At 43.8% G+C, this 118,575-nt stretch overlaps 1 protein-coding gene across 3 annotated transcripts; it reads right to left on the bottom strand.

The window, feature by feature from the left end:
* Window positions 1–17,636: 17,636 nt before the first annotated feature.
* On the bottom strand, window positions 17,637–115,370 carry LOC139384681 (furin-1-like). 3 transcript variants are annotated; one of them, XM_071129504.1, is made up of 16 exons: window positions 114,641–115,370; window positions 109,534–109,834; window positions 61,386–61,484; window positions 49,429–49,524; window positions 46,416–46,544; window positions 46,144–46,220; window positions 36,909–36,997; window positions 32,773–32,945; window positions 30,868–31,080; window positions 29,407–29,507; window positions 28,465–28,568; window positions 28,039–28,156; window positions 26,427–26,606; window positions 26,220–26,344; window positions 25,118–25,246; window positions 17,637–21,531 (listed from the first exon to the last, which is right to left on the bottom strand). In XM_071129504.1, the coding sequence occupies exons 2-16, from the start codon at window positions 109,735–109,737 to the stop codon at window positions 20,918–20,920; spliced, it is 2,451 nt and encodes an 816-aa protein (XP_070985605.1). In that variant the 5' UTR covers window positions 109,738–109,834; window positions 114,641–115,370; the 3' UTR covers window positions 17,637–20,917. The 3 variants fall into 3 exon arrangements, with proteins under 3 accessions (XP_070985605.1, XP_070985606.1, XP_070985604.1); XM_071129505.1 differs by having other exon boundaries at window positions 109,534–109,777; window positions 114,641–115,312; XM_071129503.1 differs by lacking the exon at window positions 114,641–115,370 and adding an exon at window positions 113,299–113,412.
* Between the last annotated feature and the right edge of the window lie 3,205 nt (window positions 115,371–118,575).

The following is a 118,575-nucleotide window of genomic DNA, read 5'->3' as shown; positions in this document are numbered from 1 at the left end:
CGGCCTCTCAGGGGATGAGAAGATGGAACTAATTGAGTTACAAAATAAACTGGATAATATATATAAATTAAAAGCAGAAGGAGCCTTTATTAGATCTAGGAAAAAATGGATTGAGGGAGAACAGAATTCATCCTATTTCTTTAGACTTGAGAAATTTCACTCTAAAAATAACACTATCCATAAGTTAAACATTGATGGTGATATTACAGATGACCAAAAATGAATCGCTAAATACTGTAGCAATTTTTACAGAAAATTGTATAGCTCTATGTACTGTCAGTAATCCACAGATATGTTTAACTCACTAAATAATGTTCACTCTATCAGTGATATAGAATCTAAACAGTGTGATGAACCCATCAAAGTTGAAGAGATTATAGAGTCTATCAAACATCTAAAGAACAATAAATCACCAGATGTTGATGGAATTACATCATAAATTTACAAATTATTTTCTGAACAAGTAGCTCCCTTCCTATTTGAAGTCTTTTTAGAGAGTATTAAAAACAATTTTCTCCCTCCTACAATGAGTCAGGGGTTAATAACACTGATACTTAATCCTGAAAAAGAAGTGCTGCTCATCGATAACTGGCGTCCCAATTTGTCTTCTTAATAATGACTATAAGATATTAGCCTTACTACTTGCAAAAATAATTAAAGAAGTCCTGGATGCAATCATTGATGAAACACAGTCTGGCTTCATGAGGAACAGACGTATTTCTAACAATGTCAGACTAGTATTAGACATACTTGACTACTCAGACCTAATAACTGAGGATAGCTTCATATTATTTTTAGATTTTTATAAAGCATTTGACACAGTAGAGCATCAGTTACTCTTCCACTCCCTTGAGAGACTTGGCTTTGGGGATTTTTTCTGTAAGGCTATTAAGGCTCTCTATGCAAATGGTAACAGCTCTATCAAATTGAAATATGGCACCTCACCTAGATTTGAGTTAAAGAGAGGAATTAGGCAAGGTTGTCCTATCTCTCCGTACCTGTTTTTATTAATCACCCAACTTCTTGCAAATTCTTTAAATAATAGTCCTGTACAAGGTATCTCCATAGCTGGTAAAGAAATTATTATAAGCCAGCTGGCTGACGATACTACACTTTGTCTGAAAGACGCTAACCAAATTCCCATATCGATACAATCCTTTTCCAAAGCGTCTGGTCTATATCTTAACATTAATAAGTGTGAACTCATAGCTGTCAAAGATTGTGTGACACCTTCATATTATGGTATTCCAGTAAAAATAAGAAGGTACATATTTAGGCATAACCATTACTAAGGATCAGAAGTCTAGAGGCTTACTAAATTTTAACCCTCTTTATATCTTGACAGTAAAATAAGCAAGGAGATAGACAAGATGCTTTTCAACTTTCTTTGGAGAAACCGTACCCATTACATTAGGAAAACTGTTGTAATGAACACTTATGAGAATGGTGGACTGAATTTTCTGGGTTTTACTACTTAAATAATACTTTTAAGATCAATTGGATAAAACAATTCCTAAGAAGACCCACTTCTATCTTGAATTGTATTCCTCATCATGTCTTCTCTACTTTTGGTGGCCTTAACTTCATGTTGTATTGCAATTATAATATTGACAAAGTTCCAGTGAAACTTTCTGCTTTTCATCGGCAGGTTTTCTTGTCATGGTCCTTAATTTATAAACACAATTTTTCTCCACACAGATATTATATATGGAATAATCGGGATATATTGTATAAAAATACCTCTCTGTTTTTAGAATATTGGTTCCGAAATAATATCCTATTGGTGAGACAACTGGTAAATGCAGAGGGTCTTTTACTCAGTTATAAAGAATTCTTATCACTTTACAAGGTCCCTGTAACACCTAAAGATTTTGCAATTGTTTTAGATGCCATTCCCTTAGATGTTGCAATGTTATTCAGGAACGTGTCAAGACCTGACCCTCAGAGCCTACCTTCTATTGACCCTGCTGACTCATCAGTAGGAAAGATTTGTTTCTCTTTTGGTCCATTCAACAACAGAGCGATACGATCCTTGTTTCAGCAGGATGTTGCATCTATTATACCTTATGTCATGCCTTATTGGAATGGATTTATTGATAATATCTGTTGGAAAAAAGTTTGGATGTTGCCACACACATACACACTTGTTAACAAAATTAAGGAAGTTTCCTTTAAAATTATTCATAAATATTATCCTGCCAACCACTATATGAAGAAGTTTAAGGAAAACATCAACTCAAATTGCTCCTTTTGTAATGACCACCCAGAAACAGTGTTGCATCTTTTTTGGCACTGTATGCATGTAAGAAAACTGTGGCAAGACATCAGTAGGTTTATAATTGAACACATTTATGAAGATTTTACACTATTGTGGAGAGATGTACTGTTTGGATTCTTTACATACAATAGAAATAAGCTGAAACATTTTTATGTAATTAATTTAATTATTCTTTTGGCCAAATGTAATATACACAAATGTAAATTTACAAACAGAAAACCACATGTCCGTACCCCACAAAAAAAAATGGAACTGTATTTTAAGACGGTTAAATGCGGTTAAATGACAAAAAAGCTGTTAGAATATGCATGTCCCTTAAGGTCCTTGTGTAATTGTAATGTGATATTGTACCCCCTAGCTCGATTGTCCATTGTTTGTAATCTATGTATGCTTGTGTTCCCTCATGTGCTTCATGTATTGATTTGTTGCTAAAAAAAAAATTAAAAGGGAAAAAAGGCAACCCTCTTCCTGGAGTGCCGTACACCAGAGTTGCGTTCAGTTCACTTGAACGTTTGCGACGGTTTGTACTGAACACGTTTTCCCAAAACATTTTTGAACAGACTGAGATACGTTTGTGCCGTTCAGTGGGTGTGGCTTGAAGCAATGAGTGACATACTTTAATGTCAGCGGTGCGTTTTGAACCCACAACCCAACCCCTCCCTGTTTTTCAACTGGTCGTTCCGTAGAGCTCAGTTCCATTTAACTATTAGGTTTTTATGTGCTGAACACAGCCCTGATCAACGGTGCTAATTGATCTCTTCAGTGATTGCCTAAATTCAATACACCTGGTCTTCCAGGTTGGTTAAATTGAAAACATGAAGTGCCTGCCCTAGAGGTATTAATCAATGCCTATGAACTGAATATTGTATGTGAATTTCCATATATCAGTGAAACTAACAAAAGGGTTAAATTGTTCAGCAACATGTGCAGTAAATGCTAACATGGCTTTGGTGATGAAAGGTACATCATCCATTTATTGTCATCTCCCTATCAGGTCACTGCATGCTGTGACATGGACCTGGATGGTGACATCTTCAAGCTGCCTGGCTGAAAACTGTGACCTTCAATGGTACCAAAAGCAGGGGCCTTATGTGGGAGTACAGCAACAGTCTCTCTCTCTCTCTCCATGATGTTAACATGTATTGTATGTACAGTGCCTTGCGAAAGTATTCGGCCCCCTTGAACTTTGCGACCTTTTGCCACATTTCAGGCTTCAAACATAAAGATATAAAACTGTATTTTTTGTGAAGAATCAACAACAAGTGGGACACAATCATGAAGTGGAACGGCATTTATTGGATATTTCAAACTTTTTTAACAAATCAAAAACTGAAAAATTGGGCGTGCAAAATGATTCAGCCCCCTTAAGTTAATACTTTGTAGCGCCACCTTTTGCTGCGATTACAGCTGTAAGTCGCTTGGGGTATGTCTCTATCAGTTTTGCACATCGAGAGACTGAATTTTTTTCCCATTCCTCCTTGCAAAACAGCTCGAGCTCAGTGAGGCATTTGTGAACAGCAGTTTTCAGTTCTTTCCACAGATTCTCGATTGGATTCAGGTCTGGACTTTGACTTGGCCATTCTAACACCTGGATATGTTTATTTTTGAACCATTCCATTGTAGATTTTGCTTTATGTTTTGGATCATTGTCTTGTTGGAAGACAAATCTCCGTCCCAGTCTCAGGTCTTTTGCAGACTCCATCAGGTTTTCTTCCAGAATGGTCCTGTATTTGGCTCCATCCATCTTCCCATCAATTTTAACCATCTTCCCTGTCCCTGCTGAAGAAAAGCAAGCCCAAACCATGATGCTGCCACCACCATGTTTGAGAGTGGGGATGGTGTGTTCAGGGTGATGAGCTGTGTTGCTTTTACGCCAAACATAACGTTTTGCATTGTTGCCAAAAAGTTCAATTTTGGTTTCATCTGACCAGAGCACCTTCTTCCACATGTTTGGTGTGTCTCCCAGGTGGCTTGTGGCAAACTTTAAACAACACTTTTTATGGATATTTTTAAGAAATGGCTTTCTTCTTGCCACTCTTCCATAAAGGCCAGATTTGTGCAATATACGACTGATTGTTGTCCTATGAACAGAGTCTCCCACCTCAGCTGTAGATCTCTGCAGTTCATCCAGAGTGATCATGGGCCTCTTGGCTGCATCTCTGATCAGTCTTCTCCTTGTATGAGCTGAAAGTTTAGAGGGACGGCCAGGTCTTGGTAGATTTGCAGTGGTCTGATACTCCTTCCATTTCAATATTATCGCTTGCACAGTGCTCCTTGGGATGTTTAAAGCTTGGGAAATCTTTTTGTATCCAAATCCGGCTTTAAACTTCTTCACAACAGTATCTCGGACCTGCCTGGTGTGTTCCTTGTTCTTCATGATGCTCTCTGCGCTTTTAACGGACCTCTGAGACTATCACAGTGCAGGTGCATTTATACGGAGACTTGATTACACACAGGTGGATTGTATTTATCATCATTAGTAATTTAGGTCAACATTGGATCATTCAGAGATCCTCACTGAACTTATGGAGAGAGTTTGCTGCACTGAAAGTAAAGGGGCTGAATAATTTTACACGCCCAATTTTTCAGTTTTTGATTTGTTAAAAAAGTTTGAAATATCCAATAAATGTCGTTCCACTTCATGATTGTGTCCCACTTGTTGTTGATTCTTCACAAAAAAATAGAGTTTTATATCTTTATGTTTGAAGCCTGAAATGTGGCAAAAGGTCGCAATGTTCAAGGGGGCCGAATACTTTCGCAAGGCACTGTAAATTCATACAAACAGTTACGGACACAATCACTGACTTACAGTTGAAGTCGGAAGTTTACATACACTTAGGTTGGAGTCATTAACTCTTTTTTCAGCCACTCCACAAATTTCTTGTTAACAAACTATAGTTTTGGTAAGTCGGTTAGGACATCTACTTTGTGCATGACACAAGTAATTTTCCCAACAATTGTTTACAGACAGAGTTTTAATGACTCCAACCTAAGTGTATGTAAACTTCCGACTTCAACTGTATATATTGCACACTGTTGTTTGTGTAACAGTGGTACACAAAAAGAGACAAATAATATCTACTTTCATCGTTAATATCAACCATAAAGGAAAAGGCCAAAGTACGAGAGTCATGCTATTAAATGTCCAAAGCAGGGATGGAGAGTGAGCTAGTGAGGTAGGCTGCAGTGGGTTTGCTGGTCAATACATATACTGATCATTTAACCACAGTAATGGAGGCCAGTAAATCAATGAATAAAAATGTAATAACAAATTGTAAACCTTTAATATTTTCCAACATGCCAACAGAAACTTTACTTAAGTACAAAACATTTCAGTGTTAACTTTCTCTTTATCCCTAGTTGATGTACATTTCAGAGCCTATTCTGTGTGGATGGGGTATAGCATACATTTTCAACAACAGACTGCACTTCCAGAATGTGTTCTTTACTCTGTTGAACTCTTGTCTTCATTCCTCGGCACAGCACATGGAACCTCAGTTGACAAACAAAACAAAGCGGAACACGTTATAAATAATATCAAATCTCAATGCAGTATGACGAATTAGCCATCCATTGTGTTATATCATAAATTGTCTTACAGCCTAAATTACAGGCACTGAACCATTTACAGGAGAATAATAAAAGTAGCATATAGGATCCAACCCTATCACAGAGTGAATAAATGTAGAGCATTTGTAGACTTTAAGAAAAAAATGATTAAGTGACAGTTTCATCAATACGTGCTTAAAGAAAGTCATATCACAAAGATCACAGATGACAGTGCCCACCAAGTCCATGACAATAGAGAATGAATTGTAAGCACCAAAGTGTCTTGGAACTCCCTCTCCCGGATCCAGGAGAATTGTCATCAACTGACACTAATTAGCATAACGCAACGGACAAAAAATATCACTAGAAAATATTCATATTCATGAAATCACAAGTGAAATATATTGAAACACAGCTTAGCCTTTTGTTAATCACCCTGTCATCTCAGATTTTGAAATTATGCTTTACAGCCAAAGCAAGACAAGCATTTGTGTACGTTTATCGATAGCATAGCATTATGTCCAGCTAGCAGCAGGCAGCTTGGTCATGAAAATCAGAAAAACAATCAAATTAAATCGTTTACCTTTGATGAGCTTTGGATTTTTTCACTCACGAGACTCCCAGTTAGACAGCAAATGTTCATTTTGTCCCATAAAGATTATTTTTTATAGCCGAAACACCTCCGTTTGTACTTCACGTTTGGTTGAGAAATCCACCGGAAACTGCGGTCACGAAAACGCCGGAAAATATTCCAAATTAGATCCATAATATCGACAGAAACATGGCAAACGTTTTTTATAATCAATCCTCAAGGTGTTTTTCAAATATCTATTTGATATATTATCAAATAGATATTTGAAAAACACCTTGAGGATTGATTATCAACCGGGACAGGTGGCTTCTTAGTAGGAATGAGAGAAACAATGGCCGCATTTGTCTTTTACGCACAAACACTCTTGAGAGCCTCCAGCTGACCACTGACGCAATGTTGTTGTTCAGGCTCATGTTTCTTAATATAAAAGCCTGAAACTATGTATTGTGACAGACACATTAGGGAAGCCATAGAAAAAGGAATCTGGTTGATATCTCATTCACTGCTCAATAAGGGACGCATAGGAACGCAGAGTTTTCTAAATAAGAGTCCCTTCCTGATTGGATTTTTCTCAGGCTTTCGCCTGCAATATCAGTTCTGTTGTACTCAGACAATATTTTTACAGTTTTGGAAACGTTAGAGTGTTTTCTATCCTAAGCTGGCAATTATATGCATATTCTAGCATGTCCTGACAAAATAGCCCGTATTTGTCAAAATAATATCTGAAAATGTCAGTTGTTGAACATAATAAGTATATTTGCAATAGCAATTTATGATATATGCAGTTGAGGAATAGTCCATGTACCAACACTACATGTAGAACAAACATAATACATTCCCACATACAGTAATCACATACAGAGGCATTTTTCAGCTGTGATTTTACCACTCAGAATCCAGAATGGATATGACAATGGGGCCAGCACAGGATGTAATACACCCTTACAACAATCTACTTCTTGATCTTCTTATCTGGTAAACTGCTACTATGTGTCAAGAAAAGAGCCCTAATTAGGGGTTTGTGTACTCTAGTAAAAAAGGGCTGGTTTAGATGAAAAACTATTGCCCTGTGTCCCTGTTCATAGGGGCATGAGAGACTAGTCAGTGGTAGAATTGAGTTGGCACTTTATTGGCCCAAACACCCACAAGGTTGAGATTACTCATGGACAGTAATTAGTATTTGTATTTTGTTGCATTGCGTCCAAGAATAGAATCCAAATTGTTTGTTCCCATAAATACAAAGGAGGATGTCTCTCCTCATACCTCTGGCACTTTAGTCAGACTGCCAGACTGTGTAAAAACTTCATGATGGGGCCGGCAAAGGAGTTCCCATTGACTAAACCCCACAGAGCCAATCAGGAGAGAACACATACAGGTCAACGGTGCCAATTGAAAGTCAAGGGGTGTGTCTGTGCCTTTTGGATTACTCTCTCTTTACAGAGAACCCCTGTGGTTCAAGTCTGCTCTGCGCATGTCTGAAAGTGACAGCCAGCAGCCAAGAGAGTTTTTCACAGTATGGAATAAAAAAGTATTACACTTATGAATGTATGTAAAATGCTAATATGTATTAGATCCAGTACAATGAAATAACTAAGACCTGAATTTGAATGCAGCGTGTTCCGATTCCTCCTTCTCTTTCTGTCCAGCAGGGTCAACCAAAAACACTTGGCCTGATGGTTCATGCAGATACTGGGGAAGCAATATAGAAATGTATTGATCCCTTAAAGGATTTGACTATTAAATGACCCATATCACAACCCTCATACCTCTTCACAAAAATGTACCTAAATCAATTTTGGAAAAAGGATTTGACTCACAATGAACTTCCAGTAGTTCTGGTTCACATTCAAGAAACTCATGACAGCATTGTAGTTACCGAAGTTCACCTGAAATAAATCATTTCACATGCTTGCCACTAAGCCCCCCAAAAATGTATCAATAGTTAATCCTTTAAAATTCCACAAATAATTAAGCATAAACTAAAATACATAGACATTTCAGAGAATATTGGTTGGTTAGAAGGATTGTTAATCAAGATTTAAAACAAACATCATTCATTTGCCTTTGTTTTTATTTGTCTAATATATTCTGGCTACATGCAATTTAATGGGTCAAAAAAGTGTGTTATTGCTGACAATACTGTATTTACGTGATGACACATCTTCACTATTTACTTTAAAGTGACAGAATAAGGGCCATAAATATTCAAGTGTACGTCATCAGAAACATTCAACTCCAATTCCAGTTTCCTGCCTTGTTCAGGGGCAGAGCGACTGATTTTTACCTTGTCAGCTTGGGGATTCGATCTTGCAACCTTTCGGTTACTAATCCAACGCTCTAACCACTAGGCTACCTGCCGCCCCTAATCTAATGTACTTCTATGTTCATCCTTCATACTGTATGAATTTTTTCCCCAAGATATGTTGAGAATTGTGATTGAAAAAAATGCTCAGTCATGTTATGACTAGTATTTATTACCTCACCCACAATCCATTTATGGGGCTGCAGAGTTTTAAACTGAGAATGATGAAGAAGGAAAGAGGACTTTGTAGACCTCACAACAGCAACCACCACCTCGCAATTGTTTCTTCGCCACAGAGCTGTGACCTGCAATATGCAAATTAAACACATTTAGAATAGTTATTGTCCGCTTAAACAAGAACTGAAAACAAACTATCACAATCCTTTAACATTTGGGGAAAAAAACATACCTGGCCTGCAGCCTGGTTGTCTTGGAGTGATGTTGCCTCATCCCTGCTTTCATATTTCTTGTGGTGTGCCTTCCCTGCTGGTTTCTTTTTACCCTTCTTCTTTGGCTCAGGTAATTGTCTGGGAGGCTGGAAATACTTTGACCTGGACTTGTGAAGTGAGTATTTTCTTTGTCTCTTGGCCCACTGCTCCTCTTCCTGGTCCAACAACTTGTTGCGGTAGGGGGATTTAGTGAACAGTGATTCTGGCAGGTCATGTTTTATTATGTGCTCCCTATATCTTCCTTAGAGGGTGGCATGCATTTTCAAAATGAATTCAGCTGGACGGAGGAATTTCTTATTTTGCTAAATGGAATGCTTCAGGATCCAAAACCACTGTTCCACATAGCAGTTGGTGTCCCGTGACTTCACTGATTGCAATGTTGTGTTGGTCACAATACAATATCTTGTAAGGTCACCCAGCAGTATCCCACTCCATATGGGGGAAAATGGCCATGTAAGTGTCCATTAGAACATTGATTATCCCAGGGCAGAGAACTATTTTCAGGCCCTGTCTGTTTACTCCTGCAGAAGACTCTGCGAATGTTTAAGAACTGACATAAATTCACGTGTGAAGGGAGATTGTCCACATATTGTTTTATTTTTTTGCTGACATGACAGTTAATGAAAAAGTGCAATCTCTCATCACGTCCTCCACTTTCACCTTCTCGGACTTCAATACTCTCATCTAAATGCTTTTGTGATTCTCATCCACAAGATTACTTTTATGTTGTGGTTTGAAAAGCACACACTTGTCTAAAGGCATTGAGTGCCTTGAAGAAAGAGGTGCTGTTGAGCAACAAGGCAAACCAAAAAGTTTCATACTCGTTGAGCCCATTGTCATTTGTTTTCTTCCCAAATCCCTGGGCGACAGCCTTAAGGATCTGGGCAGAGCACAGATGGAGCACTGTGAAGTATTCGCAATCTTCTTTTTCCTCCAAGGAGACTCTGCTGTGGGCTCTGTTTAGATAACAAGTGATGCTCTCTTTGTTAAATGAGAGCAATACACTTCCAATCAGCGCCCAGCTGAAATCAGCCTCCACCTGTCTCATCTTGCAGCTTGTCATTTGTGAGACCTTGCATACTGTTTCCATTAACCAAAAGGTTATTGTTGGAATGGAGTGCTGAACATTAATCATCTCAGATACGGGGAGGGGGGGTTTATCCTTGACCATTCCGGGCAGAACCATAGTACAGAACTCTTTTACTTTGATTGCTAATCTTAGACACAATCTCACCAGTGGCATCAAGATGAAGAGACACTGGACTGCGCTTTCTCAGATGTTCAACTAGGATCTTCAAACCCTCTTCTGTGAACAAGTGAATGCCAAAACAGCTCGACTTGGAGGTGCTGCATGTATCCAGATGTAGTAGCTGAAGTTGTGGCACACTCCTTCAAAACCTTTTGTGCTCTTTCTGATTTCAGCCCCAATCACTTTGAGAATATCTTTTGAAGGGCTTCTTGTAATGTTGCCTGCCAAAATCTCTTCTGTGCGTGTGTTTTTTAACTGTCTGTAGTGCTAGCTGCGGACACCTTTTTGTGCTGCCTTTGCTACTGCACTTCTGATATATCTTTACAGGCCTACATCTTCTCTCACTCCGTTAGTGTGTCACCTCACCAAATCTGAATACCATGATGTTGACATATTTGCTATATTTTCTAGGCCTTTTTTGTCGTTTAAACATGTATTTCGCTTTACACGTCTGAAAGGTGCAGGGGGCCGAGGTACAGAAGTAAGGTGAGGCTTTTATCCGGATGTGACTAGCTTTGATTTGCTGGTATTTGAATGCCAAGGTGCAGCATGGATTGACCTTATTAAATTCAGAATAAAGCACATCTGTCCATGGCTGGTGTACATTTGAGGAAGCCTGGTAAAGGCTTTATTTTCTTCCACCTGTCCATCTTAATAGAAATGTAAAATGACTTTGCCCCCTGGTCTGGTCATTCTTTTAGCATCACTCACTTATTCTGTCCCTGTCTCTGGAGTACTCTTCATCACTTTGTGCTTGTATGTCATCTTTCCTGTCCTCCAGAGCCTCTGCCTCACCTTCTGTCTCTGGAGTAATGATCTAGTTGCTGTTGACTGAATTTCTGGTCATCATCAATATTTCCCTTTCCATTGTCATCTTTATTTGCCAGTTTCATGACACGCTCTGTTTCTAATGTGTTGTTAACTCCATCATTTTCTTTTTGTGGTATGTTTTCTGTAAAGACATTAAAACTTAGTGATGAATTATGTCGATAGCTTTTTGTGTTTCTGAGTGACGTAAAGGCATCAGAATATAAGTTGATCACTGCACAGGAAAACAACTAGTTACAACCTGTAGTTGTGGTGTGAATGTTATACATTTGTGTTACACAAAAGATAGTAGGCCATGCATCAAATAACTATTTTCATCAGAGAATGGAACCCTCAAATGTACTATTGCATTTTGTAAGTTGTCTGCAGGTGCCTTGTTGTGAATGCCCTCAAATATCAAGTTATTATCAGGTTATGTAAACTGCATTCTAATACTCACAGTAGAAGGATTTGTCTTAATGTACAGTATATGAAAGTGATGCTATGAAAAGGATTCTTTCACATTATCAAGCTCAATGTGACTGACAAATCACTGCCTATTACTGTGATTAAAAAGAGCATGAGGCCTACCTTTGCGACTTCCTTTAAGTACCTCTGTTCGAACACCAAATGAATTACAATGTCGTCTTTTCAATAAGGGCTGTGAAAGGCAGACTGGACTCGAGGCAAAGAGCTGGGTGACAAATGAAAATATGAAACAAACTTTAAAGAATGCTTTAGACTAACAACAACCAGCTTAGTGACAACATGACAACTAATATCACAGTACCATGCAGCTGTATGCGTCAACGACAAAGGACAGTTACACGTATTTCCAAACAAATGTGGACAAAAACATGACAATAACTATTACAAACAACAGCAAGTATTGCATGCAGTGCCTAAGGTTGACCAGTGTACAAGCAAACATAACTGTATTCACTATTTTAGAGGCCACCCTCAGGCAAATGAGTCCGGTACATCTGGATCAGAACCAGGTTATTCTCCAGTGCTGTGACCCTCATAAACAAAAAGCCCTGAAAATAGTGATGACTCTACTGTCACTACAACAGCATCCTCCTCTACTGTCCATATCCCACAGCTGACTTAACATTTACCATTGCACTGAGCAGTAGGATTTCTTCATTAACATACAGTGCCTTGCAAAAGTATTCGGCCCCCTTGAACTTTGCGACCTTTTGCCACATTTCAGGCTTCAAACATAAAGATATAAAACTGTATTTTTTTGTGAAGAATCAACAACAAGTGGGAGACAAACATGAAGTGGAACGACATTTATTGGATATTTCAAACTTTTTTAACAAAACAAAAACTGAAAAATTGGGCGTGCAAAATTATTCAGCCCCTTTACTTTCAGTGCAGCAAACTCTCTCCAGAAGTTCAGTGAGGATCTCTGAATGATCCAATGTTGACCTAAATGACTAATAATGATAAATACAATCCACCTGTGTGTAATCAAGTCTCCGTATAAATGCACCTGCACTGTGATAGTCTCAGAGGTCCGTTAAAAGCGCAGAGAGCATCATGAAGAACAAGGAACACACCAGGCAGGTCCGAGATACTGTTGTGAAGAAGTTTAAAGCCGGATTTGGATACAAAAAGATTTCCCAAGCTTTAAACATCCCAAGGAGCACTGTGCAAGCGATAATATTGAAATGGAAGGAGTATCAGACCACTGCAAATCTACCAAGACCTGGCCGTCCCTCTAAACTTTCAGCTCATACAAGGAGAAGACTGATCAGAGATGCAGCCGAGAGGCCCATGATCACTCTGGATGAACTGCAGAGATCTACAGCTGAGGTGCGAGACTCTGTCCATAGGACAACAATCAGTCGTATATTGCACAAATCTGGCCTTTATGGAAGAGTGGCAAGAAGAAAGCCATTTCTTAAAGATATCCATAAAAAGTGTTGTTTAAAGTTTGCCAAAAGCCACCTGGGAGACACACCAAACATGTGGAAGAAGGTGCTCTGGTCAGATGAAACCAAAATTGAACTTTTTGGCAACAATGCAAAACGTTATGTTTGGCGTAAAAGCAACACAGCTGAACACACCATCCCCACTGTCAAACATGGTGGTGGAAGCATCATGGTTCTGGCCTGCTTTTCTTCAGCAGGGACAGGGAAGATGGTTAAAATTGATGGGAAGATGGATGGAGCCAAATACAGGACCATTCTGGAAGAAAACCTGATGGAGTCTGCAAAAGGCCTGAGACTGGGACGGAGATTTGTCTTCCAACAAGACAATGATCGAAAACATAAAGCAAAATCTACAATGGAATGGTTCAAAAATAAACACATCCAGGTGTTAGAATGGCCAAGTCAAAGTCCAGACCTGAATCCAATCGAGAATCTGTGGAAAGAACTGAAAACTGCTGTTCACAAATGCTCTCCATCCAACCTCACTGAGCTCGAGCTGTTTTGCAAGGAGGAATGGGAAAAAATGTCAGTCTCTCGATGTGCAAAACTGAGAGACATACCCCAAGTGACTTACAGCTGTAATCGCAGCAAAAGGTGGCGCTACAAAGTATTAACTTAAGGGGGCTGAATAATTTTGCACGCCCAATTTTTCAGTTTTTGATTTGTTACAAAAGTTTGAAATATCCAATAAATGTCGTTCCACTTCATGATTGTGTCCCACTTGTTGTTGATTCTTCACAAAAAAATACAGTTTTATATCTTTATGTTTGAAGCCTGAAATGTGGCAAAAGGTCGCAAAGTTCAAGGGGGCCGAATACTTTCGCAAGGCACTGTACATCTGTGAAAGTGTTTTTACAGCTCCCAACAAGATTTTTATGTTGCAAAGTCAAGATAAACAGAACTAGTTAGTAGTATACGTTTATGTACCAGGGAAAACAAGGCTTTGACTTGAAATGACTTTCCAGAGTCACACAAAAAGCTTAGTCTTTGATATTTCAACATAGTATGGACAAAAACACTTTTAGACCTACAAGCTAAGGAAATGGGAATCTCAGTTGTCATGGATCTGGGGGCGTCTACAGCTAGAGGGCTCTCATGGTTCTTGAAGTGTAGACAAATGGTAGAAGGTTTGAGGGTGTTATGAAACGGGAGTGGTGTGGCGGGGTGCTGATAACATAATGACACCTAACTGGAGCTAGACCGAAAAGGCATCAATACCATCCACTCAGCAGGACCTGAGAAAGCAAGAAACTGGAGACAACATTTTATGCTAAAATGATAACATTGACTTTGAATTTCAACCGTTACAGTCATTGACTGTCCTATTGAAGCTTGAGGACTGTTAGAAAGGAATGTAGGGACCATGGAATATCCTGCATTGTGAGATTGTAATATCCTGGGAGGGTTTGAGGATACAAGGGGGTCAGACAGATAATAGTAATCACTGTTAACTACTCTATCAGTCAGATACGTGTGATATGAAGGCAGAGTCCGTAGACATTCTTAACCTTGAGGTCAGTAGGTCACATGACCAAGGAGCTATTGACGTTTTAGAATTCATGTAAAATCGAGTGAGATGAAAATGGACAAACTCAAGGGTGTGCAATATATAAGGGTAGTCTGCGTACATTCTGAACCTTGTTTAAAGTCATGTCACATGACCAAGGAGCTATTGAAATTTTAAAGTTTGAAAAATTCATGTAAAATCAAGTGAGATAAACTGACAAACTAAAGGGTGTGCAATGTGTAGGCCCACTGAGTGGACATTCTGAATCTGGTTTGAAGTCAGTAGGTCACATGACCAAGGCACTATTGATATTTTAAAGTTTGAAAAATGTATGTAAAAACATGTGAGATGAAAATGAACAAACCAAAGGGTGTGCAATATAGAAGGGTAGACAGTGGACATTCTGAACCTTGTTTGAGTCAAGTAGGTCACAACCAGGGAGCTATTGAATTTCTAATGTATAAATAGTTTGTACTTTGTTTATGCTCCCTAACTAATTCAACTAGGAATACAAAATGCTGCTCACATTTCCACATGTTTATTAGCTTTGGAATGCGAATGAATGTACAAATCGTGAAAATAAGACCTGTGCAAAGTTGTGGTTTGAAAGCTCAAGTGGTTTGAAAGCTATTGAGGGTTAAAAGCGTTGAATATCCAACTTGAAACTCTTTACCTCGGTTCCAGTTTTCACATGCAAAAAAGCGCTTTTTGGGAGTGTTCAAAGCATGCCATTCCCGAGAGCAGCGTTTACTTTTTCAACTCAAAGCAATGAGCCTAATCAATCCTCCATAACATCAAAATAAATCATAAACAGAGTAGGCTAATTAGTCCTTAGTTTTGGGGTTATGCTGAGGTAAAACAATTTGGCTAATCTATATATCCAAATCCTATTCTTGAAGATCAAGGGGTATTAAATTAATTGGAATGACCGGAAATCTGACAGACTGGTGTTTTTTTAATGTAAAGATATAGCGTAATAGTATTATCTGTAGTAGAAAGCAATTGGTTAGAAGAAGCCTACGTCACCAACCCATCAAGTAAAATGCAACATCCATTTATGGCCAACTCTAATTTATCCTGCAATGGATGTTGTTCAATTGGTAATATTCATTTTAGTTTTTTTCTAATGCATCTTAACAGGTTGACGTTTAATGAGATGAGTCTTGTCCTCGACGCAGAGCTGAGCGATTTCCGCTGGGTCAGCTGCAGCCAATAGTGTAAAAATTAATGAAACCCCAAAAATACGCTTTTTGTTTTTAATTTAAGCTTCGGCATTAACAGTGTGGTTAATGTTAGGTTTAAAATCATATTTTATGACTGTGGCAATTAGTGACCACTCTGCATAGCTGCCTCCAGAACAAGATTCATGACGAAAAACGTTAACCTGTGCCTCTTAAGGGGAAAGTATTCCAGAAGTAACTGAATGTACGTTACTGAGTTTGGGTAACGTTGGCCAAAAGTTACGTTACTGATTACAATTTGGACAACTAAACTCAGCAAAAAAAGAAACGTCCTCTCACTGTCAACTGTGTTTATTTTCAGCAAACTTAACATGTGTAAATAGTTGTATGAACATAAGATTCAACAACAGACAAACTGAACAAAGTTCCACAGATGTGACTAACAAAAATTGAATAATGTGTCCCTGAACAAAGGGGTGGGGGGTGGTCAAAATCAAAAGTAACAGTATCTGGCATTGTCATGCTGGAGGACCATGTCAGAATGAGCCTGCAGGAAGGGGGATGATACCACATGAGGGATGAGGATGTTCCCTGTAACGCACAGCGTTGAGATTGACACACCGCCCCAGACCATGACGGACCCTCCACCTCCAAATCGATCCCGCTCCAGAGTACAGGCTTCAGTGTAACGCTCATTCTTTCGACGATAAACGCAAATCCGACCATCACTCCTGGTGAGACAAAACCGCAACTCGTCAGTGAACAGCAATTTTTGCCAGTCCTGTCTGGTCCAGCAACGGTGGGTTTGTGCCCATAGGCGACATTGTTGCCGATGATGTCTGGTGAGGACGTGCCTTACAACAGGCCTACAAGCCCTCAAGTCCAGCCTCTCTCAGCCTATTGCGGACAGTCTGAGCACTGATGGGAAGGATTGTGCGTTCCTGGTGTAACTCGTGCAGTTGTTGTCATCCTGTACCCGTCCCACAGGTGTGATGTTCAGATGTACCGATCCTGTGCAGGTGTTGTTACATGTGGTCTGCCACTGCGAGGACGATCAGCTGTCCGTCCTGTCTCCCTGTAGCGCTGTCTTAGGCGTCTCACAGTACTGACATTGCAATTTATTGACCTAGCCACATCTGCAGTCCTCATGCCTCCTTGCAGCATGCCTAATGCACATTCACGCAGATGAGTAGGGACCCTGGGCATCTTTCTTTTGGTGTTTTTCCCCAGAGTCAGTAGAAAGGCCTCTTCAGTGTCCTAAGTTTTCATAACTGTGACCTTAATGGCCTACCGTCTGTAAGCTGTTAGTGTCTTAACAACTGTTCCACAGGTGCATGTTCATTACTTGTTTATGGTTCATTGAACAAGCATGGGAAACTGTGTTTAAACCCTTTACAATGAAGATCTATGAAGTTATTTGGATTTTTACTAATGATCTTTTATAGACAGGGTCCTGAAGAGACGTTTCTATTTAGTAATTAACGGATTATGTTAAGAAAGTAACCTACCCAACCCTGGGTGGAGGCCACATGCTGTAGCTCTTCTGGTGTGATACACAGTACTGCGGATGTAAGAAACAGTTATACTTTTACTTTCATTTACCACAATTGTCCAACTCCTGTAGAGCTATCCTTTGACTCTATATATGAACTGTCATTGTACTGGAGCACAGCACTCAGGTGAAATAAAGTACTCTACTCAATTCAATCTAGCTAGACAGAAGATATTGATTCTTGAAATACAGCCAACCATTAATCACATAGAAAAGCACATGACAAATCCTCAAGTTTGCATAGATCTTTATTTTTTATAGAATCTATCAATTAAATAAAAAGGACAAATTTAACAAGAGCAAAAAAAAAATCTTTAAATTACAAGAAAATTACACTGCACCATATATAGTACAAAAATAGGCCTTATTTTAGAGTTCTGTCCCATCTAAGGTAGTCATTCTTTTACATTATTCATTGGTCACTGTTTCTGTAAGGTATAATATGTAGCCCCAGGCCAAAGACTTGATAAGGAGAGGTGTGGAGAGGTGGACAGAGCTGGATGATCCGTATGTCCAGAGCTCTGTTTAACCCCCATGAGTGTGTTTCTTCTGTAGTTATAACACACACACACACACACACACACACAGCCTCATTCAGCCCTTTAGTGTATGGGGATGGGATACATTCTCAATCTGCTCCCTCCACATCCAACCCTGCATCTCAGCATACAGAATGTCTCTGCTCCACCACCGACACCAAGCAGGGGGTGGAGAGGGAAAGGTCTCTGCATTAAAAAGCAGGAATAACAGAAAGAGCTAAAAATAAAAAAAAAAATTAAAAGAAAAGAGGACAGTCATCTGATTTATGAATCAATGCATATAGAAAACCTCAGATTGCGTCATCTCCCTAACTCAGGCTCAGCAATCTGAAGCAGAACTGTACACAACTCTAAATTGCCCTGTCTTTGGTAATGCCAGAAACTCTGCTGCAGTCAGATGTAGTATTGAGGCTGCACTGCAAAGGGCGCAACCTCCTCCCCAGCAGCTGTCCGTTTCCTTAGACATACTGTTATAATGCAATAGAGATTTCCACATTCAGGAGTGACCAACTTAGATGAAACGAATGTAAGTGGGGGAAGTACGTTGGGGCATTCAAATGATTGCCTCAGCCGCGGCTCAACTATAATTCTGGTAGGAAGAAAAATCTCTTAGGATTTATCGGTTACTACTTAATTTTAAGGGAAAAAATTATCATCAATGACAGCATTACTGCACCTTACATCAGCCAGGGCTAAATGGCACACTATTCCATCTCTGTAATAATTACATATTTTGCTCAAAGTTGGCCGTCATTACTTTGCATTCAGAGGATAGCAACTCCCCAATCTGTGTATTGAAGATGAAGTCTTCCTCAGCAATGTTTATAATTACATAAGATTTAAAGCACAGGGATCACCCCCCCCACCCCCCACCCCCACCACCACCTTAAAAAACAATCCTGAAAACAATATATTCAGAGGGCATAAATCAGGATATATTCATTTACATTTAAGTTGTGCCAAGACAGAGTAGGGGAGGAGAGAGAGAGAAATAACAGAGCGAGAATGCAGCCCTACAGCCCTGGCACTGTAGATAGACATTTCAGTCTTATTATTACTGTAGAAGTGTAAATCAGTGAAAGGAAAACTCCTACGGGTCAAATGAAATATCCTTTTCTGAAAAGCTTTCACCTTTGACCTATATAATCCTTCATCATCGCTATGTAACACATATACTCTGCTGTGTGATCCGAGTGAGGACGGGATGAGCAGCTGCATCAATCTTTTATGCATGTTGTCACTATGACAACCCCTCTCAGCGAAGCCCCCTATTATCTGCTGGAAATGAAAAATAACTTCAACATAAAGGAAAAAAAGATGGATCCAATATTTGTCCAATGGATGAATTAATGAGGTACAGAAGATTGTAGAAGGAAGATATGCAGCCAAATATTCACTCAAGTTTTTCAATAAAGACACAGTTTGAATAGAAAAAAAACTCCCTTGGAACACATCTGAGCTGTAGTGTCATTCAGGATATAATTCATTGGCAAGTATATGAAACAGATTATCTGTAGTTTGCATCGACACCCCTGATGACGACTGGAGGGCGAGTGGAGAGAAGCTGTGATAAGTCTCATAGACAGATAAAAGATGTTAAAAGAAGTTTGCTTATTATAGCCAACCTCAGTTCTTTGAAATAGGCAGTTCTTTAAAGAACAGCAGACAGGGAAACTACATAGGCCAACCAGTATCATAACTCAGCTGACAAACACAACCACATCCTTAGTATTCCTAATGTGGTCATTCCTTCCTTTTGCTCAACTGGACACCTGCTCACACACTTGGCCGGCACACACTCAGACACACTCAGACACATAAGACTAACATAGTGCAAAGTGTGTGTGATGAACAGCATTAAAAGAGCAGCAGAGTAGAGAGAGTAGAGTGCCCCGTCCGGTAATCATGGCCAGACTGTGTTATTCTCTCTCCTCTGCAGTGCGTAAAACCCTTCTCTCTATCACACACTCCTCTCACTACCTGTATAGCTGCTCAGAGAAACCCTTGTGTTAAAAGTCACTTCTACTGTACTGAGCCCCATCCACAATACATCTCACTAACACGCTCACCCTCAGAAGCTGAGCAATTAAAATACTTAAGTGGAAAGCCAATTTAATTAGTCCTAGGTACTTTTTTCCTTGGGAATGGGGTTTTAATCATAGAGGCAATATTATTTTGGTCAAAAATCTGAGGCCCAGTAAAGTGTGGCGGCCTAGCTAGGTGAACTGCTGACCTATCTTTGGAGATCTGGCAGCGAGCGAGCACTCGGCCCGACCCCCCATGCTGGGGGTAGAGTGAGCGTTGCTAGTCTCATGGACTCGTTGCCTTGTATCCAGCCAGAGCTGAGAGAGACACAGTCATACTGCAGCATGGACACTCCGCAGCTCTGGGAGGGCCTGGGGCTGATTCACCAAAACCGTGGGACTTTGACGAGTCCACTGTGGCTTCTCAGAACCTGACCGGATCTTACTGTCCACTCAAAACACACACACACACACACACACACAGTGTACCCCCAATTTACAATCTCATCTGGCTACTGCACTGGAACTGAAGAAGGAAAAAAAAGGAGGGAGAGAGCAAACAATAATGGTTTGTTTATTGTGACAGGGAAACCCTGGAGCCGTCCGGGAAATGGGCTGTGTTCAGAAAACACTCTGTCTGATGGTGATTGAGGGCGAAAGGGCACGGAGAGACAGTTTAATAGAAAAGCACCCGAGTGTGAAGCGAGCGCCGAGCGCGCCCAGGCCATCCCTGTTCCGCGTGACTCCAGTCTCGCATCACGTCACCCACTACAGAGTGGAACACTAAACCTGGGGAATAAAACCCGACGAGAGGAAGAACGAGGGAGTGAAACAGGGAAAGAGAAACCAGAGGAGACCATGAGGAGGACAGGGAACCCGGAATTAGACGACTCAGAGTGATTGGGGGGGAGAGGCTGTAGAAAGAAGGAATTTGAAGACAGGAGGGGGTTAAAGAGCACTTTGTGTTTTGATAAAGGCAGTCTTCTCATTGTGGACGTCAAACTCGTCATTGTCGGAGTCAGTGTTCACCCCCTCGTCCCCCCACACTGTAGGGATACCGCGGTACGACACCATTCTGCTGCTGCCCCCCAGGCCGAAGCCCCCCCTCAGGCCTGAGCCGGCCTCCTCCAGTGAGGGCAGTTTGGCCAGGACTCCAGATCTCAGCTGCAGCAGAACGAACACCCCAGCGAAGGTGGCCATGATGATCATGCAGCTGAGCACGGCGATGGTGACGGGCAGGCGGGAGCTGAGCTCTGGGCGGGGACCGCTGTTGCCCTGGCCCACCATGAAGTTGCCGGGGGACTCCCTCTGGATCTGGTTGAGGTGCAGGCAGGTGCTGGACACAGGGTCCAGGTGGCTGTGAGGGGGGCAGGAGAGGCAGGCGCTGGGGCTGAGGCCGCTGCAGGTCAGGCAGGGGGGTTGGCAGGGCAGGCAGGAGGGGACCGAGGCTGGATCCACAGAGTTCCCCATGGTGTAACTGAGGAGCTGGGAGCCTGCGGTGTAGCCGGCTGGACAGCCCCTCACACAGCCCTGCTGGAAGAGGTAGTAGCCAGCATTGCACTCTACATACAAGGAGACAAGAGGAGAAACAGACATATTTTAGTACTGCTGGTTTTCAAATTCTTCATTTAACACGGTTAGTGCACAACCACTAACATAAATGGATATAGTTCACACAAAGCTTCAAATATGTGAACTGTATTTGAATAGTCTGCCACGACAATCATGCAGCACATTACGCGTCGCCTCATTCTGGGGCATTAAAATCATGAGCCTGTGAATGTGCCCTCAACTTAAGCTGCATAATGTTGATGTAGCTTCTGCTAGAATGAACAGTTTCCTGCCGCAAACTGTTTGGAGTGTGAATGTGTTGATGAGCTGTGCAGATTGTGTGCCGAGACAAATGCAACGTGTGTAAATCCCTCATCAATCTGAGGAGAAATGCACTGTAGCATATCTATGCCCTGAGCCGTGCTTTGCCAACCCAGTTGGAAATAATATTGCAGATATATGGACTTTCTAATAAGCTCTGAAGCATTTATCTGTACTAGGTCTGCACATCCATGTGAACAGTTTGGCAGTGGCATTAGTGTGTTATCACTGCAGCACCCTGTGACTCCTTATCTCCCCCAATGATTTGGAAAGCTAATCTCACACACACAGCTACTGAGGCTCCACACCTCCACTCCGCATCCACCCAAGGCGCATTCCCTCCAGCCTACACGGTCAGACAGGCCATTACCCCAATCTAATTACTAGGTTCATAATCAGTTGTCATTCTCTCCCTGTTGAAAGAGTTGAAGTGGGTGGGAGAGAAAGGAAGGATCAAATGAAAGGGGACAGCAGGAAAAGAGGAGGACAGAGGAAGAGGGTGGGAGTAGTGACAGTGTTGAGGGAGGAGGGGTTGATGACAGGCAAGAGGAAGGAAGAGAGAGGAAGAGGGTGGGAGTAGTGACAGGGTGTTGAGGGAGAAGGGGTTGATGACAGAGGAAGGAGAGGAAGGAAGAGAGAGGAAGAGGGTGGGAGTAGACAGAGTGTTGAGGGAGAAGGGGTTGATGACAGAGGCAAGAGGAAAGGGGGAAGAGGGAGCAGTATGGATGAAATTCCAACACAAATGATACAGTATGTCTACAGGGCTGGTCTGGCTGCACTAATAAGAGTTGTCATCTACTAACTGGCTGAATGTGATCACAGCCAGGCCCGGTCCTGGCCGTTCTGCTTTCCCACCCTCCTCCTATACCCCCACAAAACTAGAATAGTCCCATTAATGAAGTATTTTCCAGACGTTGAAGTGAGGTTCATTTTAGGTTCTGAATGAAAGGTGAAAATACATATTTTCCAGATGTTTAAAATACTTATTTTCCAGATGTTGAAATCAGGTAAAATTTCAGTTCTTAATGAAAGTTAAAAAATATGTCATTTATAGCCAGCCGTCTATGTTGGGACCAAATGAAGGTCGGTCCGGACCAAACCAAATTTTTACATTTGTTAGGTCCCCCCCCCCCCCGGTTTTTCTCCCCAATTTCGTGGTATCCAATTGGTAGTTAGTCTTGTCTCATCGCTGCAACTCCCATACGGACTCGGGAGAGGCGAATTTCGAGAGCCGTGTGTCCTGCGAAACACAACCCAACCAAGCCACACTGCTTCTTGACACAATGCCCATTTAACCCGGAAGCCAGACGCACCAATGTGTCAGAGGAAACACCGCGCACCATGTCAACGTGCACTGCGCCACAGGAGTCGCTAGTGTGTGTTGGGACAAGGACATCCATGCCGGCCAAACCCTCCCTAACCCGGACGACGCTGGGGCAATTATGGGTCTCCCAGTCACGACCGGCTGCGACAGAGCCTGGATTCAAACCCCAAATCTTTAGTGGCACAACTAGCACTGCAATGCTGTGCCATAGACCACTGCACCACTCGGGAGGCCCAGACCAAACCAAATATAGACGTCTATAATTGGTTCAGATTTGGTCCGGACCAAAAATCTACATCCGTGGGCGTGGAAATCAAGAGACTGGTCCGGACAGGACCAAAAAAAGACACCCAATTGATGTCAGTGTCAGTCGGTGGGGTTTAGCCTACAGTGTCGGCCTGAAATGGAATTTTATGAATGCCCATCCATTTGGTAGGCCTACTGTTCCTAAAACAGGCAGTTGCTTTATTAGTCCTGATTCCCATGACTAAGTTACCCAACTTTATCAGGAGTTATCCTGGGCCTATTTGCAATGAGAGTCAATTTGTTAACACAACGGCTAATGCAGAAGTATTTTATTTTTCACTATGATCAGCTCGTCAAATATGTACAGATACAAACTTGAAACCAATGTAACCAACTGGTTGTCCATTCCATAATGCCATTTTTATTGTTTTACCTGTCCTGTTTTTAGGATTGTTTTGGGGCAGAATTGTGTGTTGGAGGTGCGTCTTAGTTTAGCGCGGAAAATGCAGTCCTCGCTAATCTGCCCCCATGTTTACTTTATCGCAGTAGATGTCTCTGAGGACGAGCTGATCAACAAACTCAACCATCCAGAGTTCTTGCTTCACAACCTACATCTATGCCATTACGCCACTCACTATCTGATAGTATACCAACAAGTGTTCAATTGCGATACCCAGGGGATCCTGCAGGGGTCAGACTGTTCCTGTCTCTCCCAGTCTTATTCTAGGGCAGTGGTCTCCAAACTCAAGCATGAAAGCTACTTTTAAAAATGTAAACATGTCACAACCTACTCTTTTTTTACAGCTTTTAAAAAGGCACATTCTTTTATTATCCTCTACCATGCAACTCTTCCCCGGATCCTTAGTGAACAAGATTTGTGCTTTCTGTCAATATACCCAGGTAATATAATGGTTAATAAACAGTATTTGTCATGACAGGCCCCATAAAATTGTGTTTTGTATTTTCTAAATTCACTTCTCGCAGTTTAATTGTATTTTTTACTCTCAATATAACAATTATTCATAAAGAAACAATGAAAATGGTGTCCATGTCAATGCTTAAACCACATCAGAAGACAAGTGTTGATGTCTATAGAACATGGCAGAGTTTGCAAAGCAATGGCCACCCAATTGATACAAATAATCATGATATAGCCTAGTTCTGTGAGGTTAAATGTTTGTTCACATTTAATTGAGTTGGATTTTTAAGTCAACAGTGGCTAACCAGGGGTGGGATAATGTCAATGTGCCTTTGATTAGATAGTAGCCGGGAGGGAGCCTCACAGTTTGTGATGGAACACATGAAAAAATGCATGTACTTTCAGAATTCATTGGCAAGCTTATCATAGGTGGGCTGCGAGCTGCTGGTAGCTCACGATCTACCTGTTGGAGACTCCTGCACTAGGGTTTAACCTATACAAGCCATACACTTTTGATATGCGAGCCAGTGTTTAATCTCTCCGGTCTTACCTGTACAGTGTGCAGTGTAAATGTACCTGTTCATTAAATTTAGGCTTAGGGTAGGGGTAGGTAACTGAAGCATGTAGAGCCACAGTGGGGCAGACTTTTGATCCATTAGAAATTAGGTGCATTTGTGCTGTGCAGGAACAAAAGCCTGGGCACACCACAGCTCTTCGAGACCCTAGTTGCCTAACCCTAGGTACAGAATGTACATTCTCTTACAGTAACCAACAGTAACATTCTTACCAATGCAGATCTGCTGTAGGTCAAAAGTCTTACAGCTGCCCTTACTGGGCTGAGAGAGGTCCTTGGCTGTGGAGCTGGGAGAGTCTGAGCCTGTACCATACAGCACCAAGGTGAACTGGGTCAGAGTGCCTAGACCGAGGGAGGGAGAGAGAGTGTTACACATAAGCAACAACAGCACAGATCTCCAAGCCACCGTCTACACCAGCAAGGCTTTGGCTCAGGCTCAGGGTAGGTTCTGTAATTGCAGCTTCTGTCCTGCTCCTTTTATATTCTTGGATTTCCTGGATGGAATGACAGAAAAATATTCCTAGAAGTAAAGCATTAAATGTATAAGTATTCATTCTGGTGTTTCTCTATAGACCCGTTAGTTCAGAACAACACTTCCCGGGAGAGCCATTTATACGACAAGCCCTTTGAGAGGGTCTACAGCCAGAGGGAGGGAGGGAGGGGAGGAGTGAGAGAAAGAAAACAAAATGAAAGAGCAAGAGAGGACTACAAATAAACCCCAAAAAGATTGTCTGAGAGGGCCTGGATGGGCCTTAGGTCATAGTTATTCTGGATCAGCCTGGGTTAGCCTGGGCCAGACAGCAGGGCCCTCCACTCCCCTGCTTGATTTACTCTCCCTGGTTTAATGAAGCCGATTTAGAGGTGGGTGTGTGGAGCTAGACAGGCAGTCTCTGACATTTTGTATAAAGGAGATCAAAAGGAAAGCTCTCCAGGCACAGACACTGCTGCCCCGTGCATAAAACACTCCCTGTTAGCGGTCTGGAAGCATCTCACACACACACAATCATCAACACATGAATGACGTAGATGCACACATGCACTGACGCACACTATGAAATTCATTAACACATAATTCAAGCACTTACTGCACATGCACGCACTCTCACACGCAGTACATCAATGAATCAAACACATGACGCACAGATAAATGCAAATACAAGCATACATCCCGTCACACACACATTCTTTCAGTGACACTGCTAGTCAGACACGGCTGCACTAACAGAAACCCTGTCACTCTCTTTCTCTCTCTGAGCTCCCAGACAATGTTCCAGACATAACAATAGCAAATAAGGTAGTAAATGAGGTGTCTTACCGTAGTCGCTGGCCCCTGCCACGTTTACCATCTCCAGGGTCCACTCCCCCCGGGGGTCCTCGTCCCATGAGTGTGTGGTCATGAAAGCCCAGTCATTAAAGCCCTCTGATGAGTAGTCATGAGGCCTGCAGAGGAGAGACAGGAAGTATGTAATACACTGTGTGTGTGTGTGTGTGCGCGCGTGTGTGCGTGCGTGCGTGCGTGTACCTGGGAGCGAGCAGTGTGGAGCGGGTGCCCTGTGGGCTGGTCAGGTAGATGCCCAGGTTGCCCCTGCGGTTGTAGGAGAGGGTGAGCTGAGCCTGGGCATGTTCTAGGGAGCTCACATGGTTGGCTGTCCCAACACAGCCGTCCACTGTCTTGGTGATCAGCAGGTGGCTCCCAATGTTCCTGACACACAGATAAACAGCACATCAGCATATATGACCAAATACATACATTTCCACAAAGACAGCATAGTGATTGAAGAGGCTTGTGTTCTCATGTTGCTGGCTTTTGGTGTCTGTGAGGAAGATGTCACAGCTGGGAGTGAGCATGTGACAGCATCTGTGTGCGTGACTATAATTGTTCTCTGAGTGTGTGAGTGATGCTGCATGAGTGTGTGACTGTCTCTCTGGACTAGTGTGTGAGAGAAGTATGTGTGTGAGTGAGAGCCTGCTGAGGGCACAGGGTTTGCGGCCTTGAAACAGGATTAGCAGCTCAGGTCCTGCAGCAGCCCTGTCCTCTACAGGAGAAAAGTACCAGGCTCCCCCGACTCCCTCCAATCCGCTTAGCAGCTTACACACATCCACTACAACTGAACCCAGAGGAGGAGAGAGAGGAGGGCATGAGGCTTTACAAAAGCCATGGCGTCCAGCTAATAGAAAATACGGGCCGTAATCGGTGAACTGGGTGTAAAAACACACCGCCTCCTCCTAATTAAATCCCTTAAAATGTTAGGATCTAATCCGCAACAGTCAGAGAGAGTGAAGGAGAAGCAACACCTCTTGCACTCTACAATGCACACTGCACAAACACCATGCCACTAACACCTTTAACACAGGCTCCAGTGGTAGGCTGTGATCTGGGGACCAGTACAGAGACAATACAACAGGGCTGGGAACCTGTCAGCTACAGTATGTAGCAGAGGCAGGGTTAAAGTGGGAGAGAGAAAGAGAGATAGAGAAAGTGTAAAGGGAATAGATAGAGAGAGAGGAAGAGAGAAGGAGCACAAGACAGAGGGAAAGAGAATGAGAGAGGAACAGAGAGCAAGAGCAAAGGAGTGAGAGAGTGAAAGAGTAAAATATCGACAGAGGTTTAGAGACAGCCAGGACAGCGTGGAGAACATGTAAGCAGAAAGAGACTCATCTGTAAGTGATTATTTCCCTTATTAAACATGCTCCCCCAGGTTCAAAATATCATCACCCTAGCACACACACAAGAACCCAGCAGAGCCTATCAATGGGCTCCCGGTGCCATGCTCAGAATCTAAACATGACGTGCAGTCACACTGAGGTATGACAGTTTGGTCCCACATGTGCACCTCTCACACCTACGGGCCATCACAAACCAGCCCACACACAGCAGCGCTCATCACCTCCACAGCCGACCCCAGCCCAAGACGTGAGACACTCTCACACACACAATTTGAAGCATCCTATTCTAATAAGGATCACATAGGTTTATTATATGTTAATCACCTGGTAGGTTAACTGTACTATACCCAAAACCAATGTAATCCCTATGAAGCTAGTACTGATGCTCCTGCCAGCCAAACAGTGGTATTACAGGTCGAGTTGGTAGAGCTGTTGTGTGTGTGTGTGTGTGTGTGTGTGTAGCTCACCTGGGCTCTGCCACCATGGACAGCACACATTTTTTCTGGGGCCCAACATTGGTCCAGTTCTCAGCCAGAGCCACGATCGCACTGGCATCAAGCAGACCATACCCATATGAGTGGCTCACTGAGATTGAGCGACAGAGAGAGAGAAGGAAAAAGAGAGATCGATAGACTGCTGAAAGGCTACTTCATCACGATTCCAGTTCCAACTCAATAAGGACCTCTTCACTATTAGATTATTGCATGTACCCTGCTGTGTGCCCAGTAAAACCTCTCCCTGAACTTTGGATCCATGGCTTTCTGTAATTTCTTAATGTAGGCAACTTTAAATCAATTGATGTAAATACAATATAGATCAGTCTCCATTGTGTAACTGGCAGGGCACGGGAGTGATGGTCAACCGAGCTCAGCTAATGGAACGCCTCGCTGTACCTTTTCGGCCGACCCCATTGGTATTCCAGTCGTTGGTGAGGAGGTGGGCGGGATGAGAGGTCCTCACGACCAAGTGCTGCATGTCCCTCCATGTCAGGTTTTTACTGCACACACACACACACAACCATACCTTTCATCAATATAGAAGATTTCAGATCTGAAATACACTTAACATGATTATGAAGACAGTAAAACATGCAACAACATATCCTACTGTACCACAATGCATAGCAACAAATTGCAAAGGAAATGGCATTAGGTGCCCATGTGCACTAGAAGAGTTGAACATCAGGCTTAATGTTACTGCATTGAAAAGATAGAGACCAGAGATCCCTCTGTCAGTCACATCTCTGCTCTCCCACTCTCCTCTGTTCTCTGTATAAAACCCTGTTACACTGCAGTTCCACCCAGCAGAGCAACAGTAAAAGCCTACAGTAAAACAGAGTTAAATAGTGTATAGTACCCCAGCGAAACATTGAGTTTAAACCTTGTCAGTTCTCTTTTACTGAAAGGTCAGCTTTGACTGAAGGGAAAGGCAAAAAGCCCTGCAGTACAGTCGGACACTTTTAATGGACAGGGAATTACAGAAGGTTTTTACTGGTCACAAGTGCCCTGTTCCCAAATCAGACTACAGTACTGAGCTGATGACACGTTCATAACAGAATGATAGGAGATAACTGACTCATCTATTCTGATCCACAATACATTATTACAAGACAGTTGCCTTCCCCCAAGAGTTTGTCGTACTTCTGAGACATCAGTGTGTGTGTGTGTGTGTGCGCTCAGACGGCAAATATTTGTGAACAGACAATAAAAAACACAAAGGAGGGAGAGAAGCAGACAGAGAAAAATGGGAACAAGCAAGGGGAAATTGAGACAAACAGAGACAACCAAAAGAAGAGACAGAGACACAGATAGAGACAGGTGGTAAGAGTCGCTCACTTGGCTTCCAGTGCAAGAGCGATGATCCCAGCAGCCAGAGGAGCCGAGGCGGAGGTGCCCGTGTGGGTGTCAGTACACTTCTGTCTGAGGTCTGTTGTCACCTGACAGGAAGAGAGTTTGTAGTTAGATATGGTGCTGCACATACCGGGCCGAAATGTTAACACCTAATATATGGGCAAATAAAGAACTTTCTATTGAAACAATCAGTAGGAGTGTAAGTTATACACTATAAAAATTATATTCTACTCAGCCCCATCTACTTTGATAAACGTTTATGTATCAACACATGGTTAACATGATTAATCATGAATGTGGAAACACACCAATTCATTAATCATGTGTGTACAGCATGCCTCATGGCAAGAGGTTGGGATGAACATCCATTATACAGTATTGTACTGTAATCTCTCCTAGTGAGAGGCTCTCCATCCTCCACCTTGTGTGTGTGTGTGTGTGTGTGTGTGTGTGTGTGTGTGTGTGTGTGTGTGTGTGTGTGTGTGTGTGTGTGTGTGTGTGTGTGAAGGGCGAGACATGGAGATGGGATTTTAACGTTTTACAGTTCTTCATTCAAATGGGCCTCAGAGGGCGGGTGGGAAAGAGTGCAAAAAGCAAGAGTTTATGAAGAGAGAGAAAAGAAGGAAAGCGGGAAAGAGAGTGTCACTGCAGGCCATGGCTGTCTGAGGCAGGCCAGTGAGAACTGACTCAGTCATTCCTCCAGACTGAACACACACACACACACAACCTGCCTTGAAGAACCAAACAGTCCAATACGCATTTGGCTTAGATTCTATCTGGCTGGAAGAAGGAGCACTAAAACCAATAGGAACACCGACGAAGAAGTGCAACAAAAATAAGAAAGAAGTGCAACAGGATACAGGCTAACTAGGACATCCAGAAACGCTCAAACCTCTAGAGTACAGCTAGAGAGTCTGGACTAGTGCTTTGGCTCCGGATTCAACCATCTGAGATACTCTACGGATCCCAGGAGCCAAGTCAACCTGGTTCTATACATCAACACCCTGGCTATACATCAAACGTTTCCATCCATCTCACTGAAGCACACACATCATTCCCCTGACTAATATGCTGTAAAATAGACTTCCTCCTCTTCAAAGCTCAGTGGAAGCTGTGTGATCTCCCATTGCAGTTAGCAACATAATACCACTGAGGCCCTGGAACCACAGAGCACAAGACTCTCACAGGACAGGAGCCCCGACTCACACACTCCTCCACCCTGCATACACACCACCACTCAGTTGAATGTTTTCTGACATGTCCATTTTCAGACTGTACAGACAAACATTTCCCGCACTCCTCATGATCCTCACACTGGGAGTGAATGAGAGTGTGTGTTCAGTATGTTAATTAATCAAAATCCGTGTTCCCCGCTCCGTTTGCCACTGTAAGTGTATATGTGTGCGTGTGTATGTGTGTGCGCGAGCACGTGTCTACTGAACTCACTATCTGTTTCTCGTTGAGGTTGCCAGAGCTGTAGGTTGTGGCAAGGGTGGAGGAGCAGGCCTCGCTGTACCAGGGCACGTTGCCATTCTGGGTGGAGCTGCTGATGGACAGGGTGTAGATGCTGTTGGTGTAGCCATCACAGTTACAGCTGTCCTTCTCACGCCCGCCGTTCCCTGATGCCCACACAAAGATGGAGCCCAGGCCCCCACGACCCTAGAGGGAGAGGGAGACGGACAGACAGAACAGAGTCAATAACAAACCTAGACAACCACTTCTAGACAGGCCTTTCTGACGTACATGACCACATGCATGTGTATCTTGGTGTGGCGCAGCTAATGAGAGAGGGGAACAGTGTCATTCAATTTAAATTAGATTCCCATTGATACTACAGCACAACTATTTCCAGGGTCCATCTCTGAAAGGCCTGCCACAGCTCATCCATACATCACAGGACCGTGTGATCACTCAGACGCTTTGAATCCAAAGAGCTTTAATGTACCACGGCCGCAATACAAGACAACAGGGACCGGACCGTATGTCAACAAACCCTGAGCAATAAATCATCTGTGCTATTCAGCATTCAAAGTGAATAAATATCAAAGTCCCACAGAATGCTCCATTGTGCTGGGTGGTGCAGCCTCCACGCATTGACCATCACACGCAACCATCATGAACAGTGTAAACAACAGACTGGAGCTACTGATGATGCCCTGGCTCCCTATAGATTAGTGTGTTTACATGTCATATGCTTTTTATTTGACAGGCCTGTAATAAATGGAGGAAGACAGGGCGCCAGTAATGGCCCTCAGATGGGGTTTGCCCCATAAGGTCTGATGGTTCTTTGTCTGAATGGCCTGTTGGCCCTGGCTCGGCTCTATGCTTTATGACTGGCTCTCTCACACCCTCTTACACTTAGAACTGGGATCAGATGGATGCAGGCTCCCATGTGTACACTAAAGAGAGCCTGGCATATGGCCCTATACGTCTGCAGTCGGGATGCTTACTGTTCCCTCCACTCACACATACAAAGACTAAACACACCCCCTTGTGCCTTATTGCTTAACTATAGTATAAGCGTTTGTAATCACATTTGTTTTGGTGGAAGCTGTATACAGTAAGAAGCCCATTAAAGACACAGAGCCTTCAGCAAACCAGCTACTGTTTCCTATTGACACTAAAAACCAGGACCAGGAACCTTCCTGCTCTTTAAATAGCTATCAAAATGCCTAAAAGCAATAGTCTCTCTCTCACACACACACCCAGAGATAACGTCTCAGGGTTGGCAGTATGCCAATGCTCTGCCCGGATGCCCATGTGAGACGGAGGAGCTGGAGCTAAGACTTCGGTCTCTCTGAATCCTGCCACACTAACGTTAAAGCCCCATGAACTATTTACATCTGTTAGCATTTCACATGCAAAAGAAAATGTGCACGTGACCTGAGCTCAATGGCGTTTTATTGAGATAATCTCATAACACAAATATCCTCCCACTCAGATTCTGAAATCACTTCTACAATTGTGGTACGGTAGTGATGTGAAGAGAGTTGATTGTGTAAAGTGCACTTCAGGTGGTTATGAATGTACAATATTTCTTTGTAGTGCTTTGTATTGAGGATTATTTTTCCTACAGTATTTGTTCAGGCCATTTATTATTTTATCCTTAGTGGAGTTTAGAAAGCCTGATACTTCCACTGTGACCAAATCAAATTTCCCCATTCATAATCATCTGGGTCATGAAGTGCGCTTGCGTTGTTCAAGCTGCCTTTGTCCTTCAAAATGGTTGAATAGTTTACTACATAATTACTATCTGTGTGTAGAGGCAGGCATTGGGATGGTGAGGCAGGCATTGGGAATGCGGCACACAACTGAGGCCCAGAACACACAGATATTTACACACACACACACCTCGGTCACTCCACGCAGGAAGGCCTCCTTGGCGAGCTTGGCGGGCCCATCCACCGTCTTCCCATCATCCTCGGGGCCCCAGCTGGCACTGTAGATGTGGATGTGCTGTGGGTTCAGACTGAGAGACTGGGCCTCCACCACGTCGGTCACCTCGCCGTCCAGCATACGCACTCCTACACACACACACACACACACTCTAATAACCATCTACTCCTTTTCTTTGAAGAGAAATGCAGGCAAGGTTAAACTCAAAATACCAAAACCTGTGGTAGGAAGTGTTCCACAGAAAAACAAACAGTCAGCAGCAAAGTTGGTGATAAATAAGTCTTAGATCTGAAGAAGCTCTGATACTGAAGGTTCGTTTACAGATCATAAATGAGAACATTCTGTTTCCCTCCCAAGAAAACAGATGAAGTTTGAATCCGGGTGGACTTTGCTTTGCACAAATCCCCTCGGCAGAAGAGGGACACTTGAATTGGGATATCCCAACGCTTTTTGTATATTAAAGCCATCGATTCTAAACGTTTTCTAGCGCCAGCCTCCAGGGCAGTTTTCGGAGCCTCCTCATCCTCTTTCTCTCAGCCCAGCAGATAGAAATCTGAGAAATCGAAGGCAGACATCTTCAAAACAAACGCGTTGGCTGCTTTGATGCATGGAGGGTCAAGCTATCCATACTGCCCTCATACCGGTTAAAGTAAACAAACAGAGTTCAGCCCTTTGAAGTTCTCCAAAGGCACCCAGCGGCGAGGGCCCTGACTCAGGGTCCCCGTAGAGCTCAGAACGAAACGAGCAAATAGCCCAGTATCTGGGGAGCGCTGCGCCCATCTCTGCTACCCCTTACCTCCACCAACACACAGGGATTCTTCTGTAGGTGGGTTGAAGCCAATACAGCTTTCTAAATCTTAAGGTCAAAGCTTGAGCTTACAGTTTGTGCTCTGGAATAGTGGTAGGATTTCTGGTGGGATGACAAAGACCTGCCTTTCATTGGTAGTCACTGCCATAGAGTGATAGGATATTAGATTGATCTCTCTCTCTGTGTGTGTGTGTGTGTGTGTGTGTGTGTGTGTGTGTGTGTGTGTACACGTTTTACAATACTTGTGAGTACCAGAATGACACACAAGAATAATAAACCAATACAATTCAGAGAAGTGAGGAAATATCTCTGGTCCTCACTTGTGAAAAAAGGTATCTTAGGGGTTAGGTTTAGGGTAAGGTGTAAAATAGGATTTTGAATGGGAATCAATTGTTGGGCCGCAAAAAGTCCTCACGTGTATAGTAAGACATAGTTGTGTTTGTTGAGGTGTGTATGATATGAGAGCTGGTGGAGGGGCAGTGCAATAGGCCCTCCACAGTATGGCCTTTCTAGAAATCTCCTTCACCCAAATCCAGATAGCTGATATTCTGAAAGAGCTGCAAAATCTGGACCCCAACAAATCAGCCGGGCTAGACAATCTGGACCCTCTTTTTCTAAAATTATCCGCCGAAATTGTTGAAACCCCTATCACTAGCCTTTTCAACCTCTTTCTTATCGTCTGAGATCCCCAAAGATTGGAAAGCTGCCACGGTCATCCCCCTCTTCAAAGGGGGAGACACTCTAGACCCAAACTGCTACAGACCTATATCTATCCTACCCTGCCTTTCCAAGGTCTTCGAAAGCCAAGTTAACAAATAGATTACCGACCATTTCAAATCCCACCGTACCTTCTCCGCTATGCAATCTGGTTTCTAAGCTGGTCATGGGTGCACCTCAGCCACGCTCAAGGTCCTAAACGATATCATAACCGCCATCAATAAGAGACAATACTGTGCAGCCGTATTCAACAACCTGGCCAAGGCTTTCGACTCAGTCAATCACCACATTCTTATCGGCAGACTCAGCCTTGGTTTCTCAAATGACTGCCTCGCCTGGTTCACCAACTACTTCTCAAACAAACAGAGTTCAGTGTGTCAAAACGGAGGGCTTATTGTCCGGACCTCTGCCAGTCTCTATGGGGGTGCCACAGGGTTCAATCCTCGGGCCGACTCTTTTCTCAGTATACATCAATGATGTCGCTCTTGCTGCTGGTGATTCTCTGATCCACCTCTACGCAGACGATACCATTCTGTATACTTCTGGCCCTTCTTTGAATACTGTATTAACTAATCTCCAGACGAGCTTCAATGCCATACAACTCCCCTTCAGTGGCCTCCAACTGCTCTTAAATGCAAGTAAAACTAAATGCATGCTCTTCAACCGATTGCTGCCCAGCATCACTACTCTGGACGGTTCTGACTTAGAATATGTGGACAACTACAAATACCTAGGTGTCTGGCTATACTGTAAACTCTACTTCCAGACTCACATTAAGCATCTCCAATCCAAAATTAAATCTAGAATCAGCGTCCTATTTCGCAACAAAGCATCCTTCACTCATGCTGCCCAACATACCCTCGTAAAACTGACTATCCTATTGATCCTTGACTTCGGCGATGTCATTTACAAAATAGCCTCCAACTCTCTACTCAGCAAATTGGATGCAGTCTATCACAGTGCCATCCGTTTTGTCACCAAAGCCCCATATACTACCCACCACTGCGACCTGTATGCTCTCGTTGGCTGGCCCTCGCTTCATATTCGTCGCCAAACCCACTGGCTCCAGGTCATCTATATGTCTTTGCTAGGTAAAACCCCGCCTTATCTCAACTCACTGGTCACCATAGCAGCACCCACCCGTAGCACACGCTCCAGCAAGTATATTTCATTGGTCACCCCCAAAGCCAATTCCTCCTTCGGCCGCCTTTCCTTCCAGTTCTCTGCTGCCAATGACTGGAACGAACTGCAAAAATCACTGAAGCTGGAGACTCATATCTCCCTCACTAGCTTTAAGCGCCAGCTGTCAGAGCAGCTCACAGATCACTGCACCTGTACATAGCCTAACTACCTCACCCCATATTATTTATTTTTATGCTCTTTTGCACCCCAGTATCTCTACTTGTACACTCATCTTGTGCACATCTATCACTCCAGTGTTTAATTGCTATATTGTAATTATTTCACCACTATGGCCTATTTATTGCCTTACCTCCGTTATCCTACCTCATTTGCGCACACTGTATATAGACTTTCTCTACTGTACTATATGTTTGTTTATTCCATGTGTAACTCTGTTGTCGTTTGTGTTGCACTGCTTTGCTTTATCTTGGCCAGGTCGCAGTTGTAAATGAGAACTTGTTCTCAACTAGCCTACCTGGTGAAATAAAAAATATTTATTTATAGAAGTGGGTATTTCTACTCACTTATTAACAGGCAGCTGCCGGACTGGGCCAAGCCTGCGGGTAGGTCACACACACACACACACACAAACTGCTGTTCCTCTGCTTCACACTCCTTTACGCCTGACAGGGCACCCTTGCTGCAGTCTTGGAAGGACTGTGGTTGGTCAGAAAGTTTCTGTCCTCTGAGTGGGGAAGGTGAGCAGAAGCTGCTGCTCATTAACCATCTCATTAACACGCAGTTTCCAAGGCAGACTGTTTAATCACTGCCCAGTGTGGAGTCTACCTTTATAAAGGAAGTAGTCGTGCTGAAGAGGCTGAATGCAGGAGGCATACAAGGTGAAACTTCTACAGAATTTATTTTTCGACTAACTGAATAAGACTTGTATGTATGTTCATCGTTTAAATGAGACAGTACTACTCCAGACAGTAGAGAAGTGGCGGCAGACAGCTATTGGATGTGACCAATAAGGACTAAAACTATGAGTTGGATTTAGCCGGGCTGTGACAGCTGGAAACATGCAGCGGTATGGAGAGATAAAACATGCAGAGGGGTAATGAGATGAGAGCATGAACTGACTGGATAAAAGAGATGGCTCTAATTAAAGGGATTACACACGCTTACACTGAGGCATGGACTCAGAGGAGTCACGCTGCACACAGATTATCACACACACCTAATGTTCATAGAGCCTCACTGTCATCTCGGGCGAGAAGTGGAGGAGGAAGAGTTACCCTTGAGCAACTCCTGCTCAAACTGAGCTCAGAATAGTACGGATGCAGCACACGTCTTAGCAGTCAGAAAACGTGAAGAATTGAAAGATAAAATGGAGGAGAAACAGAGAAAGATGACATCAATCACTCTCTGTTCTACGGTACTGTACCTCCAATCTTGGCGTTGTAGGCCACTCCGACTCCACAGATCCCATTGTTGGCCATCGCTGCCACCTCGCCTGCACAACGAGTCCCATGCCTGGAGGGAGAAAGAGGCAGAGAGAGGGAGGGAGGGAAAGAGAGAGAGAGGGAGGGAGGGAAAGAGAGAGAGAGAGAGAGAGAGAGAGAGAGAGAGAAAGAACGAGAGAGAAAACGAGCAAGAGTGAGCAAATGAACGAGAGAGAGAACAGAGGGAGGGAGAGAACGGTGGGGAAGGAGAGAATATATATGTCCTCATCTTGATGTGATTTACCCAAATAAACACAGTGTACATTAGCTACAAACTACATAATTGTCTCCAGGCAGTGTGCATTATCTATGAATGGAGCTCTTGGAGAGAGTAAATTAACAGATACAGGAGGTTGTGTAGGAATGCACTCCCTGCGATACTGTGGCCATCGACAAAAAACAAACTCATGTAGACAAGTCCTTGGCTCTGGCTGCCTCTCAGCTGTTCCGATTCAGCTGTAGCCCAGAGAAAAACAGTCAGTCAGTCAGTCAGTGAGCGAGGGTCATGAAACACTAGACTGTTCCCTTCCAGCAGGCCTGACCATGAGTCTGGGGCTGCGGGGCCTGCCGGCAGCAAGGAAAGGCAAAATGAGCTGACATGCTACCATCTTACGGTGGGGGAAACAAATTAGATTTGCCATTTCCACAAAAGGGCTTTTCATTGGGTCTGTGCCTCTCCGGTTTGATCTCTCCCTCTCAGCGCTGTAGGGGATCGGTGGGAGAATGTGGACCACCACATTCCAGTCAGGTTCATTCCTCCGCTCGCTTTGCACCACCGGATGGACACGGACACTAAACGTCCTCCAAACCACCAGCTCCCCAGGACAATCAGTGGGAGCGTATAATGCCAGGGGTAGGATACACCAGATCAGCAGAGAGCAGCTCCACTGCCAAGGAAAGCAGCCCAGCCAGCAGGCTCCCATTCAGGGTGAGTAAATAAACCAGTACTATGGTGTTCTATCATAGCCCACGGGAAATACCCTAGTGGGCTGAGAGAGACTGACACCCTCCATTGATAACTTGCATGTGGTCTCAGCATGTGGCTCTATGGAGCACTGTGACTGAGCCACCAGAGCTCTATGAAAGCAGCAGCATATGCAAGATGTTAGCCATGGCCCTCGATGAGCAATTAAAGAATATGAAAGGGACTTAATGCCTCCAGTACCTCTCTTATAGTGGGACATCTTCTAACTGCCATTTAATTCTGGGGGGTCAGCTGTACTCAAACAACCTCCGCAACACTTTAACCTCATTTATCCAGGCCTGACTGATGGGCGTTAGGCTAGGCTAATGTACTCCATTAAACCCACAGGATGAAGACCAGGCCCCGTTAAACAAGAGGATCAGAGAGCGCTGCACTGTGGATCAACCAATCCATCTGAGATCTCTTTAGACGTGGCTATGAGCTGTGAGTCAAAGATTAATGTCAGAGTTACCCGAGTGCTCAATGTCCCACTAACAAGTGTCATGGAACCTGGATTAACTGCAGGACCAGAGGGCCTTTTAACGACATGCTTGAATGGTGAAGGGTAGAAGGTGTAGAAGTAATTCAAAGAAAATTCGAAGAACACATTAAAGAATGACACATTTTTCAGAGTCATATCTGCCTCTGACAAATACATATCCACGTAGGTCTATCTGACACGTTCTTCTGGCATGTGATGTTGCTAGGGTAAAATCAAAGGATGCAGAAAATATCCCAATCTGAACATCTTCCAGAATCCAAGACGTGCAATCCTTTTGATGCAAAATGTTCTTTCCACGAGACAAGGGCATTTTGATCCATTTGCACCACTAAAGGTGTTTGAACATTTCTAAAAAGGTTGAAAATGATCCACGCCTGACTGACGTGCCCAAAGTAAACTGCCTGTTACTCAGGCCCTGAAGCCAGGATTTGTATATAATTGGTACCATTGGAAAGAAAACTCTGAAGTTTGTAGAAATGTTAAAATAATGTAGGAGACTAACACAATAGATATGGTAGGAGAGAATACAAATAAAAACCAAACAGATTTTTTTTTGGAGAGCCCATTCCTATGGCTTCCACTGGATGTCAGTAGTCTTTGGTCAAGGTTTCAGGCTTGTTTCTTCCCAAACAATGAAGAATGAGTTTTAGTACTGGGATACAGACTTGGAAATTAGTCTATGCGCGCGACAAAGAGGATGCGTGACGAAGAGGACGCGCACCTGCTAATATCGTTTTCCTATTGAACATACTTCTTTCCTTGTGAAATATTATAGTTTAATTACATTTTAGGGTATATGAGGATTAGATAGAAATGTATTTTGACTCATTTTAACCAAGTTTAGCGGTAGCTTTTTGGATCCCTTTCTCTGCATGTTGAACGAGTGGATTACTCAATTCGATGGCGCCAACTAAACAGACTTTTTGGGATATAAAGAAGGATTTGATCTAACAAAACGGCACTACATGTAGCTGGGACCCGTTGGATGACAAATCAGAGCAAGATTTTTTAAAAGTAGGCGAATATTTAAATCGCTATTTGTGAATTTATGAAACCTGTGCTGGTGGAAAAATATTTTAATGTGGGGCGTCGTCCTCAAACAATCGCATGGCATGCTTTCGCTGTAAAGCCTATTGTATATCGGACAGTGCAGTTAGATTAACAAGAATTTAAGCTTTTAACCGATATAAGACACTTATGTTCCTAAATGTTTAATATCCATCATTTTTATTATTATTTATTTGAATTGCTCTCCCTCCAGTTTCACTGAAAGTTGTCTTGCTAGTGGGACGCCTATCCCTGAGAGTTAAAGAAAGATTTTTAAGCCATGAGACAATTGAGACATGGATTGTGTATGTGTACCATTCAGAGGGTGAATGGGCAAGACAAAAGATTTAAGTGCCTTTGAACAGGTTATGGTAGTAGGTGCCAGGCACACCGGTTTGTGTCAAGAACTGCAAAACTGCTGGGTTTTTCACACAGTTTCCTGTGTGTATCAAGAATGGTCCACCACCCAAAGGACATCCAGCCAACTTAACACAATTGTGGGAAGCAGTGTCAACATGGGCCAGCATTGCTGTGGAAAGCTTTCGATACCTTGTAGAGTCCCTGCTCCGATGTAATTGCCCCCTTACACTCTAACTGGTTGTGCCACCACTGAATGCAAATGCTTCCTGTAGTTGTTGATCAGTCTCTCACATCGCTGTAGAGGAATTTAGGCACACTCTTGCATGCAGAACTACTTTAACTCAGCGACATTATGGGTTTTCAAGCATGACCTGCTTGTTTCAAGTCCTGTCATATTGGGATTAGGTCTGCACTTTGACTAGGCCAATACAAAACTTCAAATTTGATTGTGTGTTTTGGATGATTGTCTTGGGTTAATATTATGTTCCAGGCTTCCAGCCAAATAACCACTGGGGGTTCAACCAGCTGGCCAGAGTCACGGTCACTTCCAACTAATTTCCTGATGCAATGGAAGCACACAAACAAAAATAACATTCCCAAGATTTTCTATGACAATGATTGGTTTACAGTCATTTAGCAGACGCTCTTATTCAGAGCGATTTACAGGAGCAAGTAGGGTTAAGGGCCTTGCTCAAGGACACATTGACAGATGTTTCACCTAGCCAGCTCGGGATTCAAACCAGTGACCTTTCGGTTACTAGGCCAATGCTCATAACCACTAGGCTACCTGCCGCCAAATTGAATTTCAATTGATTCGATTTCCTGCATTGCCTCAGCCTGGCATTGACATGGGATTGAACCCAACCTTGTGGTGTGGTTACAGAGGTTGTCACTGAGCAGAGCTCTGGTGTAGGCTATACGAGGGGGCTCAGATGAATTGGCCTATCAAAACACACTTTGCTCCACTCTGGCAGAACAAAGTGACGTCTCTCACTCCCACAGGGGAGGAGGGCGGCATCTCTCATCAAGTCACAGTGAGATAAATTAACATCACAGAGCCTTAATATCCCCCTGACACACAGTCTGGACTGATCTGACACACTGGCAGCCTCACTTACCATCAGTCACAGACCAGAGGACAGAAACTCTACTTTATATAACTGCTATAAAGTGTGCAGTTAAAAAGCCTTCCATAAAAAAACCATCAATGATATATAATATAGATGAACTAAATGTACTTGCTTGGGATCAGACACTGACTCATGTGAGTGGGTCGGCCTCCATCTTATATTTCATGAAAGAATACACTGACACTCAACACAAAGACTCTGAATCGCACCGTGCTGGTATGATAAACTACAGTATGTAGAGAGGAGGTGCATCATCAGTAATAGATTATAGTTATCCCTTCAGTTTTATTCAACGGTTACTGTTTGTAATGAGATCAGCTCTGATCCAATCCCTGGACCATCTGTTACAGGCAGGTTGAATAACAATTTGTATCGTCTGTCTGTCTGTCTATCACACACACACACACACAATGGTCTCATATTTGAGGTTAAAAATAGTGGCTACGGTTCCGGACTTTCTGTGGCTAAAGATCTCTGCTTATGTGCTGGATTTTTTTATAAGGTAGCTGCTGCCCACTCTGCTGCCTTTGTAGCTGCTGCCCTAATTGTGTAACAATCCTCTGTAGTCTCCACACAACAGTGATATTTATCTAGAGGGATAAGAGCAACAAAAAGCCATGTCAATGAGTTGAACACAACAGGCATTATCTGATTACAGACACATGTCTGGAGAGAAGACTGAGACTTACACACAGCTACAGCTGGCTGCCAGCCCAAAGCTAACCATTAGATTAGCATTCATTCAAAGAACAGACAGCCCTACTTGCATCACATCACTGTGTGGAGGAAACACCTTCTACTCAAAGATTCTTAAACAATGACTCAACTAAAAGCAGACAGGCAGTGTCCAGGCACTCCGATACACCCATAGGGTAATACCTCACCAAAGTCACGTTGAAACAGACTAATTCTGAGTAATTGCTCTACTGTAGTCTGGAAGATGGGCACAAATCTTGGATCAGCTCCCCAATCCTAGGCTAGAACTCAAAACTGACATTGAATTAGACCAAGTGTTAATTTTACTTTTATGTAATGACGTTGGGTCAATTGTCTTCGTCCTTGCTTTAATTGGCAACTGCAGTAGGTCAAACAATCCATCTCCGTCAGCTGGCCGTTCCTCCTAGCAGAATTTACCATTAGGTATGGATCTAGGATGAGCTTACCGTGCCCAAAACATCACCCGCAGGGGGAAAACGAAAAAAGAAAAAAAAACTTAAGCACAGTGTGAAGGGGAAACTCCTTCCTTCCTTCCTTCCTTCCTTCCTTCCTTCCTTCCTTCCTTCCTTCCTTCCTTCCTCTGGGCTGCAGTTGAGCAGGAAATGAGGCTGGTCCCCGAGGAGCTGCAAGTCAGCCTGACCAGAACTACTGGAGCAGAGACAAGGCCATCTCCAGTCTTAACACCACTGACAAAGCCAGTTTTCAACTGAGCTGGCCAGAAAGTAACACATAAAGGTAAACTGAGGATAGGATACTGTAGACAGTGTTGGAATGATAAACTATGAGAGGAACGAGACAAACCTCCCAGAAGTTTGGACTAACTTAACTGAAGGGCATATTAAAACAAAACAAGAAAGCTGATTTCCATGGTAAGCTAAAACAACATTATCATTGTGCTGTGAGAATGCTGATTTTGCTTTCTCCTTAGCTGGAACTCATATTTCATAGTTATCAGTTTCGAAACTGGAGTGCTGAAACCATAAGGCTACAGTTTGATGAACTTTCGGGATGATGCAGCCAATTTGGTGCTCACATCTCCATGGCAACCAGCTGCCTCCTTAAAGGTCTAAACATTAACATAATAAATGTTAATACAAGGGGAAACCACAGGTGGAACTTCCATAAAGACACAATATTTCAAACGGAGCCAACTGTTAAAAGAACAGAGATTAACAAGACAAATATTTTTATGTGGGAAAAACTACAGGTGGAACTTTAGAGGTTTCCTACAGAGCAGAAACACAGTGCTAACAGCCATTACGTCCTTTCAGGTCATACATAAAGTTACACCTATTATCGTTGCGTAACGTGATGAAACTTCCTACGGCAGGTCCAAGCTGTAAAATACCATCCAGTCCACTGAAGTCCTGCTTCAAAATCCAAAATTACACCCTACTACCCATAGCGCACTACTTTTTAAATGATGCCAAAAGCAGTGCACCACATAGGGAATAGGGTTCCATTTGAGTAGTCTGTCTGAGAGCTCTTCTCGCTCAGATGCCATATTGGGCTATTGATAGCTTGACAGGGTGCGCTCCTTCCACTCGCTGTTTTTCCCTAACCTGAATTAATTACTGAGAAGAAAATCATTTGTGCTCTCTGAGGCTGGGCCAGTGGCCCCAGCTGATCATTAGCCTGCCTGCCCAGAGGTAAATCTGGACAACTGCTCTGGCCCCGCTCCTACTCAATCAGCTGACTAATGAGTTGACCTTCAGGACAAAAGGTCTCTCAGTGTTTATGGAACAGAGGCAGGGGGGGAATACAAAGCAAACATCTTGTGTAACTAATCTGAGACGCTGTAAAATGAATCAACCTGCGTTGTTCTGTTGAGTGCTCCTGATTTAGAGCCTTCCTCCCAACACTGACGACCGGTCGCATTAGGAAGAGGGATTTAATGTTCCAAAGAAATTATGGGCTGTAATGAAGAACAAGCGTTCTCCTCCTCTAACTGATAGCAATATTTGATAAGTCAGAATGCAATCTTATATAACATCAATTTAACTATTTTCCTTGGCCCCTGCAGCCTTGTTACAGACACAAACGTGTGTGTACTAGACATTTCATGCTGTGTGTACACAACCTGACATATGACAGTGATACAACGGAAACTGAAAGCAAATACTACACAAACACACATGCCTCCTGTTACAAAGCAAGAGCTCTTTCTGTCTTGCACTAACAGACACAGAGCACTGGCACCCTGGATGCCTGAGAAAAGGTGGTCAGATGATCACCAACACTTACTGCTACCAGCAATATCCCCAATGTTCACCCAATATAGAGCTACATTGCTGTGTGTGTACAACTACAGTACAGTTAATCTAAGTTTCTTGTCCTTGATGGTATCTTGCAGCAAGCCAACTTAATGTAAAGCACGATTCAAAGTCCCTGGCTCTTTTTAATTAAAATATGAATAACATGATATCAGCCATAGTACAGCAGTTACAGCACCGTGTGATAAAATCAACTTCCTCCAGGACATAAAAAAAATACATCTAGTCCACTTCCCACTGCTTTACCAAAATACCTCAAACAACAGAAAAGCCTCCGTTGGCTAAATCAATTACAAGAGAACCTCAGTTCAAATCTTATGGAGATTATCCTGCGCTAGACTTAGCTTTAAAGCCTGCCACTCCCAGCTGAGGATGGGCATTTTGGGAAACATTTGATGCCTAAACCCCCCCCCCCCCCCCCCCCCCCAATTCCAATTTTAGCTCACAGCAGAGGCCCCTAGAGAGACTGATCCTCCTGTTCTAAGACAGTAGGGCTGCAGAGCCACAGGGCCAGATCACATGTTGACTTGAGAATCACGGGGCTGAATGGCCACATTGCTGCAGAGGAGCGTTCCTCAGGCAGTGGAAGAAAGGGAGCTTTATGGAGGTGAACAGAGCTGGGCTTTCTGCAGGGAACAGACCCTTACACAGCTCCAGCCTGCCCACAGGGTGTTTACACACACGCCTACACCAAACCGACGCAGTTACACACACCTCAGTCCTGCCACAGGGAAGCGAGGCAGAGCTGGGCGGCCGGAGATAAGGGCTGGGGTGAGCTAGGCAGGGAGGAGAGGACAAGCCAGGAGGATTCTCAGTCCAAAGGCATTTACTGCACTGTGTGTGGGGGATAGGGGAATCAACTGTCTGTTGGCTGTGTGTATGCTGGGGGAATAATAATGTATGGCTCTGTGTGTATGCTGGGGGAATCATAATGGATGGCTCTGTGTGTGTACGCGTGTGTGTGGTAAGTGGCAGAGCTCCATTGGCGTTGGCTCTTACTCCACCGTTTCACTTTCTCGCCTTGACCGCAGGAGGCTCAAGACCTATGGCTATACACACTAGCGTAGGAAGTAATGTATGCACTGTCATTTTACTTGAGGCCATCTCCATCTCTCCTTACACCAGTCTGGCCTCCATTTGGACAGTGCCTGCTCCAGACCCATGCAGTCTCAGTTGGAGACCTTTGATTTCCACCAGCGTCTAACTATAACCCTCTTTGCCTGTCATCACCAAGCATGGTTAGCCTCAAGATTAAAAAAAGGGTATTTGGCTAGCAGCTCGAAAACAGCAGATTACGGAAAATCACACATTTAAGTCAGAAAGGGGAAGCATGCAGGGGAGCAGAACGAGAGGAGCAGGCCTTTCCAGAGCCAGGAGATTTGTTGTATTCGTTAACGCTGATGAAATTAATTTGATCAATTCAGGGCAGCAAAGAAGACATTGGGGCGGTAGTAAACAAGTCTTAATGCCATCTGCTCAGGCCACTGCAGTAAAGCTGCTTTCTTCACAAATTCACTTAATCCCAGGAGATTTACTCCACTTAACTAGGCCACAGAAATGCCCTGTTAGCAGCTGGGTGATTTAAGACTCTAAAGCACATGTTTTTGCTCTCGATTGGGGGGAGACCCAAAACCCATTGACATGTTTTCCAACCCTCTAAGAGTCTACTACTTCAATCTGTCTCCCGGCTTATTAAAATAACTCAACTGTCACATTCATTGAGTGCATGTCCCTTTCTCTTTTCACTCAGAGAAGCTCTGCTCTAACAGCTGACAGACCTGGACCCAAGCCAGAGTGACGGTGCCCATAACTCACTCCATTACCCCCCCCAGCTATTCCAGATCCTTTCCTCTGTCTCTCTTCAATAGAACCACACACCCAGCTGACTGCATGAGAAATTACAGTATTTTTTATGAGGACACCACAATGAAACAACCTATTCATGTAGAGGCGTGACGATTCCCGTGTAATGCGTTAAGTATTGCCTAATATAAGAACCATCCTACACGTCTCTTCTCTCAGAACTGAATCATAATGTGGCATGGGCACACGCCGTGACTCGTATTTCCATGTTAATCATGCATTGACGTCAATGGTAGATTTGTATAAAGAATCAAGTTAGGCACGGGGAGAACAAATTCTGCTGTCACTGAAACAGTGTCTTTTTTAAAATCAGGGTCTTACCGGTTGTCGTTGAGTTGTGTGTATCGTGGTTGAGGGTCTGGATCTCCGTCGTTCACATCATAGCTGGCGTCTGGGTCCTACAGAGGCAGAGACAATCAGAATCACTCATTATGATAAGAGGAGTAAGAGTAAAAGTCTAGGGGTGAATACCAATAGTCCAAAATGGCCTCCTCTCCTCATCAACATGGATCATGGAAAGGAAGCCACCTTAAACTATTGAGATGCAGCAGCCCCAGCCTTGAAGCCAGGGGTAAGATAACGGTGACACTCACATAGTTTGATATAAGGTCTGGGTGGTTCTTCTCTATACCATCGTCCAGGATGGACACCACCACTCCCTTCCCAGTGTAGCCCAGCTCCCATGCACCTTTAGCATTCAGGTCACGATGATTAGCATTGTACTGTGGAGTAGAAAACACCAAGAACAGTCAATGGAGCCTAAAGATCCATTACAAGACACACGTTAAATGACGAAAATTATCAAACATATCTTTGCATCATCAAATTAAGCAATATACCACAAACCCCTGAGGTACCTTATTGCTATTATAAACTTATTACCAACGTAATTAGAGCAGTAAAAATACATGTTTTGATACACGGTCTGATATACCACGGCTGTTAGCCAATCAGCATTCAGGGCTCAAACCACCCAGTTTATAATTGTTTTTATGAAATGAAAAAAATATACCGCGATCGTCTCCAACCAGAAATATATAGATGAGTGTTTGGGTGGTATGTCAGACTGCATTAGACATCAATCATAACAGAAAATGACTAAATCCCCACGGGAGGCAGACGGCATCCTGTGGCACCAGACAGGCTTACAACATCCTGTGGTGCTAGGCAGACAAAGACAGACAGGCTCGTCACTCAGCATGTAGCATCAGTCCCAGACCAGAACACATCTCTCATCAGAGCCACCCCGAGGGTCTCTGTTAGTGGGCAACCAGCCACCAGGGTAATGGTACAGAGACTTCTACACAGGCCTTTTGGTATTCTCTCCACATCATACTTGACCATTGGTCAAATACCATGATTGAGGCCTTGCAGTTCACAGCCATTTCTCTAAAATGCTGCCGCAATTTAATGTAATTTGTCTGAAAAGCGTCCTACTATTTTCCTCTCATCCAAGGCCTTCAGTGTCAGATACCCCTTCGGTGTCAGACACCACACCCCTTCGGTGTCAGACACCACACCCCTTCGGTGTCAGACACCACACCCCTTCGGTGTCAGATACCACACCCCTTCGGTGTCAGATACCACACCCCTTCGGTGTCAGATACCACACCCCTTCGGTGTCAGATACCACACCCCTTCGGTGTCAGATACCACACCCCTTCGGTGTCAGATACCACACCCCTTCGGTGTCAGATACCACACCCCTTCGGTGTCAGATAGATCAAAGCTTTGGCCATGGTTGTGTGGATCCATCTCACTCAGAAAATCCTGATTACATCTGGAAATTACCCTGAAAATTCTCCAGGCTCTTGTAATGGTCTTGGACATTGGTATTTCTGTATTTTTCCTCTACCTAAATTGACCGCTTACTGCATTAAATATTGGCACATGAACAAACTGTCCTGCCTTTGAAATCTCACACTGTGCCTTGAGCTTTTTTATTTATTTATTTTTCATCCATGAGGGACAGACCAGTGATATGAGCTGCGGTCATACATAAGAATAAGCAGAGGAAGTAGCAGCAGAGTCTATCCATGTCCTTATCATAGAGACACAGTGTAAACTGACGACAGATACTTTCTGCCACCAAGAATCACCTGGGCTCAGGCTCTCAGACTAGGCTCTCAGACTAGGCTCTCAGACTAGGCTCATACAGCAGCACCCCATCTAGAACACTGCTTTGCCTGACTGCACCCTTGTTACATGCACACTACACCTACACCCTTATACACACCACACGACAACATTATACCTTTGCTACAGCTACATGCTCCCACTAAAACTAAATACCCTTTTTACACTCCTTACACCCTCACAACCTTCTCATTGCATACTCTCTACTCCTCGTACCTCACTCCACAGTAGCCTTACTAAACCCACTAACCGCAAGCAGCACCAGCTGTACCTCTCCATACTTCTCCATCGCAGGGCCCCGGGTTCCCTGCCTCCCTTTGTGGCATGATAGTAAACTGCTTAAGTCAAATCAGTGTGCCTGGAGAGTTCGCGAGCGAGCTGTGTGCGACAGAGCTGTGAACTCCGGAGGGGAATTAAATGTAGCTAGTCACACTGGTGAAGTCAGCAGCACCCCCCCCCCCCAACAGCAGCTCAGGGACATGGGGCGAAATTGGATTTGCTTCAGCTCCAGCATGAGCATGTTGGAGAATAAGCGAGGAATGTTTGTTTGTTGAGAATTACAATCAACTCTTTTATATTGCCTTGAACCTTCTTTGAGACTAATTAAAGGTGGAGCAAAGTGAAGAGAAATCACAACTTGTTTATCCCACCGTTTCTTTCATGGACCACTGGATCAGACTGTGTAACCTTGTCAAAGTGCTTCACTTTGCATTTAAGATGATACATACAGTCAATAACTGAGACTGGTTTAATTTCAGTCCTGTATTTGTATTCACGGCCTCGTTCGGGGACTGTGCCATTGTCTGGGGAATAGAATAAATAGATGAATTCAATTTAAGACTGGAAACCCAAATGTGTATGCCGTTCTGATAATGGACGCCTAAAAGACCATGGTCATTAAGCAGTCCATTCTGCATCGACCAAGACGCTTAAATCACACCCACTCCTTCAGACAAAGGGCCGCCATGTATTAATACAGTATATTGAATAGAGTAAAGTTTATTTTTTTACTCGGCCAACAGGGAAATATCCACTGAGTTATTGGAGAATGGGCAGACCGATCAAACAGAGCGCTGGGCTCTGCTGTGCCACTGTATGGGCTCTTATGTCATTTCCCTTTTAATAAAGATACAGGCTCTATAGAGCCCTGTGCATCCAGACATAACATTGCACACAGCCGAGCACAGGGAGGAATTACTGATCAACTGAGAAGAGGTTTGAACTGTCTGTCTCCTGACAACAGTGGCTTCAGTGATGGGCAGTAGTCTGAAGTTGTCTGAGAGGTTGTTTCTGAAATTTCAGTCCATACACTGAGGAAGCCATTGTGGCTTATTTATGACAGCAATGAAGCGCTGAGAGTGGGTATTGATTTCTCTCCCTCGCATGAGACACATTCTTCCTCATATTTTTCCTATTGAGAGATAATAAAGCGATAGATTGTTAAACGTCAGCCAGACTTGGTCTACTCACCAGGTACCACTGCTGAGTGAACTTGGGGTCTGAGGGCTCCGTGTAGATGTCCCTCTTCTTCCTACTCTTCACCACCTGCTGTTCTGCCCACGTCACCTGAGGAACACACACACACACACACACACAGGCATCAGTCATGGCATTAAACAGAGAGACGTGATTACATTCAGCTTGGGCACTCCACATTAAAGCTGGAATCTTTAATGGTGAAACTACCACATCCTACAACAAGTTAATGCAAACTGTTATTTTTTCTTCTTCATTAGACATTGTACTAGTGAGAAGCAGCAATATGTACTGCAATTTTTGAACCACATTGGGCGACACTCCTCACATCCACTTCGTCAACAAAACAAAAACAAAAGCCGTGGGGCAAACAGTGGCGCCGTTTCCCCTGCTGCGGATTCCATCTTCAAGTAGACTCGTTCACCATCTTAATATCCTGATGGGAACGCCACTACTCCTCTAGTAACAGGGATTTCAACCAGAGGGCGGCCATTACTGAAGTAGACGTGCTAATGCGGCACTCAATATACCAGAGGAAGACCATTAGTACAGGGTATAAGGAATAACGATGAGCAGGAGGGAACATGAGGGTCACCGTTTCCCCCGAATGAAAGAGAAATCTAGTTTCAGCAAGCAGAGCGGGATGACAGCAGAGAGAGATAAAGGGAACAACAGTTCTAACATACGTTTCAGGAGCTCCTCATTAGAGACCGAGCCTAACGACGGCCTGCGCTGAGACTAATTACAACTGCTAGATGAGGTCAGATAGGGGGCCACACAGACACACACAAAATCACATTAACGCAGACAGAGACAGACACACAAACAAAAAAACAACATAGAAAGGAGGATATATACACACACCCAGTCTTTATCCTCAGTCTCCCTCCTCACTGTGCTCTTCCTCCCCACACAAAGCCCTGGTAATAACAGTAAGCAGGGAGGGATTTTTCTGGATTGTGTGTGCATTGTGTTTTATTTATTATTTTTGCCAGGTATTACTGCGCTGTTGGAGCTAGAAACTGTGTAAGCGACCAATAAAATGTGATTTGATTTGAGATATTCTTCTCTGGGAGTTCCAGCCGGTGTGCGGCAGAAAGTGTGGACAGAGGCAGATAGCACACAACGACAACCTTGCATCACACCCCCTCTACGGGCTGCTGTCTCTCCGTACAGTGGAGTGGCTGAAAGAGAAGCAGGCAGAGGGGGAAGTGGAGAGAGGGGTGTGGACGAGAAGCTGCAGCAGGGAGGCAAGAGACTGCTGCAAGGACAGAGAGGCAGGCATGAAGGACAACCAGGAACCACAGCAGCCCCCTCTCTGCTAACAGCTCAAACCACAAGAGTGTCAATAACACCAAGGTTACTACCGACAACACACACCTTTATGCGCTGCCCTCCAACCAATAATGGGTGTACAGAAGTTTTAAAACGGACGTGTTTACATGAATCAGTGTTGAAAGGCCCTTGCTGGTGGCAGTTGTACAGAATCACACTGGAGCAGATGCTTCCACAGTGGGTGGCCCCTTCACAAGGTCAACACATTAAGAAGAACGGGGGACTGGGGGTGGGGCGCTACTGTACTGACAGCAGCAATATGAAAACAGAGATAACATGGGGTATTTATCGGTGTCCTACAGCAGGGGATATCAGATGAAATAGTGGGGCATGGCTACGTTAGACTATTGGGATGTACCATCCGACTTCACTCCATTACCCATGAGTCCACGTGACTTTCTGTCAGGAAGCAACAGTTTCCATTGATCTCTAATCCAGGCTGCAGTCATGGAACAGAGTAGATAGTGTTGCTTTCCTCTCTTTACCCAGTCATCAGCTTTACACTCACCAGCTCCCCACAGACCAGTCATCAGCTTTACACTCACCAGCTCCCCACAGACCAGTCATCAGCTTTACACTCACCAGCTCCCCACAGACCAGTCATCAGCTTTACACTCACCAGCTCCCCACAGACCAGTCACCAGCTTTACATTCACCAGCTCCCCACAGACCAGTCATCAGCTTTACACTCACCAGCTCCCCACAGACCAGTCACCAGCTTTACATTCACCAGCTCCCCACAGACCAGTCATCAGCTTTACACTCACCAGCTCCCCACAGACCAGTCATCAGCTTTACACTCACCAGCTCCCCACAGACCAGTCACCAGCTTTACACTCACCAGCTCCCCACAGACCAGTCACCAGCTTTACACTCACCAGCTCCCCACAGACCAGTCACCAGCTTTACTCACCAGCTCCCCACAGACCAGTCACCAGCTTTACACTCACCAGCTCCCCACAGACCAGTCACCAGCTTTACACTCACCAGCTCCCCACAGACCAGTCATCAGCTTTACACTCACCAGCTCCCCACAGACCAGTCACCAGCTTTACACTCACCAGCTCCCCACAGACCAGTCACCAGCTTTACACTCACCAGCTCCCCACAGACCAGTCATCAGCTTTACATTCACCAGCTCCCCACAGACCAGTCACCAGCTTTACACTCACCAGCTCCCCACAGACCAGTCACCAGCTTTACACTCACCAGCTCCCCACAGACCAGTCACCAGCTTTACACTCACCAGCTCCCCACAGACCAGTCACCAGCTTTACATTCACCAGCTCCCCACAGACCAGTCACCAGCTTTACACTCACCAGCTCCCCACAGACCAGTCACCAGCTCCCCACAGACCAGTCATCAGCTTTACACTCACCAGCTCCCCACAGACCAGTCATCAGCTTTACACTCACCAGCTCCCCACAGACCAGTCATCAGCTTTACACTCACCAGCTCCCCACAGACCAGTCACCAGCTTTACACTCACCAGCTCCCCACAGACCAGTCACCAGCTTTACACTCACCAGCTCCCCACAGACCAGTCACCAGCTTTACACTCACCAGCTCCCCACAGACCAGTCATCAGCTTTACACTCACCAGCTCCCCACAGACCAGTCACCAGCTTTACATTCACCAGCTCCCCACAGACCAGTCATCAGCTTTACACTCACCAGCTCCCCACAGACCAGTCACCAGCTTTACATTCACCAGCTCCCCACAGACCAGTCATCAGCTTTACACTCACCAGCTCCCCACAGACCAGTCACCAGCTTTACACTCACCAGCTCCCCACAGACCAGTCGCCAGCTTTACACTCACCAGCTCCCCACAGACCAGTCACCAGCTTTACATTCACCAGCTCCCCACAGAATAATGACGACTGAGGCGACATCAAAAATAATGTTCAAAAAGGAAACAGTGATATTGCATGGCCAGAAGCAACATGGTTTTTCCCTGACTGTTAAGTCTCTTACTCTGCGATTTACTGGCGGCCACAGAATGAGGCTAGGTCAGCCATGCGGAGTGAGAGGGCCAAAAGAGGGAGGGAGAGGACCCCTGTAATTGTGCCATGCCACAGTCTGGGCTCGTCCTCCTGCAAACAAGGCATTAACAAGGCCTGCTACAAGACCCCTTAATCACAGCTCAAGCACACTCAGTGAAGCATGCAGATTAGCTGCTGGTACTGGGCTCACTATGTGGTGTGTGTACTGAGAACACACATTAGGGAGAAACTCACTTTCCATAAAAACAACAGTCTCTATGGTAACTCAGGGCAACACTGTTTACAGTCTGCATTTGACCAATGGAGCCTGTCATTGCTTTCATGAACTCTGCCAACCACAATACAACCAGAAAGAACACTGTTGATAGTTTGTTACCTTGATGTTCCAGATGGAAAACCGGAGGTTCAGATGGAAAATGGAGGTTCTGGACTGTTAATGAACAGTCTGCTAAGCTCAGACAGCGTCAGTATCTCTGAGGTTATTGATTAAAAACAGGTCAGTCATGAAAGATAGCATCCCTGATTAGCTAAATCCCTCTCTTAAGATGCACAGGGTTATCAAGTAGCGCCTGACTGCATAGAGGATGAACAAGCATTTCGCTACACTCGCATTAACATCTGCTAACCATGTGTATGTGACCAATAACATTTGATTTGAGGATGGGAAGGCCAAAAAAAATGGTGCAACCAATCCTTTCCATAGGACTGATCTTTTCAAATTAGCCTAATGGATCACCCCCAGAAAACAGCATTAACGTTTTAGTGACTGGGGGGCAGTATTGAGTAGCTTCGATGAATAAGGTGACCAGAGTGAACTGCCTGCTACTCTGTCCCAGGTGCTAATATATGCATATTATTAGTAGTATTGGATAGAAACTCTCTGAAGTTTCTAAAAGTGTTTGAATGATGTCTGTGAGTATAACATAACTCATATGGCAGGCGAAAACCTGAGAAAAATCCAACCAGGAAGTGGGAAATCTGAGGCTTGTAGTTTAACTCAGCCCATATTGTAGATACAGTGGGATATTGGTTATGTTGTACTTCCTAAGGCTTCCACTAGATGTCAACAGTCTTTAGAACTTTGTTTGAGGCTTCTACTGTGAAGTGGGACCGAATGAGAGAAGAATGAGCCAGGTGTCTGGCAGAGTGCCACAGGCTCTGAGGCGCGGTCACGAGAGAGTTAGCTCTCGTTCCATTGCTTTTCTACAGACATAGGAATTCTCCGGTTGGAACATTATTGAAGATTTATGATAAAAACATCCTAAAGATTGATTCTATACATCGTTTGACAAGTTTCTACGGGCTGTAACGGAACTTTTTGAACTTTTCGTCCGACGTTCGGCTGGACCTGAACCCGCTTTTGGATTTGTTTACCAAACGCCCTAACAAAAGAAGCTATTTATAATGCTATTTCTGACTAATGTTGGCCACCCAATATGGCGGATATCTTTTTGGCTGCTTTGTTGTCTGAACGCTGTACTCAGATTATTGCATGGTTTGCTTTCTCCGTAAAGTGTTTTAATTTTTTTATCTGACACAGCAGTTGCATTAAGGAGAAGTATATCTCTAATTCCATGTATAACACTTGTATTTTCATCAACATTTATAATGAGTATTTCTGTAAATAGATGTGGCTCTCTGCACAATCACTGCATGTTTTAGAACTACTGAACGTAACGCGATTTTTTGATATAAATATGCACTTTATCGAACAAAACATACATGTATTGTGTAACATGAAGTCCTATGAGTGTAAGCTGATGAAGATCAAAGGTTAGTGATTCTTTTTTATCTCTATTTGTGCTTTTTGTGACTCCTCTTTGGCTGGAAAAATGGCTGTGTTTTTCTGTGAGTTGGTGGTGACCTAACATAATTGTTTGTGTTGCTTTCGCTGTAAAGCATTTTTTTTTAATCAGACACCATGGCTGGATTAACGAGAATTTATTCTTTAAAATGGTGTAAAATACTTGTATGCTTAAGGAATTTTAATTATGAGATTTTTATTGTTTTGAATTTGGCGATTTGCACTCTCACTGGCTGTTGGCGAGGTGGGACGCTACCGTCCCACATATCCCAGAGAGGTTAATGAGAGGCTTGTGTTTTTCTTATGAGACAGGGAGTGAATAAACATTTTGAATGGATGGATTTAAAATCAACACATTAAGACAAGAGAAGTTAAGTTTAACTACTAGACAAAGTTACCACAAATTACCATCCGATCCTCTGTCAAGAAAGACAGACGCTTCCAATGTTAATTACACTTAAAGGCCTTTGCCAAAGTTTCCCTATCGCAAAGAGAGATAATTAAGCAAATGTTTGAAAAGGGAAAAATTGGAGCGAGCCAGAGAGGGAGTCTCCGGGAATTCTTAAACAGACCGAGTGAGGTGGAACAGAAGAGGGAACCAGCTAGCAGTTAACAGATAAGATCTCCATTATAAATGGGTCCGGATGCCAGCTATCTGAGACGGCTTTTCTCTTTGCTCCAGACCATTCACATACAAGACCCCGGCTGCTTGGTTAAACACTGCTGTCCTGCAGATACTGAGCAGACAGGTTTCTGTGCCTTCCTTCCTGCTCTCTTCTCTTCCCCTCCATATACAAACATGAACACAACCAAACATGAACACAACCAAACATGAACACAACCAAACATGAACACAACCAAACATGAACACAACCAAACATGAACACAACCAAACATGAACACAACCAAACATGAACACAACCAAACATGAACACAACCAAACATGAACACAACCAAACATGAACACAACCAAACATGAACACAACCAAACATGAACACAACCAAACATGAACACAACCAAACATGAACACAACCAAACATGAACACAACCAAACATGAACACAACCTTAGGCCCACACCAAAGCTAGAGTACTATTACCATGGCAGAGCATGGCTGTAGTATTACATTGCTGTAGTAACGGTAGCTGTATGGATGGTAAAATGATTAGGTCCAGGGGTTTTCCCTGACAACATGGCCTGCCCAGGAATAACTTGTGGTAATACTGGATTGATGGCATTTCTATGGGTATATCATTTAGGCCTAACTAACACAATTTCACTACAGCAATGGTCTTACAACAGCAACACAATATTAGAGTAATGCATCACTATTAGATGTGAATGAGCAGCCGGGCCAAGCCCAGGCATTAGCTCCCCGATCAGCGGGGTCTGTCAGCCAGGCTGAGTTTTGGCGTCCCTGGCCATTTGGTCCACAGTAATGTGGGTCTTTGAGCAGGGTTTATTGCTGCTTTTGTTTGAGATCCATCTCCCCCAGTGTGACTGCTGTGGGCCACAGGACTGACCTGAGCAGTGCAGGGAGGGAGGTGCAAGGAGGTTCCCCTTTCTTTAAAGTGCAAAGGGAGAAAAGGAATTCAACAACAGGAAATGGAACAGCTGCGAGAGAGGAAATCCCATCAGTTGAGTGGTGAGGAGAGGAGTGGGGTTGGGGCGGGGCGGGAGCAGTGTTGTTTTGGTGCTGTGCTGCTAAGGGTAAGAGGATAGGCCACACAACGCTTTTCCCACCGTGCGCCTGCTCAAGACAAAACTGCAGCGAGACTTGGCCACACAGTTCGATGGCTGAATGACCTCCCATAACGCAGGGAAACCAAAACATGGGTTCTCTACAGTCAACAGGAACAGGACTGGGTAGGAGAGATGACCACTGGCAGACTGCAGTAGCACTTAGTCCTTCATGGGAGTGTCATGGGAAGACAATGGACTTCCCATGACACTCCATAGTGACAGGGGATTTTCAATTGTGGGTTCCCAGGGGATGTCAGTTAGTACCACAGGTCTTGCTCATTCACACCTAGTCACCCCCATAAGAACACGCACATCTGTTCTTTGGATTAGGGAAGGGAAGAGTACCTCTGAATCAGCAGGTCCTGCATACCTTTAAAGCTGTGTTTTGTACAGCATGTGAACTGCCAGCCACCCCCATTAGCAGAACCAGCCCACAACAACACCAACATTAGTTAGTCAGGGGAGGAACTATTGCTGAGTGTGACTGTGTGTGCATATCTGTACGTGCATGTTAGCTTTTCCTGGACATGAATCTGAGTTTGCGTTACTAGGTACTAGCCCTCTCTCTCTGATCTTCCCATCTGGACCTGAGCTGCACTGAGTGACAAACAGTGGAGCGGTTCTGAGCGGCTGTTGCAGATGGCAGGACATTCATTGTGCCGCAGTTCAAACGCTCGACTTTCACAGCCATGGAAACACAGCCAGAGCCCAAAGAGCTACAGAGGGAAACGCAAGACCAGGAGACCACAGAGTGAACTACACACAGCCCCAGCGACACTTAATCACAGACCTTTTAAACAGGGACCCATCACTCAAACACCCACAGTACAGACTACATACACACAATAGGAGTGGAAGAGAAATCAGACATGACAAGCATTAGAAATCAAACTGGAAACCTAATCTATTCAGAGGTGGTTTGAGAATGAGATCATTAGACACCACAGTATAGCCACGCAAATCAAATCAAATTTTATTTGTCACATACACATGGTTAGCAGATGTTAATGCGAGTGTAGCGAAATGCTTGTGCTTCTAGTTCCGACAATGCAGTAATAACAAGTAATCTAACTAACAATTCCAAAACTACTGTCTTGTACACAGTGTAAGGGGATAAAGAATATGTACATAAGGATATATGAATGAGTGATGGTACAGAGCAGCATAGGCAAGATACAGTAGATGGTATCGAGTACAGTATGTACAAATGAGATGAGTATGTAAACAAAGTGGCATAGTTTAAAGTGGCTAGTGATACATGTATTACATAAGGATACAGTCGATGATATAGAGTACAGTATATACGTATGCATATGAGATGAATAATGTAGGGTAAGTAACATTATATAAGGTAGCATTGTTTAAAGTGCTAGTGATATATTTACATCATTTCCCATCAATTCCCATTATTAAAGTGGCTGGAGTTGAGTCAGTGTCAGTGTGTTGGCAGCAGCCACTCAGTGTTAGTGGTGGCTGTTTAACAGTCTGATGGCCTTGAGATAGAAGCTGTTTTTCAGTCTCTCGGTCCCAGCTTTGATGCACCTGTACTGACCTCGCCTTCTGGATGATAGCGGGGTGAACAGGCAGTGGCTCGGGTGGTTGATGTCCTTGATGATCTTTATGGCCTTCCTGTGACATCGGGTGGTGTAGGTGTCCTGGAGGGCAGGTAGTTTGCCCCCGGTGATGCGTTGTGCAGACCTCACTACCCTCTGGAGAGCCTTACGGTTGAGGGCGGTGCAGTTGCCATACCAGGCGGTGATACAGCCCGCCAGGATGCTCTCGATTGTGCATCTGTAGAAGTTTGTGAGTGCTTTTGGTGACAAGCCGAATTTCTTCAGCCTCCTGAGGTTGAAGAGGCGCTGCTGCGCCTTCTTCACGATGCTGTCTGTGTGAGTGGACCAATTCAGTTTGTCTGTGATGTGTATGCCGAGGAACTTAAAACTTGCTACCCTCTCCACTACTGTTCCATCGATGTGGATAGGGGGGTGTTCCCTCTGCTGTTTCCTGAAGTCCACAATCATCTCTTTAGTTTTGTTGACGTTGAGTGTGAGGTTATTTTCCTGACACCACACTCCGAGGGCCCTCACCTCCTCCCTGTAGGCCGTCTCGTCGTTGTTGGTAATCAAGCCTACCACTGTTGTGTCGTCCGCAAACTTGATGATTGAGTTGGAGGCGTGCGTGGCCACGCAGTCGTGGGTGAACAGGGAGTACAGGAGAGGGCTCAGAACGCACCCTTGTGGGGCCCCAGTGTTGAGGATCAGCGGGGAGGAGATGTTGTTGCCTACCCTCACCACCTGGGGGCGGCCCGTCAGGAAGTCCAGTACCCAGTTGCACAGGGCGGGGTCGAGACCCAGGGTCTCGAGCTTGATGACGAGCTTGGAGGGTACTATGGTGTTGAATGCCGAGCTGTAGTCGATGAACAGCATTCTCACATAGGTATTCCTCTTGTCCAGATGGGTTAGGGCAGTGTGCAGTGTGCAGTGTGGTTGAGATTGCATCGTCTGTGGACCTATTTGGGCGGTAAGCAAATTGGAGTGGGTCTAGGGTGTCAGGTAGGGTGGAGGTGATATGGTCCTTGACTAGTCTCTCAAAGCACTTCATGATGACGGATGTGAGTGCTACGGGGCGGTAGTCGTTTAGCTCAGTTACCTTAGCTTTCTTGGGAACAGGAACAATGGTGGCCCTCTTGAAGCATGTGGGAACAGCAGACTGGTATAGGGATTGATTGAATATGTCCGTAAACACACCGGCCAGCTGGTCTGCGCATGCTCTGAGGGCGCGGCTGGGGATGCCGTCTGGGCCTGCAGCCTTGCGAGGGTTAACACGTTTAAATGTCTTACTCACCTCGGCTGCAGTGAAGGAGAGACCGCATGTTTTCGTTGCAGGCCGTGTCAGTGGCACTGTATTGTCCTCAAAGCGGGCAAAAAAGTTATTTAGTCTGCCTGGGAGCAAGACATCCTGGTCCGTGACTGGGCTGGATTTCTTCCTGTAGTCCGTGATTGACTGTAGACCCTGCCACATGCCTCTTGTGTCTGAGCCGTTGAATTGAGATTCTACTTTGTCTCTGTACTGGCGCTTAGCTTGTTTGATAGCCTTGCGGAGGGAATAGCTGCACTGTTTGTATTCGGTCATGTTACCAGACACCTTGCCCTGATTAAAAGCAGTGGTTTGCGCTTTCAGTTTCACACGAATGCTGCCATCAATCCACGATTTCTGGTTAGGGAATGTTTTAATCGTTGCTATGGGAACGACATCTTCAACGCACGTTCTAATGAACTCGCACACCGAATCAGCGTATTCGTCAATGTTGTTATCTGACGCAATACGAAACATCTCCCAGTCCACGTGATGGAAGCAGTCTTGGAGTGTGGAGTCAGCTTGGTCGGACCAGCGTTGGACAGACCTCAGCGTGGGAGCCTCTTGTTTTAGTTTCTGTCTGTAGGCAGGGATCAACAAAATGGAGTCGTGGTCAGCTTTTCCGAAAGGGGGGCGGGGCAGGGCCTTATATGAGTCGCGGAAGTTAGAGTAACAATGATCCAAGGTCTTTCCACCCCTGGTTGCGCAATCGATATGCTGATAAAATTTAGGGAGTCTTGTTTTCAGATTAGCCTTGTTAAAATCCCCAGCTACAATGAATGCAGCCTCCGGATAAATCGTTTCCAGTTTGCAGAGAGTTAAATAAAGTTCGTTCAGAGCCATCGATGTGTCTGCTTGGGGGGGATATATACGGCTGTGATTATAATCAAAGAGAATTCTCTTGGTAGATAATGCGGTCTACATTTGATTGTGAGGAATTCTAAATCAGGTGAACAGAAGGATTTGAGTTCCTGTATGTTTCTTTCATCACACCATGTCACGTTGGCCATGAGGCATACGCCCCCGCCCCTCTTTTTACCAGAAAGATGTTTGTTTCTGTCAGCGCGATGAATGGAGAAACCCGTTGGCTGCACCGCTTCGGATAGAGTCTCTCCAGTGAGCCATGTTTCAGTGAAGCAAAGGACGTTACAGTCTCTGATGTCCCTCTGGAATGCTACCCTTGCTCGGATTTCATCAACCTTGTTGTCAAGAGACTGGACATTGGCAAGAAGAATGCTAGGGAGTGGTGCGCGCTGTGCCCGTCTCCGGAGTCTGACCAGAAGACCGCCTCGTTTCCCTCTCTTTCGGAGTCGTTTTTTTGGGTCGCTGCATAGGATCCACTCCGTTGTCCTGTTTGTAAGGCAGAACACAGGATCCGCGTCGCGAAAAACATATTCTTGGTCGTACTGATGGTGAGTTGACGCTGATCTTATATTCAGTAGTTCTTCTCGACTGTATGTAATGAAACCTAAGATGACCTGGGGTACTAATGTAAGAAATAACACGTAAAAAAACAAAAAACTGCATAGTTTCCTAGGAACGCGAAGCGAGGCGGCCATCTCTGTCGGCGCCGGAAGTGGTCGATGCACTGTATACGTGTGTGTATGTGAGTAGCATGTTTAGCATGCTCTCACCTCCCAGCCCTAACATAAAGCAGGGAAAGGAACAGGACCAGGCAGATGCTGTAGGGTGTCCGAGACATCCATTAAAAGAGGGTGATAAATGAGAGCTCAGGTCTCTGGCACTCTGCCCTGTGGTTGTTAGCTCACCGTGGTCCCCTCTGCGTCGACCCTACCCCCACTGCCTGCCTAATGGCCGCTCCACAGGTGGTGATGTAGTACCAACGGCTCCGCCAGTCATGTTATGGAATATAAATTAACAAATCCAACCTAGCTACAGTACAGTGACTCTCAACCTCTTTCACATACTGCCCTCCATCACCTCTCACACTGGCTGTGTTGTTAATTGGGAGGTGCATTACAGTATGACTAGATTAATGAATCATCTTTCAACAAGCCCAATCCAACCCCCACCCTCTGTTGCGGCTGGTGAAGTCATGTTATTGATATAACCCATCCTCCCCTACACTCACATCCCTCCACCCTCTCTTGCTGCACACTCACTCTCAACCTCCTCATCCACTTTGACACACTCACCCACCCAACATCATCTACACACACTCTCACCTCCTCCCAAGGCGTCTTACCTGAGGCTCTTTTTGTAGACGGACGTGCGTCCCTCGGTGATCCGACAGAGACCTCTTCTCCACAGAACGGTGCCGGAAGTGATAGATGTCACCAAATACCTGCAGACAGACACATACACATTATTGTTAATATTATCACCCAATACTTGCAGACACACACAAACACAGTCATTAATCCCAACATGTTAGGGAGGTAAGGCATTCCATTTGCAAGGGGCCTCTTTACACTACTTCTACGACACAAACTAGGTCCAGGAGAGATACTTGTGTCGTTAAAAATTTAATCTCTTTAAGAGATGTGTCTCACACTACCTCCGGGACAAGTTGTCCATTACCCGGTAATAGCTGGCTTTCGTCCTATCAAAGAAAAGCCAATAAATAAGATTGGCGCAGGTAGAAGAAAATCCCTGTGTAAAATAACGCTTTTCAGCCTATTCATTGAAGGAAATACCAGTCCATGTAAATACATTAGACTGGTCATGCTTAAAAATTGGTCTATAAATTACTTTGCATAATTGAGTGGAAATAAATTGGTGCGTGTACATTTTATTTGTTATGTTTCTTATTTATCACACCCGTATAGCATACAAATACAGAGCCTTTGAGTGGAAAATCTGTCATACAGAGCAAGCACTGCTGCGGAGGTCTTGTTGTGCTTTCAAGACAACTGGGAAGGAGGTCAAATCATGATTTCAGGGATCTTCGAATTCCGAGTTGGATGACCGTTAGAATTGTTTTTCTTCCCCCAGTCGGAGCTTATTTTTTTCCAAAGTTGTCTTGAACGTGGCATCAAACGAGAGGTCGACCGATTAATTGGAATGGCCGATTAATTAGGTACGACTTCAAGTTATGACAATCGGAAATGGGTATTTTTGGACACCGATTTGGCCGTTTAAATATATTTTTTTACACCTTTATTTAACTAGGCAAGTCAGTTAAGAACACATTCTTATTTTCAATGACGGCCTAGGAACAGTGGGTTAACTGCCTTGTTCAGGGGCAGAACGACAGATTTTTACCTTGTCAGCTCAGGGGATTCAATCTTGCAAACTTACAGTTAACTAGTCCAACGCTCTAACCACCTGATTACATTGCACTCCACGAGGAGACTGCCTGAATGCAGTAAGCCAAGGTAAGTTGCTAGCTAGCATTAAACTTATCTTATAAAAAACAATCAATCATAATCACTAGTTAACTACACATGGTTGATGATATTACTAGATATTATCTAGTGTGTCCTGCGTTGCAGATAATCGATGCAGTGCGTATCATTGCTCCAATGTGTACCTAATCATAAACATCAATGCCTTTCTTAAAATCAATACACAGAAGTATATATTTTTAAACCTGCATATTTAACTAAAAGAAATCCAGGTTAGCAGGCAATATTAACCAGGTGAAATTGTGTCACTTCTCTTGCGTTCATTGCACGCAGAGTCAGTGTATATGCAACAGTTTGGGCCGCCTAATTTGCCAGAATTGTACGTAATTATGACATAACATTGCACAACCTTCAATGTAACAGGATAATTTAGACTTATGGATGCCACCTGTTTGATAAAATACGGAACGGTTCCGTATTTCACTGAAAGAATAAACGTCTTGTTTTCGAGATGATAGTTTCCGGATCCGGCCATATTAACCTGTTGAATCTATGGGGGCGCTATTTCATTATTGGATAAAAGAACGTGCCCGTTTTAAGCGCAATATTTTGTCACGAAAAGATGCTCGACTATGCATATAATTGACAGCTTTGGAAAGAAAACAGTCTAACGTTTCCAAAACTGAAAAGATATTATCTGTGAGTGCCACAGAACTCATGCTACAGGCGAAACCAAGATGAAACTTCAAACAGGAAATGAGCAGAATTTCTGAAGCTCTGTTTTCCAATGTCTCCTTATATGGCTGTGAATGCAGCAGGAACAAGCCTGCGCTTTCTGTCGTTTCTTCAAGATGTCTGCAGCATTGTAACGTATTTGTAGGCATATCATTGGAAGATTGGCCATAAGAGACTACATTTTCCAGGGGTCCACCTGGTGTCCTTTGTCTAAATTGGTGCGTAATCTTCAGTTGTGGGCATTTTCTCCTGGGATTCAGGACAGAAAGCACACTTCCACGAAGGATATATCATCGAAGAGATATGTGAAAAAAATATCAGTCGATATTATGGAGTTAATTTGGAAAAAAGTTTGGCGTATTGATGACTGGATTTTCGTTTTTTTTGGTAGCCAAACGTGACGCACCAAACGGAGCGATTTCTCCTAAACAAATAATCTTTCAGGAAAAACTGAACATTTGCTATCTAACAGAGTCTCCTCATTGAAAACATCTGAAGTTCTTCAAAGGTAAATGATTTTATTTGAATGCTTTTCTGGTTTTTGTGAAAATGTTGTCTGCTGAATGCTAATGCTAACGCTAAATGCTACACTAGCTAGCTACTGTTACACAAATGATTGTTTTCCTATGGTTGAGAAGCATATTTTGAAAATCTGAGATGACAGTGTTGTTAACAAAAGGCTAAGCTTGAGAGCTAGCATATTTATTTCATTTCATTTGCGATTTTCATGAATAGTTAACGTTGCGTTATGGTAATGAGCTTAGGTCTATAAATAGGATCCCGGATCCGGGTTTGCTCGCCGCAACTGGTTAATGACCTAAGGCTCATATTTCTGTGTGTTATCATGTTATAACTAAGTCTAAGATTTGATAGAGCAGTCTGACTGAGTGATGGTAGGCAGCAGCAGGCTCGTAAGCATTCATTCAAACAGCACTTTCGTGTGTTTTGCAGCTTTTTATGACTTCAAGCCTATCAACTCCCGAGATTAGGCTGGTGTAACCGATGTGAAATGGCTAGCTAGTTAGCGGGGTGCGCGCTAATAGCATTTCAAACATCACTCGCTCTGAGACTTGGAGTGGTTGTTTCCCTTGCTCTGCATGGGTAACGATGCTTCGAGGGTGGCTGTTGTCGGTGTGTTCCTGGTTCAAGCCCAGGTAGGGGCGAGGAGAGGGACGGAAGCTATACTGTTACACTGGCAATACTAAAGTGCCTATAGGGACATCCAATAGTCAAAGGTTAATGAAATACAAAATGGTATAGAGAGAAATAGGTTGTAGGAATTATAGGACTAAAACTTCTTACCTGGGAATATTGAAGATTCATGTTAAAAGGAACCACCAGCTTTCATATGTTCTCGTGCTGAGCAAGGAACTCAAACGTTAGCTTTCTTACATGGCACATATTGCACTTTTACTTCTCCAACACTTTGTTTTTGCATTATTTAAACCAAATTGAACATGTTTCATTATTTATTTGAGGCTAAATTGATTTTATTGATGTATTATATTAAGTTCAAATAAGTGTTCATTCGGTATTGTTGGTGTTGAAAAATCATAATCAGTTGACCTCTACATCAAACTGCAACGGAAGGCAGGCTTCATCGGCGTGCCACACACCACTTTGCAATAAGCTGGAGGCAGTATGCATTTCGAAAAACATTTACTTAATCGTTTGAAACCTGAAATGTTTTAATTCATATGAGGCATGTCTTACCTTGCTTCAAAGTAGCCTCTATTAGGTCGCCTCTCTTTGAACATTTTCACATGAAACTGCTTGCATGTTCAGTGCCCTTTTGACAATGGTGTTTTCCCACTAACTGCATTATGGAACAAACATTATTGGATAGTCTACTGCATATGTCTGCTGTGTCGATCGAGCAGTCAACAAGTTGAACAATCATTTGAAAGAGTAAAAAACAAATTCAGCGAGACAAAGGCAAAATCCAGTAACGCCAAGATAATGACATTTATTGCCCTTGACAATCAACCGTTCTCTGTCGTGGGTGATGTTGGCTTTCGTGACTGGTTGGCTTTCGCGACTGGTCGAGCACCGGTACACACTACCAAGTGAGCTAATTTTCAGATATTGCCCTACCAGAGTTACACAATAATAGCGTCACTGCTATTAGCTTCACTACATACTATGGAACGCCGTTTGGGTCTTTGCGTGTCAAAAAAAATACACTTCAAATAATACTATGACGCATTAAACAAGCTTTTCATTTGACATGTCAAATAACACAGTTCTATTAAAGAATGCTGTGTGTTCTGAATTTGCACATGCAAGATAAGAGCCATCACTACTATCAGTAGCACTGGCAAAGCTGTACAAAAAAAGTCTGCAACCAAGCAAACAATGTGTTTACAATAGTGGGTTGGTAATAAAGCACTATTTGTTCGACCGCAACTTCTGGGGTAGCTAGCTAGCTTTAGCGTGGTACCTAGCTAGCACCAATACACCCTGCTTGAAAACAATGATCAGTAGAAACTGCAGTAATTTTCATTATTCTTAGCAATGATTTAGGAATCCGTGTGAGTAAGTATTAGCTAGGTAGGGACTTGTTGTCCGCCTATTGAAATTGAACTTTAGTTCATGAAAATAAATAACTAGCCAGCTACTTAACCCTGTTGCCCAAAGCTAACGTTATAAGCGGCCAGCTAGCTTCATCTGGCTAGTGAGGCTCGACAGGACCGGGTTATGTGTTATGACAAGGCACAATAGTGGAATTTGCAGTTTTGCCTTCAAAATAAAAGTACCTCTTTTAAAGTGATGCAGAAGGTTACAATTAGTGCCGGAGTGGTTTTCTAGTGAGGCTTCGGATGCGCGCACACCACCCACCACCTCAAAGTACATTACTCGCTAATGTCCAGTCCCTAGTTAACTAAATTGACGAAATTAGGGAAAGAGTTGCTTTCCAAAGAGATATCCGGGATTATAGCACTCTGGGGACATGCTGTCAGAGTCCGTACAGCCAACGGGATCGCGTGCATAGCGCCAACAGGAACATACATCTCCCGGTGAAAAGATGGGCGGGGGTGTATGTTTCATGATTAACGACTCATGGTGTAATTGTAACAACATACAAGAACTCAAGTCTTTGTTTACCTGACCTAGAATTCCTCAAAATCAAATAGCGACCGTATTATCTCCTAAGACAACTTTCCTCGGTTATCGTCACAGTCGTGTCTATCCCCCCGCAAGTGGATACCAAGACGACCATCAAGGAACTTCACTCGACTTTTTTATTGTAGCTGGGGATTTTAACACAACTAATCCGAGAACAAGGCTACCTAAATTCTATCAGCATATCGATTGCAGTACACGAGTGAGTAACACACTCGACCACTGCTACTCTAACTTCCGCGATGCATACAAGGCCCTCCCCCACCCTCATTTTGGCAAATCTGACCACGACTCCATCTTGTTGCTCCCCTCCTATAGGCAGAAACTAATACAGGAACCGCCCGTGCTTAGGTCTATCCAATGCTGGTCTGACCAATCGGATTCCACGCTTCAAGATTGCTTCGATCACGTGGACTGGGATATGTTCCGGATAGCCTCAGACAATAACATTGATGTATACGCTGACTCGGTGAGCGAGTTTAAGGAAGTGTATAAGAGATGTTCGACCCACTGTGACTATTAAAACCTTGCCTAAAACAGAAACTGTGGATTGATGGCAGCATTCACACAAAACTGAAAGCATGCAATTCAACGGCTCAAACACGAGACGCATGTGGCAGGGTCTACAGACAATCACGGACTACAAAAAGAAAACCAGCCCCGTCGCGAACATCAATGTATTGCTCCCAATTAAAACTTCTTTGCGCGCTTTGAGGACAATACAGTGCCAACGACACGGCCAGCTACCAAAGACTGTGGGCTCTCCTTCTCAGTGCCCGACGTGAGTAAAACACGTCAGCATTCAACACCATAGTACCCTCCAAACCCTGGGTCTCGACCCCACCCTGTGCAACTGGGTCCTGGACTTCCTGACGGGCCACCCCCAGGTGGTGAAGATAGTGTCATGACGTTGGCCTGTTGGGGAGGTTTATGACCCCCATAAATACCTTTCCCCTTTTCTCTCTCTACTTTATAGAGTTGACTCTTGTAAAGCCTTCGTAACAGAGAGTCTGGTAACATAAAAAGGTGGGAAACGGAACCAATATTTCGGTAATCCAACCAGTTGAAAATATGCTTTGGTACTTAATGAATATGATCTCAGATCAGTTGTTGTCTGAGACATTACTACTAATGACAGGATGACAAACTATCTTGGAAAGTCAACACATTCTAGTTCAGATTCACATGGAATTGTTGTGCAATTTAAATGTTAAAATATGAAACTATTTGTAAAGATTAAATGTAATTGTAGCTTTTTAAATGAGAGAACCGTTTGTCAGAGAAACTCTGCTCACTCAAGAGGCCCCACCCAAGTGAACAGACATTGGTTGTAAACTATGAAACACACCCTTCTTTCACCACTATATAAACCGGTTGATGAAAATTCTACTTCCTGTTCCAAGGACGTGAGGACTTGCGGTCCCTGCGTTAAAAGGACAAGACCACCAACAAAACTAAGCCAACCTCAGGTTCTTGTCATTCAACCAGAGCTCACGCTAACAAAATTAGCATCGAATTTCAACGTGAAGATGACGACCAACACGCCAAAAAGGATGAATTTCGACTATACCAGCCAGAATATAGCATGAGCTTAAAGTATTGCAACTTGGTATGAACTTTTATTTACTAAAGCAGTGATACCTCCTCAGAGTAAATATTTATTGCATTTTCCTTTTCAAATGTGCGGTTATTTAGAATGCATAAGATACTATATTTACGATAGCATTGCTGCCTATGGCCCGATAGAGACAAAATATTTTTGTTCCTCACACTTCCTGCTCTTTCATTCAAAACCCAACCCCCTTTCTTTGTGTAACCAGCCGTCATATCGATTCCGTCCGCTAGGGACGTTTTCCTTTATGACATAATTTGTAATCAATGTGTGATCCATTCTGTGTAGATGTAATTCTGTGATTATTTAGGTATTTAGTAAATAAATAAACCACATTTTGTATTGCTGATTCAACTTGTTAGCCAGGGTTCGTGAAGAGCCTACGGAGAGGTGGTGAGGGCCCTCGGAATGTGGTGTCCGGAAAATAACCTCACTCAATGTCAACAAAACAAGATGATCGTGGACTTCAGGAAACAGCAAAGGGTGCACCCCCGATTCACATCGACGGGACAGCAGTGGAGAAGGTGGAAAGTTTTAAGTTCCTCGGTGTACATAAATACTGTCGCTGTACATTTCATAAGTGTTGGACAAATAGTTATATTGACTACGTCCATCTGCTGTTGGGACAGTTTTATGTAGGCCCTAACAGTTTGTGGGCACCGTTTGTCACCGTTATGGTGCAATGAATGTATTGTTTAGTGTTGTGTAGTGGCTTTGCTGGCATGCATCCCTCATGTTTTTTTGCCCCACCAAGATCTACATTCTAAAAGTCGCCACTGAGCCTAGGCATACTGGTCGTATGAATTTGGGATCTATCGTCCCATAACTGTCCCAGAGTCCGTTTGAAATAGGCTATTTATTTCTCAACAAGCTGACCAATAGAATAGGCAGCCTAAACTTCTTTACTATAGTAGATTCACAAATGCCAGTGATTTTGCGGTTCATTACTCGTCTTGTTGGCTGAGGAAGAGTAAATGTGGACAGTTGTACTGACATGTTCAAAGTGAACATCAGAATTCGGTAAGGACAGCACATCGTTGAATCCTCAACTTACATGTTCCGTTAATTAATGAATTACCATATTCTATTATTATGTATTTTTTTTAATTTTACCCCTTTTTCTCGCCAATTTCGTGGTATCCAATTGTTGTGGTACTATCTTGTCTCATTGCTACAACTCCTGTACGGGCTCGGGAGAGACGAAGGCTGAATGTCATGCGTCCTCCGATACACCAGCCGTACTGCTTCTTAACACAGCGCGCGTCCAACCCGGAAGCCAGCCGCACCAATGTGTTGGAGGCTACACCGTGCACCTGGCAACCTTGGCTAGCGCGCACTGCACCCGGCCCACCACAGGAGTCGCTGGTGCGCGATGAGACAAGGAGATCCCTACCGACCAATCCCTCCCTAACCCGGACGACGCTAGGCCAATTGTGCGTCGCCGCACGGACCTCCCGGTCGCGGCCGGTTACGACAGAGCCTGGGCGCGAACCCAGGGACTCTGATGGCACAGCTGGCGCTGTAGTACAGCTGCGCCACCCGGGAGGCGAATTACCATATTCTAAATGTGATTTCTGTCATTCTGCGTACCGCGGGTGGACGCCTTAATCAGGTTACGCACCCAATGCATATGGGTCCGGAGAATTCCTCAAATGTCCGGCACCACATTTTCCTAAAGGGGAACCCTGAGGGGAATCCTGCTCCAACGGTAGTGTTGGAGACATTACCACTCAGAGGGGGCTCAGTGCAAAAACAGCTCTCCCACACCACATGAACCTGTAAGAATTACCTTTATATCAGTAGACAGCATTTTCTGCTTTTAAAAGTATCCACACATTTGTGAATCATTGCATTAAATCAAGTGTGCAACACAATTTAGTTGAGAAGCTCCTGTATAGTTTGAATTGCAATTTGTTTTGTTTGTTTATATACTATGATTTTAGCGGTATGCTAATAGCTGCACTCACAAGATGCAGGAATGTGGTTTTTGGCCACACCACATCCCAGGCTAGTGTAAACAGAAAAGTTGCAAATCTGATGTTGAAGATAAATCACTAGATACTTTACAAATATAAATCCCGTATTATACATGAGGGGGTGTGAAGACAGAAGCCAGACAATGTCCTGTTAAAGTAAATTCATTCTACAGAGGTCCTAGTGTCTTCAGGTTTTTCCCTTTCAATTAAGACCTAGACAACCAGGTTAGTTCTTTACTAATTAGTGACCTTAATTCATCAATCAAGTACAAGGGAGGAGCGAAAACCCACAGACACTCGGCACTCCGTGGAATGAGTTTGACGCGTGTGTTAAAGTTTGAAGGATGAAACAGCCAATTCATTCTGACTTATGGAAAATATACATAGGAATCCATTCATCGCATTGTGATTCCATTAAGTCAAGGAATTTGATCACCAGTATTCATCATCAAACAGTATATGTAATCCCTCTAGCATTGTTTATACAGCTATTTTCATGAGTTACAGCTGAGTTCCTGGAGAGTCTGAGGGGATGACAGCGCTGCAGTAAACATACCCTGTCTGAGTTACTGTACCACAAAACACCCACACACACACACACTTCAGCTGCTCTCAGAGCTCAGGAGGAAACTACCTGCCCTGCTTTGACACCTTCTCTAGAAAGCTCAGACAAAGTTGAAAACACAAAGTGCCGGAATGTAGAGAAGTGTCTTGCCACAAGTGCATGGACTAGCTCAGAAGTCAAGGAAAGCACACAGTTGGAAAATAATAGCATAGAGAAATGATATCAGGCTGATCCTGTATAGTACTCTACCAAGTGAGGGAGGGAGGCAGATGTGGAATAGTCTCTAACCTGGTGTACTTCAGCAGGGCCTAACAGCTCAGCACTACAGCTCAGCACTACAGCTCAGCGACACTATTTGAGAACGAGCTGCACTAACGACCTGAAGGAGGGTAGTGAAGCGCTACGGGCCCTGGTTAAAACAAGGTCAATGGCAGGATCACAGCTGCTGCCCTGGCCGTGACCTCACTGAGTAAGATGGTTTGGGACACACTGTGTGTGCACATATATTTAAGAGAAATTGTCTGACACAGAGACCTGGTTAAACAGGGCACAGGCCATGTCTGTCCAATAATCCTCTGCTCTCAGTCCAGTCATAGCGGGTGCAGAGATGATTATAACCACAGTAACACCTCTAGTCCTGGGCTAAATATGTGAAAACACACACATACAGTGCTGATGAGTCAACCTTCCATATGACCTCTGCACCTATCCTAATGACAGAGCAGCATGTGATGGTAGACGGTAGTCTGATGGTGTGGCTGGGCTGGGCATCAATCCCTCCCCCGCTAAGAATGACAGAGCCAGCGACAGGAAGTGTGAAATTGGAGCACTGTCAGACCAGAAAGACCAAATGAGGCCCTCAGCAATCAAAAATGAAAAAGGCTTAATGTTCAGAGAGAAAGAGAGAGAGTGAGTGCTGAACCGCCCACCCAGACCTTGTGAATGAGCAGAGCTCAACCTAATGTCAGCCTGATGGGTTCTGAATGGCCAATTAATGATTTCATTAGAAAGAATGGAAGTGTATAAATCACTGTAGCTAACTAAAGCCTGCCAGTTAGAAGTGTCATGTCTACAGCATTAACACAGTACTGTAGGTGGATCATAACAGGTCTACAACATTAACACAGTAGTGTAGGTGGATCATAACATGTCTACAACATTAACACAGTACTGTAGGTGGATCATAACAGGTCTACAACATTAACACAGTACTGTAGGTGGATCATAACATGTCTACAGCATTAACACAGTACTGTAGGTGGATCATAACATGTCTACACCAAATGAGGGCACTGCTTTAGAAAACCAGAGAATGACTTCAGACTGAATTGTGGCAGACTATGTAATAATAAATAGTACAATATGTCCATCCTGGCTGTGACAAAGCCTAGGGCTGGGACATGGCTAGGGCTGGGACATGGCTAGGGCTGGGACATGGCTAGGGCTGGGACATGGCTAGGAAGGACTATTCTGAATAAATAGGCCTAGCATGACCCAGCTACAGTATGGCCCTTATATAACCAAGTTGACCATTCAAGCTGGGGTATTTCAGGCCACATAGTAACTGTGCCGTTTTGTCTTGGCTGGCAGTACAGTACCGTTTAGACGCTGCAGTGGAGGGGAAATAGAACACCATTCCTCCACTCTGGGGGGGTTCAGCCTCTCTTGCTCCCATTTAAATCCCAGAAAACAGGCCGGCTCCAAGCAGGTCAATACAAATATCCCCCCTCTCAGAACACAGCCAGCGGAAAATAGAGAGGCAATAACCCAGAAAGAGCATATGACATGATTCACAATGAAATGCCTCCCAGAGCCCGACCCACCATCACAAACGCCAACAAAGAGATGGGGAGTTTGTGTGTGTGTGTAAGAACAGAATGTTAACCCATGAGAGCGGGATGAAAATTGAATAAAATGCTGACATCACATGAGCGGCTCCACAGAGCCCATTGTCCCGTCCAGAGATGGAAGAGATAGGATGCTAAAGAAAGAAGGGAAGAAGACCTGGAGCACTGAGGACCCCATTGTGTGTGTGAGCCTAGATAACAGCCTGAGAGGGTGGGCTTCGATCAAAGACTTGAGGGAGGTGGAGGGAGATATGTAGATATGGCTTCAACAGAGAGCCGCGGGGTCCATTAAGGCAGCTCTTAAATCACATCAACGCCAAGTAAAAGGGACGCGTGAAACAAAGCAGCCAGGATTGATTCAGCTAAAGTGATCGCTACTTAAGATCGCCCATCCGCTTTACAGTGCTTCATTAGCCTGGAAATTACGGTTAAGAATTAGCCAACGCTGCGGCCTTGGAATTCAATAGAGGTCTGACAAATGGTTTAAGCCTGAGAGTTTGACACTGATAAAAATCAGATAATGGGTTGTGGTTGAAGTCATGACGGTTCGTGCCAAACCTCACTGCTGCTAGGCGACAGTTGAAAGAGTGTGGAATGTTTTGGAAGACAAGCGCACAGCAGCACGTCATAAAGTAAACACAAAACACGACCATGGAATCAATTAGGGGTTTTAGGCTTCTGCCATGCGTAGTCTCTGACTGCTGCCGTACGCTATGGCCGGTCTGGGATTACCTTCAAATACTCTTTAGCAAGCCACACTGTCCTACATCACAGAATGTTACTGCCCTTTCCAGATCATCCACCATTCAGAAAGACCCCAGCCCTCTCCTTCGCTACATCAGAAGTGAGTTCACTGAAGGACCTGTACAATACAACTTCTTAACTGCAGAGCTTAAAAACTGCAATAACAATGTCCTAACTCTATAACACTCACCGCTGACTTTAGTTGGGATGTGAGAAATGTAGTGTCATTGTATACAAAAGGTGAATTCATTAATGGTTCTCAAAAGATGTTTGGGTGGACGATCCTTGGCAAGGTTTACGGCAGAGATGGTTGAATGGGAAGAGATGCTCTGTTGTTCTCAGGACTGGCTGGCATGAACACGGCTGGAGGCTGACATTTGAAAGCAGTGTGACCCCAGAATGTCCTGACCAGAGCGAGGCGAACCCAATTAGCTCAAAGACGACCCCTGACCCTTCAGTAGAAGTCAGAGAGGACTCCGCTCTCGGAGCGGGACCAAGCAGAGCGCACACACACACACAGACATCAAGAATACACCGCACTCTTGGAAAGACGCGTAAACTTACGAACGGATGGACTCTCAAACATAAACCCATTCCACCACGACTAAAAGCCCCTTGGGTTATTTTAGCCCTGTGTCTGCATTTGTGAACCAAACATAAAAGCCTTATTGTCATCCATCTAATCTGGCATCCACGTTCGGGCAGTAAACTTTAACTAGTCGGTTGTGGGGGAAACAGGCCATTTACTGCAATTACACACCAAAGAAGTTTAGATAAGAGAGGAAAATGTGGAAAACAGCCGGCTCAGACACCATTACAAATGTGAGAAGCAGTGAGCCACTGTTAAAAGCAGAATGGGACTTCTGGCACTCCTCCTCTCAGCCCATTACTGGAGCGGAGCGCTAATCCATCAGCCTCATTGGGATGCAGAGCAACAGGCTCTGGAATAACTGCATGTTTGTTGGTTCGTTCTACTCGAGCCCTGCCAAGTTTCCCTTGTGGGAATGCACTTATCATAAGGTGTGGCGTCTTCAGACTGTAGACACAATTAGGTGTTACAAAAAGCCAAATGTCTGGAGACAAATTGGAGGGGCAGGCATAATGGGAACAAAGTGAAGTTAAAGTTTCTCTATTCCAGAAGGAGTTATGAGCTCAGGAAGGGAATACCTCTGGTGATTAGAGCGGCTCCAATGGCTATAGAGCTGCACATGTGGAAAGAGTAAAGACAGGTATGGATCTGGAACAATGCGTTTGACTCAACACGTCTAAAATGATCCACAGCCTCCATTTTTTACATTAATTTCCCAAGTGACGCACAATAGAGTCACTTGATTAGTACAGAGGTCAGCCAATGGCCAATATTTCTAGAAACAACCAAGATTTAACCTCTTAAGATTAAGTTTATTATAAAATCAACAAACTTTGAAATACATACTTGCCAGTAGAGGAACAAGTTAAAAACACAACATCTCCCAGAAATGATTTCCCAACTTATTTACATTCTGCGCTGGAACATAAACACCACCTCCAGGTTTAGAGAATGTCTTGGGAGGCACACCCTGTCTCAGCTGCTGCTCTTAGGGCCGGAGCTAAGGGAGGTGGCAGAGAGAGAGCGCCAGGTAACGCTGCACTGGGCTGCAGTTGGAGCTAACAGGCAGTTTCCCTTAATAATGGTAAGGCGAGCTGGGCCAAGCCGGGCCCATATGCCCACACACGGCAGATGGGTCTGTTCTGCCATTCAGTCTGCCAGAATAATACGCCTTTTCCTCATCCTTGTTGGTACCAATTTTCCATCAGCTCCTTCCAGAGTCATTTCTCTCTCATCCACCATCCTCTCGTCTTTCCTTCTTACACTCTCCTTCCAGTCTGCTCAAGTGGGTTGTTAATGTGAGTCTGTCTTTAGTTCCAGATTAGAGCACCCCAAACTCCAGATTATACGCCTCTCAGATTAGCACAACAACCAAATCTAACCAGATTATACAAATAAATACCCACCTCCCTCCATTCACCATGGCCCAGCCAGACAAACCATGGCCCATGGCTCCATTCACCATGGCCCAGCCAGACAAACCATGGCCCATGGCTCCATTCACCATGGCCCAGCCAGACAAACCATGGCCCATGGCTCCATTCACCACGGCCCATGGCTCCAGACAAACCACGGCTCCAGACAAACCATGGCCCATGGCTCCAGACAAACCCATGGCCCATGGCTCCAGACAAACCATGGCCCATGGCTCCAGACAAACCATGGCCCATGGCTCCAGACAAACCATGGCCCATGGCTCCATTCACACCATGGCTCCATTCACACCATGGCTCCATTCACACCATGGCTCCATTCACACCATGGCTCCATTCACACCATGGCTCCATTCACACCATGGCTCCATTCACACCATGGCCCATGGCTCCATTCACACCATGGCCCAGACAGACAAACCATGGCTCCATTCACCATGGCCCAGACAGACAAACCATGGCTCCATTCATCATGGCCAAGACAGGCAAACTTTAATGTAGATGAGCATGCCAGTCAAAACATGAATGTATTACCTGAGATAAATGGTTTGGGAGCCATACACAGTGAGCAGACATGCATTCTGTTCTTCTTACAGCTAATCAAAAAGGTACCCAGACCCCTCTTTTACGCTGCTGCTACTCTCTGGTTATAATCTATGCATAGTCACTAACTCTACCTACATGTACATATTACCAGGACTAACCGGTGCCCCCACACAGCGACTCTGTATATAGCCGCTGCTGCTGTATAATTATTTGTTTATTTTATTTTCCATTTTTTTTACTTAACACTTATTATTTTTCTTAACTGCTTAAAACATTGTTGGTTAAGGGCTTGTAAGTAAGGGTTTCCCTGTACGATGGAATACAAATACCTGTTGTTTTCAGAGCATGTGACAGATTAAACTTGATTTGATTTTCTTACAACTTTGACAGAACTTCTCCTTCACTCCGGCAGCGCCATACCACCGCATCCATCCGCCTGCCAGATAAACGGTGCGTCTACAGCACACTCATTTATCCACATACCAGCCCATTCCGGACAAGATACCAAATTCCTCTCTCTGCACTGTCTGACAGGGCGTATCACTCTCAGAACAGTAAACTGCCTGCCTGTGTTGTTCTGAAAACAGCTTACAGTAATGGATTTAATAGCGCTGACAAGAACAACTGACTTAGATAAGAATTGGGTGATAAAATGTTGGCATTTTAATGACAGTAACTGCAGAAACCAAATAACAACTAAACTCTGGCCAAAGTATTTAGAAACTGTTGTGCGTATAGTTGCGGGTAAAACATAAGCGTTCCAGTTCGTGGTGGTCAATGGTTTGGTGGTGAGCGCCCACTGTCAGCTACACCACAACACAGGAAAGGCACACACACAATCTGTTAGCATGTCGTGTGGCCAAACCCACTGGGTTTATTTAAGTTCAAGCGGAGGACAGGACATCCCTTTACCCCCAGCAGCAGGAGCACCAGTGTAGTTTATGGAGTGGATTGGTGTGTAAAACTGTTGTAGCACAACTGCTGCAGAGGCTGTCAGTCTCTGGTGTTGACGAGGAGTGTCCTTGGAGGCATAACTCGCCTGGCTGCCGAGGTCTTTAAGCTGACAGCGCTGTATGGTGCTGGGAGAAAGCAGTGAGATAAGCACAGGGACAGCGTGCATATGCAATTACAGGGCCCTGCAAAAGCCCAGCCACGGTTTAACAGAAGCCTTTATCTTCAGACTCTATCATAATCAATTACAGCCAGATCAATACGGCTGAGCACCTGACAACTCAGCAGATGGGACTCTTCTACATCACCAGTGTTGTGCTTTGGAACACTGTGGCCAGTCAAGTGATAAGGGGAAACTATGCATAACGGCAACTTGACTCAACACACGTTTTAAATAACGCACACTGACCCAATACAACATCGTCCCCCAATGTTGATGTGCATAGTGCTTTCAGGGGCATTACAGTTAGGGGGTGAGTAAAGGTCAAAGGTTCAAGTTGACTGGTCCTTTGAGGGCACAAACAGCTGGCCTCGCAGAAACACTGAACAAACAGCCCATTAAGACCTGTGTGAGATTACTCTAAATTGTACAGAGGTGACAATTGTAATGTAAAGGAAATTCACAAAAGGCCCAGTGTTAAATACTTTTTATACCTTATTTACCCATTTTGGATTGTAAATTAAAGTTTATACAAGACCATGTTTAGAATATTCCATGACCAAGCAACACATCACAGATGAATGTGGACATCTGTACTTTAGGAGAGATGGGCCAGTCTATTTCAGAGCTGAGTACTCCAACTATCAACACAACCTTTCAGCAGGCCTCATGGTGAATAGGGCTGTAACAAAACATGATTGGTTTCAATTTGTTGATGTAGTACATCAATATATTGATATACCGCCTGCATACCCTAATTGAGAATTGGTAGAAGACGCACTAAATATTTCAGTTTAATGTTAGGCCAGTATAGTGAGTTAACTTTTGGGGGATGCACAGGTGTGCGTTTCGACCAGACTTGACCAGTTGACTGCTGTATCGAGCGCTAACATTCCGTACAAGTCTGAAATTGAACAGTATTGAGAATAATAGCTGGTCTATTGAGATGTTTTGGCACAATGAAGAACTGTCCTTGGAGGTTCACGCTACATTCACTGGATTAAATATCCTCATGGAGTGAAAGTTTGATTTTATAAGGTGACTCAGACAGGATGTAAGACAGTTTTATAAAGCCACACATCAATGGCCTCAATCAAAAACGTAATTAAATCTAAAAAGCCTTTTAAAAAGGAGCACGTACTCTTTCTTTTTGACAGTTGAAATGGTTAGACGGAGGTCACAATTCAATGGAGCTTGCACAAAACGTGTTGAAGTCTCTGTTCAACACTTCAAATCACCAAAGAGAAAACAGACTTTATATGAACAGAGGAGAGAGGAGAGCTGGTGGAGTGTAACTTAGTAGCCACAGGAAAAACTCATCCTAGTGCTCACTAGGAGGGAATATCATTTAAGCTTTTAATTAAGTCACACTCCCCAGGACCCATTTAAGCAAGACAAACGTTATAGAAATGCTGGACAGTCGTTCGCCTTGGGAACAGAGGCAGCGTGCAGCACAGATATGAGATTGGAAAGTTATTGCTGTTCAAAATTAACATGCAATTTCAGCCATTGAGACCTGAGGTGCAATGTTTAAATAATAGACCGCAAATGTACGTATGTGTGTGAGCATGTGTGAAGGGGTTGAGAGTGGAAATAATTCAATGTAAAAAATGAAATGGTATCCGTTCCACCACACTTTTCAGTGTAAGAGCCAGACGGACAGAAAAGGCAGACATATGGCTTCATGCTGCTATTATGAATTACATTTTTCCTCCAAGTAAATAACCAAGAAACATGGCTTGGTTTCCCTTCCTTTGTTTTTAATCTGCTTGTTGATAAAATGAAATCACTATTTCTAGAGCTCCAGAAATCAAATCATGACTTTCATGTCACAGCTTGACGGCGAACCATCTCACCAATATCTGAAAAATAAGCATTCAGTGCCCTGGCTTTTCAAGCATGAAAACAAATGATACTCCTCTTGCAACTGGAGCCTGCATTGGAGGTTCTGTTATCTAGGTTGAACTTTGTCCATGTCCATGCAGTAGTGAGAAGCTCTAAGAAGAACACACACTTAAAAAAAACTCCTCCAAATAGGGGACATAAATACGTTTCTCAATATGGGAGTGTATGTGTGTGGTGCATTATAATAACAACCAAACAGGACAGATGTTCTACTTTTTTCTCTCAGCTTGTGAACCCAGTGAGGATGAAGGGCTTCAGACAGGAGAAGAGACATGAGGATAGAGCATGTGGCCAGAGGAAAGCTAATATTTACTCTAGGCAGTAGGAAAAGATACAGGGCCACTTCTGCCGAGATGCCTGTGCATCAGCGAGTTAACAAGCTGCAGTAAAGGGGGGGAACACAGACACACACACACACACCAAAACACTACCACCCAACTGAAATGGCAACAAACAAACACCTACACACAGGTCCAAAGGAGACATGACCCCAACTAAACCAGTTCCATTGAGAAGTGCCAGACCACTATACACACAACCACCTCGCCACACCACAAGCAACCTTGGTTACCCAGAAGTAAAATTATATTGCGAAAGTTTGTCATTTGTTTTACTTCTGGGGGGGACATTAACAATTGTGATTAGGTAGCGAAGTCTCCTCCCTCGCAAACGGAAACTCTCGTCCAAACCCCTCTCTTCCACTAATTTCATGTTGATAAATAGTAAAAAAATTCATCAACAAAAATGTGCTTTTTGGCCTTGTGGCTATGGAATCTAGTGGAAACCGCTTATCATCCGAGCACAGGCTTGAAAATCAATGCATCAGTTTAAGCACCGCCTTCACCCAATCCTGATTCATCCAAATAATCAATGATGAAAACCCTCTGTACACGAGAATCTGTCCACGAGAGACGACACCAGCACACCTGGCATACAGATCCCAGCACACAGCCCCTTCAATGGGGATCAACTCTACCCAGCCCAGTGGTGGTGACTGCTATTAAAATGGGCAGGTAATATAATAAGAGCCTGTCTGGAATGTTCATGTGGACTAGAGAACCCCTTCTGAGATTCGGGGGGGGGGGGGGGTAATTTCATGTAGCCTCACAGGCTCAGAATGGGTCTGCTAAACAGCTCTACTTTGCCCAATGCAACCTGAGTGACTACAGTTTACAAAATTATCTAAATAGAATCTAAAATCCTACACAGACTAGCTATCCCCCCTGGCCTACAGTACAAATATACCATAATCTTACCCTACAAAGACTACCACTCCCCCACTACACAAACACTCCCCACCATGCCATTAGCCTACTTTACGAGAGACTGGAGCTTCAAAACAGCAGTATCAGAAGAGGAACAGACTTTTTCTTCTCTTGCTGTGCCATTCTGTCTGAGATTTGCACATGTTTTTCATTCAAATCAAAAAGGAGGAAAGGAATGCCTGAAGTAGTGACTCAAAGAACCTTTGATATAACAAGCATGGCGCATGAAATCCAAAGGAGTCGGTCCAAAGAGTCCTTTATATAATCACAGCCACACATCTAAGGCAAAAAAAACTCCCTCGCTCGCAGTCGCAACCAAATCAAGTCAAGTCACCCACCAATAGTAATAGGGGGAAAAATCCATTCAGTTACATATTGCAATATTATATTGATACTTTAACTCTGTAGGTAGGAAGCATTAGCTAGCGCTGGTCAGCTGTACCTGAGTCAGAACTACAGTATTTTTCATCCTATAGCTTGCTCTCCGTCTTTTTAAATAATGAGCCAACTGTTAATAGCACTTTTAATTGCAACAAAAATGAACCGCAATACAGTGCATTCGGAAAGTTCAGACCCCTAGACCTTTTCCACATTTTGTTACGTTACAGTCTTATTCTGGGGCGGCAAGTAGCCTAGTGGTTAGAGCGTTAGAATCACTGAGCTGACAAGGTAAAAATCTGTCGTTCTGCCCCTGAATAAGGCAGTTAACTCACTTTTCCTAGGCTGTCATTGTAAATAAGAATGTTAACTTCTCTAGGGTAGGGGGCAACATTGGGAATTTTGGATGAAAAGCGTGCCCAAATTAAACTGCCTGCTACTCAGCCATAAAAGCTAGAATATGCATATAATTAGTAGATTTGGATAGAAAACACTGAAGTTTCTAAAAACTGTTTGAATAATGTCTGTGAGCATAACATAACTCATGGCAGGCAAAAACCTGAGAAAAGATCCAACCAGGAAGTGGGAAATCTGAGGTTTGTAGTTTTTCAGCTCTATGCCTATCGAATACAGTGTCTATGGGGTCATATTGCACTTCCAAATAATTCCACTAGATGTCAACAGTCTTTAGAACCTTGTTTGATGTTTCTACTGTGAAGTGGGGGCGAATGAGAGGGGAATGAGTCAAGGTTCTGCCAGAGAGCCACGAGCTGGCCACGCGTGTTCACGTGAGAGTTAGCTTGCGTTCCATTGCATTTCTGAAGACAAACGAATTCTCCGGTTGGAACATTATTGAAGATTTGTTAAAAATATCCTAAAGATTGATTCTATACATCGTTTGACATGTTTCTACGGACTGTAACGGAACTTCTTGACTTTTTCTGCACCTAGTGATCGCGCGTCATGAATTTGAATTACTGTGCTAAACGCGCAAACAAAAAGGAGGTATTTGGACAAATTATGGACATTATCGAACAAAACAAACATTTGTGGAACATGGATTCCTGGGAGTACATTCTGATGAAGATCAAAGGTAAGTGAATATTTAATGCCATTTCTGACTTCTGTTGACTACACAACATGACAGATATCTGTTTGGCTGTTTTGGTCTTTGAGCGCTGTACTCAGATTATTGCATGGTGTGCTGTTTCCGTAAAGTAAAAAAAAAAAAATCTGACACAGCGGTTGCATTAAGGTGAAGTGGATCTAAAATTCCATGCATAACAGTTGTATCTTTTAGCAATGTTTATTATGAGTATTTCTGTAAATTGATGTGGCGCTCTGCAAAATCACCGGATGTTTTGGAACTACTGTACATAACGCGCCAATGTAAACTGAGATTTTTGGTTATAAATATGAACTTTATCGAACAAAACATACATGTATTGTGTAACATGAAGTCCTATGAGTGTCATCTGATGAAGATCAAAGGTTAGTGATTCATTTTTACCTCCATTTGTGCTAACATAATCGTTTGGTGTGCTTTCATTGTAAAGCCTTTTTGAAATCAGACACTGTGGCTGGATTTACAACAAGTGTATCTTTAAAAATGGTGTAAAATTTTAATTCTGGGATTTCTGTTGTTTTGAATTTAGCGCCCTATAGTTTCACTGGCTGTTGAAGAGGTGGGACGCTAGCGTACCGTAGAGAGGCGAACTGACTTGCATAGTTAAATAAAAGGTCAGATAAACATTTAAATTATAAAATGGATGAAATTAATATTTCTCCTCGTCAAGCTCCATAATGGACAAACAGGTTTGACATTTGTCCAAAATGTCTTAAATTAAAAACAGAAATACCATATTTACATAATTATTCAGACCCTTTGCTATGAGTCCCCAAATTGAGCTCAGGTGCATCCTTTTTCCATTGATCATCCTTTAAAATGTTTCTACAATTGAGTCCACCTGCGGTAAATTCAATTGACTGGACATGATTTGGAAAGGCACACACACCTGCCTATATAAAAAGGTCCCACAGTTGACTGTACATGTCTGGGCAAAAACCAAACCATGAGGTCGAAGGAATTGTCCGTAGAGCTCCGAGACAGGATTGTGTCGAGGCACAGATCTGGGAAAGGATACCAAAACATTTCTGCAGTATTGAATATCCCCAAGAACACAGTGGCCTCTATCGTTCTTAAATGGAAGAAGTTTGGAACCACCAAGACCCTTCCTAGAGCTGGCCGCCCGGCCAAACTGAACAATCTCGGGAGAAGGGCCTTGGTCACGGAGGTGACAAAGACCCAATGGTCACTGACAGACCTCCAGACAGTGGTGGAAACTACTTAAGTAAAAACACTTGAAAAGTACACCCCAAAAAACGTTTACTATTTATATTTGACAACTTTTACTTCAATGACACCCAAAAGCACTTGTTACATTTTGAATGCATAGGAGGACAGAAAAATGGTCTACACACTTATTAACAGAACATTCCTGGTCATCCCTACTGCCTCTGATCTGGCACACTCACTAAACACAAATGCTTCATCAGTAAATGATGTCGGAGTGTTGCAGTGTGCCCCTGGCAATTTGTAAATAAATAAAAAATAAAATTGTGCTGTCTGGTTTGCTTAATATAAGGAATTTCAAATGATTTATACTTTTATTTGTGATATTTAATGACATTTAAAACCAAATACTTTTACTCAAGTAATATTTTACTGGATGACTTTCATTTTTCACAGAGCAAAGTACAGCAAGATCCTTGATGAAAACCTGCTCCAGAGCACTCAGGACCTCAGACTGGGGAAAAGGTTTCACTTCCAACAGGACAACACCCCTAAGCACACATCCAAGACAACGCTGGAATGGCTTCGGGACAAGTCTCTGACTGTCCTTGAGTGGCCCAGCCAGAGCCCAATAGAACATCTCTGGAGAGACCTGAAAGTAGCTGTGCAGCAACGCTCCCCATCCTACCTGACAATGCTTGAGATGATCTGCAGAAAATAATGAGAGAAACTCCCCAAATACAGGTGTGCCAAGCTTGTAGCGTCATACCCAAGAAGACTTGAGGGAGTAATCACTGCCAAAGGTGCTTCAACAAAGTACTGAGTAAACGGTCTGAATACTTATGTAAATATGATATTTCAGTGTTTAATTTTTAATACATTTGCAAACATTTCTAAAACCCCGTTTTTGCTTTGGCATTATTGGTTATTGTGTTAGGATTGAGGAAAAAATACAATTTAATCAATTTTAGAATAAGTGAAAAAGGTCAAGGGGTCTGAATACATTCTGAATGCACTGCACGTTTTAATAATGAAAATCCCAATACATAGACACCTACAGTAAGTATTGTGATAATATCATATCGTAAGTCAATTCCCAGACTGCCTTACAAATCTGTCTTTTGCAAGTCAGTCTAGCTGCTCTGCATCACTTGTTCATTCTTGTGGACATGAAAGGTCACCCTCATTGCAATCATATCCACCCTGTGCAGAAATAATCTATTCAAATGTGTATGTTTTCATGCAGCCTGGTGGGCAAGCTCAAACTTTGACAGGTCTGGAATTCTATTTCATTAAACCTGAGCCAGTAACACGTCCTCTCCCTCTCTCTGAGCAGGGTAACATCAGGCTCTGACACCAAGGAGCTGGCCCTATCAGTGGCAGGGCAGGCTGGATGATTGCACAGGTCTCTGTGAGGGAGCGCTAAATCTAATCTAATACGAGACGAGGCCGAGGCTCCTCTCTGCATTACCATGGAGCAGCCCGCCATGTCCCACAGCAACAGGGAAATTATAGCGCTGGCACAAATGGCATTGTGTGTGTGTAGACATGCATGGAGAGAGTACCACTCGGGACTGCGCACACACACACATCGTAACGCTATACATGCTTCTGGGTTCAACAGAATGAATGTGTGTTGATGAATAAACATGAGGGATAACATGAATGCAGGAGTGAGTCACAGCAATGCCAGTGGAACCAGACTAACAGTGTCACAGTTTGATCACTTGTCATTGTGGCCTGGAGTATTCAACATTCCAAAAACATTTTAAAAGGTTAACATTACTGCACACAAGAGGGCAACAATGCTGACAGAGGTACCAGCAAGTAAGGGCACTACAGTGAGTTCTGCACTGTGTGTGCGTGGATAGAAGGGGTAGAAGGGTTCTGGTCACTATATCCATGGCAACTGTACCGTACCTCTTAGACCAGAAGCCATTAAAGCCATCCTGATGAACTCGTTCATTATTCATGGCTCCCATTCCTTCTCCAGGGTTGCACTTCATTTCCCCTCCTATCACACGACACAGAGCCGAGCCGGCCAACTCTCAGGTGGGTTCAGTCATCATGATAGGCCGGGGAGACCAGAGGCTAATGAGATCAACTCCTGGATCTATTTATAGCTCTCCGCTCTCCCTTCTCTCACCTCTCCACTCCTAGGCACTTTGTAAGAGTAGAGCAGGAGGATATACAGAGCAGGATTAGAACAGAAACATGGAAGCAGCACTGGGCCCTCTGAGGAGGGAAGAGACTTAACAGCCTCTAACAGTTCTCTAAAGTAGTAGTCCTGTTACTGCTCCTACTCTGGGGAGCTAAAACTGGTCCCCCTTCCTGGACCAGCTATAATAGACTTTCCAGAGGGCTCTCCAGAAGTGTCACAGTCACCCTGGGAATTAAAAGCAGTTTAAAAGCAGCTCTGTCCTGAGTGAGAAACAGTTCGACTGGGCCTAGTCTCACAGGCTCTCCACCGCTCTCCTCCAGAGTCACTAATGAGCTCAAACTAAGTGATGGATGTCAATGCAAACCCAGACTAAATGTGACTGAACTAAACTCAGCAAAAAAAGGAAACGTCCTCTCACTGTCAACTGCGTTTATTTTCAGCAAACTTAACATGTGTAAATATTTGTTTGAACAAAACAAGATTCAACAACTGAGACAAACTGAACAAGTTCCACAGACATGTGACTAACAGAAATGGAACAATGTGTCCCCGGGGGGGTCAAAATCAAAAGCAATAGTCAGTATCTGGTGTGGCCACCAGCTGCATTAAGTACTGCAGTGCATATCCTTCTGGCAAATCTGGTGCAGTCCATGAGTTCTTGCTGTGAGATGTTACCCCACTCTTCCACCAAGGCACCTGCAAGTTCCCGGACATCTCTGGGGGGAATGGCCCTAGACCTCACCCGCCAATCCAACAACAATTGCATATACAGGTATGCAGTGTCTTAAAAGTCTGTCCTTGCCTCAGTCTCTCTCATCAACATCCTTCCTTTTCTCCATCTCCTCACATGACCCATCCTCATTAGTCTTTCCAACATCTCAATCCCAGGTGGCCCTCTGACTGGAGGTGAACAGAGTCAACATGAAATGGAGCAACACCCCCCCCCCCCCCCCCCCCCCCTTTCCAAGACTGTTAGTTACTCCCGTTCCCATGGAGACGAAGTTGCAACGATAAAATCAGTTTATGGTCAAATATTGACCGGTGTGGTCTTTGTTATGCAGGGCGGGGGTAGAATAGCTGCTAGACTTGAAACATTATTATGATCGTTTATGTACAACAATATTGGATGTTTGGGGTGTCAAAATCTAAAGTTAAAAATTTCAAAACCTGAACTTCCCTGAAAAGGATTAACATTACTCACATCAGATCTGTTGGTCCTACAAGTTCCAGTCACCAGATGGATTGTAGAAGACTTCTCTACATGTACAAAACATGTAGTAGCTTATTCATCTGCCACACTGTATGTGATCTCGTGTTTGTGTCTGGTCTTCAAAACAAGTTGTCAAAACTAATCCAACTCACAATCCTACTCAGCATTAAAACCACTCGTACGTAATCTCTGAGTGAGCCAAAACACACTCCAACAAACGAGACGCTGACAGAAACCCATTTCTCTATTTGGGGGATTCAGTGTATTACCCCTCCATCTACAGAGAGCCGGGGACAGACAACATTACAGTGAGAGCGGTTGGGCCTTGGGGTAATTTGATGACCCCCCTAGCGGAGACAGAAGCAGAAGATGATGATCGACTGGAGGTGTAAGTGACAGGGTATTATGTTTAGGCTGTTCTCTCACACCGGATGGCATTGTTGGCTCAGCATTCGCCAGACCCTCCCCAAAGTCAAAACTGTAATAGATATCAAATAGGGTGGCATTAAATCACATGTTGGCAAAAAAAAATCTCCAGGAAATAGTGTTTCTATAGATACGAGAGGGTCATTTTCAAGAAGCACTTTCTGGAGATTTATATGTAGGAGGAAATAAAAGCACATATTTTAAGTACAGGATCATTTCCCAGGGTACCAGAGGGTGTGGTGGGAACTCCAGCTCTTAGCCAGGGCACAATGAGGGCTGGATCTGAAGGACACTGCATGGGGAAGCTCTTTGTGAAACACCTGCCTGACTGACATTCACAGTAGGATTAACACAATCAATCCCACAATTTAAGATAACTGATTGAGAGAGCTGGGCGCACGCATACACACACACACAAAATGCACAAGGCACACACACACAGCCTGCAAGTAAAACATATGCTCTGGTTGTCTCACGTTCATGAAACATTTGGAGGCCAACTGTCAAAGAGGTCTGATTGGTTAATGCAATTAGGCTCTTAACCCTTGACAGAGACCAGAGAGGGCAGGAGGGTCAGGTGATGGGGAGGTGTTGGTTGGGAGTGTAGGCCTATAGACTGAGCTGCAGGGGAAACTAGACAAAACTGGCAGACTGCTCTGCTCCTCTTGTGCACTGGGCAACCACGATGCATAGCACAGTGTCCATATCGGTTGATCATTAGTCAAACAATTCTGTACTGGGTAAACATCAGGGATGTTTTAGTGCCGTGCGATGGTTAGGAAGTGCCAATAATAGGTTGCTTGCTGGTTCACAAGCCAGGTAGGAGGAGTGCAATGACTGTCCAAACTAAAATGAAAGAGGCTTCATCCAACCGGTAGAGTGATGGGCGATAATGGTACAGGACTTGACCTCCTATTGCTATTTCCGAGAGAATCAACACATTTCTGATCTCGGTGTGAAAAAAACATTTGCATTTCCAGCATATTTGGGTCAATTTTGTTTTGATTTCCACACAGAGTTTCTCTCTCAGCAGCCGGAATGAATAAATAAATTCATCCAACCAAATAATTCAGGCAACGGGAGATGTGGGGAGGAGAGGAGAGGGACACAAAATGATTCATACAGAGAGCGGTGGTACAGCAGAGGACAACCCCAGTCTCATCATCTACACTGAGTGTCTATGAGGAGCCCACTGAACACTAATAACATGGGTGTATTTCAGATCGATGTCACAGACTTCGGAATTGGGCCCAACGTCAAATAAACCAATCAGACACACTGTTTCCAGGATGCAAGGCAGACAAAGGCGCGAACCAGGACATGAGCACACATAAATGAGATGCACAGCCCAGCTAAAGCGAGCAGGCACTGAATCACAAACAATACAGGAGTTGCGCTCATGTTGCTTTTGTCCCTGTAAAATCACAGAGGTGTGGAGATTGGATAGGGCTGTGTGTGCATACTGTTAACTCAGTCAAGCCAAACGCTCTACTGTCTCTCAGTAGTACTGGAATCAGGTGTCTTCCCAGCAGTAGTCTAAATTTAAAGCCTGACGTTCTGCCAAACACCATGGCAGCGGGGTATAGAGCCAGGGCAGGGTGGCAGGGCCTTCCCTAGCGGTGACAGGATGTGTTCAATGCCCTCTTGAGCACACAGAGCCATCTGGCAGCCTCTCCTTTTCTCCTCCAAACAGCAGCCAAACACTGAGCCTCCTCACCTGACACCCCTCATCAGCAGACAATGTCCAAGAACAGAAAACAAGAGACACACAGTCAAAGCAGCAGACCATAGACAAACTCCAGTTTTTTTTTTATTTAAAAAGAGGTCAATATCAATGTGGATTTCCTGGTTAAATAAAGGTTTATTTATTTACTGATTTAAAACCTTCAAAAACAGTGACATGTTCTTGTCCAGGGTACTAGACCATTGTGAACAATGTTCTTGGCAGTGATTGTAGTGTGTGTTTTGTGAGGTTGTGGTGTTCAGACCTGGAGTGTGCTATACAGGCACGCCAGGTCAGTCACCCCACGGGGGGGGACATTCCATTCTGTCCCCAAGGGTCCACCCCTACTCTGAGCCCTGCGGCCAGCCAGCCGGTCACCATGACAACTGCTTCAGGGTCACAGGTCACTGTTGGCCCCCAGCCACCCTCTGGCTCAGCAGTGAGAGATGTCAGGAGGGCCAACCAAAACTTTCAAGGATTTAACACCCCTCAGAGACTATTGTAATTAAGTGATGGTGTTGGAGCATTTGAATGTGCAGGCCCAGCACCTCCATTAAAAAGACAGCATTGATTGCACATTTACACCATTTTCTCAGTCAGAGGAGTTCACTCATCCTCCAACATCAAACCTTTATGAAATACACTTCACCATCCTCCGCCGAGGCTGAGCTTGAACATGCAAACAGAAAAATGCTGCTTATGTAACTGGTGTGAATAATAATAATCATTTGGTGGGTGCTTATATTTGTCCTATTTCACACATGTACAAGTGTGCATTAATATGCATGTGTGATGGCTAGCTAGTTAGCAGTGCACACTAGTAGCGTTTCAAATCGGTGTCGTCACAAGAAGTCGTTTCCTTTGCTCTGCAAGGGCAGCGGCATTTGTGGAGTGATAGGTGGGTGACTGTTGTCAGTATGTTCAGAGGGTTTCTGGTTAGGCCCAAGTTGGGGCAAGGAGAGGGACGGAAGCAGCAGACTCATCAGCCTCTGTTTACTGTAAGCGAACTTACTGCTCAACCTACGGTCTGTAGTTTGACTTCCAAAGAAGTCATGGTTATAAAACAACAAACAAGCCAAACTGATAGTGATAATGAGAGGTTTCTCTGGCCTCAGCTGAGCCGCTCACAGTCTCAGTGGGTTTGTCGAGGGCAGGTTTTGCGTCCGAGGGGACAATGTTAAGGGCCTGCAGAGTGAGGACTGAACCCACCGGTTGGGAAAGCTCCCTCGCAGGCAGCCGCATTTCTCAGCTATTTCACATGCACCGTAATTGCAGGCCTTGTGGTCTACTTCGTGTACAAGCAAGTCGAGGAATGGAAGGGAGCTGGACTTCCAGAGAAAGGCTGCAGTCTGAGTCTCACAGACCAGACCGACAGACACAGAGAGACACAGAGAGACACAGAGAGACACAGAGAGAGAGACAGACAGACAGAGAGAGAGAGAGAACTGAGGCCTACCAATTATAACCTCTCTAGCTTTCTGTCCTAGTCTGTGGTGTTGCCCACTCAGCCAAACCAGCTTCAGACCCAGATAGGACTGGCACAATTACCGTATAACTGTGTAACCAGTGGTTATGGATGAAGACCGTCATGAAAATAATATAACTGTCATAACCACTAAAAAATGTGACTTCACAATACAATAATTTTGACTTCAATACTGATACCAGGTTTGTATTCCAATACTTGATACCGAAACAATACCGAAGACATACCACAGCAAAACAAAGCATATTAGCTAAAGTCACAGAATAACCATAGGGCTTTATTTTTTTTAACATTGAACAACAATATGTTGATAACAGGTAGAAAAACTAAAATATATCTTCTATTATAACTTGTCATATCTGAGACTCATACAATTACATCCGTATTAAATTATATTTTTGAATTTGATACATATCAGGGTTAATTTTCTCAGGGCCATAATATTTGGTCAAATGACATTCATAAGACCTAAGATTCATTATAGCTAAATCATTTATTGTATTAAATTAATAGTTTAGTTCCGAAACAAAAACTCTGAAGCTCATTTCTGAAGCTTCTTTATTGCAATAGTCTACATGCCATAGAAATGCAATGGATTTTACACAGCATACTACGATTCCCAGAGTGCATTTTAACTCCCAGGGTGCAATTCTCCACCCAGGGCTGCTGGCTGGCTATTGGCTACTGCCAACAAGCCCAGACAACCGCAAAGTAATCTAAATATATTGCTGTCATAGCCAAGTTGTGTATTTCGCAAATTAAATCAAAACAGGGAATATGAGAACAGTCTTCAAAGCAATTTGCTCATGTGGAGTGGAGAGTCAACTTTCATTAACAACTGATAAAACAAAGGGGGTGGGGTTGCTTGGCTGTGGTCCCTTCATGGAAAACCTGCATCTCTGATAATAAAATATTCACAAGCAGTCAAATGCATCACTGCAACAGATACTGTAAAAAGACCAAGACAGACACCAAACACCAACCCTCCCACGTACGCTACCCCACAGCTACAGGAACAGACATACAGCCTCCTAGATCATACAAGCTGTTTTTGCTGGTATGTTTAGTGACTGGGTTCATGTCTTTCTTGTGAGTAACTGTGCTGTCAAGATCAAAACCATTTCAAAGCTTTCTAGTGAAATGTAATGAGAATTCAGAGGAACAGAATCAAGTCGCATCCTGACTAAGTTGCCAGCTTTAATACTGCAGTCTGATGACTGCAGGACAAGGCACTAAGACATCAAACACAAAGAAAAGAAACAAAGAAACACTGAATAAAATAAACTACTGTACAGATGGTGTACTCAGGAGCGAATGTCCTCTAAAATAATGATTTCCGTGGAGTTGGCACGATACCAAGACATTACTGGAACCATAGAAAAACAAATCAAAGTCTGAGTGTATGGTGGCGTGTGGAGGTCATGGCGTGATGTGTGTGATGTGACTAGGAGTCGGAGGGAGGTGAAATGATCAACAGAGAGGGAAGGTGATAGGGGACAAGAGGGGGAAGAGCAAAGTTGAGAATAGACATGAGTAGCATGAGTCTTGTAGGTGTCAGGGAGAGAACAGTACAGTAGATAAGGTGGAGAGCGGGAGGGAGGGAGGGGTGGAGAGCGGGAGGGAGGGAGAGGTGGAGAGCGGGAGGGGTGGAGAGGTGGAGAGCGTGAGGGGTGGAGAGGTGGAGAGCGTGAGGGGTGGAGAGCGTGAGGGAGAGAGAGGTGGAGAGCGTGAGGGAGAGAGGTGGAGAGCGTGAGGAAGAGAGAGGTGGAGAGCGGGAGAGAGAGGTGGAGAGCGGGAGAGAGAGGTGGAGAGCGGGAGAGAGAGGTAAGAGGAGAGAGGTGGAGTGCGGGAGAGAGAGGTAAGAGGAGAGAGGTGGAGAGTGAGGAAAGAGATAGGGAGACAGTGTAACAAGTAGGGAGGATGCCAGTATCAGTGTGGCTACAAGCAGCCTTCTCTGGGGTGTTGGCAGTGCGCAGGATGAGACCAGAGACCCACAGCATGGCATGACTAATGCAGCAGCTCTCCTTACAACACAGGCCTGTGTGTGCACGTGTGGTGTAAGAGCATGTAATGCAATGTATGACCTGTTGATTCATTCATGATGTTACAATAAAGCGGCAGCACATCCATAACACAATAAGCCCAGCAGAAAATGATACCCAGGTTACATTTCTATGTGGTAATGATGACCGGAGATCTGAAATGTGAGCCCAGCTACTCTGCTACAACGTTACAGAGAGGTGCTGAGCAGACAGCTCAAATCTACACTAAGATCTGACACACACGCACCACCATGACTCCTATTACAAAGAGAGACCATAAAAACTCCACCCAAACCCTGCATTCATCCTACTACCACCACCACAACCATTACACTGGTTAAAAGGCTTTTAAGGCAGACTTCATTGTTTTCATTGTAAAAGTCTTATCTGATCTAAGCGTTAACCTATTGAAAACACACCAAGCGGTCACTCCATCTCCGACAGTCAGAGAGTGCACGTGTGTGCTTGGCTGTGAGAGACTAGGTCATCCAGGGGATGGCTGGCAGGCAGGGTTTCATGCGGACCTAGTTGAAGGCAGTGGTTCCTGTCCCGGGTGGACGGTCCGTGATATTAGATCCAGCCACATGCACCAGCGACCTACAGGAGTTATTCAATCTGCTGAACGCCAGCCAACACCATTTCCCTGAGCGCTTGCACAACAGTGAACAATGAACCCAGCTCCAGCTGCCAGAAACAAAAGACACTAACTTTCCCTTCCCACACGCTGTATCCTTTACAACCAAATATTTGAGGAATATCCTTTTAAAAGTGTATCAGCATGATTGATAGTTTTTCATTTCAACAGCTCAGTATTAAAAACAAGCTTCAGCAGAAGTCTCAAGTCTCCTTGGCCCTCTAGCATGGGAACTTTCTGAAAGTCTGGACACCCCTTCAAATTAGTGGATTCTGCAATTTCAGCCACAACCCGTTGCTGACAGGTGTATAAAAATTGAGCACACAGCCATGCAATCTCCATAGTCAAGTATTAGAGGTAAAATGGCCGTACTGAATAGCTCAGAGACTTTCAAAGTTCTTCCCTGCTAGAACTACCCATGCTGTTATTGTGAAGGAGAAATGTTTAGGAGCAATAATGTCTCAGCCGTGAAGTGGTAGGCCACACAAGCTCACAGAAGGGGACCGCCGAATGCTGAAGTGCGCAGCGCGTAAAAATTATTTGTCCTTGGTTGCAACACTGACTACCGAGTTCCAAACTGCCTCTAAAACAACGTCCGCACAATAACTGTTCGTCGGGAGCGTCATGAAATTAGTTTCCATGGCCGTGCAGCCGCACACAAGCATTAGATTGCCATGCGCAATGCCAAACTTCGGCTGGAGTGGAGTAATGCTAGCCGCCATTGGACTCTAGAGCAGTGGAAACGCATTCTCTGGCAGTCCAATGGACTAATCTGGATTTGGTGGATGCCAGGAGAACTCTACCTGCCCGAATGCAGTGCCAACCTTAAAGTTTGGTGGGGGAGGAATAATGGTCTGGGGCTGTTTCTCTTGGTCCAGGCTAGGCCCCTTCGTTCCAGTGAAGAGAGAGCTTACCGCTACATCATACATTCTAGACAATTATGTACTTCCAACTTTGTGGCTACAGTTTGGGGAAGCCCCTTCCTGTTTCCGCATGACAATGTCCCCGTGCGCAAAGTGAGGTCCATACAGAAATAATTTGTTGAGATCGGTGTGGCAGAACTTGATTTGGCCTAAACGCCCAACATCAGTGCCGACCTCACTAATGGTCTTGTGGCTGAATGGAAGCAAGACCCGCAACAATGTTCCAAGATCTAGTGGAAAGCCTTCCCAGAAGAGCAGAAGCTGTTATAGCAGCAAAGGGGGGACCAACTCCATATGAATGCCTTTTATGAGATGTTAGACAAGCAGGTGTCCACATACACAAGTATCTACTAAGAGGTTTGGGTGATTCATCTCAGCTTCTTTGTAACCTTGACTCCATCTAATATCTTTAGACGGTAGTAGTAGACCGGTGTGTGTAGTACACACCCATAGGGCTGAGGTCCGATGGGTTTTCTTCCTCTTTTCCCAAAATATTTGCGTCACAAACCCTGCTGCTGCGGTCATTTGATTACAGTGGCATATGTTCTTCAAAGAGAGGAAGCCGAAATGACAGAAAGAATGTAGCCTAAGCTACTGAAAATGGGCTTTTTAGAAGATGAAATCATGACAGGGGCATTCTTATTAAAGAAGAGTCCAAACAGTCTATTTCAGGAAACTTTGTGAACGGGCATACAGAGTATACCAAACATTAGGAACACCTTCCTAATATTGAGTTGCACCCCCACCCCACCCTCGTAACAGCCTCAATTCATTGGGGCATGGACTCTTCAAGGTGTCAAAAGCATTCCACAGGGATGCTGGCCCATGTTGACTCCAATGCTTCCCACAGTTATGCAAAGTTGGTTGGATGTCCTTGGGTGGTGGACCATTCTTGATACACACAGGAAACTATTCAGCAGCATAAGCAGGGTGAAGCTAAGCAGGGTGGGTCCTGGTCGGAATAGCAGATGCTGCTGAAAGTGGTGTTGGAGGGCCAGTAGGGGGCAGTCTTTCCTCTGGCCTAAAAACATTGTCCCAATGCCCCAGGGCAGTGAATGGAAATTTTGCCCTGTGTAGGGTGCCATCTTTCGGACACTCATTCAAATCCTGCCCATTCACTCTTTGAACACAAATTACATTAATAAGGGATCATAGGTGCCTTCCCGCCTTTGGGACAACGACTCCCATTGTTAGAGCGGAGACATGAGCATCTCCTTATTATATATAGATCTCTGGTTTCAGCCTCTTGCGAATATGGAAATTAAAGTTAAAGTTAGAGGGTGCACAGCGCATTGTTAGGGCGCTGGCTTCCCCTAGAGGAAATTGATGTTTTGCCCAAATTATATAATTACTCCAGTCAAAATAAAAATGTCACCAGAGAGCATAACTTAGCCACAGAGGATCATTGGCTTATTTTTTAAAAACAGCTGTGGATTGTTTGAAGTCACAAGTGGGTAGGTCTATACCCACTTCGGAAGCCTACAATTTGCACAGCGCATGTTGCAATATGTCTAGCTAATTGATTTGCGGCTGTCAGTAAAAAGCATCTAAAATGTGAAGATAAGTGTCTTCAGTATAATTTAAGATGTTGCAACAAGAAGAATGGGGGGGTGGCAAAGAATGGCGTCCCTCTCCAGAATGCATGCGCTCAGCTGTCTCCCGACAATTCTTGCGCATTCATTGTGTGAATTGTTTGCCCTTTGATTGTTTTGTTTTTTTATCAATTCCTCATTACATATGACACCGTAGGCCTAGTAAATGTACCGTTAAACCCTCTTCATTTGGTTACATTAATTACTGTTAATGCATGTATTAGTTATTTACCATTATCATTCTCGTAGAGGAGACGTTGTTTGCTACAATTGTGAGAAACACGTTTTGGTTTATTTCATACCATTATTTACGCACTCCATGTGAGCAATGAGCATGTGTCTGGTTTCTCCGTCTCGTTAATGTCGGCGAAGCGTACGCGCCTAAGCATGCATAGAAGTACCTGGCCTGCTTCTCTCAAATGCCAAATGTAGGAAAGTGCCCATTTGGGGGATGTCTGATTGTCTAAACTCGCCACCACTAATAAGCTGGCCTTCACAGTCATTTTGTCTTCACCTCACACAGTAAGTCAACATCCAGATTATTATATTTCCTTACAGTATTTAAAAAATATTTCCAACACACTCCACCTCAATAATCAGCGTCACTGATAAATAGGCTATGATATATATGTTGCGTGTATTTGTTTCCATTTTAATTGTCGCCAACGTCATACTACAGCATAGTTGTCGCCTTCATACTTTCCTTGTCAAGTCATTATCTTATAGCCTATCCGGAAAGCCTAAGGAAGACCTACGTTTTTTCATACGTTTTAAGGAAAGGATAAATATTTGCTCGTGTCTGACATATGCTGGTGGCTGATTGATTGATGCGGGTTCTTTTCAGGGGAAGTTTGGAGAAGCTTACAATTTATCCTACCATTTCTACCAATCTGCATGACATTTATTTATTATGTGCATTATTGTGGAAGTTTCATTTCAATAACATTTTAATTTCAAAAATCATTGTCATGTGGTTAACCTTTTTGGGATAGGGGGCAGCATTTTCACTTTTGGATGAATAGCGTGCCCAGAGTGAACTGCCTCCTACCCTGTCCCAGATGCTAATATATGCATATTATTATTAGTATTGGATAGAAAACACACTGAAGTTTCTAAAACTGTTTGAATGATGTCTGAGTATAACAGAACTCATATGGCAGGCAAAAATCTGAGAAAAATCCAACCAGGAAGTGGGAAATCTGAGGTTTATAGTTTTTCAACTCAGCCCCCATTGAATATACAGGGTGATATTAGTTATGTTTCACTTCCCAAGGCTTCCACTAGTTGTCAACAGTATTTAGAACCTGTTTTGAGGATTCTACTTTAAAGGAGGGGCTCATAAGGGCTCTTTGAGTGAGTGGTCTGACAGAGTGCCACAGCCTCGGTCTGGCGCGCTCACGTGAAAGGTAGCTACATTTCACTTAATTTGTAGAGACAAAGGAATTGTCTGGTTGGAACATTAATGAAGTTTTATGTTAAAAACATCCTAAAGACTGGTTCCATACTTAAGTTGGCATGTTTCTACCGGCTGTAACGGAACTTTTTGAACTTTTTGTCCGATGTTCGGCGCGACCTGAACACGCTTTTGGATTTGTTTACCAAACGCCCTAACAAAAGAAGATATTTGGACATAACTGATGGACATTATCGAACAATTCAAAACATTTAAGGTGGAAATGTGATTCCTGGGAGTGCATTCTGATGAAGATCAAAGGTAAGTGAATATTTAAAATGCTATTTCTGAGTAATGTTGGACTACCCAATATGGCAGGTATCTCTTTGGCTGCTTTGTTGTCTAAAGGCTGTACTCAGATTATTGCATGGTTTGCTTTCTCCGTAAAGTTTTTTTTAAATCTGACAAAGCGGTTGCATTAAGGAGAAGTTTATCTAAAGTTCCATGTATAACAGTCAAATCTTTATCAATGTTTATTATGAGTATTTCTGTAAATTGATGTGGCTCTCTGCAATATCACCGCATGTTTTAGAACTACTGAACGTAACGCGCCAATATAAACTCCGATTTTTGTATCTAAATATGAACTTTATCAAACAAAACATACATGTATTGTGTAAGATGGAGTCCTATGAGTGTCATCTGATGACGATCAAAGGTTAGGTATTCATTTTCTCTCCATTTCTGCTTTCTGTGACTCCTCTCTTTGGCTAGACAAAATGGCTGTGTTTTTCTGTGGCTTGGTGGTGACCTAACATAATCGTTTGTGGTGCTTTCGCTGTAAATGCTTTTTGAAATCAGATAGTGTGGCTGGATTAACGAGAATTTTATCATTAAAATGGTGTAAAATACTTGTATGCTTGAGGAATTTGAATTTGGCACCCTGCACTTTCACTGGCTGTTGCGGAACCCCAGTCCTAGATAGGTTAATCATAAAATGAAGAAAAATTCAAAATTCAAAATCTAAAAGTTCAAATTCAAGTAAGGCGAGAGCACCTGCCTCTGCCATGTGGACACATTGATACGCTGTGGTCCACTGGCGACTAAAGAAATGAACGCATAGAACTCAGATGGCCTATTAGACCAGAGCAGCAGTAGGCCTATAACTTCCATTGTCAACTAAGTCAAAAACATAGGCCTAAAGCAGAAAAATAAAAACAGAAAATACCCTGTTAAAAATTCTAGTTATCACATTCATCTCTCTACTCCACCTCCCTGCATCACTTTGACTTGAGCTATTGCTAGTGAAGTGCAACATTGTATCAAATCATCAACTGGGTTCGGCCAGAAGCTGGTGCTAGCGAATTTGAAACATTGTATCAACTAGCTTATTCTGGGCCTTCAGTGAGCTCGGGACAGATGAAATGATGTTTCCACTGGATATATGGAATTTTCAGATCATGATATTTTGCTCTTTCACACTTGGCGATTAGAGGCCCGGGTGAGGCTTGGTGATTAGAGGCCCGGGAGTGTTGGAAAGATTTTTCAAATACTAAAGGAACTATCATCTTTTGCAATAGATGTGAGAAAAACAGACTTTGTTAACATTGTGTGAGGTGAAGAAAAAGTTACTGGGAAGCTCAGCTTATTAGTGGTAGAGGTGGTGAGTCATGAAAGAAATCAGACATTGCCAAATGGGCACTTTCCTACATTTTGCACATAGCAGGCGTGAGAACGGTAAATAATACATGCATTCACAGAAATGAATATAACCAAATAACAGGTATTAACATTAAATTGCCTGTTTTTCAAATGCGAGGCTACTACATGGGCATTCGTAAAAATGCATTGCAGGCCGACACTGTATAGCCTAGGCTACTATTCTACTTGGCAGGGATAAGAGGGCGGCAATTTTTCTTTCTCGCCTAGGGCGGCATATCAGCCAGAGCCGGGCCTGATCAGCATGGATTAGTATACAAATTAAGAAACTATTCAGTATCAAATTATACCATGCCAGGTTGGAGAGGATTGGCACATTGTCCACGACACATTAGTTCATTATAGGCCTCAGAGCCAGAACAACCTTGTCGACTGCTGTTGAATAATAAAAGTAGATAAGATATTTTTACTGAAGTGCCATAGGAGATGTAGAAAGTTGAATAGACAGACTGAGTTAGCAAAACAATTGCTTAAATCATTAGCACACTCCTGCTATTAGGACAACTTTGTCTACATGAATATAAAGTTAAAATAAATCCTAAAATGGATGTAAGCCTATTTAACCGTTTTGAGGGTTATTTTATAACCTTTAGTTACAGTTATTCAATTACTGTCACAGCCTTCTACACACATCCCTGTCAGATGTGAGGAGAGGTGACCCAGCGTGTTTCGTGTGTTTGTGAGTGTGTGCGGTCATTTGTGTCCCCTCAGCACATCTGGCTCTAGTTACAGCACTTGTGAGTGGTTCACCTCAGTCCTTCAGCCCTGACCCATCCCTGTCCTGAGAGGGAACAGGGGAATAACAGACACTGAAGTTCCCCTGGCTCGTCTCTGGTCCCTGGCGATCTGGGTGTCCACTCGTCTGATGTCGGCTCCAGATGGCCGCCTGCTGACTTTTCTTGTTTGGGAGTCGGGGTGCGGCCATCCCAGCCCGGCTCTGTCCAGAGGTTTACGTCATACTCAGGTCATGTCTCTTTACGCAGCACCAAACAAGAGCAGCTTTTGTAATGCATTACCCTCGACTACGGACTGTTCTCACGGGCCAAGTTGAGGATGGTTTCGCAGATGATGAAAGGTCATTTACCTCTTAAATAATGCTCTGCCTTCAGGCTCATCACCAAAACGGTTACAAAAAGTTATACGTGTTCCAAAACCATCAAAATGTCCCATGCCTCAACTCCAACTCTGGAGCAAAACAAAGTTGATTCCACCATTCGCAAGATGCCAGAGACACTGATGAATATCATTACAGCGTAATGAATGTCAGGGGGCGCAGCAGAGAGGGGGATGGGAGAAGGGGGGGGGGGGGGCAAAGACAATGCAGAGGTAAACTGTTAACCACCAAAGAGGTGGGAGGAGAAAGTCACATTTCTCTGCACTACGAGACCGTCCATCTCAAAGGGCCAACTCCCATGGTTAGGTCTAAGGGCCAACTCCCATGGTTAGGTCTAAGGGCCAACTCCCATGGTTAGGTCTAAGGGCCAACTCCCATGGTTAGGTCTAAGGGCCAACTCCCATGGTTAGGTCTAAGGGCCAACTCCCATGGTTAGGTCTAAGGGCCAACTCCCATGGTTAGGTCTAAGGGCCAACTCCCATGGTTAGGTCTAAGGGCCAACTCCCATGGTTAGGTCTAAGGGCCAACTCCCATGGTTAGGTCTAAGGGCCAACTCCCATGGTTAGGTCTAAGGGCCAACTCCCATGGTTAGGTCTAAGGGCCAACTCCCATGGTTAGGTCTAAGGGCCAACTCCCATGGTTAGGTCTAAGGGCCAACTCCCATGGTTAGGTCTAAGGGCCAACTCCCATGGTTAGGTCTAAGGGCCAACTCCCATGGTTAGGTCTAAGGGCCAACTCCCATGGTTAGGTCTAAGGGCCAACTCCCATGGTTAGGTCTAAGGGCCAACTCCCATGGTTAGGTCTAAGGGCCAACTCCCATGGTTAGGTCTAAGGGCCAACTCCCATGGTTAGGTCTAAGGGCCAACTCCCATGGTTAGGTCTAAGGGCCAACTCCCATGGTTAGGTCTAAGGGCCAACTCCCATGGTTAGGTCTAAGGGCCAACTCCCATGGTTAGGTCTAAGGGCCAACTCCCATGGTTAGGTCTAAGGGCCAACTCCCATGGTTAGGTCTAAGGGCCAACTCCCATGGTTAGGTCTAAGGGCCAACTCCCATGGTTAGGTCTAAGGGCCAACTCCCATGGTTAGGTCTAAGGGCCAACTCCCATGGTTAGGTCTAAGGGCCAACTCCCATGGTTAGGTCTAAGGGCCAACTCCCATGGTTAGGTCTAAGGGCCAACTCCCATGGTTAGGTCTAAGGGCCAACTCCCATGGTTAGGTCTAAGGGCCAACTCCCATGGTTAGGTCTAAGGGCCAACTCCCATGGTTAGGTCTAAGGGCCAACTCCCATGGTTAGGTCTAAGGGCCAACTCCCATGGTTAGGTCTAAGGGCCAACTCCCATGGTTAGGTCTAAGGGCCAACTCCCATGGTTAGGTCTAAGGGCCAACTCCCATGGTTAGGTCTAAGGGCCACAGTCGCAGTGATATTACGGCAATTCAAAGCTGCAGTCTCTAAGAGGCATCCTGCTCTGGCTGTATAGAAGCTGCACGCTCCCTTAGACCCGTCAGCTGTCATTGGCTAAAGTAGGCCACAGCCGAGTCCACAGCACAGTCACAGGCCTGTTAAAGATTGACACAGCGATTGCACAAGTGTGCCATGTCACAAAACACTGCAAAGCCATAATGCAATACTTACCACAGCAGATCTATAGCCAAAGTGTTTCCAATACAGTCTCTCCAACCAAGGGAGTGGTAACTCGTAAGCCAACAAAGTCACCTTACCACACCACAATGGGCGCCAACAGTTTCTCCAAGAAACCATATCATGAGAGAGTCCTTCTGTTCAGGCTGTGAGAGGAAAGGGGGAGTAGGGGTTGAAGAGGAGTTTGTGTTTGAGAGAAGTTGTATGAAGAGGGGTGAGGGAGCATGATATGGGTGAGTTCAGTTATGTTTAGGACCTGAACTGGTGCTGTGCACAGGAGAAAGCACCTTTGTGGAGTCGAGCTGAATTCTGCCTAGTGGGGCCTCAAAGACCATCAGCGCGCCATTTTCTCTGTGTCGCCCTCTCCCAATAACCTCCTCATTCCTTGCTCTCCAGCAAATCACTTCAAACCCCTTTTGCCTCCCAGTCAATAGCCTGGACTCCCCAGGGACCAATTATGGGCTGTGTGAGTCCAGCCTCTTGTATTTGAGCCTGAGGTTCTGTTCCACATTAGCCATAGCTACATTTTAGAGGGCTAGAGAAAGCATCAAGAGTAAAACAAAAAGGGTCACAGATGATTTATGGCTGGTGGAGTGGCCCAGGTCCAGCAGCTAGTAGAGAGACTTGAAGAGTTGGAAACACACACAGTTCCCATGAACACTGGATTATATTTATATCGTTCAAGATTGCCCTCTGTCCAATTTGAGACATGGTAAAGCTATTTATCAAAACCAACTTCGGTCAACATAGCAAAGAGAGTGTGTGTGTGTGTGTGTGCTTACATAGTGTTTTTCTGCAGCGGCAAGCTTTCATCTGTCCTCACTGTCACCAGGCCTGGTGATTTACAGTAGGTGCAGGGAGTTCTGGCACTGCACTACAATATGCCCATGGACATTTGGAACCAAAAGTAATTTGGCACCGCTGCAATGCGCACTTACAATCGTCTAGTTCTCATTGTCCAGCTCTATGCCAGAGATCAACTGCTAAAGAGATGAGCATGCGGATGTGTTGTGCATTACCTTGCATGAAAATGATCTTGTCGTTTCGCACAATCACAAGATCAAAACAAATGTAAATGCACTGGGAAGGAGACAGAGCAGAGAGACTTCTGACAACAGAACAGAGAAGTCTAGAGCGAAAACAAGAACTATACAGATGGGGCATCTAACAGATAAACACTCCGGATGCCTGTGGTGCACAGATAGGCCTCCAGTCTTGCTACATATAGTGTATAGGCCTTAGCTTGCCATAGTTAGCCATGCCTTTAGGAGATCGACATCAATCTTTCCCAGGGCAATTAAACAATAACAGAATTACGCGTTGACTCCCATTTTTCACTTTAAAATGTATGCCAAAGAAAAAACATCAATTTCAATGTTTAACAAACCATAACTCTAAAACACAAGGACCACTTTGAACAATTTACATAGAAAATTTCACAAAAACACAATTACTGGAAGAACTGTGCAGATGCAAAGTTTGGTAACAGAATTAGATTTTTTTTCTCTACAAAAACTAAAATAAATCTGCTACGAATTAATATTAAGTCTGCAGAAAGAATGGCTTGTCAGCTATGACATGACACCTGGTTACTGAACTGTAGTAGGCGAAGTGTATTTACATCCGGTAACAGAATTATAACATTGGTCCCTGAGCTGTACTATACAGAAATTCATAATTATGGATATCATTATCTTCATGGTGATGTAGCCTGAATTGGTACACAAAGGTAGACATTTTGGGGAAATATTTCATTTATTTGGGTATTAATCTACACACGGGCTATTATTATAATGAGCTCCGCCCCCAAACTAGACCACATTTGGTTGGCCCGGACCAAATCTGAACCAATCATATACATCTGTTTTTCACAAGCTTGAACATCACAGTAGAGCAGAGTAGAGTACAGTAGATATGTTCAGTATAGTACATTATACTGTACTCCACTCCAGTGTGCACTGCTGTGCTGTGCAAACTTGTGAAACAGACGTCTGATTGGTTCAGATTTGGTCCGGCCAGGGTGGATTGACTGAATTTCAATGAACTACTTTTCAACGTCCATGGACATCCAGTGTCTGTCGGTGAAGATGCTTGTCACAGTAAATAAAGAGGGTAGGTAAATAGGCGCATGCAGCTCAGACGCCGATTGCATGGCACGTCATTTACTGTCACAAACTGACAGATTGTTGTAACATATGTGGCTAGCTGATAAAATCTAGGCGCTGTAAGATCTGGCAGGCATCAGCAATGCAGAGGCAGAGGAACGTGCCCATTAACTGGAGAGAGACGAGGGAGAGCAGCAGAGAGAGAAAGAGAGTAAGAGTGAGGGGCTGTCCAGATTTTCTCACAGTCTTGCTTTGACCACCAGAAAAAAAAATAGAAAATAGAAAAGTTATGAGCTGAACATAACAGTATGCCAGTGGAAGGAAGGACAGTAAGCAGGTGAACCAACTGTGGTTTGTGACCACCATCATCTCCCATTGTGGCCAATTCAATTGCAGTAATTCCGTTATTGCAGTATTTGCGTTACTGATACGCCTTTGCTTATTCCTAATTTGTAGGATGGAAAATGGTTGAAAAATGTATATGCTTTAATTTCTCAAAAAGGATAGACTCTTCACCTTCATTTGACATGAGCCTATGAACTTCACATGTTGATGCTCATGGGGCATTTTAGATGGAATTGCCCCCTTTAACACTAATCACGCCCAGTCATGGTGCTGGTCTGTACCAGCACTGATTAGAATCAGCCCATCTCACGATGGCAGAGATGGACCATCCTTCCCCATTAGATCATGTATGGGTTTAATGCTAGGCCTTGTGCGTTGTGGTTCCACGTAGTACAGAAGGGATAGAGTACTCTTAACACAACACAGGCACAGAGTTGGAGGTTCAACCAGTGAAATGAACTGGAGGCTCCTGTTCTTATTATCATAAAGATGAAGAGATTTGACCTTCTCTAATAAGAGTACCCCACCTTGCACTTCCTCATCCTAGCTTACACCATGAACACAGGAAGCGTTCACATCAGCCATTAGTGACAGAAACCACAGCGCTCTTTGAGAAAAAAGGAAACGGCAGGGTTCTGAGAAACGCTGGATTCTACTTTGATGTGCGTGTGCAGGAAACAATGAGGCATTTATTTATTAATCAGCTTCCTTCCCACATCTGTCTATAAATAATCAAAAGAAGTTGTCATTAAAGAAAATGGGACAGAAAAGGCAGATTTTGTTAAAGATCTGTACACCAGTAGCAAGGCATTTGCATCTCTTCTGGAAAAGGGAAACAGCACAAACCTGTTCTAAATTCCTGGGAACTATGAAAGTAGGTGGAGAAAAGAAAGACATCCATCATGCAAACACTGCTTTTCAAACACCTCAACTTCATATACAAGTGTGTGTAACTTCTGCTAGTCGACTAATCCCAACCCAATGACGGTGCCAGAAGGTCACCCATGTTATAAAAGCCAGGGTGAAATCACTCTATAATGACAGTAATTGACTGTGGATAGATGTGTTTAATCAGGATTAGATAGAAAGAGGACCAGAGAGATGAGACCATTAAGCCAGGCAGGGGCAGTAAACCACACGAGACGAGGTGAGCCCCAGAAATAGCCGACTTATCCAGCAGAGGGACAGGTTTAACACCAAGGACTCAAGCCTCATCAACAACATCACAGGCTTTATGAGCTTCAGCCATGATGGAGTAGAGACGTCTCAGGCATGATGGAGTAGAGACGTCTCAGGCATGATGGAGTAGAGACGTCTCAGGCATGATGGAGTAGAGACGTCTCAGGCAGGCCAGACACAGCTTAGGCAAAACACCCAAAGTTGAGAAACGCCAACTACCGCAGTACACCTGCATTGTCGGAGAGCTCTAGCACGCAACGAGAAAAATTATATATTCTCGGGCCATTTGGCCACCTATCAAATCCACTTTTAACAGTGAAATTAGAAAAAGGTGCTTTCGTTTTTAACAGAGAGATCAGTGGCTCATTGCTTTAAAAAAAAACAGCCAGGGGCCAGAGCTGCTGAGTCCCAGGGGTGGAGGGGAACTCTACAGGGACAATCAGGGGGGTCATAAAACCCCCTCAGCTGCAGCCTGTGATCCCCCTGCCCTCCCTCCACTTCAATACAACACCTGCACACACCAGCCCCACACCACAGCTGGGGCATGCCATTCCTCACCAGGTCCTGCTCACGCAACCCTAATTTCCTTCACCATCAGTCCAGGGAAGGCAGAATCACTGCTTTGATTAGAGATCTACTACAATTGCTTTTGCACAATGACTGGCGATGGATGCCTCACTGCATCAGGAAGATCATTAAGTACAACTATTTCAATAGATAATCTCTCTGCATGATGGTATTATTGCATTTCTGCATGATCGTTTTATCTCCTTCCAGATACGGCACATAAATGATGTACTGTTGGCTGAACATATGTGACTGTTCCATGTAGTAAGGTGTAGTCATGGTTCTGTAAGGCCCCAGTCCATGCAGCTGTGGGCTCAAGCTATGGCCTTCTATACAGCTAGATAAAGCAGATGAACACATACTCACACTGATCCACATGGTAATGAGATGAGTCCGAAAGGCCTTCAAAATACAGACGGACGGAACACCCCCAGCATGACCTTACCACACACACACACAACCACCTATGGCGAGCTCAGCACCCGCCGTCCGACTCGCTGCTCTACACCCCAGCACCCTCTCGTAAATGTAAAACGCTGCTCCCTTCATTACCATACTCCAATCATCTCCCACTTCATTCAGCCAAGCAGGCCGTACAGAGCTCCTCGCTCCCTCTCACTCTTAGTGCCCAGTTGGCCCCTATCCTTTGCCTAATGGTCTATTCTAATGAGTGGGGGGGCGGGGGGGGGCTGCACACATTGCATCAACAGCCCATCAAGTGATCAACCTTGCCTGATGCCGTTTGTGGCCTTGCCTTGTCCACAAAACAAACACCGCTGTAGTCAGTGCTGCTCTAGGTGCGATGTTCAATCTTCCGGGGACACATTGGCTGGGAATTTCTACGTTTGCAGGTTTCATGCCACGTCACCCTGTGAAAGGCCTTTTCCTCCCGGAAGGTTTATGATTTGGGTCTGAGGGAGTTAAGGTCACGCAGTGCGTCACCAAGCTGATAAGAGACAGAGGATGAGGCATGTAGAAACTACTAGTGAGGTGGCTGATCTGGGTGTCAAGATAATGTGTTTACAACAGCCTATGCAGATGTCAAAACACTGTGGTTTTCCTGTAGCCACGTTGGAGGTGGTAGCATTATAATATCACACACACACAGTGACTGAGTACTGAGCTAACAGCATGACAGGGTCAACTTTGTCCTCTAACTGGAGCCCACTGCAATTGAGTAAACATGAAGGCCAAATATATACCATTAGACAAACACCACAGAAGTGCCACGCTTGTATTGAGGAAGTTGGCTTCCTTATTACTCAAGAAGAGTCCCGAGGGCAATGGAAGAGCAATCTGTGTGGTATTGGAGTCTGAGAAGACTCCAATACCACACTGCTGCGGAGAGAAAAATGTAACTACATTTCAGACTCCATTTCCAGACAACTCTAAAGTGGAGGACAAGAGCTTATAAAAGCTGAAGTGTTGTGATTACAGCATGTCCCTCCCCGCTGTAGGTCTGGGGCTGGGCCAGGTATAACCATGTAGAGAAAATAGTGTTGTTTTGCAGAATAAAAGGTCAGAGTAAAACACATTAGCCGAGTAGAGTTACTGATCTGACCAATGAGGCTTGGCTAAACTTGGCTTTGGTCAGCCGAACGGAGGCCCAAAACTTTTCACCATTTTGGCTCAAAACAGCTTTTTAAGTCTCCAACATGTTCAGATCCCTTTATGGTGATGGGACAAATCTACTCAGCAGTCATACAGACAGACGCCCACACACAGCTCGCAGTTTCCTGGACACAGTCTGGGTAAGTGTCTCTAATGGTCATGTCTGGATTCCTTACTCCCTTATGGACAACACATAGTTAATGGCTTACCAGTAATCACAGTAAAAACAAGGCCATTGGACATTTCACAGTGAGATTACTGATTAGTTTGCAACATTCCTGTTGATCGGTAAGAAATGCTGTCGGAATACAGTGAGGTGGCTGATCTGGGTGCCCTAATCAAAAATGGATGCCCTGTGAAGAGTGGTGGGGTATAGTCTTTAAAATGGAGAAGCCTAACATCTGTCAACAGAGAGACCCACAGTCCAAGCCTGCCCCAGGGCAGGAAGCCTGGCTTCGTAAACGACCAAGCTCTTCAATTACTGTCATATCACACAGGGGAAAGAGGGGTCAGTTGATGTGGAAGAAGGAGCAACAATCCCTTACCTCGCCCCCCAAATATCCACTACTGTCCATGGTTGACCGACTGCTACAGAGGTAAACTAAGCTAAGCTCAGGGACTGCGGTTGAAAATTAGCCAGCTGGCTAAAACTGGCACTTTTACTGAAACGTTGATTAATGTGCACTGTCCATGTAAAAATAAAATAAACTCAAACTACCACGTTAGGGCCGGTCACCGGTCACACTGGCAGGGCAGGCTGATTAAACTCTCCTTCAATTCCCTCAGAAGGAAGAATTACTGGGTCCCCCTTTCCATTAGAACCAATCAGTAACCCACACGTCAGCCAACAAGCCCACACCACTACCAATTACTGACATTATACACCCACTAAATACAAACTAGGAGTCAGTGTGAGGGAAGGTTTATCGTCTGACCTTCCCATAGCCCAAAATATAATCTGTTCATGGATGCAATGTAAACATATTATATAAAGAAAACTAAAAAAATATAATATTTTCTTGCAACCATTTTGTGTTTGCTCACTAGCTAGTGGTTTCACAATCCTCCCCAGTTATTTTCCCAACATATTGTCCCTAAAGGGATTAAGCAATCTTATTTCATCTCTCTCTGGTGAGTTTTCAGAAACCATTGATAGACCCCCCCCCCCCCCCCCCATTTGCAACCTTTATTGGGTCGGTCTGAGCTCTAAAAAGGGCTAAGCTGATGTTTACTATGTGGTTCAGATCATTATTTGATAAATCAACATTATTGCCCATGGCATTAGTATAAAACAGACCTTTAGGCAAAGGGGCATTTTAAAGGAAATTGACAGACAGCCACTACATTTCCAAAGTAGGCAGCATACCAAAAATCTGTATGGAAACTATTACATAGACATGTCAGAATGATAAAAAAAAAAACTAAACGGTATCACCTTATGTCACCAGAATAATTATTATCTTACACTGATATTTTCCATGACCAGATGAATCATCGAATGATCTCTAACTGGAAGACGTGAGATTTAGTTGCCTAGCAGGATACAGGCGAAACAGGAAGGAAGCTAGAAAAGTTACATGTGAAATGGATGCAAAAAGACAGAGGCAAAAAAACAAAGTAATTATATTCATCATGCCCACATTGAAGTCTTCTGATGGAGCAACCAGAGAATATAATTGGCCCACTTACAACCAGAGAATATAAATTGGCCCACTTACAACCAGAGAATATAATTGGCCCACTTACAAACAGGAAATGTTTCATTTCTTGCACCCCCCCCCCCCCCCCCCCACTGGGGCACCAACAACAAACTATCCCAAGGAGAGCTTAATTATTCATAGATTGTCCTCAAAACGGAAGGAAGGAAAGGAAAAGTGAAAACCTAAACCCAACCCTGGTGTTGCTCATTGGATCGGAGTCCCATTCCTGTCACTGCCTGTTAGTCTTCCCTCAGCCGCACTGTGCAATTCATAGTTCAAAGTCCCATCTCACCCACGCTCTGATTGGGCGTTCCAGTCAGGAAGCTCCTATAGGATAATCTGTTCCTGTCAAACACACAGCTCAGCTATGCAAACAATGCCACAACACAACACATTGAGGAGAAGACAGGGAGTAAGTTCTGCTAATGCCACATGAAATGTACCATGACTTGCCTCTCATCTGCGACAAAGGAAGACCACCACAGAAAAATGTTTGTGGGATGTTTAATTGAACAGAAACTGAAAAGCATGGAAGACTGTTAGTGTTGAGAATGCTAACATGTCAGAGAGATGAGGGAGGCCATTTTTCTGATAAACTCATTTACCACAAACAAAACAGCAGGCTGAGCATATGGGGGGGGGGCTTTGAAGGCCTCCTCCGCTTAAGCAATGAGATCAAAGCTGTGTGAAAAGCAGAGTGTTGCTTTCAGGACAATGCAGAAATTTCCACAGACACACACAGGTGTATGATTCAAGCATTTCACTACACCCACAATAACATCTGCTAAACACGTGTATGTGACCAATAGAATGTGATTTGATTCGTATGGAGGTTGTGGTCAGCCACTCTCAGTAAGAGAGTAACAGAAGAGGCATCTTACCCAGAAAGGCAATGCTGCAGTCGTTCAGGTAACTAGTCTTTTGGGTGAGTAATTTCTCTGGAATGGATGAACTAAAACTCAGTCATCAAGGGGTTTCTATAAGGACCACTGCCTATGGTAAACTAATATGTATCCTAAATCTCCAGAAGAAGCACTGCTATTTACAAGTTATATGGGAAATAAATATCAAACTGTCAATATTACTCCGATATATCATATTTTTTTAAAGATAAGTATTTTTTCTGCTAGAGTAAAGTGATATAATTAAATTGGTTCCGAGTGTCTCAGAGGCTGGCAGCTTCCAATTCTAATAAATATTTAAGCCAATTTAAGGTCAGGTATTTTGGCACTAAAAGGCAATGTGGGAAAAGCGGTCTAGAGCAGCACTTTCTGCAGTAGATGTTCCCTAATTATTCACTTAGACAAAACACACAGAGACAAACAAAAGAGGGTGATGAATCCCCAACAACTCACATTGCCATGGTTGACGAAGCCGTGTTTACTGGCAATGAGGTCAGCCTCGTGTGGTCCTCCAGCGATGTGGACGGCCCATGTGTTGGTGTAAACCCTCTGACCAAGGGCCATGCCCAGCCCAGACACCAGCAGGAGCCCCAACAGCAGCCGCTCAGCAAGCCGGGACCAGGGGCCCATGGAGGAGGATGGAAGGCCCAGAGCCATGGGGTCCTACAGCAGCGCACGCAGTCCCTGAGCTCAGCGTCTTTATGATAGGCCGGGGGGACAAACAGGGGTGGAGAGAGACCGCACAGGACAGTCACTGCACCGGGATCACCAAAGAAGAGAGAGAGAGTTAGAAACATGTAGCAGAGCTCAGCACAATGAGAACAACAACTCTTACAACTTCTATTCAGAGTGCTGGAATAGTGAGCTGAAGCAGTATGTATTGTCAGAGAGACATCAATCCTGCCAAGGTTTGCTCACTTGTTACATTGCAACAGAATTACAAAAGGAGAGCGGAGTGATGTGAAGATATCAACATTTACAGGGGAACAATACCAGATTAACAACAGACTGTAATTACTTTTGAGGTAAAGGAGTCCAAGGTCCTTACTTCTCCCTTTCAGTGAAGCTATGACAATTAAATACGTATTGTATTTGGAATTACAAAAGGCACTTTGAAAGAAAACAATAATCATTAGTTGAAGGAAACAGAGTTCATACCAATTTCTATAGCATGAAAATGTTGATTGCAAATGCAGACGGTTTGTGTGTGGCAGACCAACAGCCTGTTCACCTGACAAACTAGTCTAGGTTAGACTAGTCAAGGTTCTCACTCATGAGATGTCAGAAACTTTTCCAAGTAAAGAGCATTGTGAACAGGAATCATGGGAAGAAAAAAATAAAAACTCCCAAACCCCATAGAGATCCCTAACCACTAGTATGAGAGGTGTTCAGAGTGAAACCAATTAAGAAATGTAGCCTGCTGACTTCAGAGAATGTGGTTGAGGCTGCTTTGAGACTTCCGTCCTCCATTAACTCCCCAAAAAGCTACAAAGAACACTGGCCCTACCTGTTCCTCAACCTTCCAAGAAGACTTTATCGAACATAACATTTCATTTCCAGCTCGATCTTTCAAAAGGAAATTGGATGATGAGTCACAGAGCGAGTCCAAGAGAGAGAGTGATGGGACGACCAGCTGAAATCTCCCCTATGAGGATGAGTGTTAGCCATTGGCAGTCAGTCAGTTATGAGACCTCAGCTGGGATTGGGCTCTGGCTGAGGAACCTTGGAGGCTCAAGTTCCACACAGGAAATTTGAAAGAAGAAAATATGAAAAAACATGCAAGGCTCGGCTCCCCTTTGAAGCACTTTTGGCAATTGAAACCCAATAAATGCAAATTACAGATCGGCTGGAAAAAAGACTGTCTTGAAATGCAGAAACAAAGCAGAGATAGTGTTGCATGGCATGAATATGCTAAATGAGAAGCTGAGTGAACAATCCTGGAGGATTCAACCCATTAAAGATAAAAATAGCAGGCAGAGGTACAAAGTAGCATGGCACAGTTAAAATCGCTTCAATACTGATCTAGCTATAAAACTACTTCTGACTGCGCCTTTCAGAAATGTATAGGGATGACAAAAAATCCCTCCTGACTCATAACTAAATGTTTAAATTTGTACTATAGTATCCTAATTCCATCACAAATAACATTACATAAAATAAACATTTATTCGGGCACACCAAAACTTCTTCGTGCCCAAAGATTTATGATCCACTTACAGAATTATATGCAATGCTAAAGACACTATGCAGAGTAGAAGTCGAACAATTAATAGGCATGGACGATTAATTAGGGCCGATTTCAAGTTTCCATAACAAATCGGTATTACGCCGATTACATTGCAATCCACGAGGAGACTGTGTGGCAGGCTGACCACCTGTTACGCGAGTGCAGCAAGGAGCCAAGGTAAGTTGCTAGCTAGCATTAAACTTATCTTATATAAAACAATCAATCATAACAAAATCACTAGTTAACTACACAGGGTGGTCCTGTGTTGCATATAATCAATGCGGTGCCTGTTAATTTATCGTTGAATCACAGCCTACTTCGCCAAACGGGTGATGATTTAACAAAAGCGCATTTGCGTCAGGGTGTATGCAGTAGTTTGGGCCGCTTGGCTCGTTGCGAACTGTGTGAAGACCATTTCTTCCTAACAAAGACCATAATTATTTTTCCAGAATTATACATAATTGTGACATAACATTGAAGGTTGTGCAATGAAACAGGAATATTTAGACTTAGGGTTGCCACCGGTTCGACAAAATACGTAACAGTTACGTATTTCACTGAAAGAATAAGTGTGTTGTTTCCAAAATGATAGGTCATTAATATGGTCAAATCCGGAAACCAAGGCTTGTATTTCTGTGTATTTATTATAATTAAGTCTATGATCTGATATTTGATAGAGCAGTCTGACTGAGCGGTGGTAGGAAGCAGCAGGCTTGTAAGCAGTCATTCAAACAGCACTTTCCTGTGTTTGCCAGCAGCTATTCCCGATGCTGGCAAACACAGGGCTGGGCTGGCAATACTATAGTGCCTATAAGAATATCTAACAGTCAAAGGTATATGAAATACAAACGGTATAGAGAGAAATAGTCCTATAATTCCTCTAATAACTACAACCTAAAACTTACCTGTGAATATTGAAGACTCATGTTAAAAGGAACCACCAGCTTTCATATGTTCTCATGTTCTGAGCAAGGAACTTAAACGTTAGCTTTCTTACATGGCACATATTGCACTTTTACTTTCTTCTCCAACACTGTGTTTTTGCATTATTTAAACCAAATTGAACATGTTTCATTATTTATTTGAGACTAAATTGATTTTATTTATGTATTATATTAAGTTAAAATAAGTGTTCATTCAGTATTGTTGTAATTGTCATTATTACAAATACATATATTTTTTAAACCATGTGTTTTTTTTTTGTTTTGTTTTTTTTAAATCAGCCGATTAATCGGTATTGGCTTTTTTTGGTCCTCCAATAATTGGTATCGGTGTTGAAAAATCATAAAATCGGTCGACTTCTAGTGTAGAGGTCCAGATTAAGCATTGTCTTAAAACCTGCTCAACCACATGGTCAGAGTGATTAGCTTCTGGCAAAACAACTTGTTTATTAAGCTCAAAAGCGACCAAAACATTACAGTTTAAAGAGGCTACAAACAAGACAAAATAATTATCTGAATTAACATTTGATGCATTCCAGGTTTTCATTCAATGAGAACCTTTCAAAGACCTAGTTGAAATACTATGGTATGTGAAATCCATTGGCAGAGTGGCGGTCAAATCCCTGTCCAGTGCTCCAGGCAGTGTGTTCTGTTACAGCTGTTACAATAGACCCGACAAAACATACCCACCTAACAAGCAGCAACATTTCCACTTTATGCAATGCCTTGTTTTGCTGTCGAACTGGCCGGCAACATCATTATATTTTAGAGGGGGTGATGAATCTTTTCATCACTAAACAATTACAAAACTCAACAAAAAGTACCCATATGCAAACTCGGGTGGAACAACTTCAGCTTTCAGAACGGATGTATTATTCTGACAGAACACATGGCCAAAGCAACCAAATACAAGGCAATTTTAACTGAACCGCACTGTTACAATAGCAGGAATATGCACTGATTGACAGCTCAAGAAACAAGAACCTGACATTCCAAAATGACATTACTAACACTTTCAAGGGGGAAAAAGCTGTAAAATATGCAGCTCACCTTCGAGCTTCAGACTAATGATGTTGTTGTGATTCTGATGCAGTTCGATCTGATGCGGAGGCAGCACACACAGACAGAGGTGTGCACCTTCCCCAAGCCTCCCTTTAACTTTCACAGACATGCATGGCTCAAAGTACACCCGCCCCTAGTGACCTCATCTGGGCACTCAACCGTTCAGCCGGAGTTTAATGTCAGTATAAAAACCATACACCGTGGAATAACAAAAGCTCAACTACTTTACTGCTCGCAGGAGAAAGTGGGAAACCAGCCATTTTGCTGCCAGTGCTCATAAGTGTTAGCAGAGTAAATGATACCATACGTCAAGGTTTGGCAGCAAATATTATAAAGCTGCACAAGTGTTAACAGACAAATGTGAATCCAAATCAGCAAGTAGTCATACATTTCATAACTCTGCTTGAAATTATCTAAAAAGGGTCACCAAAGGCCAAATGGAAAACACATTACATTCTACAAAGTGTAAGTCAAATTGCAGATGGGGGTGGTGATGCTGCTATTGCCCTTGACAGGAGATAACATTGGCAAACCACAGAGCAGTGCCCAAGGTTAGAATACTTCAGCATTCCCCCTGCCAGAGGTGTCAGGTCTCCCTACTAGCAATCAAAACATGGCCACTGGCCCAGGAGATGAAGAATGGCTAGAAAGTCAAGAAATCTCAAACAGGAACAAACTTTCACAGAGCCCAGTGGTTATTTGCAGAATTTGCATTTTCCCCATAGGCTAATTGGAACTCCGGGAGAGGACTGCTGTGCTTTGACACACACTCTAACACGGAGACATGACAGGGGCACTTAAAGGTGATAATCACTTGAATACAATACATTTGTATCACAATCCACAAAAAAATTTCCAGGTCCTAAGGTTTTACATTTACAGCATACTACAATATACGGTCTTCTTGTCTTGAGCTCCTCTAACACTCCATTGTATGTTGCTTGCAGATAATGAATATTCCCTGCCACAAGTATTACATTACCATGAAAAAGTGATTAATCATATACAGTAGCAAAGCTACAGTAATAGCGTTTACTCCGCCGAATAGATCCTTCTTCAAATCATAAGGAGCCAAGCTACAATTCAAATCAAAAAGTATTTCAAGACGTCTTTCTTAATGTTGGTCGCAAAACAGTGAATATCTCCTCTTTTGGCAGTTATACCAGTGAGTCAACATGCCCACATTGGCTATAAAATAAAACTTCTGCTCGTGTCTCAAAAAGTTATCCCACGTGTCATTAAACCATTCAAGTCTCATTATATTTTATGACAACAATTGTGGTTCATAGCAGAAATGGCTTATTATTGCTATAAAAAAAAGACAACTTACCACAAATGTCCTTGACAACTGCATACAGCTGGGCGATAAACTTCGAATACAAGACGTTCCTGAATCGTCTCCCGCTGGTATTTCAGTAAAGCAACACTGTATCGCGTTATCAGCTACAACTACTTGATACAATGTAGCCTACTGCGATTCTGCGGCGCTCAGAGCACGCGCTCCTTCACACAATTTTTCCCGTTTTTAATCCCCAGCCTTCTGTTTCTCTGATCTTTCCGATTTGGACGGTGATCGGAATATAATTTCACACAAACCCACTCTCACAGAACAACAACAACCGGGATCAACGTCGACGGCGTCATGTTTCAGCTAACGTTACAGCCAGGCTCGTAATGCCCTTTTGGCGGACACAGACAGTTACAGCCCGAGTGTCTCCGTTGATAGGGACAAGGCAATGCCGATGACAGGCAAAGCACACTCCTCGCACTAAGCAACTAGTCTGGCCTCTTCTAGGAACGAAGGTACACCAGTACAATACACCCCATGAGCGCCTCAATTATCAGGAAACTTTCCAATGCCTTAGGAGGGTTTATTCTGTAGGCTTACCAATTCCCGTTTACATTATGCATGATCCCCTGTCTTCTTCGATATACTAATTCATCGAATATAGTCTTACAACTACCATACTACATTGTTAATGGTTACAAAATAAAATAAAATAAACATGATTGTATGAACCCTCTCAAAACAGCTGAGGGGTCCACATCACATAGCCCCTCAGGAAATACGTCATGGCGAACGAGGGCAAGGAGAAAATGCACAGGATTTGGACACACCTACTGCTCAAGAGTAATATACACAGTAGTATAGCGCCATCTGCTGGAATAATCTATAACAAATATTGTCTGCACAGTGTTAATAATTGTTTTTTAGGGGGGTAGTGCAAAGACCAGATGTTTTAATTTTGATGAGCATCAGATATGCATTATAATATAGCCTATATGCATAACATTATGGTTTAGGTTTTAAATAATAGGGCCCTCACACACAACCCTAAAACAACCACTACAAATTCGTTTTCAAAAGCTCTGAGCTGAAGAGCCTTTCAAGAAGAACTCAAACGAAGCAAACCCTTCCACCCCAGTCTTTTAAATTGCCTTTGCCCAGACAAAAACCCACCTGGCTCTGTTGAAGTATACAGCTGCTCACTGCCATTTAATGGCTGCAAAAGGATGGAGCGTGTAATCATGCTACACACGCTGTTGAATAGCCTACCGCGTGACATTGGTGCAAACTGTTGCTTAATTACGCCAGCCTACTCAGCCAATCAACGACTTTATTATACTTTTCAATCTGGTCACTTTCATTGGCTTGTCTGATCCAAGGCTAAATACAATTGCAACCCTGTTAGTAGATAGATTGAAAATGAATTTTGAAAAATGTTTTAATCTTCCACCGAACATTGGTCAGTGGTCGACTCAAATAAAAGTTTAGCTAAAACCTTTAGGAATAATACCTCCATCTTGCGGCTGGTTGGACTACTGGCAGTGATTACGTTCAGCGCCCCCTGATCAGTTGTGTTCTAGAATGTTAAATTAAATATCCCATTTTAGTGTTAAACCTATCAAACCAACTTGAACGTCTCATTTCCGGTCACAACTTGCAGACTTGTTTACGTGCTGCTGTGCGTTTTGTTGCTTACCTTACTAACTTTACGGTTTTTACTTTTTAATTACAGTTTTATATTTTTTGTTTTTCCTCCACTCAACTTTTTTTTCATTCAACTTTTTCACTCTGGACGCTTTATCTGGACATGGTTCGTTAGGACCTCCAACAGCAGAAGCTAAGTAGTAACATTAACATGATGCCTTCTAATTAGTCGCTGTACTCATAATATACAGGAGAACTATGTGCTGCAAGCCCAGCTTCAGACGCAATCGTTAGGCAAATGTAATTTCAGTGTAGGAAAGGATGAAACCGCGTCTGTACAGATGGTAGTATAAATCCCCTCGCATGGTCAACGCAGCCAGACAACTTTCTCATGGCTTCTGGATGGAAATGCTATAGGAATGCTCAACCGGTGTCGCTCATTCAGCTGACAAACTTTCAACCGGTTCTCCCCATTAAACAGCAAACAGCGAGTCAGAGGTCGAGCCTTCTCTGGTCTCTAATCCTCCCGTTACGGGGTCTGAGACGCCGAAGCCTCCCGCCATTAGCTCTGACAAATTGAAAACCCCAGTCATTGGCGACTCCATTACCGGCAGTATTAGACTTAAAACGAATCATCCAGCGATCATACACTGTTTACCAGGGGGCAGGGCTACCGACGTTAAGGCTAATCTGAAGATGGTGCTGGCTAAAGCTAAAACTGGCGAGTATAGGGATATTGTTATCCACGTTGGCACCAACGATGTTCGGATGAAACCGTCAGAGGTCACCAAGTGTATAATAGCTTCAGCGTGTAAATCAGCTAGAAAGATGTATCGGCATCGAGCAATTGTCTCTGGCTTGCTCCCAGTTAGTGGGAGTGATGAACTCTACAGCAGAGTCTCACAACTCAATCGCTGGTTAAACTGTTTTCTGCCCCTCCCAAAAGATAGCATTTGTAGATAATTGGCCCTCTTTCTGGGACTCACCCACAAACAGGACCAAGCCTGGCCTGTTGAGGAGTGACGGACTCCATCCTAGCTGAAGGGGTGCTCTCATCTTATCTAGAACATAGACAGGGCTCTAACTCCTCTAGCTCCACAAGGAAATAAGAATGCAGGCCAGGCAGCAGGCTGTTAGCCAGCCTTCCAGCCTGCCAGCTTAGGGGAGTCTGCCACTACCACGGTCAGTGTAGTCAGCTCAGCTATCCCCATTGAGACTGTTAGGGCTGCGTCAATCGAATCTGGTATCAGGATAAATATGACAATGAGTCACCGCATTGTATGCTATGTATTTTTTTATTAGCTAAGCAATAAGTGGTAAATGCAATTTTCGTATATATGGGCTCTCTGTCACACCTCGCAGGGAAAACAGAGAACTGACTTGTTCCTGACAAAGATATTATAATATACTCTGACAGAAGTAGTTCCTGCTTCCGAGCCGGCCTGTCAGAGTAGAGACTGGGCGTGGTTTAAACTCACTCAGCCTATTGTTGATTGTTGGCGCCCGAGCTGATCCCAGCCCCCTAGGCGCTTCAGCGGTCAGTAGTTGTGTAGAATATCTATGCACCCATGCTCGATACAGTTATCACGCACCTGGCTTCTGTTATCTAACAAAAGCCCGTTTGTTCCCGACACTACGTTCTTTACGTGTCCGTTTTTTTGTTATTCTGTATTTTTCCATCACGAGAAAGGCCCATGGCCCTGAAACTGTTAACAATGTCTCAAGTCAGCTATGTTGCATAACACATACATCCACACAAGCCAACAGCAGATAATATTCAATCACATATATGGTAACGGGCTATAGTGCATAACACGGAATCCTCACAAGACCGTGTCTGTGCCTCGACCTAGGGCGGGAAAAACTAACATGGCGGTGTTCGCCTTAGCAATCTCACTAGAATAAAGACCTCCTCCATTCCTGCCATTATTGAAAGAGATTGTGATACCTCACATCTCAAAATAGGGCTACTTAATATTAGATCCCTCACTCCCAAGGCAGTTATAGTCAATGAACTAATCACTGATCATAAACTTGATGTGATTGGCCTGACTGAAAAATGGCTTAAGCCTGATGAATGTACTGTGTTAAATGAGGCCTCACCTCCTGGTTACACTAGTGACCATATCTCCCGCAAAGGCGGAGGTGTCGCTAACACTGAACCCAAACCGGCTGCGAGCGTGCGCCATTGTGCATACATTTATTTTGTCCCCCTACACCAAACGCGATCACGACACGCAGGTTAAAATATCAAAACAAACTCTGAACCAATGACATTAATTTGGGGACAGGTCGAAAAGCATTAAACATGTATGGAAATTTAGCTAGTTATC

This window comes from Oncorhynchus clarkii, chromosome 26 (genome assembly GCF_045791955.1).
Source record: "Oncorhynchus clarkii lewisi isolate Uvic-CL-2024 chromosome 26, UVic_Ocla_1.0, whole genome shotgun sequence".
In the NCBI taxonomy this organism is placed as follows: domain Eukaryota; kingdom Metazoa; phylum Chordata; class Actinopteri; order Salmoniformes; family Salmonidae; genus Oncorhynchus; species Oncorhynchus clarkii.
This window is presented reverse-complemented; position numbering and strand designations above follow the sequence as displayed.

What these genes read in the sequence shown, in the direction of transcription:
- LOC139384681 (XM_071129504.1), bottom strand. Translation starts at nt 109,737, where the DNA reads ATGGCTCTGGGCCTTCCATCCTCCTCCATGGGCCCCTGGTCCCGGCTT. An exon ending in GCTTCGTCAACCATGGCAAT is followed by an intron (nt 61,485 to 109,533) that starts GTGAGTTGTTGG and finishes GTCTGTCTGCAG; the next exon opens with GTATTTGGTGACATCTATCA. An exon ending in CAATGGGGTCGGCCGAAAAG is followed by an intron (nt 28,157 to 28,464) that starts GTACAGCGAGGC and finishes GCTCAATCTCAG; the next exon opens with TGAGCCACTCATATGGGTAT.